Here is a 142,506-nt window from a genome sequence, read left to right as displayed (position 1 = left end):
CTAGAACTGACTGTATTGTGAGGGACCTCAAGAGCCAGAACACCGTGGAACTAAGGAGAGAAAGGTGAGCCAGGATGGGCAAGCGTTAAGCAGAGAGCATCACTTTGAACTTTGCCCACTTCCCCACATTTCAGCAGCATCCCATAATCTTGCTAAATGCTCAGGCTCCACCCCTCTTCCCCCCATCATAACCTACAATTACAAAAGAACAGCTATCAGGTTCTGAATTGAACGGGAGGAGAGACACTAAAATGGAGGCCAGATCCAGACCCGAGTCCAGAAACGCATTATGCGCCACTGATATGCGCCGCTCAGCACTTCTCCGCACGACCACACGGATCCAGATGTTGTTCAAAGTGCAGGGCGCCTGGCACGCTCCCCAGCCAGCGTTCAGTCACTGCGTCCAGAGAGCGAGGCCGTTTTAGGATGGCCGGGTTTGTTTTGTTTTTGTTTTTTCTTCACTTGTGGGAAGCCGAGGGAAGTCTCCCATTTGCTCACTGGACAAATATGAGCTATTAAATTGAGATGACCGAGGGCAAGGCACTACACACCCTGCCAGCAGCCTTGGGGAGGGGCAAGAGCAGGAGGGGATTGAATGACCCCCGGCAGATGAAGGGGGAGACACACCCCAAGGGGTGGGATTAACCCTTGCCATGCCTCCCAGTTCCACAAAATCCAAACGTGCTTCCAGCAAGGACTCTGAACTAGTTTGCTTTCTCCGCTGTCTTGCCTTTAGAGATGGCAGCTGTCGCTCTAGGAATCCCATACTGGCACACATTGTGCCCCTGACTACACACACACACACACACACGGAATGGAACTTCTTAAAGGAAAGGGAAGGAAATTATGTTTATTCCGTTTCTGGGCGGTGTCTGCCAAACTGTGCCGGCAGACACAAACCAACACACAAAACTGCCTTGGATTTTATAAATCATCTTAATTTCAGCTTTGGAAAGGCAAAAGGCACAGAGAGAAGAGAAAGGAACCAGCCAAGGGCCTGATACGAGCCTGACCAGGGCACGGCTTAGCCGTGATGTAATAAATGCTTCAGAGAAAAAGAAATAAATGAGAGACACAGAGAAGAAATCAGCCGGGCAAAAAGGAGGGAGAATGCCACAAAGTGGCTACCGTGTCAGACAAAGATCGGGAAAACCTTGATGGGTCACCCCCCTAGGGTTGTTGTGAGAATAAAATGGAAGGGACTTCAGGTCCCCACTGGGGAGAAAGGGAGGGTATAAATGAAGTGAACAAATAAATACGGCACTAGAAGTCCAAAAACCCTCTGGTCATTTTAGCAGTGGTAGAAGATGGGAGCTATGGATGAGGGAGAAAGGCAAAACCAGCTCTCTGAACCCAAGCCAGAATTTGGCTCTTCTCCCAAGGGGACATTTTAGCCGCTCTTTTAGGTTAAACAATGGAGGAAATGGGGTGCTGTGTGGTTTCCGGGCTGTCTGGCCGTGTTCTAGCAGCATTATCTCTTGACGTTTCGGCTGCATCTGTGGCTGGCATCTTCAGAGGATCTGATAGTAGGAAAGGAAAGCAAGTGGAGTATATATACATGTGAGTAAAGGTCAATAGGTGAGGGAATCTAAATAGGAGTGGCCTGGCAAGTGAGTAACAATGAAGTGTGAGTAACAATGTTTCACCTGCATCTGTGGCTGGCATCTTCAGAGGATCTGATAGTAGGAAAGGAAAGCAAGTGGAGTATATATACATGTGAGTAAAGGTCAATAGGTGAGGGCATCTGAATAGGAGTGGCCTGGCAAGTGAGTAACAATGAAGTGTGAGTAACAATGTTTTGCCTGCATCTGTGGCTGGCATCTTCAGAGGATCTGATAGTAGGAAAGGAAAGCAAGTGGAGTATATATACCTGTGAGTAAAGGTCAATAGGTGAGGGCATCTGAATAGGAGTGGCCTGGCAAGTGAGTAACAATGAAGTGTAGCATGTGAGCAACAATGGAGATAGCAAGGTCAGATGCCCTCACCTATTGACCTTTACTCACATGTATATATAATCCACTTGCTTTCCTTTCCTACTATCAAGAGGATCTTCAGATGCCAGCCACAGATGCAGGCGAAACGTCAGGAGAGAATGCTGCTAGAACACGGCTATACAGCCCGGAAACCACACAGCACCCCAGTGATTCCGGCCGTGAAAGCCTTCGACAATGCAATGGAGGAAATGATCACAGCTCTTTAAAGGGAATCAGCCCCACGTCTACCCTCTCTGGTGTCTGGGTGGCTGCCAGCTGAGGAAGAAGGCAGGATAGAAACCCCAGGAGCAAAGCCCGTCTCTGAGGAGAGGAAAGTTGGTCTTCTCAAGAGAAACAATTCTGTTTCTCTGTCACACACACAGCAGAAACCAGGTTCCCATCTCTTATGGTGCATGCACACCTAGCCATTCTAAAATTATTGGTGGGGGAGGGGGGGGGACAGAATAGCTATTGTTTAACAGCCAATCATTTAATCTATTGTTAACAGAACAATCCTTAAAAGAGTTACTCCAGTCTAAGCCTATTCATTTCAGTGGGCTGAGACTGGAGTAACTTTGGAGTAACTTTGCAAGGGATTGCACTGCAAACTGCTAGACTTTTTCTTCCGGAGAAAGCTTCTTCACCACCATCCCACCCCAGGCAGCTTTTGCTACGAAAAACAGATCTTCCCTGTTCAACTGACCATTACACGTGAGTTTCACAGTAGCTCAGGTTTAGAAAAAAGGCATTCCATTCTAATCAGGTTCCTTTGCCAAAAAGCTCAAACCCCTCCTCCTCCAGATGTGGACAGGATTCAAATTCAGCAAGCCTGGGAAGAATTGTGCCCTGCAGTTTCCACCTCGTACTGCCTTGGCAGAGTGGCTGAATGGGGGATGGGAGGCAATACTGGAACAGAGAGGAGGAGGAGGAGGAGGAGGAGGAGGAGGAGGAGGAGGAGGAGGAGGAGGATTTATATCTCCCCTTTCTGTCCTGTAAAGAGACTGAAAGGGACTGACAAACTCCTTTCCCTTCCCCCCGCACAACAAACACCCTGTGAGGTAGGTAAGGCTGAGAGGGCTCAGAAGAACTGTGACTAGCCCAAGGTCACCCAGCTGGTGTGTGCTGGAGTGCCCAGGCTAATCTGAATTCCCCAGATAAGCCTCCACAGCTCAGGCGGCAGAGCAGGGAATCAAACCCAGTTCCTCCAGATTAGAGTACATCTGCTCTTAACCACTGCACCACTGCTGCGTAGAAAGGGAAACGTGAAGCAGGGCCGGGTCCTGGAATCTGTACAAGGAAAAAGATTGAGATGCCTTGCTCTGCTCTGCACAAATGCCAGAAGTGAGACAATAGAGGCCACTTTCCTTAGCATCTATCTGTGCGCCAAGATCACTTTTCAAATGATTAGATAAACGAAAAGTCCAGCGGCTCCTAAACAGGCCAACAACATTTATTTCCTCATGAACTTCTGAAAGTTCACGTTGACATAAATGTTATTAGTCTTTCAAACAATGACAACTTTTGTTTGTTTTTTTGTTGTTGTTTTGGCTATGACAGACTGACAGCCTGTCAATTAAAATGGTTATCACAGCAAACTTCATGAAATATCACAGTGGCAATTGTGCATCACGCAGGAGGCAGCAAAAGAAGAGGTGCCAAGAGGAATATACAATCAAAGCACTCCTGATAGACGGCCATCCAGCCTTTGTCTAAAAACCTCCAAAGAAGGAGACTCCACCACACTCCAAGGAAGGGCATTCCACTGTTGAACAGCCCTTACTGACAGGAAGTTCCTCCTAATGTTTAGGTGGAATCTCTTTTCCTGCACCTTGAATCCATTGCTCCTTGTCCTAGACTCTGAAACAGAAGAAAACAAGCTTGCTCCCTCTTCGATATGACATCCCTTCAAATATTTAAACATGGCTATCATGTCACCCCTTGACCTTCTCTTCTCTAGACTAAACATACCCAGTTTCCTAAGTCTCTCCTCATAGCACATGGATTCCACACCCTTTACCACTTTGGTCGCCCTTTGAACGCATTCCAGTTTGTCAATATCCTTCCTGAATTGTGGTGCCCAGAACTGGACACAGTATTCCAGATGAGGTCTGACCAATGCAGAACAGAGAGGTACTATTACATCCCTCAATCCAGACACTACACTCCTATTGATGCAGGTCAAAATTGAATTGGCTTTCTTGGCTGCTGCATCACACTGCTGACTCACGTTCAGTTTGTGGCCCACTAAGACTCTCATGTGCTGTTGCCAAGTCAGGGGTCACCCACCTATATCTGTGCATTTAGTTTCTTTCTGCCTAAGGGTAGTGTCTTACGTTTATCTCTGTTGAAATCCATGTTGTTAGTTTTGGCCCAGCTCTCCAATCTAATTGTTGAGGAACTCCTTTACTCAAATAATTGAGAAACAACCTTACTCAAATATAATTCCAGTGCTGGCTCTATCAGAAAGCCTCCGCTAGCACAGTAAAAAATTTACGACGGCTCCTATTAAATGTTAAGATAGCTCCTATTGACTGAAGACTTTGTGGTAGTTAAATGTTGCTTCCAGTTCAGCCTTTCATTGCAGGTTATTCCTAAGTATCGAAAGTTGACAATGGAGCACCCATGTATGCTCCAACAATGCTTCCAGGAAAGAGAGGAATGTTGTCTGGTGGCCAGAACAGCCATATTGAGCCAGGCAGAGCTGGAAGGAAGCCTTGCTTTGCAGCTGCATTACGCTGCTTCTCCAACAATAACACTGGGTTTAATATAACCCCGAAGCTCTTAACTTGAGTAAGCAAAGGTCAGTTGGACCCCATTCAAAGTGGGGAGCATAACAACCTTCCAAACCTCGGCCTTCCCAACCCACATTACTTTGTTCCCAGGGTTCAGTTCAATCTGTTCACTCTTTGCCGTTTACGCACGGCAGCTAGGCAGCAGTTTCGGACCTCTCCATGTTGCCAGTAGATTTGGGGGTGGATATCTATGGCTGAGTTTCATCTGCACGTTGACGACAGCCAATCCCAAACATGCAAATGATTTGCCCTAAGGCAGTGGTGGCGAACCTATGGCACGGGTGCCAGAGGTGGCACTCAGAGTCCTCTCTGTGGGCACGCACACACAGAGTTCATCATGTGGGGGGGGGGGAGAATCCCCCCCCACACACACACACACATCTAGGCTGGCCTGGGCCGCTGGGCTTGATTATTAGCATTAAACCTAAGACCTACTTTTGGGGATGCAGTGTAGGTAACCCTGTTAAGCACTGTTAAACCCCACTGATTTTCATGCAAAGAACTAAAGCACGATCCTTTACCTGAGAGTAAGCTCGGTTGCTGGCAATGGGGCTTGCTTCTAAGTAAACTCTCCTAGGGTTGTGATTCACCTGTTCGAAGAGTTGCACGGTTGCTTCAAAGCAAAGCCACCGACTACCATAAAGCTTACTCCCGAGTAATGCATGCCTCGGAGCCAACTAAACTAAAACCTCAGTATTCAGGTTAAATTGCCATGTTGGCACTTTGTGATAAATAAGTGGGTTTGGGGTTGCAATTTGGGCACTCGGTCTCGAAAAGGTTCGCCATCACTGCCCTAAGGGATTTACATAAAGATAGTAGTGTATGGGGGGACTGGACTGCACCTTGTGAGACCTCCAGAGGACAGGTCCTACACTGATGAGAACTGGTTTCCAATGGCAATTCTTTGGGTCCAGTTTGTGAGGAATGATTTTAACCAGTCCAGCCCGCAACCCTGTTGTCTACTCCTGCCTCTAGATGCCTCAACAAGATGGCCTTGTCCACTTTATCAAAAGCAGCAGATACATCCAGTAGGAGAAACAGGCCTGATCTCTGTCTACATTGAGAGGGAGGTCATCAATTAAAGCCAACAGAGCTACGTCCTTCCCATAGCTCAGTCTGAAACCAGAATGAAAAGGATCCACAGCAGATGAGACCAGGAGTTGCTCTATCCAAGAAGACCAGGAGTCACAGCTCTATCAACCCAAAGGGCAGAAGGCCAAAGAAAACCACAAAGAGGAGGCACAGAGCTCAATAGGGTAGGCTAAAACTTATATACAAGCCAAGATCCAATCATCAAGTGAGTAGAAATTAAGGGACTGGTTACAACTCTGAAGGCAACTAAGGACACAGAAGGGGGGATCCAGGCAAGCATTCCATTGGTCGGAGGTGTGGTGATGGTGTCTTTGAATGTAGAACTTCCATATAAGGAGAGGAAGAGGGGGATAATTGGATGGAGGTCTTGAACCCAAAGGACCTCTCCACATGATGAAAGAGGGGAAGTCTTGGGGTGGGAAGCTGAGCCCTACGGGGATAGAGTGGTGTAACGGATGTGCCCACACTGAAGGGCTGGTGTGTGTGTGAAAGGCCTAATGAAAAGGCCTTAGTGATAGCCAGAGTTACACAGAAGGCTCCACTATACAAGAGAACCCACTTGATTGGTCGAGCAGAGGCACAGTTGCCTATGGCCAGGGATAGGGGGAGACAAAGTGCTGGCAGTATATATAGACCAGTGGTGGCGAACCTTTGGCACTCCAGATGTTATGGACTACAATCCCCCCCCACCCCCCCCCCCCCCCACCCCCCCCCCCCCCCACCCCCCCCCCCCCCCACCCCCCCCCCCCCCCACCCCCCCCCCCCCCCACCCCCCCCCCCCCCCACCCCCCCCCCCCCCCACCCCCCCCCCCCCCCACCCCCCCCCCCCCCCACCCCCCCCCCCCCCCACCCCCCCCCCCCCCCACCCCCCCCCCCCCCCACCCCCCCCCCCCCCCACCCCCCCCCCCCCCCACCCCCCCCCCCCCCCACCCCCCCCCCCCCCCACCCCCCCCCCCCCCCACCCCCCCCCCCCCCCACCCCCCCCCCCCCCCACCCCCCCCCCCCCCCACCCCCCCCCCCCCCCACCCCCCCCCCCCCCCACCCCCCCCCCCCCCCACCCCCCCCCCCCCCCACCCCCCCCCCCCCCCACCCCCCCCCCCCCCCACCCCCCCCCCCCCCCACCCCCCCCCCCCCCCACCCCCCCCCCCCCCCACCCCCCCCCCCCCCCACCCCCCCCCCCCCCCACCCCCCCCCCCCCCCACCCCCCCCCCCCCCCACCCCCCCCCCCCCCCACCCCCCCCCCCCCCCACCCCCCCCCCCCCCCACCCCCCCCCCCCCCCACCCCCCCCCCCCCCCACCCCCCCCCCCCCCCACCCCCCCCCCCCCCCACCCCCCCCCCCCCCCACCCCCCCCCCCCCCCACCCCCCCCCCCCCCCACCCCCCCCCCCCCCCACCCCCCCCCCCCCCCACCCCCCCCCCCCCCCACCCCCCCCCCCCCCCACCCCCCCCCCCCCCCACCCCCCCCCCCCCCCACCCCCCCCCCCCCCCACCCCCCCCCCCCCCCACCCCCCCCCCCCCCCACCCCCCCCCCCCCCCACCCCCCCCCCCCCCCACCCCCCCCCCCCCCCACCCCCCCCCCCCCCCACCCCCCCCCCCCCCCACCCCCCCCCCCCCCCACCCCCCCCCCCCCCCACCCCCCCCCCCCCCCACCCCCCCCCCCCCCCACCCCCCCCCCCCCCCACCCCCCCCCCCCCCCACCCCCCCCCCCCCCCACCCCCCCCCCCCCCCACCCCCCCCCCCCCCCACCCCCCCCCCCCCCCACCCCCCCCCCCCCCCACCCCCCCCCCCCCCCACCCCCCCCCCCCCCCACCCCCCCCCCCCCCCACCCCCCCCCCCCCCCACCCCCCCCCCCCCCCACCCCCCCCCCCCCCCACCCCCCCCCCCCCCCACCCCCCCCCCCCCCCACCCCCCCCCCCCCCCACCCCCCCCCCCCCCCACCCCCCCCCCCCCCCACCCCCCCCCCCCCCCACCCCCCCCCCCCCCCACCCCCCCCCCCCCCCACCCCCCCCCCCCCCCACCCCCCCCCCCCCCCACCCCCCCCCCCCCCCACCCCCCCCCCCCCCCACCCCCCCCCCCCCCCACCCCCCCCCCCCCCCACCCCCCCCCCCCCCCACCCCCCCCCCCCCCCACCCCCCCCCCCCCCCACCCCCCCCCCCCCCCACCCCCCCCCCCCCCCACCCCCCCCCCCCCCCACCCCCCCCCCCCCCCACCCCCCCCCCCCCCCACCCCCCCCCCCCCCCACCCCCCCCCCCCCCCACCCCCCCCCCCCCCCACCCCCCCCCCCCCCCACCCCCCCCCCCCCCCACCCCCCCCCCCCCCCACCCCCCCCCCCCCCCACCCCCCCCCCCCCCCACCCCCCCCCCCCCCCACCCCCCCCCCCCCCCACCCCCCCCCCCCCCCACCCCCCCCCCCCCCCACCCCCCCCCCCCCCCACCCCCCCCCCCCCCCACCCCCCCCCCCCCCCACCCCCCCCCCCCCCCACCCCCCCCCCCCCCCACCCCCCCCCCCCCCCACCCCCCCCCCCCCCCACCCCCCCCCCCCCCCACCCCCCCCCCCCCCCACCCCCCCCCCCCCCCACCCCCCCCCCCCCCCACCCCCCCCCCCCCCCACCCCCCCCCCCCCCCACCCCCCCCCCCCCCCACCCCCCCCCCCCCCCACCCCCCCCCCCCCCCACCCCCCCCCCCCCCCACCCCCCCCCCCCCCCACCCCCCCCCCCCCCCACCCCCCCCCCCCCCCACCCCCCCCCCCCCCCACCCCCCCCCCCCCCCACCCCCCCCCCCCCCCACCCCCCCCCCCCCCCACCCCCCCCCCCCCCCACCCCCCCCCCCCCCCACCCCCCCCCCCCCCCACCCCCCCCCCCCCCCACCCCCCCCCCCCCCCACCCCCCCCCCCCCCCACCCCCCCCCCCCCCCACCCCCCCCCCCCCCCACCCCCCCCCCCCCCCACCCCCCCCCCCCCCCACCCCCCCCCCCCCCCACCCCCCCCCCCCCCCACCCCCCCCCCCCCCCACCCCCCCCCCCCCCCACCCCCCCCCCCCCCCACCCCCCCCCCCCCCCACCCCCCCCCCCCCCCACCCCCCCCCCCCCCCACCCCCCCCCCCCCCCACCCCCCCCCCCCCCCACCCCCCCCCCCCCCCACCCCCCCCCCCCCCCACCCCCCCCCCCCCCCACCCCCCCCCCCCCCCACCCCCCCCCCCCCCCACCCCCCCCCCCCCCCACCCCCCCCCCCCCCCACCCCCCCCCCCCCCCACCCCCCCCCCCCCCCACCCCCCCCCCCCCCCACCCCCCCCCCCCCCCACCCCCCCCCCCCCCCACCCCCCCCCCCCCCCACCCCCCCCCCCCCCCACCCCCCCCCCCCCCCACCCCCCCCCCCCCCCACCCCCCCCCCCCCCCACCCCCCCCCCCCCCCACCCCCCCCCCCCCCCACCCCCCCCCCCCCCCACCCCCCCCCCCCCCCACCCCCCCCCCCCCCCACCCCCCCCCCCCCCCACCCCCCCCCCCCCCCACCCCCCCCCCCCCCCACCCCCCCCCCCCCCCACCCCCCCCCCCCCCCACCCCCCCCCCCCCCCACCCCCCCCCCCCCCCACCCCCCCCCCCCCCCACCCCCCCCCCCCCCCACCCCCCCCCCCCCCCACCCCCCCCCCCCCCCACCCCCCCCCCCCCCCACCCCCCCCCCCCCCCACCCCCCCCCCCCCCCACCCCCCCCCCCCCCCACCCCCCCCCCCCCCCACCCCCCCCCCCCCCCACCCCCCCCCCCCCCCACCCCCCCCCCCCCCCACCCCCCCCCCCCCCCACCCCCCCCCCCCCCCACCCCCCCCCCCCCCCACCCCCCCCCCCCCCCACCCCCCCCCCCCCCCACCCCCCCCCCCCCCCACCCCCCCCCCCCCCCACCCCCCCCCCCCCCCACCCCCCCCCCCCCCCACCCCCCCCCCCCCCCACCCCCCCCCCCCCCCACCCCCCCCCCCCCCCACCCCCCCCCCCCCCCACCCCCCCCCCCCCCCACCCCCCCCCCCCCCCACCCCCCCCCCCCCCCACCCCCCCCCCCCCCCACCCCCCCCCCCCCCCACCCCCCCCCCCCCCCACCCCCCCCCCCCCCCACCCCCCCCCCCCCCCACCCCCCCCCCCCCCCACCCCCCCCCCCCCCCACCCCCCCCCCCCCCCACCCCCCCCCCCCCCCACCCCCCCCCCCCCCCACCCCCCCCCCCCCCCACCCCCCCCCCCCCCCACCCCCCCCCCCCCCCACCCCCCCCCCCCCCCACCCCCCCCCCCCCCCACCCCCCCCCCCCCCCACCCCCCCCCCCCCCCACCCCCCCCCCCCCCCACCCCCCCCCCCCCCCACCCCCCCCCCCCCCCACCCCCCCCCCCCCCCACCCCCCCCCCCCCCCACCCCCCCCCCCCCCCACCCCCCCCCCCCCCCACCCCCCCCCCCCCCCACCCCCCCCCCCCCCCACCCCCCCCCCCCCCCACCCCCCCCCCCCCCCACCCCCCCCCCCCCCCACCCCCCCCCCCCCCCACCCCCCCCCCCCCCCACCCCCCCCCCCCCCCACCCCCCCCCCCCCCCACCCCCCCCCCCCCCCACCCCCCCCCCCCCCCACCCCCCCCCCCCCCCACCCCCCCCCCCCCCCACCCCCCCCCCCCCCCACCCCCCCCCCCCCCCACCCCCCCCCCCCCCCACCCCCCCCCCCCCCCACCCCCCCCCCCCCCCACCCCCCCCCCCCCCCACCCCCCCCCCCCCCCACCCCCCCCCCCCCCCACCCCCCCCCCCCCCCACCCCCCCCCCCCCCCACCCCCCCCCCCCCCCACCCCCCCCCCCCCCCACCCCCCCCCCCCCCCACCCCCCCCCCCCCCCACCCCCCCCCCCCCCCACCCCCCCCCCCCCCCACCCCCCCCCCCCCCCACCCCCCCCCCCCCCCACCCCCCCCCCCCCCCACCCCCCCCCCCCCCCACCCCCCCCCCCCCCCACCCCCCCCCCCCCCCACCCCCCCCCCCCCCCACCCCCCCCCCCCCCCACCCCCCCCCCCCCCCACCCCCCCCCCCCCCCACCCCCCCCCCCCCCCACCCCCCCCCCCCCCCACCCCCCCCCCCCCCCACCCCCCCCCCCCCCCACCCCCCCCCCCCCCCACCCCCCCCCCCCCCCACCCCCCCCCCCCCCCACCCCCCCCCCCCCCCACCCCCCCCCCCCCCCACCCCCCCCCCCCCCCACCCCCCCCCCCCCCCACCCCCCCCCCCCCCCACCCCCCCCCCCCCCCACCCCCCCCCCCCCCCACCCCCCCCCCCCCCCACCCCCCCCCCCCCCCACCCCCCCCCCCCCCCACCCCCCCCCCCCCCCACCCCCCCCCCCCCCCACCCCCCCCCCCCCCCACCCCCCCCCCCCCCCACCCCCCCCCCCCCCCACCCCCCCCCCCCCCCACCCCCCCCCCCCCCCACCCCCCCCCCCCCCCACCCCCCCCCCCCCCCACCCCCCCCCCCCCCCACCCCCCCCCCCCCCCACCCCCCCCCCCCCCCACCCCCCCCCCCCCCCACCCCCCCCCCCCCCCACCCCCCCCCCCCCCCACCCCCCCCCCCCCCCACCCCCCCCCCCCCCCACCCCCCCCCCCCCCCACCCCCCCCCCCCCCCACCCCCCCCCCCCCCCACCCCCCCCCCCCCCCACCCCCCCCCCCCCCCACCCCCCCCCCCCCCCACCCCCCCCCCCCCCCACCCCCCCCCCCCCCCACCCCCCCCCCCCCCCACCCCCCCCCCCCCCCACCCCCCCCCCCCCCCACCCCCCCCCCCCCCCACCCCCCCCCCCCCCCACCCCCCCCCCCCCCCACCCCCCCCCCCCCCCACCCCCCCCCCCCCCCACCCCCCCCCCCCCCCACCCCCCCCCCCCCCCACCCCCCCCCCCCCCCACCCCCCCCCCCCCCCACCCCCCCCCCCCCCCACCCCCCCCCCCCCCCACCCCCCCCCCCCCCCACCCCCCCCCCCCCCCACCCCCCCCCCCCCCCACCCCCCCCCCCCCCCACCCCCCCCCCCCCCCACCCCCCCCCCCCCCCACCCCCCCCCCCCCCCACCCCCCCCCCCCCCCACCCCCCCCCCCCCCCACCCCCCCCCCCCCCCACCCCCCCCCCCCCCCACCCCCCCCCCCCCCCACCCCCCCCCCCCCCCACCCCCCCCCCCCCCCACCCCCCCCCCCCCCCACCCCCCCCCCCCCCCACCCCCCCCCCCCCCCACCCCCCCCCCCCCCCACCCCCCCCCCCCCCCACCCCCCCCCCCCCCCACCCCCCCCCCCCCCCACCCCCCCCCCCCCCCACCCCCCCCCCCCCCCACCCCCCCCCCCCCCCACCCCCCCCCCCCCCCACCCCCCCCCCCCCCCACCCCCCCCCCCCCCCACCCCCCCCCCCCCCCACCCCCCCCCCCCCCCACCCCCCCCCCCCCCCACCCCCCCCCCCCCCCACCCCCCCCCCCCCCCACCCCCCCCCCCCCCCACCCCCCCCCCCCCCCACCCCCCCCCCCCCCCACCCCCCCCCCCCCCCACCCCCCCCCCCCCCCACCCCCCCCCCCCCCCACCCCCCCCCCCCCCCACCCCCCCCCCCCCCCACCCCCCCCCCCCCCCACCCCCCCCCCCCCCCACCCCCCCCCCCCCCCACCCCCCCCCCCCCCCACCCCCCCCCCCCCCCACCCCCCCCCCCCCCCACCCCCCCCCCCCCCCACCCCCCCCCCCCCCCACCCCCCCCCCCCCCCACCCCCCCCCCCCCCCACCCCCCCCCCCCCCCACCCCCCCCCCCCCCCACCCCCCCCCCCCCCCACCCCCCCCCCCCCCCACCCCCCCCCCCCCCCACCCCCCCCCCCCCCCACCCCCCCCCCCCCCCACCCCCCCCCCCCCCCACCCCCCCCCCCCCCCACCCCCCCCCCCCCCCACCCCCCCCCCCCCCCACCCCCCCCCCCCCCCACCCCCCCCCCCCCCCACCCCCCCCCCCCCCCACCCCCCCCCCCCCCCACCCCCCCCCCCCCCCACCCCCCCCCCCCCCCACCCCCCCCCCCCCCCACCCCCCCCCCCCCCCACCCCCCCCCCCCCCCACCCCCCCCCCCCCCCACCCCCCCCCCCCCCCACCCCCCCCCCCCCCCACCCCCCCCCCCCCCCACCCCCCCCCCCCCCCACCCCCCCCCCCCCCCACCCCCCCCCCCCCCCACCCCCCCCCCCCCCCACCCCCCCCCCCCCCCACCCCCCCCCCCCCCCACCCCCCCCCCCCCCCACCCCCCCCCCCCCCCACCCCCCCCCCCCCCCACCCCCCCCCCCCCCCACCCCCCCCCCCCCCCACCCCCCCCCCCCCCCACCCCCCCCCCCCCCCACCCCCCCCCCCCCCCACCCCCCCCCCCCCCCACCCCCCCCCCCCCCCACCCCCCCCCCCCCCCACCCCCCCCCCCCCCCACCCCCCCCCCCCCCCACCCCCCCCCCCCCCCACCCCCCCCCCCCCCCACCCCCCCCCCCCCCCACCCCCCCCCCCCCCCACCCCCCCCCCCCCCCACCCCCCCCCCCCCCCACCCCCCCCCCCCCCCACCCCCCCCCCCCCCCACCCCCCCCCCCCCCCACCCCCCCCCCCCCCCACCCCCCCCCCCCCCCACCCCCCCCCCCCCCCACCCCCCCCCCCCCCCACCCCCCCCCCCCCCCACCCCCCCCCCCCCCCACCCCCCCCCCCCCCCACCCCCCCCCCCCCCCACCCCCCCCCCCCCCCACCCCCCCCCCCCCCCACCCCCCCCCCCCCCCACCCCCCCCCCCCCCCACCCCCCCCCCCCCCCACCCCCCCCCCCCCCCACCCCCCCCCCCCCCCACCCCCCCCCCCCCCCACCCCCCCCCCCCCCCACCCCCCCCCCCCCCCACCCCCCCCCCCCCCCACCCCCCCCCCCCCCCACCCCCCCCCCCCCCCACCCCCCCCCCCCCCCACCCCCCCCCCCCCCCACCCCCCCCCCCCCCCACCCCCCCCCCCCCCCACCCCCCCCCCCCCCCACCCCCCCCCCCCCCCACCCCCCCCCCCCCCCACCCCCCCCCCCCCCCACCCCCCCCCCCCCCCACCCCCCCCCCCCCCCACCCCCCCCCCCCCCCACCCCCCCCCCCCCCCACCCCCCCCCCCCCCCACCCCCCCCCCCCCCCACCCCCCCCCCCCCCCACCCCCCCCCCCCCCCACCCCCCCCCCCCCCCACCCCCCCCCCCCCCCACCCCCCCCCCCCCCCACCCCCCCCCCCCCCCACCCCCCCCCCCCCCCACCCCCCCCCCCCCCCACCCCCCCCCCCCCCCACCCCCCCCCCCCCCCACCCCCCCCCCCCCCCACCCCCCCCCCCCCCCACCCCCCCCCCCCCCCACCCCCCCCCCCCCCCACCCCCCCCCCCCCCCACCCCCCCCCCCCCCCACCCCCCCCCCCCCCCACCCCCCCCCCCCCCCACCCCCCCCCCCCCCCACCCCCCCCCCCCCCCACCCCCCCCCCCCCCCACCCCCCCCCCCCCCCACCCCCCCCCCCCCCCACCCCCCCCCCCCCCCACCCCCCCCCCCCCCCACCCCCCCCCCCCCCCACCCCCCCCCCCCCCCACCCCCCCCCCCCCCCACCCCCCCCCCCCCCCACCCCCCCCCCCCCCCACCCCCCCCCCCCCCCACCCCCCCCCCCCCCCACCCCCCCCCCCCCCCACCCCCCCCCCCCCCCACCCCCCCCCCCCCCCACCCCCCCCCCCCCCCACCCCCCCCCCCCCCCACCCCCCCCCCCCCCCACCCCCCCCCCCCCCCACCCCCCCCCCCCCCCACCCCCCCCCCCCCCCACCCCCCCCCCCCCCCACCCCCCCCCCCCCCCACCCCCCCCCCCCCCCACCCCCCCCCCCCCCCACCCCCCCCCCCCCCCACCCCCCCCCCCCCCCACCCCCCCCCCCCCCCACCCCCCCCCCCCCCCACCCCCCCCCCCCCCCACCCCCCCCCCCCCCCACCCCCCCCCCCCCCCACCCCCCCCCCCCCCCACCCCCCCCCCCCCCCACCCCCCCCCCCCCCCACCCCCCCCCCCCCCCACCCCCCCCCCCCCCCACCCCCCCCCCCCCCCACCCCCCCCCCCCCCCACCCCCCCCCCCCCCCACCCCCCCCCCCCCCCACCCCCCCCCCCCCCCACCCCCCCCCCCCCCCACCCCCCCCCCCCCCCACCCCCCCCCCCCCCCACCCCCCCCCCCCCCCACCCCCCCCCCCCCCCACCCCCCCCCCCCCCCACCCCCCCCCCCCCCCACCCCCCCCCCCCCCCACCCCCCCCCCCCCCCACCCCCCCCCCCCCCCACCCCCCCCCCCCCCCACCCCCCCCCCCCCCCACCCCCCCCCCCCCCCACCCCCCCCCCCCCCCACCCCCCCCCCCCCCCACCCCCCCCCCCCCCCACCCCCCCCCCCCCCCACCCCCCCCCCCCCCCACCCCCCCCCCCCCCCACCCCCCCCCCCCCCCACCCCCCCCCCCCCCCACCCCCCCCCCCCCCCACCCCCCCCCCCCCCCACCCCCCCCCCCCCCCACCCCCCCCCCCCCCCACCCCCCCCCCCCCCCACCCCCCCCCCCCCCCACCCCCCCCCCCCCCCACCCCCCCCCCCCCCCACCCCCCCCCCCCCCCACCCCCCCCCCCCCCCACCCCCCCCCCCCCCCACCCCCCCCCCCCCCCACCCCCCCCCCCCCCCACCCCCCCCCCCCCCCACCCCCCCCCCCCCCCACCCCCCCCCCCCCCCACCCCCCCCCCCCCCCACCCCCCCCCCCCCCCACCCCCCCCCCCCCCCACCCCCCCCCCCCCCCACCCCCCCCCCCCCCCACCCCCCCCCCCCCCCACCCCCCCCCCCCCCCACCCCCCCCCCCCCCCACCCCCCCCCCCCCCCACCCCCCCCCCCCCCCACCCCCCCCCCCCCCCACCCCCCCCCCCCCCCACCCCCCCCCCCCCCCACCCCCCCCCCCCCCCACCCCCCCCCCCCCCCACCCCCCCCCCCCCCCACCCCCCCCCCCCCCCACCCCCCCCCCCCCCCACCCCCCCCCCCCCCCACCCCCCCCCCCCCCCACCCCCCCCCCCCCCCACCCCCCCCCCCCCCCACCCCCCCCCCCCCCCACCCCCCCCCCCCCCCACCCCCCCCCCCCCCCACCCCCCCCCCCCCCCACCCCCCCCCCCCCCCACCCCCCCCCCCCCCCACCCCCCCCCCCCCCCACCCCCCCCCCCCCCCACCCCCCCCCCCCCCCACCCCCCCCCCCCCCCACCCCCCCCCCCCCCCACCCCCCCCCCCCCCCACCCCCCCCCCCCCCCACCCCCCCCCCCCCCCACCCCCCCCCCCCCCCACCCCCCCCCCCCCCCACCCCCCCCCCCCCCCACCCCCCCCCCCCCCCACCCCCCCCCCCCCCCACCCCCCCCCCCCCCCACCCCCCCCCCCCCCCACCCCCCCCCCCCCCCACCCCCCCCCCCCCCCACCCCCCCCCCCCCCCACCCCCCCCCCCCCCCACCCCCCCCCCCCCCCACCCCCCCCCCCCCCCACCCCCCCCCCCCCCCACCCCCCCCCCCCCCCACCCCCCCCCCCCCCCACCCCCCCCCCCCCCCACCCCCCCCCCCCCCCACCCCCCCCCCCCCCCACCCCCCCCCCCCCCCACCCCCCCCCCCCCCCACCCCCCCCCCCCCCCACCCCCCCCCCCCCCCACCCCCCCCCCCCCCCACCCCCCCCCCCCCCCACCCCCCCCCCCCCCCACCCCCCCCCCCCCCCACCCCCCCCCCCCCCCACCCCCCCCCCCCCCCACCCCCCCCCCCCCCCACCCCCCCCCCCCCCCACCCCCCCCCCCCCCCACCCCCCCCCCCCCCCACCCCCCCCCCCCCCCACCCCCCCCCCCCCCCACCCCCCCCCCCCCCCACCCCCCCCCCCCCCCACCCCCCCCCCCCCCCACCCCCCCCCCCCCCCACCCCCCCCCCCCCCCACCCCCCCCCCCCCCCACCCCCCCCCCCCCCCACCCCCCCCCCCCCCCACCCCCCCCCCCCCCCACCCCCCCCCCCCCCCACCCCCCCCCCCCCCCACCCCCCCCCCCCCCCACCCCCCCCCCCCCCCACCCCCCCCCCCCCCCACCCCCCCCCCCCCCCACCCCCCCCCCCCCCCACCCCCCCCCCCCCCCACCCCCCCCCCCCCCCACCCCCCCCCCCCCCCACCCCCCCCCCCCCCCACCCCCCCCCCCCCCCACCCCCCCCCCCCCCCACCCCCCCCCCCCCCCACCCCCCCCCCCCCCCACCCCCCCCCCCCCCCACCCCCCCCCCCCCCCACCCCCCCCCCCCCCCACCCCCCCCCCCCCCCACCCCCCCCCCCCCCCACCCCCCCCCCCCCCCACCCCCCCCCCCCCCCACCCCCCCCCCCCCCCACCCCCCCCCCCCCCCACCCCCCCCCCCCCCCACCCCCCCCCCCCCCCACCCCCCCCCCCCCCCACCCCCCCCCCCCCCCACCCCCCCCCCCCCCCACCCCCCCCCCCCCCCACCCCCCCCCCCCCCCACCCCCCCCCCCCCCCACCCCCCCCCCCCCCCACCCCCCCCCCCCCCCACCCCCCCCCCCCCCCACCCCCCCCCCCCCCCACCCCCCCCCCCCCCCACCCCCCCCCCCCCCCACCCCCCCCCCCCCCCACCCCCCCCCCCCCCCACCCCCCCCCCCCCCCACCCCCCCCCCCCCCCACCCCCCCCCCCCCCCACCCCCCCCCCCCCCCACCCCCCCCCCCCCCCACCCCCCCCCCCCCCCACCCCCCCCCCCCCCCACCCCCCCCCCCCCCCACCCCCCCCCCCCCCCACCCCCCCCCCCCCCCACCCCCCCCCCCCCCCACCCCCCCCCCCCCCCACCCCCCCCCCCCCCCACCCCCCCCCCCCCCCACCCCCCCCCCCCCCCACCCCCCCCCCCCCCCACCCCCCCCCCCCCCCACCCCCCCCCCCCCCCACCCCCCCCCCCCCCCACCCCCCCCCCCCCCCACCCCCCCCCCCCCCCACCCCCCCCCCCCCCCACCCCCCCCCCCCCCCACCCCCCCCCCCCCCCACCCCCCCCCCCCCCCACCCCCCCCCCCCCCCACCCCCCCCCCCCCCCACCCCCCCCCCCCCCCACCCCCCCCCCCCCCCACCCCCCCCCCCCCCCACCCCCCCCCCCCCCCACCCCCCCCCCCCCCCACCCCCCCCCCCCCCCACCCCCCCCCCCCCCCACCCCCCCCCCCCCCCACCCCCCCCCCCCCCCACCCCCCCCCCCCCCCACCCCCCCCCCCCCCCACCCCCCCCCCCCCCCACCCCCCCCCCCCCCCACCCCCCCCCCCCCCCACCCCCCCCCCCCCCCACCCCCCCCCCCCCCCACCCCCCCCCCCCCCCACCCCCCCCCCCCCCCACCCCCCCCCCCCCCCACCCCCCCCCCCCCCCACCCCCCCCCCCCCCCACCCCCCCCCCCCCCCACCCCCCCCCCCCCCCACCCCCCCCCCCCCCCACCCCCCCCCCCCCCCACCCCCCCCCCCCCCCACCCCCCCCCCCCCCCACCCCCCCCCCCCCCCACCCCCCCCCCCCCCCACCCCCCCCCCCCCCCACCCCCCCCCCCCCCCACCCCCCCCCCCCCCCACCCCCCCCCCCCCCCACCCCCCCCCCCCCCCACCCCCCCCCCCCCCCACCCCCCCCCCCCCCCACCCCCCCCCCCCCCCACCCCCCCCCCCCCCCACCCCCCCCCCCCCCCACCCCCCCCCCCCCCCACCCCCCCCCCCCCCCACCCCCCCCCCCCCCCACCCCCCCCCCCCCCCACCCCCCCCCCCCCCCACCCCCCCCCCCCCCCACCCCCCCCCCCCCCCACCCCCCCCCCCCCCCACCCCCCCCCCCCCCCACCCCCCCCCCCCCCCACCCCCCCCCCCCCCCACCCCCCCCCCCCCCCACCCCCCCCCCCCCCCACCCCCCCCCCCCCCCACCCCCCCCCCCCCCCACCCCCCCCCCCCCCCACCCCCCCCCCCCCCCACCCCCCCCCCCCCCCACCCCCCCCCCCCCCCACCCCCCCCCCCCCCCACCCCCCCCCCCCCCCACCCCCCCCCCCCCCCACCCCCCCCCCCCCCCACCCCCCCCCCCCCCCACCCCCCCCCCCCCCCACCCCCCCCCCCCCCCACCCCCCCCCCCCCCCACCCCCCCCCCCCCCCACCCCCCCCCCCCCCCACCCCCCCCCCCCCCCACCCCCCCCCCCCCCCACCCCCCCCCCCCCCCACCCCCCCCCCCCCCCACCCCCCCCCCCCCCCACCCCCCCCCCCCCCCACCCCCCCCCCCCCCCACCCCCCCCCCCCCCCACCCCCCCCCCCCCCCACCCCCCCCCCCCCCCACCCCCCCCCCCCCCCACCCCCCCCCCCCCCCACCCCCCCCCCCCCCCACCCCCCCCCCCCCCCACCCCCCCCCCCCCCCACCCCCCCCCCCCCCCACCCCCCCCCCCCCCCACCCCCCCCCCCCCCCACCCCCCCCCCCCCCCACCCCCCCCCCCCCCCACCCCCCCCCCCCCCCACCCCCCCCCCCCCCCACCCCCCCCCCCCCCCACCCCCCCCCCCCCCCACCCCCCCCCCCCCCCACCCCCCCCCCCCCCCACCCCCCCCCCCCCCCACCCCCCCCCCCCCCCACCCCCCCCCCCCCCCACCCCCCCCCCCCCCCACCCCCCCCCCCCCCCACCCCCCCCCCCCCCCACCCCCCCCCCCCCCCACCCCCCCCCCCCCCCACCCCCCCCCCCCCCCACCCCCCCCCCCCCCCACCCCCCCCCCCCCCCACCCCCCCCCCCCCCCACCCCCCCCCCCCCCCACCCCCCCCCCCCCCCACCCCCCCCCCCCCCCACCCCCCCCCCCCCCCACCCCCCCCCCCCCCCACCCCCCCCCCCCCCCACCCCCCCCCCCCCCCACCCCCCCCCCCCCCCACCCCCCCCCCCCCCCACCCCCCCCCCCCCCCACCCCCCCCCCCCCCCACCCCCCCCCCCCCCCACCCCCCCCCCCCCCCACCCCCCCCCCCCCCCACCCCCCCCCCCCCCCACCCCCCCCCCCCCCCACCCCCCCCCCCCCCCACCCCCCCCCCCCCCCACCCCCCCCCCCCCCCACCCCCCCCCCCCCCCACCCCCCCCCCCCCCCACCCCCCCCCCCCCCCACCCCCCCCCCCCCCCACCCCCCCCCCCCCCCACCCCCCCCCCCCCCCACCCCCCCCCCCCCCCACCCCCCCCCCCCCCCACCCCCCCCCCCCCCCACCCCCCCCCCCCCCCACCCCCCCCCCCCCCCACCCCCCCCCCCCCCCACCCCCCCCCCCCCCCACCCCCCCCCCCCCCCACCCCCCCCCCCCCCCACCCCCCCCCCCCCCCACCCCCCCCCCCCCCCACCCCCCCCCCCCCCCACCCCCCCCCCCCCCCACCCCCCCCCCCCCCCACCCCCCCCCCCCCCCACCCCCCCCCCCCCCCACCCCCCCCCCCCCCCACCCCCCCCCCCCCCCACCCCCCCCCCCCCCCACCCCCCCCCCCCCCCACCCCCCCCCCCCCCCACCCCCCCCCCCCCCCACCCCCCCCCCCCCCCACCCCCCCCCCCCCCCACCCCCCCCCCCCCCCACCCCCCCCCCCCCCCACCCCCCCCCCCCCCCACCCCCCCCCCCCCCCACCCCCCCCCCCCCCCACCCCCCCCCCCCCCCACCCCCCCCCCCCCCCACCCCCCCCCCCCCCCACCCCCCCCCCCCCCCACCCCCCCCCCCCCCCACCCCCCCCCCCCCCCACCCCCCCCCCCCCCCACCCCCCCCCCCCCCCACCCCCCCCCCCCCCCACCCCCCCCCCCCCCCACCCCCCCCCCCCCCCACCCCCCCCCCCCCCCACCCCCCCCCCCCCCCACCCCCCCCCCCCCCCACCCCCCCCCCCCCCCACCCCCCCCCCCCCCCACCCCCCCCCCCCCCCACCCCCCCCCCCCCCCACCCCCCCCCCCCCCCACCCCCCCCCCCCCCCACCCCCCCCCCCCCCCACCCCCCCCCCCCCCCACCCCCCCCCCCCCCCACCCCCCCCCCCCCCCACCCCCCCCCCCCCCCACCCCCCCCCCCCCCCACCCCCCCCCCCCCCCACCCCCCCCCCCCCCCACCCCCCCCCCCCCCCACCCCCCCCCCCCCCCACCCCCCCCCCCCCCCACCCCCCCCCCCCCCCACCCCCCCCCCCCCCCACCCCCCCCCCCCCCCACCCCCCCCCCCCCCCACCCCCCCCCCCCCCCACCCCCCCCCCCCCCCACCCCCCCCCCCCCCCACCCCCCCCCCCCCCCACCCCCCCCCCCCCCCACCCCCCCCCCCCCCCACCCCCCCCCCCCCCCACCCCCCCCCCCCCCCACCCCCCCCCCCCCCCACCCCCCCCCCCCCCCACCCCCCCCCCCCCCCACCCCCCCCCCCCCCCACCCCCCCCCCCCCCCACCCCCCCCCCCCCCCACCCCCCCCCCCCCCCACCCCCCCCCCCCCCCACCCCCCCCCCCCCCCACCCCCCCCCCCCCCCACCCCCCCCCCCCCCCACCCCCCCCCCCCCCCACCCCCCCCCCCCCCCACCCCCCCCCCCCCCCACCCCCCCCCCCCCCCACCCCCCCCCCCCCCCACCCCCCCCCCCCCCCACCCCCCCCCCCCCCCACCCCCCCCCCCCCCCACCCCCCCCCCCCCCCACCCCCCCCCCCCCCCACCCCCCCCCCCCCCCACCCCCCCCCCCCCCCACCCCCCCCCCCCCCCACCCCCCCCCCCCCCCACCCCCCCCCCCCCCCACCCCCCCCCCCCCCCACCCCCCCCCCCCCCCACCCCCCCCCCCCCCCACCCCCCCCCCCCCCCACCCCCCCCCCCCCCCACCCCCCCCCCCCCCCACCCCCCCCCCCCCCCACCCCCCCCCCCCCCCACCCCCCCCCCCCCCCACCCCCCCCCCCCCCCACCCCCCCCCCCCCCCACCCCCCCCCCCCCCCACCCCCCCCCCCCCCCACCCCCCCCCCCCCCCACCCCCCCCCCCCCCCACCCCCCCCCCCCCCCACCCCCCCCCCCCCCCACCCCCCCCCCCCCCCACCCCCCCCCCCCCCCACCCCCCCCCCCCCCCACCCCCCCCCCCCCCCACCCCCCCCCCCCCCCACCCCCCCCCCCCCCCACCCCCCCCCCCCCCCACCCCCCCCCCCCCCCACCCCCCCCCCCCCCCACCCCCCCCCCCCCCCACCCCCCCCCCCCCCCACCCCCCCCCCCCCCCACCCCCCCCCCCCCCCACCCCCCCCCCCCCCCACCCCCCCCCCCCCCCACCCCCCCCCCCCCCCACCCCCCCCCCCCCCCACCCCCCCCCCCCCCCACCCCCCCCCCCCCCCACCCCCCCCCCCCCCCACCCCCCCCCCCCCCCACCCCCCCCCCCCCCCACCCCCCCCCCCCCCCACCCCCCCCCCCCCCCACCCCCCCCCCCCCCCACCCCCCCCCCCCCCCACCCCCCCCCCCCCCCACCCCCCCCCCCCCCCACCCCCCCCCCCCCCCACCCCCCCCCCCCCCCACCCCCCCCCCCCCCCACCCCCCCCCCCCCCCACCCCCCCCCCCCCCCACCCCCCCCCCCCCCCACCCCCCCCCCCCCCCACCCCCCCCCCCCCCCACCCCCCCCCCCCCCCACCCCCCCCCCCCCCCACCCCCCCCCCCCCCCACCCCCCCCCCCCCCCACCCCCCCCCCCCCCCACCCCCCCCCCCCCCCACCCCCCCCCCCCCCCACCCCCCCCCCCCCCCACCCCCCCCCCCCCCCACCCCCCCCCCCCCCCACCCCCCCCCCCCCCCACCCCCCCCCCCCCCCACCCCCCCCCCCCCCCACCCCCCCCCCCCCCCACCCCCCCCCCCCCCCACCCCCCCCCCCCCCCACCCCCCCCCCCCCCCACCCCCCCCCCCCCCCACCCCCCCCCCCCCCCACCCCCCCCCCCCCCCACCCCCCCCCCCCCCCACCCCCCCCCCCCCCCACCCCCCCCCCCCCCCACCCCCCCCCCCCCCCACCCCCCCCCCCCCCCACCCCCCCCCCCCCCCACCCCCCCCCCCCCCCACCCCCCCCCCCCCCCACCCCCCCCCCCCCCCACCCCCCCCCCCCCCCACCCCCCCCCCCCCCCACCCCCCCCCCCCCCCACCCCCCCCCCCCCCCACCCCCCCCCCCCCCCACCCCCCCCCCCCCCCACCCCCCCCCCCCCCCACCCCCCCCCCCCCCCACCCCCCCCCCCCCCCACCCCCCCCCCCCCCCACCCCCCCCCCCCCCCACCCCCCCCCCCCCCCACCCCCCCCCCCCCCCACCCCCCCCCCCCCCCACCCCCCCCCCCCCCCACCCCCCCCCCCCCCCACCCCCCCCCCCCCCCACCCCCCCCCCCCCCCACCCCCCCCCCCCCCCACCCCCCCCCCCCCCCACCCCCCCCCCCCCCCACCCCCCCCCCCCCCCACCCCCCCCCCCCCCCACCCCCCCCCCCCCCCACCCCCCCCCCCCCCCACCCCCCCCCCCCCCCACCCCCCCCCCCCCCCACCCCCCCCCCCCCCCACCCCCCCCCCCCCCCACCCCCCCCCCCCCCCACCCCCCCCCCCCCCCACCCCCCCCCCCCCCCACCCCCCCCCCCCCCCACCCCCCCCCCCCCCCACCCCCCCCCCCCCCCACCCCCCCCCCCCCCCACCCCCCCCCCCCCCCACCCCCCCCCCCCCCCACCCCCCCCCCCCCCCACCCCCCCCCCCCCCCACCCCCCCCCCCCCCCACCCCCCCCCCCCCCCACCCCCCCCCCCCCCCACCCCCCCCCCCCCCCACCCCCCCCCCCCCCCACCCCCCCCCCCCCCCACCCCCCCCCCCCCCCACCCCCCCCCCCCCCCACCCCCCCCCCCCCCCACCCCCCCCCCCCCCCACCCCCCCCCCCCCCCACCCCCCCCCCCCCCCACCCCCCCCCCCCCCCACCCCCCCCCCCCCCCACCCCCCCCCCCCCCCACCCCCCCCCCCCCCCACCCCCCCCCCCCCCCACCCCCCCCCCCCCCCACCCCCCCCCCCCCCCACCCCCCCCCCCCCCCACCCCCCCCCCCCCCCACCCCCCCCCCCCCCCACCCCCCCCCCCCCCCACCCCCCCCCCCCCCCACCCCCCCCCCCCCCCACCCCCCCCCCCCCCCACCCCCCCCCCCCCCCACCCCCCCCCCCCCCCACCCCCCCCCCCCCCCACCCCCCCCCCCCCCCACCCCCCCCCCCCCCCACCCCCCCCCCCCCCCACCCCCCCCCCCCCCCACCCCCCCCCCCCCCCACCCCCCCCCCCCCCCACCCCCCCCCCCCCCCACCCCCCCCCCCCCCCACCCCCCCCCCCCCCCACCCCCCCCCCCCCCCACCCCCCCCCCCCCCCACCCCCCCCCCCCCCCACCCCCCCCCCCCCCCACCCCCCCCCCCCCCCACCCCCCCCCCCCCCCACCCCCCCCCCCCCCCACCCCCCCCCCCCCCCACCCCCCCCCCCCCCCACCCCCCCCCCCCCCCACCCCCCCCCCCCCCCACCCCCCCCCCCCCCCACCCCCCCCCCCCCCCACCCCCCCCCCCCCCCACCCCCCCCCCCCCCCACCCCCCCCCCCCCCCACCCCCCCCCCCCCCCACCCCCCCCCCCCCCCACCCCCCCCCCCCCCCACCCCCCCCCCCCCCCACCCCCCCCCCCCCCCACCCCCCCCCCCCCCCACCCCCCCCCCCCCCCACCCCCCCCCCCCCCCACCCCCCCCCCCCCCCACCCCCCCCCCCCCCCACCCCCCCCCCCCCCCACCCCCCCCCCCCCCCACCCCCCCCCCCCCCCACCCCCCCCCCCCCCCACCCCCCCCCCCCCCCACCCCCCCCCCCCCCCACCCCCCCCCCCCCCCACCCCCCCCCCCCCCCACCCCCCCCCCCCCCCACCCCCCCCCCCCCCCACCCCCCCCCCCCCCCACCCCCCCCCCCCCCCACCCCCCCCCCCCCCCACCCCCCCCCCCCCCCACCCCCCCCCCCCCCCACCCCCCCCCCCCCCCACCCCCCCCCCCCCCCACCCCCCCCCCCCCCCACCCCCCCCCCCCCCCACCCCCCCCCCCCCCCACCCCCCCCCCCCCCCACCCCCCCCCCCCCCCACCCCCCCCCCCCCCCACCCCCCCCCCCCCCCACCCCCCCCCCCCCCCACCCCCCCCCCCCCCCACCCCCCCCCCCCCCCACCCCCCCCCCCCCCCACCCCCCCCCCCCCCCACCCCCCCCCCCCCCCACCCCCCCCCCCCCCCACCCCCCCCCCCCCCCACCCCCCCCCCCCCCCACCCCCCCCCCCCCCCACCCCCCCCCCCCCCCACCCCCCCCCCCCCCCACCCCCCCCCCCCCCCACCCCCCCCCCCCCCCACCCCCCCCCCCCCCCACCCCCCCCCCCCCCCACCCCCCCCCCCCCCCACCCCCCCCCCCCCCCACCCCCCCCCCCCCCCACCCCCCCCCCCCCCCACCCCCCCCCCCCCCCACCCCCCCCCCCCCCCACCCCCCCCCCCCCCCACCCCCCCCCCCCCCCACCCCCCCCCCCCCCCACCCCCCCCCCCCCCCACCCCCCCCCCCCCCCACCCCCCCCCCCCCCCACCCCCCCCCCCCCCCACCCCCCCCCCCCCCCACCCCCCCCCCCCCCCACCCCCCCCCCCCCCCACCCCCCCCCCCCCCCACCCCCCCCCCCCCCCACCCCCCCCCCCCCCCACCCCCCCCCCCCCCCACCCCCCCCCCCCCCCACCCCCCCCCCCCCCCACCCCCCCCCCCCCCCACCCCCCCCCCCCCCCACCCCCCCCCCCCCCCACCCCCCCCCCCCCCCACCCCCCCCCCCCCCCACCCCCCCCCCCCCCCACCCCCCCCCCCCCCCACCCCCCCCCCCCCCCACCCCCCCCCCCCCCCACCCCCCCCCCCCCCCACCCCCCCCCCCCCCCACCCCCCCCCCCCCCCACCCCCCCCCCCCCCCACCCCCCCCCCCCCCCACCCCCCCCCCCCCCCACCCCCCCCCCCCCCCACCCCCCCCCCCCCCCACCCCCCCCCCCCCCCACCCCCCCCCCCCCCCACCCCCCCCCCCCCCCACCCCCCCCCCCCCCCACCCCCCCCCCCCCCCACCCCCCCCCCCCCCCACCCCCCCCCCCCCCCACCCCCCCCCCCCCCCACCCCCCCCCCCCCCCACCCCCCCCCCCCCCCACCCCCCCCCCCCCCCACCCCCCCCCCCCCCCACCCCCCCCCCCCCCCACCCCCCCCCCCCCCCACCCCCCCCCCCCCCCACCCCCCCCCCCCCCCACCCCCCCCCCCCCCCACCCCCCCCCCCCCCCACCCCCCCCCCCCCCCACCCCCCCCCCCCCCCACCCCCCCCCCCCCCCACCCCCCCCCCCCCCCACCCCCCCCCCCCCCCACCCCCCCCCCCCCCCACCCCCCCCCCCCCCCACCCCCCCCCCCCCCCACCCCCCCCCCCCCCCACCCCCCCCCCCCCCCACCCCCCCCCCCCCCCACCCCCCCCCCCCCCCACCCCCCCCCCCCCCCACCCCCCCCCCCCCCCACCCCCCCCCCCCCCCACCCCCCCCCCCCCCCACCCCCCCCCCCCCCCACCCCCCCCCCCCCCCACCCCCCCCCCCCCCCACCCCCCCCCCCCCCCACCCCCCCCCCCCCCCACCCCCCCCCCCCCCCACCCCCCCCCCCCCCCACCCCCCCCCCCCCCCACCCCCCCCCCCCCCCACCCCCCCCCCCCCCCACCCCCCCCCCCCCCCACCCCCCCCCCCCCCCACCCCCCCCCCCCCCCACCCCCCCCCCCCCCCACCCCCCCCCCCCCCCACCCCCCCCCCCCCCCACCCCCCCCCCCCCCCACCCCCCCCCCCCCCCACCCCCCCCCCCCCCCACCCCCCCCCCCCCCCACCCCCCCCCCCCCCCACCCCCCCCCCCCCCCACCCCCCCCCCCCCCCACCCCCCCCCCCCCCCACCCCCCCCCCCCCCCACCCCCCCCCCCCCCCACCCCCCCCCCCCCCCACCCCCCCCCCCCCCCACCCCCCCCCCCCCCCACCCCCCCCCCCCCCCACCCCCCCCCCCCCCCACCCCCCCCCCCCCCCACCCCCCCCCCCCCCCACCCCCCCCCCCCCCCACCCCCCCCCCCCCCCACCCCCCCCCCCCCCCACCCCCCCCCCCCCCCACCCCCCCCCCCCCCCACCCCCCCCCCCCCCCACCCCCCCCCCCCCCCACCCCCCCCCCCCCCCACCCCCCCCCCCCCCCACCCCCCCCCCCCCCCACCCCCCCCCCCCCCCACCCCCCCCCCCCCCCACCCCCCCCCCCCCCCACCCCCCCCCCCCCCCACCCCCCCCCCCCCCCACCCCCCCCCCCCCCCACCCCCCCCCCCCCCCACCCCCCCCCCCCCCCACCCCCCCCCCCCCCCACCCCCCCCCCCCCCCACCCCCCCCCCCCCCCACCCCCCCCCCCCCCCACCCCCCCCCCCCCCCACCCCCCCCCCCCCCCACCCCCCCCCCCCCCCACCCCCCCCCCCCCCCACCCCCCCCCCCCCCCACCCCCCCCCCCCCCCACCCCCCCCCCCCCCCACCCCCCCCCCCCCCCACCCCCCCCCCCCCCCACCCCCCCCCCCCCCCACCCCCCCCCCCCCCCACCCCCCCCCCCCCCCACCCCCCCCCCCCCCCACCCCCCCCCCCCCCCACCCCCCCCCCCCCCCACCCCCCCCCCCCCCCACCCCCCCCCCCCCCCACCCCCCCCCCCCCCCACCCCCCCCCCCCCCCACCCCCCCCCCCCCCCACCCCCCCCCCCCCCCACCCCCCCCCCCCCCCACCCCCCCCCCCCCCCACCCCCCCCCCCCCCCACCCCCCCCCCCCCCCACCCCCCCCCCCCCCCACCCCCCCCCCCCCCCACCCCCCCCCCCCCCCACCCCCCCCCCCCCCCACCCCCCCCCCCCCCCACCCCCCCCCCCCCCCACCCCCCCCCCCCCCCACCCCCCCCCCCCCCCACCCCCCCCCCCCCCCACCCCCCCCCCCCCCCACCCCCCCCCCCCCCCACCCCCCCCCCCCCCCACCCCCCCCCCCCCCCACCCCCCCCCCCCCCCACCCCCCCCCCCCCCCACCCCCCCCCCCCCCCACCCCCCCCCCCCCCCACCCCCCCCCCCCCCCACCCCCCCCCCCCCCCACCCCCCCCCCCCCCCACCCCCCCCCCCCCCCACCCCCCCCCCCCCCCACCCCCCCCCCCCCCCACCCCCCCCCCCCCCCACCCCCCCCCCCCCCCACCCCCCCCCCCCCCCACCCCCCCCCCCCCCCACCCCCCCCCCCCCCCACCCCCCCCCCCCCCCACCCCCCCCCCCCCCCACCCCCCCCCCCCCCCACCCCCCCCCCCCCCCACCCCCCCCCCCCCCCACCCCCCCCCCCCCCCACCCCCCCCCCCCCCCACCCCCCCCCCCCCCCACCCCCCCCCCCCCCCACCCCCCCCCCCCCCCACCCCCCCCCCCCCCCACCCCCCCCCCCCCCCACCCCCCCCCCCCCCCACCCCCCCCCCCCCCCACCCCCCCCCCCCCCCACCCCCCCCCCCCCCCACCCCCCCCCCCCCCCACCCCCCCCCCCCCCCACCCCCCCCCCCCCCCACCCCCCCCCCCCCCCACCCCCCCCCCCCCCCACCCCCCCCCCCCCCCACCCCCCCCCCCCCCCACCCCCCCCCCCCCCCACCCCCCCCCCCCCCCACCCCCCCCCCCCCCCACCCCCCCCCCCCCCCACCCCCCCCCCCCCCCACCCCCCCCCCCCCCCACCCCCCCCCCCCCCCACCCCCCCCCCCCCCCACCCCCCCCCCCCCCCACCCCCCCCCCCCCCCACCCCCCCCCCCCCCCACCCCCCCCCCCCCCCACCCCCCCCCCCCCCCACCCCCCCCCCCCCCCACCCCCCCCCCCCCCCACCCCCCCCCCCCCCCACCCCCCCCCCCCCCCACCCCCCCCCCCCCCCACCCCCCCCCCCCCCCACCCCCCCCCCCCCCCACCCCCCCCCCCCCCCACCCCCCCCCCCCCCCACCCCCCCCCCCCCCCACCCCCCCCCCCCCCCACCCCCCCCCCCCCCCACCCCCCCCCCCCCCCACCCCCCCCCCCCCCCACCCCCCCCCCCCCCCACCCCCCCCCCCCCCCACCCCCCCCCCCCCCCACCCCCCCCCCCCCCCACCCCCCCCCCCCCCCACCCCCCCCCCCCCCCACCCCCCCCCCCCCCCACCCCCCCCCCCCCCCACCCCCCCCCCCCCCCACCCCCCCCCCCCCCCACCCCCCCCCCCCCCCACCCCCCCCCCCCCCCACCCCCCCCCCCCCCCACCCCCCCCCCCCCCCACCCCCCCCCCCCCCCACCCCCCCCCCCCCCCACCCCCCCCCCCCCCCACCCCCCCCCCCCCCCACCCCCCCCCCCCCCCACCCCCCCCCCCCCCCACCCCCCCCCCCCCCCACCCCCCCCCCCCCCCACCCCCCCCCCCCCCCACCCCCCCCCCCCCCCACCCCCCCCCCCCCCCACCCCCCCCCCCCCCCACCCCCCCCCCCCCCCACCCCCCCCCCCCCCCACCCCCCCCCCCCCCCACCCCCCCCCCCCCCCACCCCCCCCCCCCCCCACCCCCCCCCCCCCCCACCCCCCCCCCCCCCCACCCCCCCCCCCCCCCACCCCCCCCCCCCCCCACCCCCCCCCCCCCCCACCCCCCCCCCCCCCCACCCCCCCCCCCCCCCACCCCCCCCCCCCCCCACCCCCCCCCCCCCCCACCCCCCCCCCCCCCCACCCCCCCCCCCCCCCACCCCCCCCCCCCCCCACCCCCCCCCCCCCCCACCCCCCCCCCCCCCCACCCCCCCCCCCCCCCACCCCCCCCCCCCCCCACCCCCCCCCCCCCCCACCCCCCCCCCCCCCCACCCCCCCCCCCCCCCACCCCCCCCCCCCCCCACCCCCCCCCCCCCCCACCCCCCCCCCCCCCCACCCCCCCCCCCCCCCACCCCCCCCCCCCCCCACCCCCCCCCCCCCCCACCCCCCCCCCCCCCCACCCCCCCCCCCCCCCACCCCCCCCCCCCCCCACCCCCCCCCCCCCCCACCCCCCCCCCCCCCCACCCCCCCCCCCCCCCACCCCCCCCCCCCCCCACCCCCCCCCCCCCCCACCCCCCCCCCCCCCCACCCCCCCCCCCCCCCACCCCCCCCCCCCCCCACCCCCCCCCCCCCCCACCCCCCCCCCCCCCCACCCCCCCCCCCCCCCACCCCCCCCCCCCCCCACCCCCCCCCCCCCCCACCCCCCCCCCCCCCCACCCCCCCCCCCCCCCACCCCCCCCCCCCCCCACCCCCCCCCCCCCCCACCCCCCCCCCCCCCCACCCCCCCCCCCCCCCACCCCCCCCCCCCCCCACCCCCCCCCCCCCCCACCCCCCCCCCCCCCCACCCCCCCCCCCCCCCACCCCCCCCCCCCCCCACCCCCCCCCCCCCCCACCCCCCCCCCCCCCCACCCCCCCCCCCCCCCACCCCCCCCCCCCCCCACCCCCCCCCCCCCCCACCCCCCCCCCCCCCCACCCCCCCCCCCCCCCACCCCCCCCCCCCCCCACCCCCCCCCCCCCCCACCCCCCCCCCCCCCCACCCCCCCCCCCCCCCACCCCCCCCCCCCCCCACCCCCCCCCCCCCCCACCCCCCCCCCCCCCCACCCCCCCCCCCCCCCACCCCCCCCCCCCCCCACCCCCCCCCCCCCCCACCCCCCCCCCCCCCCACCCCCCCCCCCCCCCACCCCCCCCCCCCCCCACCCCCCCCCCCCCCCACCCCCCCCCCCCCCCACCCCCCCCCCCCCCCACCCCCCCCCCCCCCCACCCCCCCCCCCCCCCACCCCCCCCCCCCCCCACCCCCCCCCCCCCCCACCCCCCCCCCCCCCCACCCCCCCCCCCCCCCACCCCCCCCCCCCCCCACCCCCCCCCCCCCCCACCCCCCCCCCCCCCCACCCCCCCCCCCCCCCACCCCCCCCCCCCCCCACCCCCCCCCCCCCCCACCCCCCCCCCCCCCCACCCCCCCCCCCCCCCACCCCCCCCCCCCCCCACCCCCCCCCCCCCCCACCCCCCCCCCCCCCCACCCCCCCCCCCCCCCACCCCCCCCCCCCCCCACCCCCCCCCCCCCCCACCCCCCCCCCCCCCCACCCCCCCCCCCCCCCACCCCCCCCCCCCCCCACCCCCCCCCCCCCCCACCCCCCCCCCCCCCCACCCCCCCCCCCCCCCACCCCCCCCCCCCCCCACCCCCCCCCCCCCCCACCCCCCCCCCCCCCCACCCCCCCCCCCCCCCACCCCCCCCCCCCCCCACCCCCCCCCCCCCCCACCCCCCCCCCCCCCCACCCCCCCCCCCCCCCACCCCCCCCCCCCCCCACCCCCCCCCCCCCCCACCCCCCCCCCCCCCCACCCCCCCCCCCCCCCACCCCCCCCCCCCCCCACCCCCCCCCCCCCCCACCCCCCCCCCCCCCCACCCCCCCCCCCCCCCACCCCCCCCCCCCCCCACCCCCCCCCCCCCCCACCCCCCCCCCCCCCCACCCCCCCCCCCCCCCACCCCCCCCCCCCCCCACCCCCCCCCCCCCCCACCCCCCCCCCCCCCCACCCCCCCCCCCCCCCACCCCCCCCCCCCCCCACCCCCCCCCCCCCCCACCCCCCCCCCCCCCCACCCCCCCCCCCCCCCACCCCCCCCCCCCCCCACCCCCCCCCCCCCCCACCCCCCCCCCCCCCCACCCCCCCCCCCCCCCACCCCCCCCCCCCCCATTGGCCCTCCAGATGTTATGGACTACAATTCCCATCAGCCCCTGCCCGCATGGCCAATTGGCAGGGCCTGATGGGAATTGTAGTCCATAACATCTGGAGGGCCAAAGGTTCGCCACCACTGACCTAAAGAGTGCGTTTGAGAAGCGTTTCCCTTCCTCTGGCACAAGAAGGGCAGGACTGTGCTTAGGACGGCATCCGAGAGGCGAAACTTGCAAACACTTCTCTCTGCGATGGGGGGGGGGGGAAATGGCAGCGCTGCCCAGCAGCCGGGAGAGGACTTTGGTCTCGGTGCCCAAAGCAAACTCAGCCGATCAGCCCCGCATATCCCCCACACACACACCCCGGTCCCGCCTGGCTGCAGCAGGGAGACCCCCGAGCAGAAGCGGACACTCGTGCGGCGCTCCCACGATACGCACGACTTTAGCGGGGCAAGGAAGAGCCTCTCGCGCGGCCAGGGCACAGAGCGGGCACTTCTTCTAGGGCAGTGATGGTGAACCTTTTCAAGACCGAGTGCCCAAACTGCAACCCAAAACCCACTTATTTATCGCAAAGCGCCAACACGGCCATTTAATCTGAATACTGAGGTTTTAGTTTAGAAGAAACGGTTGGCTCCAAGGCGTGCGTTACTCGGGAGTAAGCTTGGTGGTAGTCGGTGGCTTTGCTTTGAAGCAACCGTGCAACTCTTCCAACGGGTGAATCACGACCTAGGAGGGTTTACTCAGAAGCAAGCCCCGTTGCCAGCAACCAAGCTTACTCCCAGGTAAAGGATCGCGCTTCAGTTCTTCGCATGAAAATCAGTGGGGTTTAACAGCGTTTAACAGGGTTACCTACACTGCATCCCCAAAACTAGGTCTTAGGTTTAATGCTAATAACCGAGCCCAGCGGCCCAGGCCAGCCTAGATGTGTGTGTGGGGGGGGGGGGCACTCTGTTTGTGCGTGCCCACCGAGAGGGCTCTGAGTGCCACCTCTGGCACCCGTGCCATAGGTTCGCCATCACTGTTCTAGGGCGCCGTCCCGGGCAGAGGCCGGTCCTCCTACCTGCGACATCTGGGGCCTGAAGTTGATGTCCTTGAGGTCGACGGAGCCGGGCGCCAGGTGGTGCAGCAGCTGGCAGAGGAGCACCCCGTCGCGCAGCGCCTGCGCCAGCTCGAAGACCACGGCCGACGGCCACGCCACGCGGTGGTGGGCCGGCAGCACCTTGCAGTCCATCAGCCAGCGGCCGCACTGCCGCCACTCCTCCATCGCCCCGCCGACGACGCCGCCGCCGCCGCCGCGCCTAGTCCCGCCGCCACGCCGAGCCCCGAGCCCCGCGCAGGGCGCGCCGCGGCTCCCCCATTGCCGCGCGGGACGGAGGGCAGCAGGCGGCGCCCCGCAGCAGCCACGGTCCGGCGCTCCTGCCGCGCGCGCCGCCTCCCAGGAAAGGCTGCCTGGCTGGCTGGCTGGAGGAGGAGGAGGAGGAGGAGGCGCGGCAGAAAGAGCCGCCCGCCCTCTCCCCCCTCCCCGGGAACAAAGGGCGGCCCCCCCCGCCCGCCGGGCTGCTGGGCGGGCTGGCTGCTCTCTTGCGCGCAACTGGCCGGCTGCAAGAACTGGCCCGGCGGGGGGGCGGGCGAGTGGGCGAGTGGGTGGGTGGGTGGGTTTGTGGGAGGGGGCCGGCGCAAGGCCGAGGGGCGGCCCGGAAAAAGGGAACGCCCAGCCCGCTGGCCCGCCCGGCCGGCCCACTTCGGGACCTGGCGCTGGCCCAGCGCAGGGGCGGGCCGGGTTGGGCTGCGTCCCGAGGAAGCGCGCCGCGCGCTCCCTGCCAAGCAGGCCCCCGCAGAGCAGGCGAAGCCCCGGCCAGGTCCCGGCGTGCAGGGTTTGCGGGGGGGGGGGAGGAGGAGGAGGGAGGAGGAGGAAGAGTTGGCCTTTCCTCCTCCCCCCTGTCTCTCCTGTGAGGAGTCTCCAAAGCGGCTGGCCAACTCCTTTTCCCTTCCCCGCCGCCCCAGACTCCTCGGGAGGCAGGTGGGGCTGAGAACTCTCCCAGAGAACTAGCTATGACTGGCCTGAGGTCGCCCAGCAGGCTTCACGTGCAGGAGCAGGAAGCAAATCCGATTCTCCAGGCTACAGTCTGCCATTCATGTGGAGGAGTGGGGAATCGAACCTGGAGGTCCACATTATGGAGTTCACCACTCTTCGCCATTTTTGTCGTTCCTGCTTTACTTTCCTCTCCCCACAACAGACCCCTAGTGAGGTCAGTAGGGCTGAGGGAGTTCTGAGAGAACGGTGGCTGGCCCAAGGTCGCCCAGCAGGCTTCAAGTGGAGGAGCAGGGAAACCAGTTGACCAGACGAGTCCAGTTGACCAGACAAGAGTCCACCACTCCTGCAGAGGAGTGGAGAATCAAACCCAGTTCTTCAGATTAGCGTTTACTTGCTCTTAACCACTCACCCAGGCAAGCATGCATTGAAATCATGGGGGCTTACTCTGGAGTAAGCAAATAGTGCTCCAGCTGCACATCTGCAGTCTTCTACACACCTACCTGGGAGTAACACTGACCAAGTTTCCTGGGATTGGCCTCTTAAGCAAGGACCTCTGAATGCTTACATGGGAGTGAGCAGGTACCTTTGAACAGGGGGGGGGTGTGTGTGTGTGTCTTATTTTCCAAGAAAAGTTGCACGGGATGGCTTGCCCATTCATCCAAGTGCCTGTTGGCTCAGAAATCAGCCCCATTGAGTTGAGTGGGCTCCACCGCCAAAGCATGTGCTTACTCATGAGTAATAATCTTTGATCTTGGTGACCTTTTCCCTTTCATGTAAACATTAAACCCACCTGCATTGTGTGCATTTACTCGACAGCCTGTCCTGACACTTTACTCCCAAATACACACATTTGAGGTCAGCCTTGCTGGATCGCCAAAAGTTCAGCCAAAGGATTAACGTTAAGTTTGGAACATGGATCTGAAGCAGACGTGCAGAAAGCAGAGCCAGGATCTCGACCAATGCAGGAAAAGTGGGAAGGGTTTTTTTCTTCTCAAGGGTGGGGGGCAGGCGCTCTGCGCATGCTTAGGGAAGCACTTTTACCAAATACAGTAGTTAAGCGTTGCTGAGTTTGCTGTTGACTACAACAGGTTTGCCTGAAAGCGCATTTGGTGAGGGGGGAATGGGGGCAATCCACAGACTAAAATCGCCACTGGCTTCAACTTTCTGCAAGGGGGGAGGGTTGGTTCCTTTCCAGAGGTGGGATCCAGTAGGTTCTCACAGGTTCCCGAGAGTAGGTTACTAATTATTTGCGTGTGCCGAGAGGGGGTTACTAATTGGGGATTTTGCCACGTGATTTTTGCCTTCGTTACGCCCCTCCTCTCAGCAGTAGCGCGCAGAACTGGAAGAAGTCTAGCAGGAGGTGCACCGGCGTGCGTGGCAGCCTGTGCCTGCGTGCATTCGTTTCCCGGCCCGAGGACCGGCACAACGGCTGCGTCCTTGCCACAGCCCCGCCCAGGAATGCCCCGCCCCGGAATGTCCGGCCACACCCCCGTCATGCCCCGCCCAGCCCCATTGGCGCTACGCCACAGTTTGAATCCCACCACCATGGGAACCTGTTAGTAAAATTTTTGGATCCCACCACTGCTCCTTTCCAAATCTATTTCTTTTCCAAATGTGTGCAATACCCACGCTCTAGGAAGTTTTTGGGGGAGAAGTCCATGGCCCCTTCTCCCATTTTTTTTCACAACCATTTTTTTTAAAGCACCCAGCGAACTTCTCAGGCGAGTGGGGATTTGAATCCAAATGACGTTTGGCCTGCGTCTGTGGCTGGCATCTTCTCAGATGCAGGCCAAACGTCAGGAGAAAATGCTACTGGAACCCGGCCATACAGTTCGGAAAACCCACAGCACCCCAGCGATTCCGGCCGTGAAAGCCTTCGACAAGACACTGATGTGAAAGACGCTGAGCAGCAGCTGCCTGTCAGAGCAGACGGTGCCAGCCTGGGAAGCCCAGAGGTCTGACTCCGGGCAAGGCAGCTTCTCGGGTTCCACATAAAGGCAGAGGGGCGCTGGCTTTTTAGCAGGCCTCAAGCACCACTCCTGCTCAATTCCCGCCAGCGGAGCAGGAGTTAGAAGGAGCTGAGCCAGCAACGGACGAGGTGGGTTGGGGAGGCGGTCTGCAGGAATAGAACTGCTGCCCCCTGCTGTTGAGAACGGAGGAGGATGCTTTTGACTGTCCTGCTCGGTTCGGCTGGAGTGGCAGGAATGCTTGACCTCAAGGTGGAGCTACTAAAAAAAGAATGGCACTTTGCTGCGGGAACTTTGCTACAACTCATTTGCAGCTACCTTTAAAAGAAGGGGGGGGAAACAGAAGCCAAATAGGAGGAATTAATTTTTCCCCTGAAGAAATGTCCTCCTGTGACAGTGGCGTGGCGGTTAAGAGCCGGTGCACTCTAATCTGGAGAACCGGGTTTGATTCCCCGCTCTGCCACTTGAGCTGTGGAGGCTTATCTGGGGAACTAGATTAGCCGGTGCGTTCCAACACACGCCAGCTGGGTGACTTTGGGCTAGTCACAGTTCTTCAGAGCTCGCTCAGCCCCACCCACCTCACAGGGTGTTGGTTGTGGGGCAGGGGGGAAGGGAAAGGAGATTGTCAGCCCCTTTGAGTCTCCTGTAGGAGAGAAAGGGGGATATAACTCCAAATTCTTCTTCTTTTTCTTCGAATGACTTTGACCTTCTTCCCTAGTCACAGCTTGCAAAGGTGCATCTTTGACCCCTGTAGTGTGTATGTGAAGTTTAGATTTTTTGCCCCTATGTGCATCACTTTACATTTTGTTACACAATTTGTTCCATTTTTTAGAAGATGGACTGGGATGCCTTGTTCCCCAGGAACGGGAAGCCCCCGTTTGTACCCACTTTGAAAGACGCTGCTGACATCAGCAACTTCGACCAGGAGTTCACCTCTCTCCTGACTCCACCCGATGGCCTCCCGGCTCTCACACCGGAGCAGCAGGCCGTCTTCAAGGACTTTGACTTTGTCTCCCGACACCTCCTGGAGATCTGATTGGACAGGGCTGAAGCCCCAGCTTTGTTACCACTGGAGGAAAGACTCAGGCTCATTCTGCACATGCAGAATAATGCACTTTCAAACCGCTTTCAGTGCTCTTTGAAGCTGTGCAGAATAGCAAAATCCACTTGCAAACAGTTGTGATAGTGGTTTGAAAACGCATTATTTTGCGTGTGCGGAAGGGGCCTCAGTCACTGGTTGGGTATAATGAAGTTTGTAAAATGCACACAAAGGCTAGTTGGGAATGGGATGAAGCGTTCCAGGGGTGATGGGGACGAAGTATTTTCATCGGGAGAACATCACCTTCCGCATGGTTGATGCCAGTTTGCTGAGCTTGACAGATTTTCCTGGAAAAATCTGGGCAATTGAAACCAGAATCCAGTGGGAACCAAGATTGCTGATGTCGTGACAGTCTTGTGGAAGAGGCAGGAGTCCTACAGCCAGTTCCTTCTCCCTCTGGATCTGTTTAGTCCAAAGCAGAACATCTGAAACTAGGAAAGGACTTCTTAGCTAAGGAAGACTCCTCTTCACATGATCTGATAAGCTCCTTGGATGTTTGATTTTTTTAATAGTCACATTTGTTTATTTCGGGCCCCTTCCGCACACGCAAAATAATGCGTTTTCAAACCACTTACGTTAATACAGCAAAGTGAACTTTAACATTTAACAAACTTCAACTTTAACAAACTTCAACTTTAACAAACTTCAACTTTAATAAACTTCAACTTTAACAAACTTCAACTTTAACAAACAACTTTAACAAACTTCAACTTTAACAAACTTCAACTTTAACAAACTTCAACTTTAACAATGAACTTCATGAAGACCCGTCAGAGGCTGTCTTTGCTACATAACTGCAAAAGTTTTAAGATAGAAATGGGTTAGTTCATCTAGTCCAGGGGTAGGGAACCTTTAACACTCAAAGAGCCATTTGGACCCATTTTCCACGGGAAAAGAAAACACTTGGAGCCGCAAATAATTTCTGACATTTAAAATAAAGATAACACTATATATATATAGGGGTTTTTTTACCTCTTACTCCGCTCATTCTGAGAAGCGCATGGATGCACTCGCGCAGGCAAGGATGAAGCCGGCGGCTCGGCCTCGCCGGCTGCCAGGAAAGCGCCCGCCCCGCTCCAACGGGGTGGGCGAGAGGGGAAGCCCGCGGCGTGGCCCAGCCAACCGTGGGCAGTTGGTGCGCCCGCCCTACTGCCTGCAGGGCGGGCAAGGATGCGGCCGGAGGCTTGGCTCGTGGAGCCATAGTGCAAGGGCAGAAGAGCCGCATGCGGCTCTCGAGCCGCAGGTTCCCTACCCCTGATCTAGTCAGTCTTTACTCTATTTTTTAAAGTGCCCTTCTCCCAAAGAGCTCTGAGTGGCATACCTTCCCCCTCACATTTAAGTTTCACAACAACCCTGTGCTGATAGGGAGGGATGAGAGTGAAGTTACCCAGTGAAGTTCCCAGAAGAATGGGATTTTGAACCCAGGACTCTTCATCGTCGTTTGTGCACACAACGCGTTTACTGCACAGTAGGGAACTCGTACCATGAGAGGATCAAAGATGGCAGAAAAGCATTTGAATTCATGGTATGTAATAGGCGGGTCGTGGCGGTACGGCATGAATGCGCGGGAGGCGGCGTTGCTGGCGGAGAATATGCCAGCGCGTATCGCGTATGCCGAAGGAATGTTACCTCTGAAGTGAACAGCTGTGGATTTTTAAAATATATGCCTGCACTCAAAATCATGAAGAATTTTTAAAAATCTGCCACCTGGTTTTTTTTCATCATTCAACAGATCGAACATTAAGTAACCATCACAATTAGCTCATAAGGTAGGTTACTGTTTCTCCATATCACTAGCACAGGAAAGCTGGACAAATCAGACTACCGCCGAAGTGTAATTTGAACTTTTGTCCAGGGTTCCAGAATCACTAAAGCTGCCACTGAATACAATGTCAGTGTTGGGGCATATCTTGACCCGGGTTGAAGATGTATGGAGGAGAAGTCAATTTATGGCTACCAATCTTGATCCTCTTTGATCGGAGATTGCAAATGCCTTAACAGTCCAGGTGCTCGGGAGCAACAGCCACAGAAGGCCCTTGCTTTCACATCCTGCAGGTGAGCTCCCAAAGGCACCTGGTGGGCCACTGCGAGTAGCAGAGAGCTGGACTAGATGGACTCTGGTCTGATCCAGCAGGCTAGTTCTTATGTTCTTATGTTTAGTCATCAGTTTTGCCTGGGGAACCCTGGAAACTTTAACAATCTGGACAGAGCCACGCTTACAAAGATCACCCTCGTTTTCCATCATTGCACAGAAGTCTTTTCTGCCTGAATTTTAGCCACAGCCAAAGAAAAATCAGCAAACATATCAGAGACCATGGACTTAGAATCAAAGGGAACCCTTGGAATTTATTAACCGTTCTCTGAAAGGGCCAGCGGACACACAATTGAAAAAACCACAGGATAAAGTTTCCGTTGCCCCAGACCTGCAGTCATTTGATTTATCTGAGTAGGATACTCCTCGGAATCTACCCACATAAACTACAACCCTCCAGATTCTCTGGGAAAAGTCATGACTTGTACAAAACCATCGTATGTGTGCAATATAAATAGAGTGCATATTCTGTGCTTGGTTCTTCTCCAAGGGGTCAGATGATTCAGATGCATCAGTGAGGGGGGATTCATAGGGGGGGGGGGGGCTTCCAAGAAACAAATGTAAAATCCGTAATGTCATCACAACCGAAAGAAATGCAACTCCCCTGCCAAGCCCTTGATCTTCCACCATATTTGCAGCCAAGGTAAGTGTATATAAAAATACTGTTATGGAAACTACACCTTCGCATACAGTACCTTTTACGGTTCTTTTGGAAGTTCTCTTCCTTACCAGCAACTGCACGTTCTTCGGGATTTCCCCCTTCTTCCGCAGTGGTCTGTTAGGAGAACAAATGGTGAGTATTTCTGCAAAAATATCAGCATGTCCATTATACCAATTCCCTATGAAGAGTGAACTCAAGGCCTTCTCAAGATATCCCCATAAACAAACAGCTTCATCTAACACAACGATGCCCATCATGCCAATATCCTGAAAGTTATCTGAACTTGCTTTAGAAATCTCCTGTGAAAGAGTGATAGTGCAAGGTGGGCACAGAACAGGAGACTATTAGCAGCGTATCCCAAACACGCCCGTTAAGTCACACAATCCGTACCATCCATGCCTGCACATATGTTGGGTTCTCCTCTGCTTTGTTATCTTCACCATCTTCCTCATCTTCCTCTTCATCCTTTGCAGAGGATGAAAGACATATAAGAGTGTGCTATGATGCCTACCTTCAAGATATCCCCATAAACAAAACGAAGCTTCATCTAACTTGCAACTTGATGCCCATCATTGCCAATATCCTGCACCAGAAGTTATCTGAACTTGCTTCAGAAATCTCTCCTGTGAAGAAGGTAAAAGGTGGAGCACAGAACGGGAAGACTATTAATGGCCCGTATCCCAAACAGCCCGTTAAGTCCACACAATCCGTATTTTCATCCATGCCTGCACATATGTTTACAGGTTCTCCTCATGCTTTGTTATCTTCACCATCTTCATATCATCTTCCTCTTTATCCTTTGCAGAAGGATGAAGACGCAGACATATAAGAGTGTGCTATGATGCCTACCTTCAAGATATCCCCATAAACAAACAGCTTCATCTAACACAACGATGCCCATCATGCCAATATCCTGAAAGTTATCTGAACTTGCTTCAGAAATCTCCTGTGGAAGGTAAAAGGGAATTGGAGCGCAGAGACAGGGGAGACTATTAGCAGCGTATCCCAAACACGCCCGTTAAGTCACACAATCCGTACCATCATGCCTGCCACATATGTTGGGTTCTCCTCTGCTGTTGTTATCTTCACACCATTACTTCCTCATCTTCCTCTTCATCCTTTTGCAGGATGAAAGGAACATATAAGAAGTGTGCTATGATGCCTACCTTCAAGATATCCCCATAAACAAACAGCTTCATCTAACACAACGATGCCCATCATGCCAATATCCTGGAAGTTATCTGAACTTGCTTCAGAAATCTCCTGTGAAGGTAAAAGGTGGGCACAAGAACGGGAGACGCTTCAATGTGCAGCGTATCCCAGAAAACACGCCTGTTAAGTCCACACAATCCGTACGTCATCCATGCCTGCACATATGTTGGGTTCTCCTCTGCTTTTGTTATCTTACCATCTTCCTCATCTTCCTCTTTATCCTTTGCAGAGGGATGAAAGACATATAAGAGTGTGCTATGATGCCTACCTTCAAGATATCCCCATAAACAAACAGCTTCATCTAACACAACGATGCCCATCATGCCAATATCCTGGAAGTTATCTGAACTTGCTTCAGAAATCTCCTGTGAAGGTAAAAGGTGGGCACAGAACAGGGGAAGACTATTAGCTTGGCGTATCCTCAAACAAGCGCCGTTGGCAGTCCACACAATCCGTTGCACCATCCATGCCTGCACATATGTTGGGGTTCTCCTCTGCTTTTTTGTTATCTTCTTCACCATCTTCCTCATCTTCCTCTTCATCCTTTGCGGAAGGATGAAAAGACATATGCTGGTGTGCTATGATGCCTACCTTCAAGATATCCCCATAAACAAACAGCTTCATCTAACACAACGATGCCCATCATGCCAATATCCTGGAAGTTATCTGAACTTGCTTCAGAAATCTCCTGTGAAGGTAAAAGGTGGGCACAGAACAGGAGACTATTAGCAGCGTATCCCAAACACGCCCGTTAAGTCACACAATCCGTACCATCCATGCCTGCACATATGTTGGGTTCTCCTCTGCTTTGTTATCTTCGCCATCTTCCTCATCTTCCTCTTCATCCTTTGCAGAGGATGAAAGACATATAAGAGTGTGCTATGATGCCTACCTTCAAGATATCCCCATAAACAAACAGCTTCATCTAACACAACGATGCCCATCATGCCAATATCCTGAAAGTTATCTGAACTTGCTTCAGAAATCTCCTGTGAAGGTAAAAGGTGGGCACAGAACAGGAGACTATTAGCAGCGTATCCCAAACACGCCCGTTAAGTCACACAATCCGTGCATTACCATGCCTGCACATATGTTTGGGTTCTCCTCTGCTTTGTTATCTTCCTTCAGCATCTTCCTCATCTTCCTCTTCATCTTTTGCAGAGGGATGAAAAGACATATAAAAGTGTTAACTATGATGCCTACGCTTCAAGATATCCCCCCATAAACAAACGAAGCTTCATCTAACACACAGCGATGCCCCACGTCATGCTTTAATATCCTGAGAAGTTATCTGGAACTTGCTTCAGAAATCTCCTGTGAGAGGAAAAAAGGTGGAGCACAGAACAGGAGACTATTAGCGAAGCGATTAATCCCAAACACGCCGTTAAGTCACACACAATCAAAAGTACCATCCATGCCTGCACATATGTTGGGTTCTCCTCTGCTTTGTTATCTTCACCATCTTCCTCATCTTCCTCTTCATCCTTTGCAGAGGATGAAAAGACATATAAAATTAACTATGATGCCTATACAGCTTCAAGATATCCCCATAAACAAACAGCTTCATCTAACACAACGATGCCCATCATGCCAATATCCTGGAAGTTATCTGAACTTGCTTCAGAAATCTCCTGTGAAGGTAAAAGGTGGGCACAGAACAGGAGACTATTAGCAGCGTATCCCAAACACGCCCGTTAAGTCACACAATCCGTACCATCCATGCCTGCACATATGTTGCAGGTTCTCCTCTTAACTTTGTTGTTATCTTCGCCATCTTCCTCATCTTCCTCTTCATCCTTTGCAGAGGATGAAAGACATATACGAGTGTGCTATGATGCCTACCTTCAAGATATCCCCATAAACAAACAGCTTCATCTAACACAACGATGCCCATCATGCCAATATCCTGAAAGTTATCTGAACTTGCTTCAGAAATCTCCTGTGAAGGTAAAAGGTGGGCACAGAACAGGAGACTATTAGCAGCGTATCCCAAACACGCCCGTTAAGTCACACAATCCGTACCATCCATGCCTGCACATATGTTGGGTTCTCCTCTGCTTTGTTATCTTCACCATCTTCCTCATCTTCCTCTTCATCCTTTGCAGAGGATGAAAGACATATAAGAGTGTGCTATGATGCCTACCTTCAAGATATCCCCATAAACAAACAGCTTCATCTAACACAACGATGCCCATCATGCCAATATCCTGAAAGTTATCTGAACTTGCTTCAGAAATCTCCTGTGAAGGAAAAAGGTGGGCACAGAACAGGAGACTATTAGCAGCGTATCCCAAACACGCCCGTTAAGTCACACAATCCGTACCATCCATGCCTGCACATATGTTGGGTTCTCCTCTGCTTTGTTATCTTCAGCATCTTCCTCATCTTCCTCTTCATCCTTTGCAGAGGATGAAAGACATATAAGAGTGTGCTATGATGCCTACCTTCAAGATATCCCCATAAACAAACAGCTTCATCTAACACAACGATGCCCATCATGCCAATATCCTGAAGAAGTTCTATCTGTGAACTTGGCTTCAGAAATCTCCTGTCGAGAAGGAAAAAAGGTGGAAGGCACAGAGACAGGAGACTATTGTGGCGTATCCCAAACCGCCCGATTAAGTCACCACAATCCATTACCTGCATCCGTAATGCCTGCACATATGTTGGGTTCTCCTCTGCTTTGTTATCTTCACCATCTTCCTCATCTTCCTCTTCATCCTTTGCAGAGGATGAAAGACATATACGAGTGTGCTATGATGCCTACCTTCAAGATATCCCCATAAACAAATATCTCAAAGGGAAAAGCAGCTGAACTAAAGCCAAGGCAAAAATCCCAACCCTCTCCTAACAGGATCTGCAGTTGCTGTCTTGGGAGATTCATGCCGAGGAACTTTAAGGAGTATAGCTTTAAGGTTATGAAATGTCAAGGAAAACTGGTTGCAACTCTTTAAAGCTAGTTATGGGTTATTTGGCTTTGCCCATAAACATTTTAAGACTGTATCACAGTCAGTCACACGATTGCTCTATTCAGCCCAGTGCTGGGCGTGACCACCAGTTGCTCTCAAGGATAGACAACAAGGCCTTCCCGGGCTTTGCTATCAGACCTTCAACCAGCTAAGAGAATATGCCATGACCCAGAGTGATACCTGTTCAACTCTCACCTCAGCTATGAATTACTGCGTAGCCTTACATATGCCTCTAACTGAACCCCACAACTGCTCAGGCAATACAAGATATTCCCAGCTGCCTTAGAAATTTACTGTCAGAATAACTGAGATAATATCCAAACCCTGCTTTACACAATATATTTAATATATATAATAGCCATGGGTAGCCCCAATGTGCAAACCTAAAAATGATTTCTGAAAACCTAGATTTGCAGGAAAATGTGGGGGGGGGGGGGATTAAAAAGGAGAAGGCAATTAAAAATCAAGTGAAAAGTGATGTCCATACATGTGCAGACGCGGCAGGAACAAAATAACATTTTTGCGGCACTGGGGATCACTGTAGCAACCTACAATGATACAACATGTTGCACAGCCTCCATCATGACTTGGCTAGCAAAGTTATGGACCCTCAAAGGAGTAGCCCCGATCTCCTATTAGCTCCCATTGGAAACAATGGGGGATGGGGGCACCCCCTTTGGGAGTCCATCACTTTGCCCCCCCCCCCCCGAACCAAACTTCACCAAACTTAGGGGTATCATCATATCCTGAAATTTTGGTGCCGGAATCTCCAAAAATGCGCCCTCTGGAGGCCAAAACGCGAAAAAACACCAAAAAAATAAAATTGCATCCGAGAATCTCGGATGTTACCGCAAGTTCGGATGGCACAGAGTTCAGAGTGAGTGGGCTCGGGCCCTCGGCCCTCCGAGCGCCTCCAAACCAGCTCAGCTCGACTCGATCCATGGACTGGGACGAGCCAAAGCTGCCTGTGCTCTGCCTCTTGCCAGCCCTGCTGTGTCCTCGGATGGATCTCTGTGGGTTGGCAGAACTAGCAGTCAGGGGGGCATGCGCACATGGCCGACCCACTGACCTCACCACTCTTTCCTGGATGCTGCCGCCTCCCACCCGCCCCCCGCATCTCGCGCCCTTTCACTGGTAAGGGGGTCGCCGAAGTTCAGCCGGCAGGGAAGGGGGAAGCCACAAGCCAACAGGGGAGGAGGATGGGGGAGCTCAGCCTCCTTCCACTGCCCATGGGGGGGGTATCAAACTCAGGTTTTGCCCAGGGCTCCAGTTTGCCTCGTTACGCCCCTCCCCCTCTCAAGTAAACTTTAGCAAAGTTGGTTGGTTCCTTTCAGGAGACTGCTGAGATTCCAGGCGGTGGTCTTTCCTAGTCTTGATGTCACTGGAGATAGCAGGAATCGAACTTGGGGCCTTCTGGATGCAAAACTCAGTGATCCAGTTCTGAGCTCCGATGCTTCCCCAGTGAGAGGTGGATTATTGTGTTATGGAGGCCTACAGAGGCAGGTAGGTACTCTCTGAGCAATCGGAGTCATCTCACCCCCACTCTCTGTACGGCCGCCTCAGACTTTGACTGCAGAGCTGATCTCACAGATTGGGAGGCCTGGGAGGTCCTCAGACTCTCCTTCCCATTACAGAGATGAGTTTAAAGTGGGCGAGGGTCAGTGGTGGGATCCAAAAATTTTAGTAACAGGTTCCCCTGGTGGTGGGATTCAAACTGTGGCGTAGCGCCAACGGGGCTGGGCTGGGCACGACGAGGGCGTGGCCGGGCATTCTGGGGGCATTCCTGGGCAGGGCTGTGGCCGGGCATTCTGGGGGCGGGGCATTCCTGGGCAGGGCTGTGTGCAGCGGTCATGCAGCCGCCGCGCCGGTCGCTTAGTGAGAATGCACTTGAGCGCGCAGGCTGCCGCCTGCATTTGGTGCACCTCCTGCTAGACTGCTTCAAGTTCTGCGCGCTACTGCTGAGGAGGAGGAGGGGCGTAACTAAGGCAAAAATCACGTGGCAAAATCACCAATTAGTAACCCCCTCTCGGCACACACAGATAATTAGTAACAGAAGTGTAACTGGGGTCTAAAACAAACGGTCCCTTTGTGTATGGTCCACCGCTGACCAACGGTAACCCTCGAATAAAATTGGGCGGGACCTCTGAGTGACTGGCACTCCTGCAGGTGGCATCCGAGGGGGGCACTCCAGCAGGTGGCATCCGAGGGGGGCACTTAAGAACGTGGTTCTTTGGCAGTGGTTCAAACGATAGCCCCTAGTCCAGTGGTGGCGAACCTTTGGCACTCCAGATGTTATGGACTACAATCCCCATCACCCCCAATTGGCCATGCTGGCAGGGGCTAATGGGAATTGTAGTCTATAACATCTGGAGTGCCAAAGGTTCGCCACCACGGCCCTAGTCACTTGGGCTGGCCACATTAGCCAACAGTATTCCAGAAACTGGGAGGCGGGGGGAGGGGTTTCTCCCTCTGCAGTCTGAAGTCAAAGGTAAAGAGTAGCACAGGCCACAAGGATGGGTGTGGGGCGGGCAGGGGTGCTACAAATAGGTGAGCCCCCAAAGCGTCCCAGCTGCAGAGTACGTCACAAACATCCCAGTTTACAAGCAACTAATCCCGTTCTGTTCTGAGGGGAAACACGAAGGCGGCGAGTGCAAATCTTCTGGTCGTTCCTGGCCTGAGGAAAGTCTGGCTGGCTTCGACCAAGGGCAGGGGTTTTCCCATGTGCAAACCACAGGAAGTTCTGCCCAACCGAGAGCCCTCTCCCATCACTTTACCTCTTCCAAACGATGGTCGATGCCTACCTTCTTACGATGCAAGGCATAAATGCGATCACGGTCTAATCTCTTTCTCATGGCATAGACACCTTCATTCCGCTCTCTCACTAAAAAAGATAACTTGGAAGCTGACATGGGCGGCTTTGAACTTTGCAGGATTTATACCCCCCTTTCTCTCCTGCAAGGAGACTCCAAGGGGCTGTCAATCTCCTTTCCCTTCCCGCCCCCACAACAAACACCCTGTGAGGTGGGTGGGGCTGAGAGAGCTCCAAAGAACTGTGACTAGCCCAAGGTCACCCAGCTGGCATGTGTTGGAGTGCACAATCTAATCTAGTTCACCAGATAAGCCTCTACAGCTCAGGTGGCAGAGCAGGGAATCAAACCCAGTTCCTCCAGATTAGAGTGCACCTGCTCTTAACCATGACGCCACGCTGGCTCCACATAGGTCTCCTCTCCTATGACCTGAGCTTTGGGCAAGTTGCATTGGACGTGAAATCCTGACCCTGACCTGGGAGGTAGGTGGGGCTGAGAGAGTTGGAAGAGAACTGTGACTGGCCCAAGGTCACCCAGCAGGAATGGAGGAGTGTGGAAACACATCTGGTTCACCAGATAGGCCTCCTGACATTTTAAAAATCTCTTTCGGGGATTGGACAGGATTAGAGCCTCCAGTCGCCCAGCTGGGCTTGACTATCTCATGGAATTAGCTTAGCGGGGCGAAGGGACCACCTGGACATCATTTGACAACAGTTTTCTTTTAAACTAGAACAAGTACATTTCAGATCCCATCCAAGCTCTTTCCCAGCAGTTGAACAGTATTGTGATTAAGTGCCCAGCTAATCATGCAGATCTGAAAATGTTCCTTTGACAGAATGTTTCTACATATTTCAGTTATGGTACCTTTCTGTAGTTTATCCAGCATCTCCTGGTACTCAACGACTTCCTTCCTTAACTGACTTCTGTCAACTGAATTACAGATAGTCATTGTTAACAGATTTTCTTCTTCTCCTGGGTGTCCAAATAGTATTTCTATGTGACCATCTTCGCTGGGGCGCTCCAACTCCATTTCAATCTGCTTTTGCCCCACAACAGAAAAATCCTTCATATGGACAAGCAGTATTTGGGGAAGAGGACTAGACTAGACCCCTTCCTCATAATACTGATATGGACACCGTGGATACAATACAGCATATACTCCTAGAATGTCAGCTACACTCTGCATTACGTAGTCACTATACAATCCCGATTATTAAAGCTAAAACAAATTTGCCTTCAGCTGATGTAGTGAAGTATTTACTGAGTGATGCATCTTCTGAGATAACCTTTAGGGTCGCTACATATCTAGCAGAAGTAATATCCCAAAGACGGGACTACAATGTGTCCCTCGATGTCTCAAACCATCTAAATTACATTGATTTAATGTCTGAGGCTCAAGTCATTGTAATAAACACGAGAAGTCGTTCAAATCGGTTTTAATTAACATATGGATATTGCAATGGGTCTCCAGAAAGTTTGTGTATAGTTTATCCTAACATAGTGTACTGGATTCCTCGTTGTATTGTTGTTTATCATACAGACATACTGTATGCAGAATTATTTATGCCTAATAAAGGTTTACTGTACTGTACTGATATGGACAAAGCCCATCCTAAGAGTTTCCTTAAGCTGCCAAGTGTGCTTGTGACAAGTTGAGGTCTGAACACAGGACTTCCTGGTACACAGTCCACTCTCTTGGCTGCTATACCAGCCAAGCTGCAACTAAAACAGAGAATCGCACATAACGTGATACTGGAGAACCCGTTCCCTGGCTCCCATCTGTGGAGCCACAAAGGGGAAACGGGCCATAGCATGGTCTGGGGGGTTGGTCCTGCCTGCCGGCGAGGGGAAAAAAGGCAGGCAGGGGAGAGGAGGGGAAAGCGCCTTCCTGCGAAGGCGCGCCCCTCGGTCGACGCGCCCCGGTCTATGCGGCAGCCAGCTATGAGGAAAAGCCCAGGCGAGTTCATATGACCTGCCTTTTCCCTGCCTTTGTGGGCCCCTGCGGCAAGGACCCAAGAGAGGCAAATCCCATGAGAAGCAGAATCCAGTCTTTGACCAGAGAGATGTCCCCCTTTTTCCAATTTCTTGCAACCTGTAATTTGGCCGCCGTTATCATCTACAAAAGCAAAAGCAGGTTTCCGGGCTGTCTGGCCGTGTTCTAGCAGCATTGTGATGTTTCACCTGCATCTGTGGCTGGCATCTTCAGAGGAGGCCAGCCACAGATGCAGCCAGCAATCAGGAAGATTCTGCTGCTAGAGGTGACTGCGTGGTAACTAGCCCTAACCAGTGATTCCGGCCGTGAAAGCCTTCGAGAAAAGCAAGTCATTGGGACCATTGTCGTAATTAATTCATGGGCTGTAGTCTTTCGTTATTTTTTATGCATTGTTTATGATTATGAAGCGAAGCTTATAGTTTTTGGACTGTTTGGCCAGGGTGCAGTTTGGACATTTTTTCATTGACACGGAACAAAAGCACCAGATTTTGAGAAGCCACCGAGAGGGAGGAGAAGAGAAAGGTACTTACCCTTCCTTTTTTGCCGGACGCCATTCTGAAGCTGAAAGAAAAAGACCAGGTGAATTTCTGCCTCCAATTAGAGATTATTTATTCAAATATGTGTCTGTTCCCTTTCTGTTTTATTTCAGTCTGATTCAGGGATCTACTAGGATCTACTTGAAGCATTTTCCAACTCAGGCCCGCGCATGCAGAAAAATGCACTTTCAATCCAATAGCGGAATAGCAAAATCCACTTGCAAACATTTGTGAAAGCGTGTTGAAAGTGCATTATTCTGCTTGTGCGGAAGGTGCGTTTGTCTACCCTGGTTGTATTTCCATTCACATCCAACAAACTTGTGGAAAGTTTTCTGGCTCTTTGACTCTCAAAACGTCATGTCCCGCAAATCTCTTGTCTCTGAGGTGCTAGAGGACACAAATTTAGTTGTGCGACCGTACACCAACATGGCTGGTCTACAACTCTCCCAGATTAGAGCGGCTGTCTGCATGCGTGGCTTCCAGCTCATCTCTGAAACCGCGAGAGGCAGAAAGTTTTAAAACCAACCTACCAAAGAACCAGGGATTTGCAGAGACTGAGAAAGCCATCCCATCTTAAAAAATACATTCATATTACTTGGGTGATTAACATTCTGTAGTTTCTGGGTGCCGTACACTCATATATAAAAGAGAAGAAGAAGAATTTGGATTTATACCCCACTTTCTCTCCTGCAAGGAGACTCAAAGGGGCTGACACTCTCCTTTCCCTTCCCCAGCCACCCCCCACAACATATTCCACATTCACACATTCTTTTTCCAGGGTGATCGGCCCAGAAGGGAAGAACATCAGCTTTTTTTTAAAAAAAAACCCATAATCAAATGCAGGACAATAACGAAATAAACAAATATAAAGAATGTATTGTCGAAGGGTGTTGTGGGTTTTCCGGGTTGTATGGCCGTGTGCCAGTAGCATTTTCTCCTGACGTTTTGCCTGCATCTGTGGCTGGCCTCTTCAGAGGTTCTTTCTCCCACCCTAACCATTCCACAGGTATATATGGTCCACTTGCTTTACTACCATCAGATCCTCTGAAGATGCCTCTGCGTCCACTCAGTGCCGCCAAAGCTGAAATCACTCTGAAATCACTATTGCTCATTGCTGCCAAAGCTGAAATCACTCTGAAATCACTTTCTAGTTACCCCTGGCAGTGGGTAACAGAAGGACCAACTCAAGGAAATTTGCCTACAGTCTTAAGTCAGAGCCAATAAACCTCTGCTGAAATGAAAAAACAGCGTCAGCAAATGGCTTTCAATACATGCTGCGTTCTTCGCTGAAACCACCGATGCTGAGTTCCTGTCAATGATGGAAATCATTCAGCCAACGTGGCAAGCAGAAACGCTAAATTCATCTGCTGCCACCCCCCCCCCAACTGTGGATTTTTCTCTTTCTTCCTTCCTTTTTGTTCAAATATTTGGTCTCTCTGCAATCACGAGAATCAAGAAACCTACTATTTCCCCCCCCCCCCCAAAAGCACAATATGAGCGTGCGTAACATATCCAAGGGACTTCCAGTGGACGACTCATTTGGACTACCTGTGGTTAGTCTGGTGACTGAGCGAGACAGGGAGACGTTTGCCCTGTTTCAAACAAGCCCTCAAAGGCTGCAGTTTATCTGCACACAGTAACCTGCCTCTTCCACAAGTTGTTCCCCACAGAGGCAAAACTCCCACGCCTAACTGAGAACCCCCGAGTTCACCCCCAGAACCGGTCCCTTTGGCTTGCTGGAGCATGCCCCAAGTAAGAAACAAGAAACAAGTCCACTCACTTCATTTCGGGCATTGCAGGCCTCCTCAGAACTGCTGGAAGCCAAGAGAAACACATTTCAAAGCATGACCAGGAAAGGGATTTGGGCGTCTTAGTTGTTAGTTCCATGGGAATGTCAACTCAATGCATGGCGGCTGTGAAAAAGGCAAACTCTATGCTGGGGATCATTAGGAAAGGAATGGATAATAAAACTGCAAAGATTGTCATGCCCTTATATAAAGCTGTGGTGTGACCGCACTTGGAGTCCTGTGTTCAGTTCTGGTCGCCACATCTCAAAAAGGATACTGAAGAGATAGAAAAAGTGCAGAGAAGGGCAACAAGGATGATTGAGGGACTGGAGCACCTTCCTTATGAGGAGAGGCTGCAGCGTTTGGGACTCTTTAGTTTGGAGAGGAGACGTCTGAGGGGATAGGATTTGAAGTCCTATAAAATTATGCATGGGGTAGAAAATGTTGACAAGAGAGACATTTTCTCTCTCTTCTCTGCTAATGTCAATACTAGAACCAAGGGGGCATTCATTGAAAATGCTGGGGGGAAGAATTGCAGGACTAATAAAGCAAAAACTTCTTCAGCATAGCGTGGCATTATTGAGTTGGTGTTTGGAATATGCTGCCACAGGAGGTGGTGATGGCGCTAACCTGGATAAAAGGCTTTTACAAGGGAGCTTGGACAGATTTATGGAGGGAGAAAGTCGATCTATGGCTGCCAATCTTCATCCTCCTTGACCTGAGATTGCAAATGCCTTAGCAGACCAGGTGCTCAGAGAGCAGCAGCAGCAGCAATGAAGAGCCCTTGCTTTCACCTTGCCTCCCACCTGCATGTGTGGGCTCCCAAGGAGGCACCTGATGGAGCCACTGTGAGTAGCAGAGTGCTGGACTAGATGGACTCTCGCGGATCTTATGTTCTTAAAGAGGTCGAGGGGCAAAGCCGTGCCCCCTAGCAAGCAACTCTGTCCAGCTCTGGCAGCAAAAGCAAAATTAATAGGAGTGGATTTTTCCTGCGCCCGCCAGGCAGGAGAGAAGCGAGCCTAGCCTGAGTCTCATCCAGATCGCAGGAGCCCAGCAGGTTGGCCCAGAGCTGAAGTATTTGGACAGGACCCTCCGAGGGATACTAGGATTGTGATGGCCGAAACCAGCTTCACTGAAGGTCCCCTTTCACCGTAGAGCACCCTCTGCAGGAGTCCCCACAAGCCAGCTCGCGACTAGAGCGGCTCTGTAGCGAGGGTTTTAAGCTTTGAACATTCGAGGAACAGAAAGAACTTCTACCTTCTCCTCGTCCAGAAGCTTGTGGCAGAAGCTTGGCAGAAACAGCCCTTTCAATGCTTTGTAAAAGAATCGTCTTGGCCACACCTGGAGCCACAGCAACCGCGACCCATAGTTGTGGAGTGGACAGTTTTAATATCCCACGCCCGGCCACGGGAGAGAGTGAAGGTTCTACCACGAGTCAATTGCTGACTGTATGACGCTCTGATAAGTTCTGCATCACTTGCTGGAGTTCTCAATCATTTGCATACCAGTAGTGCATGGGTGGAAAAACACCAGACTGGAAAGAGAGGGGCACCAAGGCAGGATAAATGTCATGGGATGCTCTCTTTGCATTTGGGACCCTATTTAGGTCAGTCATGCTCTCTAATTTTACAACTTCTCCGAGCTCTCAGCCCCTACCTACCTCACAGGGTGTTTTGTTGTGAGGGGAAGGGCAAAGGAAGATTGCGCAAAGCCTTTGGAGTCTCCTGCAGGAGAGAAAGGGATATAAATCAAACTCCTCCTCCTCTCTCCTCCTCTTCATTTCTTCTTCTTCTTCTTCTTCTTCTTCTTCTCTCTCTCTCTCTCTCTCTTGCTCTGCCTCTCTCAGCCTGGTCTACCTCCACCAAAGATTGTTGTGAGGCTAGAAAAAAGGACGAGGAGGAACCATATATGCCACTTTCACTGAGCTGTTTTGAAGAAGTTGCTTATAGTGCAGCATGTACCATGGAAGCCATGGAAAATCTGAACGCAGCAACTCTGCAAATCAGCCCCAGAAGTGTAAACTCCAGCTGCATTAAATCTGGGATCCCCTGGAACATACAGGGCTCCCACTGGTTGTAAATACTGCTTATGCAGGATGGGATGGGTCTGGTTTAATGGAAGCGAAAAAAGGCAAGAATGCAAGAACAGGAATAAACCAAGAACCGGGTTAGCCAACCCACCCACCCCCCACCCCCCAAAAAATTCTTGCCGCAACACAAGGAAGCGTAAAAAATAAATGTACTGTATTAACTATTATTCATATACTAGTCAGCAATCAATGAACAGGAATCAATGAACAGATATCATATCAAATGTCCAAGAAATCATATCAAATGTCCAAGAGGTTGGACTACTACGAATTCAAGAGGTAACATCAAGTGACGGGTTCGTAGCACAGATTGGTGAGATGATTCATTATACATGAACTGTTGTAAAAATTCTGGTGCTTTTCTTAAGCTCTTTTAAGCTTTTAATAATTAACATTATCACGTAATTTATTATCATTATTTATTCTATGAACATTTGTATTAAAGCATATTTATGGCACTGATGTAAAATATGAAAACTGTGATAATTTATTTTGAAGAATGTCTATTTATTTATTAATATATGTGGTCACAATTGTAATAATATGTATTTATTATTACAGCAGCAGTGGCGTAGGAGGTTAATAGCTCATGTATCTAATCTGGAGGAACCAGGTTTGATTCCCAGCTCTGCCACCTGAGCTGTGGAGGCTTCTCTGGGGAACTCAGATTAGCCTGTGCGCTCCCACACACGCCAGCTGGGTGACCTTGGGCTAGTCACAGCTTCTCGGAGCTCTCTCAGCCCCACCCACCTCACAGGGTGTTTGTTGTGAGGGGGGAAGGGCAAGGAGATTGTCAGCCCCTTTGAGTCTCCTGCAGGAGAGAAAGGGGGGATATAAATCCAAACTCTTCTTCTTCTTCTTCTTCTATATTGTAGGAAACTAGTAGCAATTATGTATGACTGGTTGGGAAATAATGTTATTGCAACAGTTTTGCACTGAAGAGGATTTGAAAAATAGCTTTATTGCAACAGTTTTGCACTGAAGATGACCTGCGAAAACGCACTTTAGCGCATGGTGTTTTGCTGCTTGCTGTTTTGCACGTCGTGTTTGGAGAGCATCCTTGCCGCTCCGCGTCTTCAACCGGCCCAGCTGATCTTTTCCGGCTCTTCACACACTTTGGCAGCGCGGTGAGTGGACTGAGGTCCCATCGCGCTTTGACTTATTCTCTCAATGGACTACTCAATGAATGAGTAGAGACGGACTGTGTGCTAGAAATATTTTTTGGACATTTGATATGATTTCTGTTCATTGATTGCTGACTAGTATATGAATAATAGTTAATACAGTACATTTATTTGTTACTCTTCCTTGTGTTGTGGCAAGAATTTTTTTTTGGGGGGGGGGGGGGTTGGCTAACCCGGTTCTTGGTTTATTCATGGGTCTGGTCTAATCTCCAGGCTACCTATTTCCCTACTGGCCTCCTATCTACATGTACACCAGTCTTCCTCCCAAGCACAGGGGGGTGTATGTGTCTTTTCTCCCTTCCCTATTACATTTTGACCAACCCTGTGAGGTAGGCTGGACAGAGTGAAAGTGAATAGGCCAGGTCCACCTATCACCAGGTTGTGTGACTAAATGGAGAACTCAGACTCAGGTCTCCCTGTTTCTAGAAGAAGGAGAGTTTGTATTTATACCCCACCTTTCTCTCCTGTAAGGAGACTCAAGGGGGCTTACAAGCTCCTTTCCCCTCCTCTCCCCACAACAGACACCTTGGGAGGTAGGTGGGGCTGAGAGAGTTGTGAGAGAACTGTAACTAGCCCTAGGTCACCCAGCAGAAATGTAGGAGTGGGGAAACACATCTGGTTCACCAGATAAGCCTTCGCCACTCAGGTGGAGGAGTGGGGGATCAAACCCGGTTCTCCAGATTAGAATCCACCTGCTCTTAACCGCGACACCACGGGTGTACCTTGCCTCACCTCTTTCCTGCTCTTTGTATCCTGATTCTCTTCCCTTGCAACGGAAGCCAATTCACTCACTTTCGCAGGGTACACTGTTCTCCCTCCGTTCCCCACTCCTCCGCCTACTCTGCTCTGCGGAGCAACCCAGTTTGGACGCTAGGACTCACGCCCAGGAGGTGTGGATCCAGCAGGTTCTCACAGGTTCCCGAGAGTAGGTTACTAATTATTTGTGTGTGCCGAGAGGGGGTCACTAATTGGTGATTTTGCCACGTGATTTTTGCCTTAGTTACGCCCCTCCTCTCAGCAGTGTGATGATCCTTTTGGCCACATCCACCACTAGATTTCAGCACTTTGGACAGGGCATTCTGCTAACTGCGTCAGTTTGGGATACGATATTGATTCCATCACTAATCACATCCCTTCCCCCATAAAGCGGGCAAGCTTTCCAGCCCAGCCTAAAGACCAAGAGGGACACCCTAAACCAAACCTTGCTGGGGAGGTCACCCCACATGGAGAAATCGCAGCGCTGGGCTGGACCGGGGATGCAAACAGTGAGCGAAGGCAGGCTGGCCTCTTCTCCGCCCCAACGCTACAGGTGGCTGAGGGTAGCCCTGCAAAGACCAAACAGGGTCTCCCAACTCTGTACTGGAAAACTCCTGGAGAGTTGGGGGTGAACTAAGGAACTCAAAGGTCAAGACATTGTTTAAGGGACCTCTAAATATAAAACTGCTAAATATCAAAACACAGACATATGTATGAAAAATTGAAATCATGTATACTTGTAAAAAAACCCCATAATAGCCTGTAAGGTAGGCTATTATGGGCATGGGGCTTTCACAAGTGCTGATTATCTTAAATTTATAATAAATGTGTATGTGTTTTTGATCTCTTAACAGTTTTAGACTTATAGACCCCTTATTATAGGCCCCTTATTGATCAGTAGCATTTATTGAATAAGCATCAAAGCACCACACTGGTAAAGCTAGTTCTGACGAAGCTGGCATTCACAGTCCCCTTTATTCCCCATAAAGAAACCCCCCCCCCCCCCCGCCGCCCATTTCCCCAAGAGTTTGTGAAAAGCAGTCTTTGGAGCTGGGGTGCCCCAATATCAGCAGCAGATAGCAAGAGAGAGACCCGCCTGGCTTCCTGCCCTATGAGATAACAGATGTACCACAGTTCCCATGGGACAGAAGTGTCAGGGGAAGCCTAGATGTCTACAAGTGTGTGAAGCCATAACGTAAAGATCAAGGAAAGAATGCACAGATGGCAGTGGATACATATAGCAGGCTGGTTTCATACGTCTTTATAGCAGCAGCAGCAGCTTGTTACTTTAAGCAGTTGCCCGATTCCGGGAATCCATCACAATCACCTAGATAGCATTCCCCTAAACACAAACCAGAGCAGGTAGGGTCATGCAGCTCTAGGTCCGGAGCCTTACAGGGTCAGAAAGAAGCCCGAGAGACCACGGAGACGTTGCACCTCTCTGCAGAAGGGCCCCGGCAGAGAAAGGACCGCTCAGGGTTTTAACAGTGGAGTGTGGAGTGTGAGACCCCCTCTGCTGGGTCGCATGCTCCCTGTGCTGGATCAAGGGGTGGGGGACTCTGCTACAGTCAGTGCTGGATTAGGGAGAACTGCTTGGGAGGCCTGCCTTGGTGTTTGTGCCCCACACCTTCTCCCTGCCCCACCCCAGCCTTCCCCCCACGCTGTTCCAGAGGGTTTGCCAGGAGGGAGCCGTCACCTGCACAGATCTGGACAGGAGCATTGATGGGTCTGACTCGCTGCCAAGTCACAAGTCTGGGAACATCAGGCAACTTAAAACCTGTCGTTCTCTGCAGGGATTGTGGCTCTGCTATCAAGGGAGATGGCACCGCGTGGGCACCGTGCCCTGGAAGGGAGATGGGTCACAGCGGCAGGAAGGGAATGGAGCCAGGCTGAGCTCCAGCAGCCGACTCTGCCCAGATGCCTGGATGGCCACCTGTCAGGAGTGCTTTGATTGTGTATTCCTGCCTGGCGGGGTTGAACTCAAGGGCCCTGGTAGTCTCTTCCAACTCTGTGATTCTATGAGATTAGAGGGATGGGCCCTACCTGGCTGGCAACACAGCTTCATGCAGAAGAGTCAACCACGAGCACTCACACTTAAAGGCTTTTGTGCAGCTGAGCTGAAAAGGAGTTTCTTCTTGCTATTTCAGAGAGCTGTTGCGTTAAAGAAAACAGCTCTGTGCCTTAAGGCCACCTGTGTGCAGCTCAGTGGGAGGGGTTGTGCTTTGAAGGAGGGAGCTGGACAGACCACTGAACTTCCTCCACTCCAGACAGCTCCAAGTGCCCACCTGGTCTGAATTGTGCTGGCCTGTCTTCTAGTACTAAACAAGAGAAGCCTTTTTCTCCTGTTCAATGCAACTTTGTACTGATCATTGTGGGTTAAGAACATAAGAAAGAGCCTGCTAGAACAGACCAGAGTCCATCTAGTCCAGCACTCTGCTACTCGCAGTGGTCCACCAGGTGCCTTTGGGAGCTCACCTGCAGGAGGTGAAAGCAAGGGCCTTCGGCGGCGGCGGCGGCTGCTGCTGCTGTTCCCGAGCACCTGGTCTACTAAGGCATTTGCAATCTCAGATCAAGGAGGATCAAGATTGGTAGCCAGAGATTGACTTCTCCTCCATAAATCTGTCCCTCTTAAAGCTATCTAGGTTAGTGGCCATCACTACCTCCTGTGGCAGCATATTCCAAACACCAATCACCTGTTGCATGAAGAAGTGTTTCCTTTTATTAGGAAATCCCTGTATGCCCCCAGGTTCTAGTATCTCAGGTTCTAGTGTTGTGAGAGAGAATAATGTATCTCTGTCGACATTTTCTACCCCATGCATAATTTTATAGACTTCAGTAATATCCCCCCTCAGGCGTCTCCTCTCCAAACTAAAGAGCCCCAAACACTTCAGCCTCTCCTCACAGGGAAGGTGTTCCAATCCCTCAATCATCCTCGTTGCCCTTCTCTGCACTTTTTGTCTCTTCGATATCCAGTTCCTTTCCGAATTATCCCCAGCATAGAGTTTGCCTTTTTCACAGCTGCCATGCATTGAGTTGACATTCCCATGGAACTATCAACTAAGATGCCCAAATCCCTTTCCTGGTGTAAGGAATTCCATAGAAGCAGAAATAAAAGGCTTTTGGGGTGTAAAAGACCGTTTATTCAGACATCTTAGAAAGCTCATGTACACGCAGTGGCAGGAATAAGATCTCCCGCCAGAAACACAGGTTATAACTCTGTCCATCCCATCCCCCCTCCCGGATTCCCATGGGAACGGAGGTCTCATCTCCCTCATGAGATAAGGTCTCCGCCCGGACTGGCCCATCGCCCGGGCTGTGGAATGTAGTCAAGGAGCCAGGCGGCTGCCCTCATCAACACCATTGGATCCTTTACACTCTGCCTCTGTAAAAGACCCCTCCCTCAGGTTTGTGCGGAAGAAATTTGCTTGAGGTGATTGGGAAAGCAGAAATAAGAAATGAGGGGTGTCAATATTTTGAATAAACCCATTGATTATACCCAGAGATACCCCACCCAGAGACTAAATATTGTAAGCGTTCGCGATTAAGCGAGAGTCCAGGATGAAGCGTCAATTCGTAATGCTTGTGGCCATCAATAATAGTGGTGGGGGTCTCTCGGTAGTGGAATTATGAGCATCGGGAAAGCAGAGGAGCCTCATAGGTAAACTGGAGATGGAAGACAGGATGAATGTTACTAAAGAGAGTTAAGAGCAAAATCCAATCGAGGGCAGTGACATCATTAATCGCCCCAGTAATCTGAAAAGGTCCCACGAATCTTTTTGCCTGGTTAGAAAATTTATGCGTCTCTGAGATTTTGGTAGACAAATACGCGAAGCCCTGCGCAGAGGGAAATCGGCGGTGCTTATCCGTACAGCTTTTGGGAGTCTTTAGCCTGTTGTAAGGCAGTCTGGACCGTTCCACCTCGGCCAGAGATGAAATCCCATTGTTGAAACTCTGGAGGATCGAAGTATACTTCATAGTTTGCTTGTTGAGGAAAAGGCGACGGACACAATTTGAAGGGGTCTTTTGTACTGCTATGAACGCATTGTTATAGGCGTGCCTCTACCATGAATTAGCGCACCAATTGTCTTGGTGGTAGTTGGTGTAACTTTCGCGTAAATACTGCTCCTAGGGTTCTGTTAGTTCTCTCCGACTCACCGTCACTTTGAGCGTGGTAGGGGCGGCAACCGCCCGGAGGCCTAACAACCTAAGCTTTCAGAACTTTAGGGGAAATGAATTCAGGGGCGGCGGTCGGAGACCCACTATGCCAGTAGTGCAGGCAGTAAACATACTGAATGAACAGGCAGCTAACTTAGGAAGCGGAGGGATGGAAGCACATGGAATAAAATGGGCTTGTTTAGAAAATAAGTCACCACCACCCACAAGACGATGTTGCCATGACTTTCTGGCAAATCGTAATAAAATCCATGGAGATGACTTCCCAGGAAGTGGAGGCCACGGGAGAAGGTTTCAATAGCCCATGGGGCTTTCGAATAGTTTTGGCTTCTGCACAAACAGAGAGCAACCTTTACAATATACCGTCTCAATGTCCTTAGCATCGCCGCGCCACAGAAATTGACTGGCCCGGGCCAAATGCAGAGTTTTAGAAAGCCAAAATGTCAGCCCGGCGGGCATCATAGCCTCGAGAACCTGCTTGGGAGGGAAGCCGCGTACCAGCAATCCCCGCCCGTAGCCTTCGTCTCCAAGCACTTGGTGGGGAATTCGCCTTCCTCCGGAGGCTACAGTAGCCCAGCCTCCTCAAGTTCCCGTAGGAAAGGAGAGACCAGGCTGGGGATAGGCGGGAGAGGAGGAGTGGATGTTTGAGATCGGTGACAGCCAGCCCTAGTGGGAGGAAGAGACAGTGTGAATGTCCGTAAGCATCCACCTCGAATTGGCTTGTGAGGCGCATCAACCAGTTATTGGTTTTTTCGGAAAAAAATGGACGTGAAAGCGAGAAAAGAAATGCGGCCCAACGAAGTTGCCGGACATCTTGAGGGGTGGAGAGGCCAGTTAGCATGATCCGACCAAACTTGAAAGGGTGTTTAGCCCCCTCAGCCAGTAAGCCAGAATTGGGAAGTGCTACTTTAATGGCGCAGTCTCTTTATCCCCTACAGTCCAGTTAAGGAGTTCAGCACCGGAGAATTTCTTTGATAAATAAGCACCGCGGAACCAGCCTATCATCTTTATTTCCCTGCAACAGGGCTGCCCCAAAAGCGCTTTGTCCGAGGGCATCCGCGTGAACCACAAGCGGGGAATCTGGGTCAGGGTGCTTAGGATAGGTTCGGTGGTAAAGCAGACTTTAAAAGCTGAAAGGCTGTCTGACATTCTTGGACCAGGAAAGGGGCCGGGCTTGGCGGACAGTGGATCTTACCCCTTAGTGCGTAGAGGTCTGTGAGAAAGTCAGTTCAGCGGGTGGGGTATAAAGTCCACGATAGAAGTGAAAACCTAGAAAAGATTGGAGTTCTTTTTTGGTTGGTAGGGAGCAGGCCATTGGAGGACCGCATCAATCTTAGCAGGATCCATTTTGAGCCCTCGGGCCGAGATCAAAGGCTAACCAAATAGTCAATAGAGGTTTGGTGGAAACAGCACTTGGAAGTTTGGCAAGGGAGTTGTTGGTGGCGTTTGCTTCCCGGAACCCATGCTTCATGCTCCTCCATGGTTTGTGCCTAAATCACAACGTCATCTAAGTACACCACTCCTCCCTTGTACAATAAATCCTTGGAGAACTTCGTTGATAAAAGGGCCATAAAAATCGGGGCCCCACTTAGCCGAATGGCATTATTAAGTATTCAAACTGTCCAAACTTTGTGTTAAAATGCAGTCAGGTGTTCATAGCCTTCAGCAATTCTGACCTGTAGTAGCTTCTCTCAGGTCAACAGTAAGATCGTCCTTTGCTTGTCGTCTAAAGGTCGTAGTCAAAGGCAAAGAATTATTTATTGGACAGGAGACTGCATTGAGTCCTCGGTAATCTGTGCAGAGCCGTAAAGACCCATCTTTCTTTTACAAACAATACAGGGCAGCATGTGGTGTGTGTTTGGTGGCCGCCCGTATGAACCAGCGGCGAGGTTCTTGTCTAGAAGGCACGAAGTTCCTTCTCCTCATTGGGACTCATCGCATTGGAATTCTACCTTTGGGCAGTTCGCCCTGGCTGTGTGCGATTTTGCAGTCAGTGTCTCTATGGGAGTGGCAACTGATCAGCATTCTTATCCTGAAATACTCTGGCTAGATCTTGATGCGCCCGGTGGGATGCGGTAGAATGGAGCAATGGCTGATGAAACCAGGGGTGTGTGTCAGGAGAAGTCGAGTTTCCCCCAATTCATGTGTTCCCGCAGGGAAGGGTCAGTGAATTCAAGATCCTTTCTTTCCAAAAGGAATTTTGGTTCATGCAACAACAACCATGGCATGCCCAGAACTATGGAGTGTTTGGCCACGGTAGAGATAAACTAATTTTCTCCCAATGAGCCGGTACCGGTTGCGTTGTTTTTGAATGGGCGGTCCTTCCGGCTCGAGAGGACTACCGTCATTTGGGTAGATAGTATAGGCAACAGAGGACAGTCTGAACCTAGCTCCTCTACCACCTGGGGCGCGGTAAGCAATGGGAGCAGCCAGAGATCCCACAAGGGCTGAGCTATATCTGAGCTATGCTTAAGCGGGGTTGGCCAGCGGCTTGGATTGTAATGGGGCGCTACCTTCCTCACCCGGCGTCTGGAGTGAACCCATGTCCATGGGGCTGAAAAGGCAAGTAGCTGCTTCCCCCTCCTCCGGTGCTTCGATGACTGCCTTAGAGCCGAGCCCGTTGAGGCGGCCCTGATTCTTGTGATGTGGCAGATGGGAATGCTGGCGGCTGGAGGCGGTTAGCTTCTGTTTGGGCAGTTGGCGGCTAGATGACCTGGACCTCCCGCAGTAAAGACACAATCCCAGTCGGCGGCAGCTCGGAGAGTGGTCTCGGTAGGCTGACTGGAGAAGCGGCGAGGTGGGCCGCAGTGGTAGGCTTGGCGTGGGGCGGCCTCCCGGCACAAAGGCGTGCCTCTAAGCGAGAGCGCCACCTGGGATCCCAATTCAATCCAATCAGCAATAGTGCGGGGGGACCGAATTAAAACACCGTTTCCATGGCTTGCCGTCGACAGCATCCAGAAGTATTAGCATTTCATGCGTAAGGCCACTCAGGAGGAGTCGAGCAGCGCCGCCTGAAATTCGCGGGCAAATTCTTAAAGCTTGGCGGTTGCCTTGCTGGAATAGTTTGATGGATGCCCGGATAGCTTCATTTCGCACCGGATCTTGGAAGCGAGCCCTTAAGGCTTGGAGAAATCACGAGGTACCGTCAGTATCTTCATCTTGCAGGTTCAAAGAGTCACAAACCAGTCGGCTGCTACCCCATCAGGACTTCGAGCCCCGATGTCCGTATTTTTTTAATCCGAACCCGGTGCTCATCGTCACTTAGTCCTCCATGTAGAATTATCGAGTTGCAAAGATGAAGTAAAGGGAAGTTTGGAAGCGGTCCCATCCCGAAGCGGGCAGGTATTGGAGGTCTGTAGTAACCCCTCTCCCGCGGCCCTTGGCCATGGCGCAGCGGATTCGCGCCGTTGGCGGGTTGAGGCAGCGGTTGCGCGGGGCGAGTCGGTGGAGGTATCAGCGCCCGGTGCCACTGGTGTTCGGTGGGGCGGTCCTTGGAAGGTGGCGCTGGACCCAGCAGCGTAAGCCCCTCTGGCGGCTGTACCGTGACGGCGTAGACTCCAGCAGGTTGTCTGGTCTGCTGCTTCTTCAGTTCCCCTCTCCAAGGCGTAGCTCTCTCTCCTTGCGAGTCAATACATCCTGGTGCTTGTACAAAAGCTGCTTTCTCTCGTTCCAATTTAGCCAGTTAGATCGTTGAACAGCTGCAGTAGGATTCCTCTGTATGCTAGGAAGGCCTGAACGCTTCGTTGGCTGGCAAGTTCAGTTTGGAGTGTTCAGGACTTTATCATGGACTGATAGATTCTCGCATATTGCCGTTGGGTAGCATCTTTGTACGGTCAATTGAGTTGGACTATGCTGCTGCTCGGTCTCACCAGGTTTTCCGCGCTCTTGCTGCAGCTGTTCGTTCCTCTTCCCATAGCTGGCGTTCACGGGCCCATGCTTCTTAAGGCATCTCGCAGTCGGCCACTTCACTCATCCCAGCTCTTCGATGGGAGAGGAACAGATCGGCACAAGTGCGGAAACTCTCGGACTCCTCGTCGTCTGGGCCAGCGAACATCGATGCCAGTGTAGCTCCGGGGCATCTCAGGTGCAGCAGCTGGTCGAGGATCAGGGGTCCCGATCCGGGCTGATACGGATACCTCAATCCTGGTATAGTCCAGTGTCACGGTGGTGTTGGATGGGCCCCAGTGCTATGCCACGGTGGGTCTTTAGAGCATCACCAAAATCACGAGTCAGGAATGCGTTCAATGGACTCCTGGTTGCCATGAGAAAGGTGGTCAGGCCCGTCTCCTCCGTGACAGGTTGCATCTGGGTTTGTAATCCATGTCACAGCGGGTAGATATCCGATCACAGGCTCGATCCATAGACAGCGCTAAGCGACTCATGTAAGTCCCCATGAGTAGATCTTCCGTCCCTCGTTCCAGCGGGTAAAGGAAGACTCGTGTGCTGATCACCGAGGGGGGGGCGGAAAGAATCCTGGCAGACGTTCTCCGCGCCGGTTCCTCCAGATCCAGAAGGAAGGTGAACCCTCTTTGGGGGGCCGCACCTTCCACAGAAACATCCAACCTCTCCATGCCGAGACACCAGAGGTCCACTGCACTAGGAATATAGATGAATTAAGATTCCTGCCACAAGGTAAGGAATTCCATAGAAGCAGAAATAAAAGGCTTTTGGGGTGTAAAAGACCGTTTATTCAGACATCTTAGAAAGCTCATGTACACGCAGTGGCAGGAATAAGATCTCCCGCCAGAAACACAGGTTATAACTCTGTCCATCCCATCCCCCCTCCCGGTTCCCGCTTAGGAGCGGAGTCTCATCTCCCTACCGCGAGATAAGGTCTCAGCGGACTGGCCCGGGCTGTGGAATGGTGAGCCAGGCTGCCCCTCTCATCAACACCATTGAATCCTTTACACCTGGTCTGTGACTGATAGCACTGACCCCTGTAGCGTGTATGTGAAGTTTGGATTTTTTGGCCCTATGTGCATCACTTTACATTTTGCTACACAATTTGTTCCATTTTCTAGAAGATCGACTGGGATGCCTTGTTTGCCAGGAACGTGAAGCCCCCGTTTGTACCCACTTTGAAAGGTGCTGGTGACATCAGCAACTTCGACCAGGAGTTCACCTCTCTCCTGACTCCACCTGATGGCCTCCCGGCTCTCACACCGGAGCAGCAGGCCGTCTTCAAGGACTTTGACTTTGTCTCCCGACACCTCCTTGAGATCTGACTGGACAGGGCTGAAGCCCCAGCTTTGTTACCACTGGAGGAAAGACTCAGTCACTGGTTGGGTATAATTAAGTTTGCAAAATGCACACAAAGGCTTGTTGGGGATGGGATGAAGCGTTCCCATGGTGATGGGGAAGAAGTATTTCCACCGGAAGAACATCACCTTCCGCATGGTTGATGCCAGTTTGCTGAGCTTGACAGATTTTCCTGGAAAAATCTGGGCAATTGAAACCAGAATCTAGTGGGAACCAAGATTGCTGATGTCGTGACAGTCTTGTGGAAGAGACAGGAGTCCTACAGCCAGTTCCTTCTCCCTCTGGATCTATTTAGTCCAGAGCAGAACATCTGAAACCAGGAAAGGACTTCTTAGCTCAGGAAGACTCCTCTTCACATGATCTTATAAGCTCCTTGGAAGTTTGTTTCTTTTAATAGCCACATTTGTTTATTTCGGGCCCCTTCCGCACACGCAAAATAATGCGTTTTCAAACCACCTTCACAACTGTTTGCAAGTGGATTTTGCCATTCCGCACAGCTTCAAAGAGCACTGAAAGCAGTTTGAAAGTGCATTATTCTGCATGTGCGGAAGGAGCCTAAGCTTCTTTAGGACATGGGCATCCTTGGCATTTTTTTAATAGTATTTATTGGTTTTATACATTACATAACAATAAGTGCTTAAAGAAAGTTTATTAGAAATGCATTAACATAGTCAAATTTTTCTATCCATACTGTACATATTTTAACTTGTTTTACTCCGTTACGTTAATACAGCAAAGTGAAGATGCTTCAACTTTAACATTTACAAAGTTTAAACGACTAGAACTATAAGTGAAGCATAGTAGAACAAGAAGAAAGGAAAAAAATATGTAGAGAGAATTACAAGTACAATACCTTTCATTACCTATACACTAAAAATTGAAATAGTATGAGAAGGTGACTTCCCTCCATTCTTCCCAAAATCTGATTTATATTGTATCCATGTCTTGGCAAGCTATTCCAAGTTTACTCACATCGTTTGCTCTGTTATCACAGTGATTCATATATCTTTTACCTCTTCAGAGAAATCAACTTTACTATTTCTTTTTTATTAAGTATAATTGATTATTAAAGCTTCTATAAATTACCTAATTGCCATTGTCTAAATTCTACAAAATGAACACAAACAGGTGTGCGGCGTGAAAATAATTAACCCAGGAAATAGCGCAGCACACCGGCTGGCTGGTAGTGAAAACGTCAACAATAATAATCAATTGAATAGTCTACTATTGTTTCAAAAACTCAAATGTATCTTATTGACATAAGTTCTTAAACTTTTTGTATAATTTTACATAGTAATGTACAATGCATCACAAATCCTAAATGTAAAGAGGTATAGTTCATAAGAAGTTAAATTCCTTATTCAGTGCTATGTATCAAAAACAAAAGCAAAAGAAAGCAAACCGCAAAAGTCCATAACAAAATGCGGTGCCAGCAAAATCTTGCCAAAGAGTTCGAGTGCTGCTCAGCTGCTGCGAGATTCAAGCGTCACTGTTTAGAAGCTGCTCCGCTGTGGCAATGCAAGCCTCGATTAATGATGATATGAATGGTTCAATAGTTCAAGTCAAACGCAATCGCGTATTTGCGTTTTCAATCATCCATCTTCTTCAGGAACATGCTAGTTTATTATAAATTAATTGAGCCAACCATCTGTAATCTAAAAATAATAACATATCATATAACATTATTCTTAATATCATAATGACACTTTTCATAATTACATATTACATGGCATCAACAATATATATACATATGCTTTGCTCTATGAACTTACATTAGACAAGATGTCTTAGACCTCAGCCTTTAGCTATCCATGTGTTGTCTGTGTGCAACTGCCTAGTGACAGTAATTATATGTTCTTTCTAATCAATCACAGGTGTGAAGTGCTCTGCTTACATTCAGTTAAGGTGACAGGAAAAATCAAGATCTTTATTTAAGCCAAATATGTTGCTTTGGAATTTGAAAATGAATTTATTCTCTTCCTGTAAAATAAATTTGTTTAAATCAACAAATGGGATTTGTTTGTATTTTTTAAGAACCAGAAATCTCATATCATTTTCTGAGTGTCCATGTTCCCTGAAATGTGTTACCAAGGGGGCTTCTTCTCTGTTGTGTTTGATATTTGATTTATGCTCAGAGATCCTCAATTTGATAGCACGTGTTGTTTTACCAATGTACACCATATTACATGGGCATCTAATAAGGTAGACACAGTTAGTAGTGTTACAATTAGTGAATTCTTTTAATGTCCACTTAAAACCTGAATAGGAGTCTATTATCAAGTTGGTATTCAGGGAAAGAGGACAGAGCATCTGCCACAATTGAAGTGACCAGACACTATTGGTGGTGTGCTGCGCTATTTCCTGGGTTAATTATTGTCTAAATTCTATCACAATTTATGTTTAGTCAATATATATTTATCCCATATGTCCCAGTTAATTAATTGATTCTTAGTTGGAAGTTGAAGTTGGTTTGTCGTCTTTATGTGGTGTGATATAATATCAGCCGTTCTAATTTCCTGGACTTTGTGGACTCATTCATCTATGGTGGGAAGAGAAGCTGTTTTCCATTTTGATGCCACTAGGATTCTCGCTGCTGTTGCTAAATAAAGAAATAATCTTTGTACATTAGTTGGGAATATTGTATCTCCAATCACAGGACTCAACAGGTAAGTTTCCATCTTAAATTCAAAATTTATTTTTATAACCTTCTGTATTTGTTTGTGGATTTTGTGCCAGTATTTCTTAATCTTTTTGCAGGACCACCATGTGTGCATATAAGAACCTACTCCTTCTCCACATTTCCAGAAGCAAAGATCTCCAAACCTGGATGCTATTACCAGGAGGCCCTCTTGGAGCCACCCTGAAAGTCTGGTGTCTCTGTCTTCAAAAATGTGCAGCCTGCCTACACACTCAGAAATTCCCCATTGGCTACAATGGAGCAAAGTCACTGCAAAACAAAGAATCTTGGGCAAATTTCTTGGGGTGCCTGGAAGGGATGTATTTTTAAAGCTAGTGACACCAAAATTTCAGGGTATCATCTGGTAACTATTCTTATGATGCCACCCAAGTTTGGTGAAGTTAGGTTCAGGGGGACCAAAGTTATGGTCCCTCAAATGGGTAGCCCCCATCTCCTGTTAGCTCCCAATGAAAACAATGGGGATGGGGGCAACCCATTTGGAAGTCCCATAGCTGCTGCTGAACCAAACATCCTGAAACCAGGTGAAAATTATCATCAGAGAGCAGTCTCTGGATGATGCCCTGAAATCATGGTGCTGCTAGCTTTAAAAATGCGCTCCCTGCAGGCCGAAAAAACACCAAAAATACCCCCCCAAAGCCCAAATACCTTGCATTCACATTTGTTCATTTTTGGGCAAGACATAATCGGACAATTTTTTGTCGAATGTGCCCAAATTTGCCCAGATTCCAGCCGAATATGGTATTTGTTTCATCTGAATCTCCAACCCTCAAAAGTGATGCTGTTTCAGGGTGGGGGAGCGTGGTAGGAGTGATTCTTGTTTTCAGGCACGCGTCAAAGGGCTTGTTCTGTGATGTGGTTGTGGTTTTGGGATGACCAAGTGAAAACGCCAGTCAGGCCCATCAGGATCCATGTATTTCAAACAGGTTTTTGTGCCACTGTGTTGCCACGGAATGTGGGATGCGTGATTGTTTTGGTGGTGCCTGTAGACTAAGACATGCTCTACACAGTGTTATGGTGGTTTCATTGCATTCCAATGGAAAAACCATATGAATTCATGAGGATCCGTGGAGATCCGACCAGTTTTTGTGCCACTGTGTTGCCACGGAATGTGGGGTGCGTGATTGTTTTGGTGCTGCCCTGCAGACTAAGACATGCTCTACACAGTGTTATGGTGGTTTCATTGCACTCCAATGGAAAAATCGTGTGAATACACCTGGATCAGAGGTGGGATCCAGCAGGTTCTCACAAGTTCCCAAGAGTAGGTTACTAATTATTTGTGTGCGCCGAGAGGGGGTGACTAATGGGTGATTTTGCCACATGATTTTTGCCTTCGTTACGCCCCTCCTCTCAGCAGTAGCGCGCAGAACTTGACGCAGTCTAGCAGGAGGTGCACCAGCGTGCGTGGCAGCCTGCGCCTGCGTGCATTCGTTTCCCGCCCAAAGACCGGCGCAGCGGCTGCGTCCTTGCCACAGCCCCGCCCAGGAATGCCCAGCCACGCCCCTGTCGTGCCCGGCCCAGCCCCATTGGCGCTACGCCACAGTTTGAATCCCACCACCATGGGAACCTGTGACTAAAATTTTTGGATCCCACCACTGACCTGGATCCGTTTGAAATCATCTGGATCCGGCTTTTACCCAGGCCCAAATTCGGAGAAAGGGAGCCCCTCGCAATCTTGTCTTAACGGCCCAACCTGGCTGCAAACACCAGGCCTGACTTTCCTGTTATTTATTCACTTGTAAAATCGTGAATTCGGTCCCCCTCCGCCCCCGCCCCGGTCAATAGCCCCCGTCCTGGTCCCTCCCACCAGGTGGCTGGACGCTTCTGGCCCCGCTGCAGAAGCCCGCTGGAGGCAAAACGGCCCTGGTCGGCTGCGGAGCCGCCGTTCCTCGCAACCTCCCGGCGGCAAGTCCCGCCGCGGGCTGCTGCTGCTGCTAAAGCCCTTCCCGGGCCCCCGCGCGCAAAGAGCGGGGCGCCGCAGCAGCCGCAGCCCGGGATCCCCAAAGGCGCAGCCAGCCGCGGTTGCCCGGGGGCTGCAGCTGGGTGCGGTGGGTGGGAGGCGAACCGGGAGGCCGGCCAGCCAGGCCGGGGAGGGAGGCGGGCGGGCGGCGGTCCAAGGGGCGCGGCGGAGCAGCCAAGCCCGGCCAGCTCCGCCTCCTCTGCTGCTGCTGCGCGCGGGGCGCCTCCGTGGAGACGCGGCGGAGCAACGGCGAGGGAGGCCGGGCCAGGGTGAGTGGGGCGGGTGGGGGGTCGCTGGCCCCCTCCTCCTGCTCCGCCGGGGCGCTCTGCACGTGCTCAGGGGCGGTCCTTGGGGGCCGCTCGCCCAGGGGAGGGCCCGGGCTCTGCGGCCTGCCCTCCCGCAAGCCAGCCAGCAGCGCGGGGCTCCAGGCGGCTCCTGCCGGCCGCGGCCCCAGCAGAGGCTGGACGTGCCGAGCGTCACGTGTGAAGGGGCGGCGCGTGTGTGCCCCTTTGGGGAAGGGGCTGGAGGCGCGGGAGGGGGGAGGAGGACCCGTTTCTTTGGAGCCGCAGCCGGACTAGGCGAGCGGACAGTCCAGGGCAGAGTCAGCCAAAGGCCCGGCTGAAGTAGGCGCGCGGATCAGGCCCCTCCCTGCCTGCTGCCATCAGCCGTAGCCCCCCCCCCCCTTTTTTTCCAGAGCCCCTTCCAGGCCTTCGCGGCGGCGCTTCTGCCAGGCTGATCATGAGACCAACAGCCCCGCAAGGTTGCAGCGTCGGAACCTCTAGAGCTGCCAGGTTATCATCGCGGCTGATGTCTGCACCTTTTTATCTTGGGCGGAGAGAATGCGATCCAGGACCTTTCTGCCTGACTTCTCTCCCTCCAGCACCTCTGGAGAGCAAGAGACCGATGCTGGCAGGGGCTGATGGGAGTTGTAGTCCATGAACATCTGGAGAAGGCTTTCACGGCCAGAATCACTGGGGTGCTGTGTGGTTTCCGGGCTGTATGGCCGTGTTCTAGCAGCATTCTCTCCTGACGTTTCGCCTGCATCTGTGGCTGGCATCTTCAGAGAATCTGATAGTAGGAAAGGAAAGCAAGTGTATATATACCGCCTATGAGTAAAGGTCAATAAGTGAGGGCATCTGAATAGGAGTGGCCTGGCAAGTGAGTAACAATGAAGTGTAGCATATGAGTAACAATGGAGATAGCAAGGTCAGATGCCCTCCCCTATTGACCTTTACTCACAGGTATATATACTCCACTTGCTTTCCTTTCCTACTATCAGAGGATCCTCTGAAGATGCCAGCCACAGATGCAGGCGAAACGTCAGGAGAGAATGCTGCTAGAACACGGCCATACAGCTAGCACCCCAACATCTGGAGAGCTGCAGGTTGCAGACCCCTGGACCAGAGGAACCACCCGCTGCATTACTGCTCAGACAAGAAAGGGCCACTCACACCGCGGCATCTTTTTAGTGTGCAGATAGTCAAAGGAAAACATCCATAGGATGGATGGAGGCCCTGTAAGGAGTGGGCAAAGTGCCAAATGGAGGGGGGGGGACCCAGTTTCTCTTTAGTTCAGCTGTACCACAAAGGGCCACTACATCAATTAATAAAATGTAACCCTGGTTTATAGCCCACACTGCCAGGTTGCTGCTACACTGCAGTTGCTGTTTTTTAAAAAGTCAAATTTCTGGATGTTTCAAAGGAAACACACACACACACTCACACACACGTTGGGGGGAAATATTTGCAGCCCTTCCTGTCCTCCTTTCACTGTGTATTGGTATAAAATGCATGATGTATAACTGAGCACATCAAATTGGCCTATTTGGCGTATTTGTGAACCTAGAAATGCCTTTTAATGTAATCCTAAGAAGAGTTACTAATTTCTGTGGCCACTGAGCTATGTGGCTTTATTTGGATAGGATGACACCACCGTTTTGTATAAGCAAAAAGGGGAAACGTAGCCGATGTCACCAAGAGAGAGAACAGCGGAGACTTATCCCGTCTCCCAGACCCTGCAAGAAACACGTGCTGTCTCTAATAAGGTTGCCACTTTGGCAGGTGTGAGAGAAGGTCGACTGGCCCCCCTGAGGAGAAAGCGGCAGCCCCTGTTGCCTTTCAGCTACCCACCCAGGAACCTAGCCTCGTTAACCCAATTGCAGAGCGTTGTCCTCCCTGATTGTAACCGTTATTGTATTTTGGTTTGTTCTTATTCCTCTCGAAATGGGAATTGTAGTCCATAACATCTGGAGTGCCAAAGGGGTCATGCTGGCAGGGGCTGATGGGAATTGCAGTTCATGAACATCTGGAGAGCCACAGGTTGCAGACCCCTGCCCTACAGTAACAAATGGGGATGGCCTAGAATTTTCTCAGTATAAAGAACAAACTAATTGCAGAGCATTGTCCTCCCTGATTATACGTTGTAGATTGGACATTGAAAAACCCTGACCTGCCTTTAACGGCTGTGAAGTTTAACGAGGCCAGTTGGTTAATTATCTAGAATCTGGCTATATATTTAGATTACATTGCCGTGCCGTTCTAACATGTTTACATATATTACTCCAATGGGAGAATGTAAACAATTTTTCCAAAACATTTGGTTACTGTTTGTAAAATTATAAAATTATTTGGGTTACTTAAAAGTAAATTGCTACTCCAGTGGGAGGACTAATTTTTGGAAGTCATCATTGTAGCCTGTTGGTACAAGTTTTCTTCATTTTCACTGGGGGAAGGAGCAAGCACAGAACAGCCGCTGCAGCCTGGGAAATCCTCCAGGGGCAGGCAGGTACAGCGGGAGAAAGACCGGCACCCTCTCCCATGTCCCAGTTCGTCCCCAGACTGCCTTCCTGATGTTGCGCTTCAGCACGTGGCCAGGAAACAGTAATAAAGATTGTTCTGAGCATGTGGGGAGCGTATTGTGCTCACCACTAGAGAACTTCTGCACACGTCCCGAGTTCAGGGGCTGTTTGAACCTGCAGACTTCGCACCACTGCAGACTGCTGGCATGAGAATTTCATCCTTGAAAGCTCAGCCACACACAAGAATGCCCTAAAGAGGTCTCACCTCCTCCCGGGCATGCTAGTTTTGCATGTGGAGAAAACATTCCCCCCCCCCCCGACACACACACATGCACGTTTGCTGTACAACATCTCTCCTTGCATGCTTGACCTGTTCTGTGCAACATCTCTGTCCTGTGCAACCAGTCTGATCCTTGCCAGTAAAAGAACCCTGATCTGTCTCTTTGTCCCGATTCTTGCCAGGGAAATCATGAGGACCAGCATCACCGTGAAGGAAAGATGCACGGCTGGTTAGAGGAGTCCTGGCGTTGGCAGTCACCTGTTGCGCTCCGTGGCTGGAAACATTGCATACAGCTCCAGGTAGCTCCTGCCGGCTGAGTCAGCCGCTGAGCCAGGCTTGGCAGCCAGAGATGGTGGTCTTCCAATTCATCTTCCTTTGACATACCCAAGCAGGCAGCAAGAATGGGAAAGGTCTGATTTTCCACTAGCAGAGAAGTTTCCATGTCATGTTCTGCAGCATCAGGCGCTTCTGTGGGAAAGGAGCATCGGCCGGGAAGAAGGAAGGCAACATTTGGAGAGTGGCGGGGGAGGGGGGGAGCTGAAGGAAAGGAGAGTCCAAGAAGCTTGAGAGAAAGGAGTGGGTGCAGGTACTCATCACAGTCCGCTCTTCAGACACGAGGCCTCTTTCTGGGGACCCATGGGATTCTCAGATTGTAAGACAGAGGAACTAGCAGAATGAAACAGGACTGTAAAAGCTTTGGAGCCAGCGGGCTTTGCTGTGGTCCTTCACCTGAGTGCTCAGGAAAAGCGACCCAACTGCTTGGGAGCTCCACGTCACAAACACCACCTCCGGCACACCAGCCGAAATTTGCTGAGGGTGTTCCACGCCACTCCTGCTGGATCCCAAAGGGTTGCTCTTCCGGCTCAGAACCGGAACATGCCGTTTTTTGCTCCTGACATGCTGCTAGAAACAACAGAGGCCCGGCTTCAGAGCAAGCCACAGTTGTAGGTGATGAGTGGCCGGCCGCCACTTGCCGAAAAAGCTTTCTCGGAGGGCTACGCCCGCCTCCGTTACAGAGATACGTCTTTACTGATCTGGCAGCAGCAGCAGCAGCAATTGGAGAGTCTTCCACCGGGCACCTACTTAAGCCAGAGTCGCAGCACGTGGTACTCGCAGTACGGCAACCAGGCTATTCTGGTGCGAGATAAAAACAAAGTGGACCTCACCAGGGACACGGGACAGTCCAAGTTTTGCACCGTCATGTGACTTCAGTCCTAAAGCTAAGAAAGCCAAACCAGTTGTTGGCATCCTGGCTGCTCAAATCAGACAGAGGTTCTGTTACCTGCTTGGTACTTTCAAGTGACACGTCTCCCGTTGCTCAGGAAGGGATAATTTCCTCAGAACAGCCTCATGGACTTCAACCTTCCCTTTTCATCCCACCGTTGACAGAGAATGTACCAAGGAAATTCCCATTATGGAGCAAGAAAAGCTTGGGGTGCGGATGCCACAGAATCATCTTGCTAAGTGTTCCCCCTGGACTGTGCTGCTACAGACTGGAGGTACAGGGGTTGCATGTGTGAATGCTTCCCCCCACCCATACAAAAGTGAGGGGTCCAGCAGAAAGCTAGGCCAAACTTCTCATGCATGGCAGTTTTTGCATGCAGGGTGCTGCCTTTATGGGACGGGGTGGCATGCGGACTGGGACTTGTGCAAACCACTCGTTGCATTTCTTTGAGAGGGACAAAGCAGAACAGCAGGAGCCGAAGCCGGACGGGCAGCTTAACAACTCGCTGGCAGAGGCCTTTCTGGCCCGCGGCTTTTCCTTTGCTGTGGCAGCCACAGGGCTTGGGACGTTGAGTTCTAACAGTCCCTAAGTGGGAAATGATGAGCGCAGCAGACCGCAGGTGTGAGCTGCGCTGGGTGAGATTGTTTTTGAAGATTTAAATGTGTCTGTTATTTATTCATTAGTCGCTTAAAGTTAAATTAGCTTGGCTCTGGAAGTTATCGACTCCTGTTTCAGTTGATGATTTGGAAGCGGGTGCCAGGCGTTCCCTTTCATGCCTGCCGCTCTGACCTTTTTTCCTTTGAAAAAATTGTGCTCATTGCTTTAGGGCAGGGATGTCCAACTCTGGCGCTTCAGATGTTCATGGCCAACAGGGGCTGATGGGAATTGTAGTCCATGAACATCTGAAGTGCCAGAGTCAGACACCTCTGCCGTAGGGAGTTCTCTGAACCAACTTGCCGTTCTGCGCACCTAAAGGGTGTTCTCGGAATTCCAGCCGGAGCCCCCACCCTGCTCATTTGCAGGTGCAGTTATCAGTAGGGCTGGTCACCAGCTCAAACCTACGAAGCCAGAGATATCGTCTCCACTCCTGGCTCTGCAGCTGGGGATCCCGTGGAGGTCTGACAGTGGGCAACCGCATATCTGGAAAAGCTGTTCCAGCTGGGCATTGGGCAGGGAAGAGGGCCCGGTCAGCAAGCATTTCTTGGCTAAGAAAGGCAGACTTGTCCCCATCTTTGGCGTGAATGGGCCAGTCATCCTGCGCAGGGGCATTCCGGGGTCTCGGCTGCACGAGGATTTTTGTTCTCAGGGAGCGTAGGGACCCCCGTGGGCATGTCTTGCACGAGACACATACAAAAGAAACAGTGTAATGTCGAAGGCTTTCACGGCTGGAATCACTTGGGTGCTGTATGGCCGTGTTCTAGCAGCATTCTCTCCTGACGTTTCGCCTGCATCTGCTGCTGGCATCTTCAGAGGATCTGATGTTGGGAAAGCAAGTGGAGTATATATATCTGTAGGAGTGTCCAGGGTGGGTGAAGAAACATTGTCTGTGAGTAACAAAGAAGGCAACCAGGTCAATAGTTGAGGGCATCTGAATAGAAGTATGAGTAACAATGAAGTCTATAGCATGGGAGTAACAATGGAGATAGCAAGGTGGGAGCATCTGAATAGAAGTATCCTGGCCTTTGTTTCCTTTGTCTATGGTCATCCTGTGTTTGTGTGGAGCTGGTTAGACACTGTCTTGACTCTAGTATTTTTCAACACTGGCAGCCAAGTTCTGTTCATTTTCATAGTTTCTCCTTTCCTGTTAAAATTGTCCATGTGCTTATGGATTTCAATGGCTTCTCTGTGTAGTCTGACGTAGTGGCTTTCAGAGTGGTCCAGAATTTCTGTTTTTTCAAATAATATTCTATGTCCAGGTTGGTTTATCATGTGTTCTGCTATCAGATCCTCTGAAGATGCCAACCACAGATGCAGGCGAAACGTCAGGAGAGAATGCTGCTAGAACACGGCCATACAGCCCGGAAACCACACAGCACCCAAAAGAAACAGCGACTGGGCTGGTGAGAGAAGGGAGAGCAGTCTTGCTTTCATCTGAGGAGTTGGTGTGCCCATTTTTAAGTCTGTGCCAGCCACTGTGGCTGTCTGTGTCGCGATGTTACCACACTTCTGTGACGTGAATAAAATGTCAGCGTGAGCGTTGCGTTCAAAAGACTTGTCCTTACCCATCGTCTGCAGCCACAGGGCCAGTTTCTTGAGGTCTTTTCAACGGAGCTGCTGTTGCCTGCTTCTGACACCATTTCTGGCTGTGGGTGGGGAAGAGAGAGAGAGGGGGGGAGCACACGCAGCTTCCAAGATAAAACGAACAAGTTACACGAAGCCCAGATCCAGACTTCTGGAGGTCCACAGCTGAATTTTGATGTTCAAGAGATTGGCTCTCAGCACCTTCTTTGAGCGGCCAACCTCAACCCAGCACTCAAGGAGAAAGGCGTTGATTGGTTTGCCGAGGGGTTTGCCAATTAGTTTGCCGAGGGGTGGGGAAAGGGTTTTTTCCTGCTAATAATCGACTGAGAATTCCTATGATGCTACTGGGCATTGAAAGTACGTCACGGGCATGGTCTTGAGGGATTCCTGCCAGACAACGTAGACCAAGGTTCTTTTTCTATTGCATGTTTCAGGGGAAGGGAAGCAAAGGAAACGGTGGCTTGCCACAGAGGCAGGTGGGCTGTTCTGAACCAGGAGTTCCCTGGTTGCTCTCCAGTCTTGGGCTGCTGCGCTCAGTCTCTGAAAGGGGCCCGAGCCAGTAGACAACACAGGCTGTAGCTGAAGCCACAAGTGACTGACCTACCCAGGCGGTGGAAAAAGTGGAAATTCGGTTTATTCTACAAGCCAGCGCTCCAAGGTTTACTGCACGTATATTACAGAACTAGCATTTGCTCTAAAAATTGGGTCTTTGTTCCTTTATTTTTTTTTCCAAACTGTTCTACTTTAAAACAATTAAGATACAGAGAAAGAGAAAAAGACTGACCTGGGAGGGGACTAGGAATATACAAATAAAACATGCTTTATCTGGAAGTTATCGATACCTGTAAGTCTCCAAAGTCTGTACAAAAAGAAATCAAACAAAACCCAAAAATAACCCCCTCCCCGCAAAACTGGATCCACATACAAGGAATAAGCACCGGCACGGGAAACAAAGATCCGTAGCACCTGGAGGTTGAAAAGTCAAATCCATTCAAATAAAACGGGCTCCCAATTCTTTAGAGCAGGGGTGTTCAACTCTGGTGCCCCAGATGTTCACGGACTACGATTCCATGGGAATAGTCCGTGAACATCTGGGCACGCCAGAGTTGGACACCCCTGCTTTAGAGCTTGTTTTTTTTAAAAGAACTAATATTTTTTTCTTCTGCTCTTCCAAATGCAGGATACATTTTTTTTAAGTGACCGTTGGTGTTAATAAATAAAATATTTCTATATACACAAGGTGAAGAGACAGTCAACTCTGGAGCCTGCCATTTGCAGAAGTGCAGGCCTCCAAGATAAGGTGGGGGGGGGGATGTTTAGAAAACCGATGTGCCTTACAAAATATGCTGTTTTTCTCACCCACGACTCCCCCTCCCGTACTGTGTCCCCTCCCGACGACCACCTTGAGGTAAAAGATTTGTTTGGAGACCTGCACTTAACAAGACACAGGTAGCCTTTCCTCTGAAGAGCTTCCTTGTGACCCAATGGGTAAAAGGACAGAGATTCGGTCGGTCGCTGGCTCTTCTTTGGCCCCCGGAGCCTTGCCAGGCACAACCACAGTGCCCTACTGCTGCCTTGTCTCACCAAGGACCAGGCTGTGCCACACACTGGAATCCCTGCCACGGGAACCACTAATCTCGTCAACATTATGATTCTGTTTTAGTCTGGAGGAAACTGCCATGTGATGACAGGGTGGGGCCAGGGAGACTTACCTGGCTTTAAGGAACTTCCTGGTGTGCCCCCAATAAGCTTTGAAGGACCACAGTGTTCCTGGGAACACGATCCCGGCTCGCACAGGACACCAGGCGCCCCACCTCCCCTTGCCATGCATTAAGGAAATGCTTCACAGTGATAGCAGATCTCATTATTTCTCCAAAAAGGGAAGTGAGATGTCAGCGACCAGGCACAGACCACCGGGAGGTCTGGATAACCGGACACAGAATCCTGTCCAGAGTACGCAGATTTCTGCAATACTTGGCCACTGGCGGGCACGCTGAGAGGACTCCTGGGTTGATATTTTTTCCACCTCCCAAATGCAGATTACACGAAGGGCTGGAGGGGTTACCCAGGGGCTGTGTGAGAGGCAGAAATTTGGCCTGCTCTTATTTCTGAGATTCAAGACTGCTCATCCCATGGAGTTCTCCAGGATCGCTCCCTGGTACCAGGCGTGGAGCATCATCTACGCCCCCCCCCCCCCCCGCTCCTGTCTTCTCCCGTCCCTGGGGCACACAAAGGGATGAGGCCCCAGCCACCCTGCTTTTGAGTTTCCAAGGTCCCACTTTTAATCTGCTAGGCCACCTCCTCTGGAGACCCTTCTGAACAGAAGCCTGAACCCCTGTATCGTTTTGTTTTTGTTTTTTTTAAAAAAGGATAAAAGAAATATCTAAAAAGATACATTTTTAACAATCCACAGTACATAAGCTTTCTTTTTTCTTCCCTCTTATATATAAAAAAAAGGATCTTTCATCACAATGTAGCCTTGGGGCCCAGTCCACCAAACAGTCCTCTTGCATGATCCACGCATGAGCACCGGAATAGCGAACCAGGCCCCTGGAGGTTAGGAATACTAGTGCTAGGAACAAATACATCGACTACTTCAAAAGCTAACATTTTTTTTCTGGATACAGTACCATTTTACAGAGCGTTCTCCCCGCCCACATTTAAAAGCCCCGCCCCCTTCTACCTTGTGTCATTGTCATAGAGATGAACCAATCTTGGGCTGTATTCAGAAGGAATTTGCAGGGCAGAAAGACCTTACCAAAACATTCTCCCCTCCCCCATATATTACACCTGTCTTTCATGTTCTCTCATTGGGAGTTTTTCTGAGCACATTCACCCTCCATTAAAAAATATTTAGAGACTTTAAGCAAAGCAAATTACTCGTTGTAAAGTCTAATCACACGCACACAAAAGATCTTTGACCTAAGAAAAGTGGGGAAAAATTAATTTTGGAAAGTATCTTTTTTTTTATAACACTGAATCTTAAAAAAGGCTTAAAAAGAGTGAAGTGACGGGATGAAGCAGACCATTTAAAAAAAACAAGGACAGGAGGGAACGCCGCAGCGTGACGGGCCGTGTGTGAGCGAGATGTCCATTTGCTGTCCGGGCATATTAAAAGTGTCCGAAGCTCACTCCGAGTCGCTACTGTCTGAACTGGATCCACTGGAGCTGCTGCTGCCCGATTCGGAGGAGCTGCTGCTGCTGAGGCGGGAGGGGCCTCCGGAGGGGGCGGAGCCAGATTTTTCTGAACGAGAAACAAGAAAACAAGCACCGCTTATTGGACAGCTCTTGACACCCGAGTCTTGTTGCATATATTGCAGAGGGTGTGTTTGGGGTGTGTGTGTGGGAATCCTTCTCCTTGAACCCTGAGCTCCAGAGAAGTGCCCAAACCCCAGCCTCACCTGTGACAAACGCGCCAGTCTTCATTCATACAGTCAGGAAGAAGCAATTGCATCACCTCTCCCCCCATCACCACCGCACAGGAAGTGGGGCCTCCTCAGATTCGTGAAAGTCTTTTGCCACTCCAGAGGTGTAAGAAAACCTTTGCTGTGCCTCAGAACAAGAGTTCAGTTGCGCGCAAAGTGCCCGGCTCACTTCAGAGGCCACCTATGTGGTCTGGGGTGGTGGCGGTGTTGTCTGGCAGAGCCAGCCCCTTGAATGTCTGAATCATGACTTTGGATCTCTGGCTTTCTTGCCATATGCTGGCAGCGTAAGGTGTGGCAGGGGTGCTCCCCGAGGAGGCCTGCCGGTGCACTTACATGATCTTATCCAGCTTTTGTACTGTCGAAGGTTTTCACGGCCAGACTCAACTGGTTCTGGTGGGTTTTCCGGGCTGCGTGGCCGTGGTCTGGTAGATCTTGTTCCTAACATTTCGCCCGCATCTGTGGTTGGTGTGTCACAGAGAACAAGATCTACTGGACCACGGTCACACAGCCCGGAAAGCCGACAACAACCAGTTCTCTAGCTTTTCTCGATCACCTGGTTTCCCAGGTAGGCAGTTTCCACTCCTCCTCCCTTGGCAAAAAGGACCGGAAGAGAACAAAACGGGCCAGTCACTTTGGGGAAAAGAAGCTGGACCGACTGGCAGGGCAGGAAAACGAGGGTGCCAGCGCAAAGAGCTTGGAAGACCCCAGTTCAAACACTGCTGAGTCGCCTTGGCCCAGTTACATATTCTCAGCTAACCTACCTCATAGGGTTAGGTTAGGATAAAATTGAGAGGAAAACAATGGTGCAATCCAAAAGCTGTGGCAGCCAGGGGCAGGGTCGCTGCCACACTGCCTCCAGAGGGCTTCCAGATGGCACGGACAGGCAGTGAGGATCTGGGAAGCCCCGGCCATCTGAAAGCCCTCCACAGCCCAAAGCAGAACGGAGCTTGGCTAGGGATGTCCCTGGGCTGAACACCCACTGGAAACCAACCAAAGTCAGGAACGCCCCCAGCCCGCTCCCAGCTGCGCTGGCACCCAATTTCAGGCCAGGCGTTTGTGGGTCAGGCCCCACCAGGCCCCACAGCACCCACCCGCCTGCCTCCCACTTTGTCCAACCTGCCGGCGTAAATGCCACTTACCCTGGCAGGGTGGGAAAACACACTGGCATGGCCCCACGCTGGCTTCACATGCCAACCCCACCCCCTTGATTAGTATCTTTTGTAAGTACCTTCTAAGTAAGCATCTTTTGGTTCGCACTGGGACCAATGAAGTACAATAAATGTTCAAGCAAGGATAATCAAAACATCTGTACTGTCTGGGGCTGTGTCAAATGCCCGCCTGTTCCGTTTTTTTTTTCCTCACACTGACTGATTTTTATTTCTTCCCACCTTCAGGTAAGCCCTAGTTAAATTACAAAGGCCATTTAAAAGTCTCCTTCTGCATTCCACCTTTTTGTCACATTCCAGAATGCCTTTCAGGGGAGGGCGGTATATAAATTGAATATACCATACCAAGCGTACCCCCTATGCAGTAGGGCAGTGGGGCAACCTGGCATTAGGGTTTCATAGCCATCACAGGGACCATGCGGGTTCCTGGAGAATATTTAGTCAGCAGGAGGAGGAGGAGGAGGAGGAGGAGGAGGCGGAGAGGAGTTTGGATTTATATCCCCCCTTTCTCTCCTGCAGGGGACTCAAAGGGGCTGACAATCTCCTTGCCCTTCCTCCCCTGTGAGGTAGGTGGGGCTGAGAGAGCTCCGAGAAGCTGTGACTCGCCCAAGGTCACCCAGCTGGCGTGTGTGGGAGTGCACAGGCTAATCTGAATTCCCCAGAGAAGCCCCACAGCTCAGGCAGCAGAGCTGGGAATCAAACCCGGTTCCTCCAGATTAGATACACGAGCTCTTAACTCCTACGCCACTGCTGCTCCTAGAAGAGGAGCGGGGGGGATTGCTCTTTGTAAGTATTTGAAGGGCTATCACTTAGACAAGGGCAGGGAGCTGTGGGCAGCAAACCCACAATAATGGACATACATTTCAGGCAGAAAGGTTCCAATTGGATGTTAGGAAAAGAACATGACAGCCAGAGTTGTGCAACAGTGGAATGGGGCTGCCTAGAGAGGTGGTGAGCTCCCCCTCGCTGGTGGTCTAAGAAACGGTTGGAACACTTGTCTGGGATTCCCTCAGCTGATCCAGCATTGAGCCGGGGGTTGGACTAGATGGCCTGTATGGCCCCTTCCAACTCCATGATTCTGTCGCACAGGGAGGTCACGGCTGCTCCTTTCCCCCAGGCCCTCCTGCCGCACCTCTTTGCTCATTCTCTCCCACCCTCAGAATGGCAATGGGTGAGGAGCAGCCGCTGCCCCTGGCTGGGAAGGGGAGAGGAAAAGAACCCCAATGCCAGCTCAGGTGAATGTGTACATGGGAAGGGTCCACCCCAGATTGTTTAGCAGGGCCACAAAAAATACTGCAGCCTTCCTGGGATTCAGCCGGGCAGGTGAGCGAGGGGTCAGGCGCCAGTTCCACAGTTCCGTCTGCAAAGGCTATGCAGAAGGGACAAAGCTGGATGCCAGATTCTTTGGCAACTGAACACAGTTCTGCAGAGCCTGCAAGACAGAGGTGTTCTGCCAGGCGTATGGTTGAGGACAGCGATGGGGAAAAAACTACAACCTGGCCTCCCTTTTCTCCTCTTCCCTCCCGAGCATCCCTTTGGGTCCCTCTACTCCAGTGATGGCGAACCTTTTCGAGACCGAGTGCCCAAATTGCAACCCAAAACCCACTTATTTATCACAAAGTGCCGATGCGGCAATTTAACCTGAATAACCCCCTCAAGCAGGGGCCAGCCTGCTGTAGCCTCCAGCAAGTCCCACATGTGCTGTTCTGCGCCTCTCTAGCATCTCTGCCACCTCTCCCACCCCCACTTCCACCTCGGGCAGCAGCCACCTGGAGCATAGGCACCAGGCCCGCCAGCCTCCCTGCTCACTGAGGTGCACGCACATCAAGTCCAGAGGCCCAGGCCAGCCTAGGGGTGTGTGTGTGTGTGTGGGGGGGGATTCCCCCCTTCACACATGACAAACTGTGTGTGCACGTGTCCACAGAGAGGGCTCTGAGTGCCACCTCTGGCACCCGTGCCATAGGTTTGCCACCACTGCTCTACTCACTGCAGGGCTGCCAGGCCAGGCCAGCCTTCCTAGAGGATTCTGAAATTCAGTGCCAAATTGTAGGCCTTCGTATTATGTACTAGGGGTGTTTTAACGTGAATGGTGGTTTAGAATTTTAAATTTTATATTTATATGAACTGCAGTATTGTTGTCAGGTGCCAGGAGCCCGGTTTGTCAAGGGAGGGCAAATGCATTTTTCATTCATTGTCCCTCACTGATCATTTCGGGGCGGGGGGGAGGGGGGGTCGATGAGGACGGGCACCTTTCTTGGCCGGCTTCTTGTTGTTGTTCAGCTGCCCGCTCACGTCCTGCAGCCGCTTCTCCAGCTCCTTCTTCTTCTCCTGAGCCAGCTCTTCCTTGGACTTTGCTGCTTGCTTCTTCCCACTTGCAGCTGTGGAGGAGGAACGCACAATTGCTGAGACTGGTGGAAAGGGGGAAAGAAGAGGCCAAGTCACCATTGTTCGGGGCACAAAACCAGCCATGGGGAAGGGAGAGCTAATGTGGAGCAGAACTGCCCGTCCACACAGGTGGCAGCACTAAATCGTGGAGAACATCAGGCGGCAGGCTCCCGTAAGCTTCTTTGCTTTTACAAAAGGGACCTGCAAGTAGACAACTAGCACAGATACCTTAATTAGAAAATGGAGAGAGGGCTGAACTAATCCCATTCTCCCTGACAAGCTAGTTTTCTATCTACATTAACACTTTAAAAAAGGCTACCCCCAGATCCAGTGTGTAGCGATGCTTTGTTACCGCGTTAAATAGAACCTCTCCAACAAAGTGTGTTCAATGCCAATTGTCGCTGGCTGGGGGAAAAGCAAAACAATGCACTCCCTTACAAATGCCAGGAATAAAGGGTGGTCCCGGGTCACAATGCTGATTGGGACTGGCAGCAGCTGTCTGTCAACTATCATTCCAAGTGGTATTTAAAAAGGCAACTGAAACTCACCCCAAACCAGGGAAATTTTAGAAGGTTGAACTATACAATTATCCAATACAGAAGACCTGAAAGGGCCAACTGGTCTGAAGCAAATGCACAAAACAATCTAAACGAAATGCATATATGTTCAACATAACACACAAAAGGAAAACTAAAACTGATCTGAAATACTATGAACACACTTCAAACCAGCTGGTCCTGTCTATACCTTGTGTACTGGGTAATTTTATGATTTTTCCCCCCTCAACGCCGCTATAAAAAATGAGTGATTTATCACTCAGGTAAAGCCTGTTAATAATTTAAAAATAATTATTTTAAATACAAGAACTTTTAAAAATGCAGGTGGCACATGCTTCTGATATGACAGCTACCTTGTGTGTTTGTTCTAAAAAATCAAAGTCCCCCAGAACACGATTTTATTCACATGCAAGTATAAGACAATTTAACCAACTTATATGATTATCCAAGATCAAGTCACAGAACTGCTTAAAAACCGTTTTTTAAAAACCAGCCTGTGGTGTTTCTGCTATGTAAATAACTTGTGTGTGTTTTAGATCTATATTTTAAAGTGGGGTTTTATATGTGTGTTGCTGTGGGTTAAAATGGAGTCCTCTGGAGTAAGAGAAAATTGGCTGAAGTGACTTCAGGCGTGTGGTAGTCTGGAGTGGCGGTGGCTTATTTCTTATGGCAGTGGTGGCGGTGCTTTGGCACTCCCAGATGTTATGGACTTCACAATTCCCATGCAACCCCTACCAGCATGGCCAAATGGCCATACTGGCATCCACCCCCCCCCCCCCCCACCCCCCCCCCCCCCCACCCCCCCCCCCCCCCACCCCCCCCCCCCCCCACCCCCCCCCCCCCCCACCCCCCCCCCCCCCCACCCCCCCCCCCCCCCACCCCCCCCCCCCCCCACCCCCCCCCCCCCCCACCCCCCCCCCCCCCCACCCCCCCCCCCCCCCACCCCCCCCCCCCCCCACCCCCCCCCCCCCCCACCCCCCCCCCCCCCCACCCCCCCCCCCCCCCACCCCCCCCCCCCCCCACCCCCCCCCCCCCCCACCCCCCCCCCCCCCCACCCCCCCCCCCCCCCACCCCCCCCCCCCCCCACCCCCCCCCCCCCCCACCCCCCCCCCCCCCCACCCCCCCCCCCCCCCACCCCCCCCCCCCCCCACCCCCCCCCCCCCCCACCCCCCCCCCCCCCCACCCCCCCCCCCCCCCACCCCCCCCCCCCCCCACCCCCCCCCCCCCCCACCCCCCCCCCCCCCCACCCCCCCCCCCCCCCACCCCCCCCCCCCCCCACCCCCCCCCCCCCCCACCCCCCCCCCCCCCCACCCCCCCCCCCCCCCACCCCCCCCCCCCCCCACCCCCCCCCCCCCCCACCCCCCCCCCCCCCCACCCCCCCCCCCCCCCACCCCCCCCCCCCCCCACCCCCCCCCCCCCCCACCCCCCCCCCCCCCCACCCCCCCCCCCCCCCACCCCCCCCCCCCCCCACCCCCCCCCCCCCCCACCCCCCCCCCCCCCCACCCCCCCCCCCCCCCACCCCCCCCCCCCCCCACCCCCCCCCCCCCCCACCCCCCCCCCCCCCCACCCCCCCCCCCCCCCACCCCCCCCCCCCCCCACCCCCCCCCCCCCCCACCCCCCCCCCCCCCCACCCCCCCCCCCCCCCACCCCCCCCCCCCCCCACCCCCCCCCCCCCCCACCCCCCCCCCCCCCCACCCCCCCCCCCCCCCACCCCCCCCCCCCCCCACCCCCCCCCCCCCCCACCCCCCCCCCCCCCCACCCCCCCCCCCCCCCACCCCCCCCCCCCCCCACCCCCCCCCCCCCCCACCCCCCCCCCCCCCCACCCCCCCCCCCCCCCACCCCCCCCCCCCCCCACCCCCCCCCCCCCCCACCCCCCCCCCCCCCCACCCCCCCCCCCCCCCACCCCCCCCCCCCCCCACCCCCCCCCCCCCCCACCCCCCCCCCCCCCCACCCCCCCCCCCCCCCACCCCCCCCCCCCCCCACCCCCCCCCCCCCCCACCCCCCCCCCCCCCCACCCCCCCCCCCCCCCACCCCCCCCCCCCCCCACCCCCCCCCCCCCCCACCCCCCCCCCCCCCCACCCCCCCCCCCCCCCACCCCCCCCCCCCCCCACCCCCCCCCCCCCCCACCCCCCCCCCCCCCCACCCCCCCCCCCCCCCACCCCCCCCCCCCCCCACCCCCCCCCCCCCCCACCCCCCCCCCCCCCCACCCCCCCCCCCCCCCACCCCCCCCCCCCCCCACCCCCCCCCCCCCCCACCCCCCCCCCCCCCCACCCCCCCCCCCCCCCACCCCCCCCCCCCCCCACCCCCCCCCCCCCCCACCCCCCCCCCCCCCCACCCCCCCCCCCCCCCACCCCCCCCCCCCCCCACCCCCCCCCCCCCCCACCCCCCCCCCCCCCCACCCCCCCCCCCCCCCACCCCCCCCCCCCCCCACCCCCCCCCCCCCCCACCCCCCCCCCCCCCCACCCCCCCCCCCCCCCACCCCCCCCCCCCCCCACCCCCCCCCCCCCCCACCCCCCCCCCCCCCCACCCCCCCCCCCCCCCACCCCCCCCCCCCCCCACCCCCCCCCCCCCCCACCCCCCCCCCCCCCCACCCCCCCCCCCCCCCACCCCCCCCCCCCCCCACCCCCCCCCCCCCCCACCCCCCCCCCCCCCCACCCCCCCCCCCCCCCACCCCCCCCCCCCCCCACCCCCCCCCCCCCCCACCCCCCCCCCCCCCCACCCCCCCCCCCCCCCACCCCCCCCCCCCCCCACCCCCCCCCCCCCCCACCCCCCCCCCCCCCCACCCCCCCCCCCCCCCACCCCCCCCCCCCCCCACCCCCCCCCCCCCCCACCCCCCCCCCCCCCCACCCCCCCCCCCCCCCACCCCCCCCCCCCCCCACCCCCCCCCCCCCCCACCCCCCCCCCCCCCCACCCCCCCCCCCCCCCACCCCCCCCCCCCCCCACCCCCCCCCCCCCCCACCCCCCCCCCCCCCCACCCCCCCCCCCCCCCACCCCCCCCCCCCCCCACCCCCCCCCCCCCCCACCCCCCCCCCCCCCCACCCCCCCCCCCCCCCACCCCCCCCCCCCCCCACCCCCCCCCCCCCCCACCCCCCCCCCCCCCCACCCCCCCCCCCCCCCACCCCCCCCCCCCCCCACCCCCCCCCCCCCCCACCCCCCCCCCCCCCCACCCCCCCCCCCCCCCACCCCCCCCCCCCCCCACCCCCCCCCCCCCCCACCCCCCCCCCCCCCCACCCCCCCCCCCCCCCACCCCCCCCCCCCCCCACCCCCCCCCCCCCCCACCCCCCCCCCCCCCCACCCCCCCCCCCCCCCACCCCCCCCCCCCCCCACCCCCCCCCCCCCCCACCCCCCCCCCCCCCCACCCCCCCCCCCCCCCACCCCCCCCCCCCCCCACCCCCCCCCCCCCCCACCCCCCCCCCCCCCCACCCCCCCCCCCCCCCACCCCCCCCCCCCCCCACCCCCCCCCCCCCCCACCCCCCCCCCCCCCCACCCCCCCCCCCCCCCACCCCCCCCCCCCCCCACCCCCCCCCCCCCCCACCCCCCCCCCCCCCCACCCCCCCCCCCCCCCACCCCCCCCCCCCCCCACCCCCCCCCCCCCCCACCCCCCCCCCCCCCCACCCCCCCCCCCCCCCACCCCCCCCCCCCCCCACCCCCCCCCCCCCCCACCCCCCCCCCCCCCCACCCCCCCCCCCCCCCACCCCCCCCCCCCCCCACCCCCCCCCCCCCCCACCCCCCCCCCCCCCCACCCCCCCCCCCCCCCACCCAATAAATAAATAAATAAATAAATAAATAAATAAATAAATAAATAAATAAGAATGCCAGACTCCACACAGAGGTGATTTTCGCACAGCAGAAATGAAGCTTCTTTAGAAGGTTTTTTAAAAGCATTTCGGGGAAGAAGTTCACACAGTTCTGTTTCCCAAAAAGTCTTCCAAATGTTTTATTTCGCTCAACCCAGGTTTTTAAAAAATCATTAAACTAGCAGATTTGTGCTGGAAGTGACGTTGTAACAAACAAACAAAAAATGAAAAGACTACCCACAAGAAGAACATTAGTAAATATTTATGTTGTGTGTTAGAGGGAGGTTGGGTGGGGAGATGGGGAAGGGTTGGGGGGGCTTTCTGAATTTCTTTGTAATGTTTTAATGGAAAATTAATAAATCTCTATTTTTTAAAAAAGAAAAGAAGAACGTTAGTAAATATTAACCATCCAGAATAAGCGGTCGACACCAGACCAAATGGCAGACCACCATGCATAGAAAGTGTCCAGCTGCGCCATTCTCGGCCTGGCATCTCACATGTCCACATCAAAGCCACAGCTGACCAGGCCATTATCATCGCTCAAGGCTAAGGAGGCCTCCCTCGCTTGCCATGTGACTAGCCAATAGAGCTTAACCGTTCTCTCTTATCTGCCTTCCTCTGAAGGAGGGAACTGCCTGTCCCAAAACAATGCTCTGTTCAACACTCTAGAATTCACTCAAAACTTTTACCAGCAATCACACCTGCCCCCCCATCTATTCCCCCCCCCCCAACGCTGCTCCTGCTGTTCTTCTATCAAGCACCAGTAGCAGCAGCATGGTTGGGGAGGGAAAAATCTCCCACCACAGAGCCATTCTGGTCCTGAAACAGCCTCAGCACGAGGATTCCTGCGTGGCAATACTGTGTGGGCATTCTCAGTGGCCGACAGTTCCTTGGAGCCTGCACGGGATTCAAAACAGGTCGGTCCTGCTCCCATCCAGTTCTATTTCTAAACCCAGAACAAAGTTGCTCACCGGAGCATGCCAATCATTTTTTTACAACGATCAGATCCCCCATTTCTACGAAAAAAAAGATGACTGGGTCTATGACTGGAGGATTGTGCATCATATTTATGACCAGAAATGGACCTCTTCCTTGGTGCGCCTACGTCTGAGTTAAGACCATAAGAATCAGACCTGTGGTCAGTCTAGTCCAGCATCCTGTCTCGGACAGTGGCCAGACAGTTCAACTGGGCACAGACTCCGTCCCCTGCCCTTGCCTCTTCTGCCTGATTCCCCTTCCTTGAAAACTAATTTTGCCATCGTGACCCACGCAGCATCACCAGCCTTCTGACTTGATCTGCATTTCCTATTTCGTGGTGGCGAACCTTTGGCACTCCAGATGTTATGGACTACAATTCCCATCAGCCCCTTCCAGCATGGCCAATTGGCCATGCTGGCAGGGGCTGATGGGAATTGTAGTCCATCACATCTGGAGTGCATGGCCAATTGGCCATGCTGGAAGGGGCTGATGGGAATTGTAATCCATAACATCTGGAGTGCCAAAGGTTCGCCACCACGGCAATAGAGGGAGGGTCACTGATGAAACGCCACCCCAAGTCAAGGGATCCTCCTTCAGTGTTCCAAACCCACAGGTGACATTTCACTGTACTAACAGAAAAGCACAATACGTCTTATTACGACACCCAAAGAGGCATCGAGAGCTAAACACTAATTATGACAGAGCACTTATCTGTACAAGAATAAAGAAATCAATAAAAAAATAAAAATAAACAAATACATTCCATCCATTCCAGTCTCGGGAGTCATTGACCTTGTAGCACTGCCTCAAAGATCGGGAACAATCCTGTGTGAACAAGAAGAGAGGCAAGGGAAGCAAATATTGTGTCCACACTGCGATTCCAGATGCCGGGGGAGGGGGAGGGGCAGGGGGGGCCAGGGAGCTGCATTGCCACAAAATCACACTCCCATTCTGGTCTCCTACTGAATTCTGAGAACTGTTTTTAATAGGTGTCAAGTTTCTGGCCCTCAGGGCTGTTAAATATCCCTGAGCACATGACCAGCATGGTGAACCAGTGCCATTACTCAAATATCAACACCTTTTGCAACTGCATTTCTCCTCATAACAACCCTCTGTGGCAACTCTCGCTCCTGTTCTAGAGATGGGAAACTCTGCCAAGGGATGTGCAGAAGGGTCTGTCTGCATCACGCCTCTGGCAGAGGTGGGAACTGAACCAACATCTCCTGGATCCAACCACCCGGCCAGATGCCTGGGGGGGGCTACGAAGCAAAGGCTGATTCCGCATGGGCCAAAAACAGCAGTGTGAAAACGGTGTGAAAATGGTGTAAATGGGTTTAAAATGGTGTAAAAGGGTTTATACTGTTTTCACACCGTTTTCACACCACTGTTTTTGGCCTGTGCGGAATCAGCCAAAGAGAAGAGAAATCCTCCACACTGGTTTTGCAATCCCACCTCCACCCACACTGCATTGCCAGTGATCTCAAGGGGTTATCACAAAATTCTCAAACCATTCTAAAAACAAAGTTTTTTTTAACAAAGTTAATGCACAGATGCTGTACGGCACATTTTTCTGGACCGCTGTCAAAGTGCAAATGCACCACCTTCAATCCTAAGGGCTTTGTCCACCAATTCCCAGGGGAGGAATTTCGGGAGCAGCACAGGTGGCAGCGGGAAGGTGGCGGCTGGAAAAGTCCATTCAGCAAATGGACGTTTTTAAACCAGCCTTCGTGATTTCAAAGGCCGTTCTGCACGACAGCGGTTGCTCTGAAGTACATGTGACTGTTACTTAAAATGATTTATTCTGTTTTAAACTACTTCTATTTATTAGATTTAAAAAGGAGAACATCAGCCAACAACGACAGGACGAGGCACCTTTGAAAGATGACTGATGCAGAGCTTTGGTTGGGGGTGGGGGGGCAAATTCAAATCTTTGCTCAGCCACGACACCCCCCTAGCGGCTGTGGCTGGACCTCTCTGAAGCCAAGGCTGAGGACAAAAAGACACACGGCACGCTCACCTGGTTCACGGAGATAAGCGTTGCCTTCATATAAGCAGACAGGGAAACTTTTCGGGTTTTTTTCCCCCTTTAAAGGTGCCACAAACAACTAGCCACAATATGGGCAGGGAAAACCTTTCAGAGGGCCCGTAACTTTTGTGGCCACGCGAGTCAAGGCTGCTCTCTTAGAACCAGCCTGGAATGAGGTGGGAATGGACCTCAGCCAGTCAACCTGACCATGGAGGGAGCCGCTCACCTGCTCCTGGAGCTCCGCCAGGCGTGTGGCTCTTTCCTCTTCAGAGTCGGAGCTGTCAGAATCTGAGGAACTCTCCTCGCTGCTGTGGCTGCTCTCGGTGCTTTTGCTCACCACTGGCGCCGTTGGAGGAGGAGGAGGGGGAGGTTCTGCCGGCTCATCTGGCATCTTGGCAAACCTCATCTCGAAGACGTCCTGTGGGGACAAGTGAGTTTCAGGAAGGGAGGAATGAAATACCTGTGAGAGCAGACTCCCATAAGCCCCCAGCGTGGTGTAGCATTAAGAGCAGGTGCACTCTAATCTGGAGAACCGGGTTTGATTCCCCGCTCTGCCACTTGAGCTGCGGAGGCTTATCTGGTGAACTAGATTAGCCTGTGCACTCCCACACATGCCAGCTGGGTAACCTTGGGCTAGTTACAGTTCTTCAGAGCTCCCTCCGCTCCCTCATAGGGTGTTTGTTGTGAGGGGAGAAGGGAAAGGAGTTTGTAAGCCCCTTTGAGTCTCCTTACAGGAGAGAAAAGGGGGACATAAATCCAACTCTTCTTCATTCTCTAGGGCAGAGGTCTGCAACCTGCGGCTCTCCAGATGTTCACGGACTACAATCCCCATCAGCCCCTGCCACCATGGCCAATTGGCAGGGCTGATGGGAATTGTAGTCCGTGAACATCTGGAGAGCCGCAGGTTGCAGACCCCTGCTCTAGGAGATGCTCCCAAACCTCGGATCAGACGAAGGTACCTTTCACTTCAACACTTGGAAGAACACAGACATATTTTCTTCATCTGCTCCCATCAAACAAAGGAAATGCATTCATGCGGACACACCCAACTTGAACAATGAATTCAAGTCAGGGAGGTGGGGAAGGACGCTTTTCTTACCACAGAATGTCAGACACAAACTGGACAGCTCCATTTAAAACAAAAAGTGGGAGGGTCTGAAGATCTTCATGCAACAAGGCAGGTCAGAGAAAATCGTCTGAAGGCACCGGCCTGTTAAAAGCCATGCTAGTCTCAACCTGGGTGGCACCTGGGGTGGGAACCAAGGAGGAGACCCTTCCAAGTCGCTGCAGCCTTCTTAAACAGATAGACAGTGTGGCGAAATGGGATTGCTTTGCTTGGAAGGCCCTATTCCGGTCTCTGCACACCCCCAGGAGTTGCCAACTTTTCCTGGGGAAGGCTAGCTTTCTCTCTGGGTAATCCGTTGCCACCACCCGATCATTTGAGGACTTCCCGCTGGGGAAGATCAGGATTTCCCAGCTTCCTTTCCAACTGCGAGGCCTCTGCCTCAGTTTCCCCTTGGTTCCCCTCTCCTGGGTTCTACAGGGTAGATTGGAGGCCCTGCTTAGCCTTCCTCTATCTCCTATTTCAGTGCTGGAGAACCTTTGGCACTCCAGATGTGATGGACTACAATTCCCATCAGCCCCTGCCAGCATGGCCAATTGACCATGCTGGAAGGGGCTGATGGGAATTGTAGTCCATCACATCTGGAGTGCCAAAGGTTCGCCACCACGGTCCTATTTAGATAGTGCACCCAAGACAGTGGGGCATACGTGGCACAGAGAACTGTCCTCCACATCTAAGGTTTAAAAAGTAGTTATTAAAAAAGAAAACAATTACCAGCATGCTTTAGCACAGCACCAGATGGAGCAAGTTTTTCCAAAGCAAAGGAGATAAAACGCAAATCTCCTGCCCTATCTCTTATACATACCCTAGCTAGCAGTTGTTGAACATAGGGTAGGCATCTAAAACTTAGAAGGTTGCAATTCTCAAAGAGGCCGCATTACCTGGCTGAGTACATGGTCCAAAAATGGCTGCGCCCTCCCCAGCTCAGGCAAGAGCTCTGCTCTCCTGCAGAAAGACCTGAGAGAAGAGACCTCCCCCTCTCTTCCCAGCAATTTATCAGATCCCAGACCGCACCCTCCTTTGACCTAGTCAGGCTGGGTCAAGATATCTTTCTCCCCTAGGTCAGGCAGTATTTCCTGATGTTGATCTGGGATTTCTAAGTCCTCCAATTCTATGGTACCTGGGTGGAGAAGGGGAGGAGGCGAAAGGAAAGGGGGGCGGGAAGGCATTTCTCCACAGACAGATTCAGAGCAGAAAGTCTTCTGCAATTCCCCAGGAAGGCAGGAAAAGGGCAGTCCGTGACTTCAGCTTCTTGGGGACATCAGCTTTAACTTTGTTTAAAAAAACCCAAGCAAGCATCTAGCCTTCACGGTATGTAAAAACACGCTTGACGTTTGTGAGCTGAAATCACAGAAGCCCTGGGAGGAGGTGCTGGACAGAATTTTGGTGATGGGGAGATTCGCAGCGTGGAATGGCCATATGGCAATCTAAACTAGAACAAGTAATGCAAATACAGCAGGATAAGTTATGCATAACTAATACTAGTGACTCAGGTCCAAGCTACACATTATGGCATCCATGGATCCAACCCGTGGCTGCTGATGCCATTTTGGAGGAAAATTTAGCCATTTAAAAATCGCCCCGTGGGCCCACTTCTGATCAGCCTGGGTGTGGGGATGGCAAGCGACCCCCTCGCTCGCCCTTCAAAGTGCTGAAACAGCGTTCGACAGGTGTTTTGGCATTTAAAAAGATTTGGGGGGGGGGCGATGACAAGATCATCTGGTGCAGCAGAGGCCCAATCCTGAATGGGCCCTCGTGACAATTTTTAAATGGCTAAATTTCCCTCTAAAATGGTGCCAGCAGCTGCGTGCCAGAACTGTGCTGGCCAGGATGTGTAATTTGGCTCTCAGCCCAGTTGTTCTTGGTGCAGAATCTGGATGTTACAGGTGACTACTTTTTTCGGTTGGTGGGGAGAGTCTCAAGAGCGCGCAAAGCCCTGAAATGGAGCCCTGGGAAAAGAGAAAGGAAGACCTGCTCCGTGTGCCAAAACATCAAACATTGAAAGCACCAGCCAGGGCCAAAATATGCTCAGTAGCACACTTATGTGACTGCCTAGAATAGTGATGGCGAACCTATGGCACGGGTGCCATAGGTGGCACTCAGAGCCCATTCTCTGGGCACACATGCACAGAGTTCATCGTGGGTGGGGTGGGGGGCAGAAAATCACCCCCCCACACACACACACATACACACATCTAGGCTAGCCTGGGCATGATCCTTTACCTGGGAGTAAGCTCGGTTGCTGTCAATGGGGCTTGCTTCTGAGTAAACCCTCCTAGGGTTGTGATTCACCCGTTCGAAGCATTGCATGGTTGCTTCACTAAGCTTAATCCCGAGTAATGTGCACCTCAGAGCCAACCATTTTTTCTAAACTAAAACCTCCGTATTCAGGTTAAATTGCCGTGTTGGCACTTTGCGATAAATAAGTGGGTTTTGGGTTGCAATTTGGGCACTCGGTCTCGAAAAGGTTCGCCATCACTGGCCTAGAACCAAAATCTCCTGGAGCCAACAGCACAGATTAATTGCATCAATAAAGGCCCCCGTGGGGACTCCAAGGGCACTTCCTTCCACAGCCAGCAGTTCTGCGGCATCTTTGAACTGGGAGATCCTCAGAACAGCTTTCCTGCTACCTCCTTTAGCAGCAGTGGTGTAGTGGCTAAGAGCAGGTGCACTCTGATCTGGAGGAACCGGGTTTGATTCCCAGCTCTGCCGCCTGAGCTGTGGAGGCTTCTCTGGGGAATTCAGGTTAGCCCGGGCACTCCCAAACACGCCAGCTGGGTGACCTGGGGCTAGTCACAGCTTCTCGGAGCTCTCTCAGCCCCACCCACCTCACAGGGTGTTTGTTGTGAGGGGGGAAGGGCAAGGAGATTGTCAGCCCCTTTGAGTTTCCTGCAGGAGAGAAAGGGGGGATATAAATCCAAACTCTTCTTCTTCTTCTTCTACCTCACAGGCTGTTTGTTGTGGGGGGGAAGGGCAAGGAGATTGTAAACCCCTTTGAGTCTCCTACAGGAGAGAAAGGGGGGATATAAATCCAAACTCTTCTTATTCATCTCATGAGGTGTGCTCTGGGCACACCTCCTTTCCAAGCAGAAAATCGCATAACAAATGTTAAAAACTGAAGCTGGCCTTGATGTAAATCTTTTCAAAACAAGAAACTGATATAGGATTCCAATGTTATTTTGAATATATTTAAATGCTATGCCCCGTCATCAGAAGTTTGGAGGACACTATACTGTCGAAGGCTTTCACAGCCGGACTCAACTAGCTGTTGTGGGCTTTCCGGGCTGTGTGGCCGGGGTCTGGTAGATCTTGTTCCTAACATTTTGCCTGCATCTGTGGCTGGCATCTAACATGCCACGAACAGAAGCAGGTGAAACATTAGGAACAAGATCTGCCAGACCACAGCCACACAGCCTGGAAAACCCACAACTCTGGAGGACACGTTTATTATGCCAGTTCTTACTTTAGATTTATTACAATTACAGGTGGCTTGCCCAAAGAAGATTCACACAAAGCTCAGTGGGTAACTGCCAGGAAAGGTTGCAACATCTAGTGCATTGGGGCTGACTGAGTTTGGAGTTATCCAATCAGTTCTCATGAAGAAAGTGTGCTGACTTACCCTCCCACAGGGGAGGCTGCCAGTTGCATCTCTGAATGAGTCACTGTTCTGAGCTTGGCTCCTTCCAAAAAGGCGCGAAAAAACTCAACAAAGGCACACAACCTGGCAAAGGGCTGATCCAAAAAAAGACATACTTTAAGCCACAGGTGTCAAACTCAAAGCCCTCCAGATGTTATGGACTACAGTTCCCATGATGCTGGCACAGGATGATGGGAACTGTAGTCCATAACATCTGGAGGGCCGCGAGTTTGACACCTATGCTTTAAGCTGTACAGCAGGGGTCTCCAACAGAGTGCCTCTGGGCGCCATTATGCCCACCAACCCCTTTCCTGGCCCTCACCAAGTGTTTTTAGGAAACGGGTGGGGCTTTGGCCCACAAGGTGTCTAACTGGCGATGGAAAATCCACACATTAGATACCCAGAATCAAAAGCACATTATCTGGGCTGCAGCTGCCCTGGTAGCACAAGGATTTTCACTACGTGACATGAGATAAGCTGCACTCATAAGAGGATATGTTTTTGTTCAGGGTGCCATTTTGCTCCTGCTGCTGCTCATGTTCCTGCTCCAGCCCTAACCCGTGAGAGTTCTGTGTATAGGTCACATTTTCTTGCGTTTCCTTCCTTACCCTGGTGCTGGGGGGCTTCATTGGGATCTAATAGGTGTCTGAGACCTTAACAAAATCCAAGGTGGTTTCGTTCTCGGGTCTTAATTGGGTGTCTGAGCTCTTGTGGATTAAGTGCGGGCGAGGTGCGCTTATTTTAAAAAAACCCCAGATAAAATCAAGCTTTTTATTGCCAGCCGAAATTCTTACTGGGCGGAGTAGCTCTGCAGGAATTCTAGATGAGTTGAAGGTTAGCAGGGCTCTTAGTTGATGGTTTTCATAGTCCATCATTTCTACTGAACAGTGGGTTGACACGGTATAAACTTTCTTTTAATAGTATACTGAGGTGGTGCTTGGCCAGAGAGGGTACGCTCCAGTCAGGGACTACGCCTCTGCGTTTACCAACGGTTAAACAGATTTTGTTGGGTGAGAGTGTTAGGTTGCAAGTGTTCCTAATTTCTCTATTTTTGCTGAAAATTGGAGCTTGTGCCTTTAACAGGAGTGGTCTTTGAGACACTGAGCTGTAGCTCTCTTTGTGCTGTTGATTGAGCCTCAGTGCGTTCCTGCTTTTTGGAGTCCATTACTGCATTCATTCTGCCATTTAGCAGCTTAAGCTCATTGTATATATATGTTTTTAAACCACGTGTGAATTCAGGTGTCATTTCTGCCAGATTACCCTTTATGCCAGACCTCTACCTCTGATGTTCTGTTGTTGGCTCTGGCCCCCGTGACAGCCTCCTGCAGGGCATAACTGTGGTGGACCCCTGATGAACAGGAACGGTTCATTCTGCAACCTCATGTATTTCCCACGGGGGCAGGTTCGAAGCATTTGACTGAACCCCATTTTACCTGAAGCTTCCTGGCCATGGCCACAACTTCGTGGTCGGGAGGATTGTACTTGTAACAATTAGAGAACATTAACCGAATATCCGCCGCAAACCCCTGGGCATCTTGATATTCCCGGCTGTCCATTTTTTTCTGCAAACACAGGAAGCCAAAAAGGGGTGGGAGGAGAGGAGAAAATTAAGGGGGCGGGGTTGGATGGAAAGTGGGTGAGGGAAGAAGAGCCATAAGCAACATGCATTCACAGATGAAATGGACAATGCAGGAAAGTCCCACACACTTTAAAAATGATAAAAGGTCAGGAAAACCATTCCATCCGTCTTCTGACCTTCCTGCAACCACTAAGAAGAAATACTACAGGCATTTCTCACATTTAAAAGTGCTCAAGAAACAAATAAGAACAGCCAGAGGGATTTGGGGAAAGGGTTACGGCCATGCAGCTAGGAAAGCTTCCAGCTGACCTCAGGCAAGTCTGTGCTGGAAAAATGTGGGCCCAGACCAAAACCAGATGCCCTCTGGCAACTCACAAGCAGCCCTCTTCTCCTTGCCTTCAGTATCCCGTCATCAGGGGTAGACTGCCTCAGTGAATGGAGATTCCAGTCAGTGTTAATGGCTAATACCAGTTGCAAGCCCACATTAAGTGGCCAGGCAGGGAACAAACATTCGGAAAAACAACAAAGCTCTCTGCATCTATAATTCGTTTTATCTTTTCTGTAAAAAGAGTGGCTAACCACACAATCACCATGAGGATTAGAAATGTACTTTATTTTTAAAAACTTATACTAGCTTGGATTCTTGGTGGAAGGATTTAGATGTTTTTTCTGCATCTGAGTAACAAGCAGATAGTTTTGGCAGTGGGCATTGGGGGGAGATCGGCCCGGAATTATTGGATCCTTCTCAAATGATGGCACAGATAATTTTTTCTCTCTCTTTCTCACAATACTAGAGAGCCAGGGGCATTCATTGAAAATGCTGGGGAAGAATTAGGACTAATAAAAGGAAACACTTCTCGCCGCGAATGTGTGATTGGTGTTTGAATATGCTACTACCCGAGGTGGTGGATGGCCACCACCCTGATATTAGCTTTAAAAAAAGGGCATGGACAGATTTATGGAGGAGAAGTTCTATCTATGGTAGTGGCGGTTTTACATTCCAGATGTTATGGACTGCATTCATATCAGTTTCAAGCCAGCATGGCCAATTGGCCATGCTGGAAGGGGCTGATGGGAATTGTAGTCCATAACATCTGGAGTGCCAAAGGTTCACCACCATGGATCTATGGCTACCAATCTTGATCCACCTTGATCTGAGATTGCAAATGTCTTAGCAGACCAGGTGCTCGGGGGGAGCAGCAGCAGCAGAAGGCCATTGCTTTCACCTGCTGCACGTGAGCTCCCAAAGGCACCTGGTGGGCCACTGCGAGTAGCAGAGTGCTGGACTAGATGGACTCTGGTCTGATCCAGCAGGCTCTTCCTTATGTTCTTATGATGGGACTCAGCTCTGGTGTTCATGTGTCTTTTATGAAAATAGGGATCAGACTGTGAAGTTACACACTGTTCCCAGAGAGAAAAGAGATTTTATTTTCCATGCAAGACATAACTGACATAGTTTAATTTTTCTGATGAAAAGATGTGTTGTCTAAGTTCCTGCAGTTACGGCAGTCGGAAGGATCACTGAACAAGATCTCCATGGTGGGTGGGCGGGGAGAGGGGGGCATTCAGCGCTCACTGCCTCCCCCCCTGACTGGCACAGCAGGAATAAATTAAGCAACAATCACTGAATAAATGAAAATATGTCAAATGGCTCATTGGGCACGGTTTACAACCATTTCCTAACCTTTGGATGGAATTTGATGCAGAATTTGAATTTCTTTATACACATAAGAACGTAAGAAGGAGCCTGCTGGATCAGACCAGAGTCCATCTAGGCTGCTACTCACAGTGACCCACCAGATGCAGTGGTGGGATTCAGGAGGTTCGAATCGCACCACTTTGGCAGAACCGATTGTTAAAATGGTGCTTGTAAACAACCAGTTGTCAAATTATTTGAATCCCACCACCAGAACCGGTTGTTAAATTATTTGAATCCCAACACTGACCAGGTGCCTTTGGGATCTCACGTGCAGGAGGTGAAAGCAATGGCCTTCTGCAGCTGTTGCTCCTGAGCACCTGGTCTGCTAAGGCCTTTGCAATCTCAGATCAGGGAGGATCAAGATTGGTAGCCATAGACCGACTTCTCCTCCATAAATCTGTCCAAGCCCTTTTTAAAGCTATCCAGGTTAATGGCCATCACCACCTCCTGCGGCAGCATATTCCAAACACCAATCACACATTGCGTGAAGAAATGTTTCCTTTTATTAGTCCTAATTCTTCCCCCTAGCACAGTGATGGCGAACCTATGGCACGGGTGCCAGAGGTGGCACTCAGAGCCCTCTCTGTGGGCACGCACAAACAGGGGGAAATCGCCCCCCACCCCTCACAAGACACACACACACAGGTTGGCCTAAATACTGGGCTCGATGATAGTGACAGTCCTGTAAGAACTAGTTTTGGGGAAGTGTGTAGGTAACCCTGTTAAGCTGTTAAACCCCACTGATTTCACTAAAACTAAAGCACCATCCTTACTCTGGGAGTAAGCCTAGCTGCTGGCAATGTGGTTGTCAGAATAAACCTCCTCCTAGGGCTAGTATTCCTACCCTGTCTAAAGAGTTGCATGGTTGCTTCAAAACAAAGCCACCTCCTACCACTAAGCTTACTCTCGAGTAATGCATGCCTCAGAGCCAACCATTTTTTCTAAACTAAAACCTCAGTATTCAGGTTAAATTGTCGGGTTGGCACTTTGCGATAAAGAAGTGGGTTTGGGGTTGCAATTTGGGCACTCGGTCTCAAAAAGGTTCGTCATCACTGCCCTAGCATTTTCAATGTATGCCCCCTTCTGCTGTATGCCTTCTGCTGCTGCTCCTGAGCACCTGGTCTGCTAAGGCCTTTGCAATCTCAGATCAAGGAGGATCAAGATTGGTAGCCAGAGATCGACTTCTCCTCCATAAATCTGTCCAAGCCACTTTTAAAGCTATCCAGGTAAGTGGCCATCACCACCTCCTGTGGCAGCATATTCCAAACACCAATCACATATTGCGTGAAGAAATTTTTCCTTTTACTAATCCTAATTCTTTCCCCTGGTTCTACACACCACTCTCATCCAGTGACCAGACCCCCTCTTTGCGGCAGCTGTGGGGGAGATGCCCAAACAGCACCGAAGAATGGGGGTTGGGGATAGCTGTCTGGGAAACAAGTAAGAGAGGCTGTTCTCACTCCAAGTGGCTCTGGGTCAGCACCAATGACCAGCAGGCAACGCCCATCACGGTCCCCAGCCCGACTCACAGTCTGGATCCACAGCACAAAGTTAAGCAGGGTGGGAAGGGGTGGAGTTCTAGGACAGTGGTGGCGAACCTTTGGCACTCCAGATGTTATGGACTACAATTCCCATCAGCCCCTGCCAGCATGGCAAATTGGCTATGTTGGCAGGGGCTGATGGGAATTGTAGTCCCTAACATCTGGAGTGCCAAAGGTTCGCCACCACGGTTCTAGGACATTATGCCTCATAGTGAGAGCTCCATGAAGGGGTGAGGGGCTGCCCGTCACGGAGATTCAGAGAGCAGCTCCAAATGCAGCAAGGCACTTGTGCTGCAGACATGAAAACTCGGGGTCTGCTCGTAAGTCAGAGACCACGTGTGCCACGCAGTCAAACCCATTCCAAGAACACTGACAGGAACTGCTGTCTCTGCCAGGACCCAGATCAGTTCCGGGACATTTCCGCACATCGCTGTGACTACTGCTGAGTGCCTTGATTGAAATGAAAGCTCCCTTCTGGGCGAGCTTGAAAATATGGCCTCAGCATCGCCCACAGGAGACAACGTCTTAGTCCACTGCAGAGCGCCTCTTCAGACCCAGGGGGAAAAACTGAACCATGAATAAAGTGAGTGCGCCTCCAACAGCATTCACCAAATACGGACCAAAAAAATCACGTGACGCACGTGTGCTGCACAGTGGCTTGTGTATATTACAAATATTTTTACAGTGTATAAACATACATAAAATGCAATTGCTGTTAACAAATCTTTACTCTCATTACAGATATCTCCGATGGGAGGACTTCAGTAACACCTTTATTGAGGTGAACTGTGTTGCTAACATTGAAGAAGGTTGTTTGACTGCATCGGTGTTACTGAAGTTCTCCCATCGGAGATATCTGTAATGAGAGTAAAGATTTGTTAATAGCAATTGCATTTGATGTATGTTTATACACTGTAAAAATATTTGTAATATATACAAGCCACTGTGCAGCACACGTGTGTCACGTGATTTTTTTGGTCCGTATGTGAAAAAACTGAACCACCCAGTGCAGACACAAGAAAAGGTTTCTTTACTCGACTGTCAAATTCACAGCCCATGGAAGTGGTGATAGCCACAAGGATGGGTGGCTTTGAAAGGGTCTGCAACCTGCAGCTCTCCAGATGTCCATGGACGACAATTCCCATCAGCCCCTGCCACCATGGCCAAATGGGATTTGTAGTCCATGAACATCTGGAGAGCCGCAGGTTGCAGACCCCTGGTTTAGACAGTTGAATTGAGAAGAGGTCCACTCAGTGGCGACCCAACACGGTGAGTAAAAGGAAGCTCCATCAACAGAGCACCAAACTTCTGAATCCTAATGCCGGGAGGCAACGAAGGCATATTGACCAGGGCAAGTCTTTGGACACTGCGTAGGATAGGATGCTGGACCAGAAGGATACTCACTAACTAACCCTGTTCACCCCACAATGGAAGGGGCAAGCCCAGCCATTAAGGAAACAAGGTCAGGCACCACATGAGGCTGTGGAATTCAAAATCCAAATGGATGTATGAGGGGAGTCTGAAGACAAACTGAGGATCATCCTAACCCTGAAATCTTCCACAACTCTCAAGGAACCTTCACACTTAGAGGATGGCTGTTACAGGTCAATATAGCCCATGAGTTCACTGGTAATCTACCCCTGATAACAGATGCTGACAAACAGTAGGGCTGGGTGCTTGTGAGATTTCCAGAGCTACCTGGCTGGCCACTGTCGGAGACCAAACACGGGCATTTGCAATATGCGGTTGACATTTGCATATATATTTGACATCATTCTTTTTTGAGAGCTGCTTATTTTCCATCCATCCATCCATCCATCCATCCATCCATCCATCCATCCATCCATCCATCCATCCATCCATCCATCCATCCATCCATCCATCCATCCATCCATCCATCCATCCATCCATCCATCCATCCATCCATCCATCCATATCCATCCATCCATCCATCCATATCCATCCATCCATCCATCCATCCATCCATCCATCCATCCATCCATCCATCCATCCATCCATCCATCCATCCATCCATCCATCCATCCATCCATCCATCCATCCATCCATCCATCCATCCATCCATCCATCCATCCATCCGCTGTTGGATCAATATCTCACACAGAGGACCTTGACAGACACTGCCCTGGATTTGCAAGGATGAAGTTCAGACATATAACGGTGATACTTCCCCCAAACAAAGCTGAGATTCCCAGGATCCTGAGTGCCAAGTTCTACAAGTGTCAGGAGTCCAATTCTGCCCAAATCCTCCCAAGACAGGTGATCTGGACCGCCAGTCTTACCATCAGCCTGTTTTGAAGCCCTGAGCTCTCCTCCCTGGCACAGCGGTGAGAGAAGAATACTTCTCAGACTCATGCGGAGAGAGCTACTGCAGCCCGACTCTCTGTTGCACACCGAGCCCCAAATGCAGGTATTTCAGTGGCCCACTCACCAGTCCCAGGGGACGCAAGAAGCCCCCAGAGTTCCACCCGGTCCTAGCAGGCAGCTGTCTCTAAGGTGGCTCACAGACTGAGCTAGGTGGTCCTCCAGTGCAGACCACGCTGGGCTCAGGACCCCCACCTCTGCTTTACAGCCACCCCGAGCCCTCTCATGTGAGAAACCAAGCGCCACAGATGAGTGCGCTTTCTGATGGGGGGAGGGGGGGAAACCTGGACGTACTTTCACAGTACTGAGATCCATCGGGTGCTTGATAATGTCATGGTAGTCATGCAGTTCCAGGGCCTCGGCGTCCACGGGCTTGTAGAAGGGCCAAGCGTAAGCAGCATGCTTCTTGGACAGCATCTCCTTAAGGATGCTGTCACAGTACTTCAGGTGTTCCGAGAGCTTGCCTTTCTTGCCCGCATGCTGGGGCACCTCCCCGTCTTCCAGGTCTTTCTTTGGTGGTTTGATGGGCCGGCCCCCACTTTCCCGCCGAGCCACGACTTTCGCCTGCTTGGGGTCTGACAGCGGGGTGGGCGACTCACTCCGACTGGCAGTGATGGCCGACGTTGTGGGCGTGGTCGTGTCTGCTTTCCGCTTCACTCCCTTCTTCTGAAATTCAGAAGCGATAAATACAAATGAAAGGAATCTGGTGGCTTTGCCATTGACATGCTACTAGGGGCTGTTCTTAGGGGATTGCAAAGACAGAAAAATAGCAGGAAGGGCAGAATCCTGCTTCCCAAGAATCTCACCTGTCAGCTTTGTTTCCCAGACAAAACTTCCTGGCCTACAGGACAGCCCTGTAGGGGGGATATAAATCCAACTCTTCTTCTTCAGCAGTGGCGTAGGAGGTTAAGAGCTTGTGTATCTAATCTGGAGGAACTGGGTTTGATTCCCAGCTCTGCCGCCTGAGCTGTGGAGGCTTCTCTGGGGAATTCAGATTAGCCTGTGCACTCCCACACATGCCAGCTGGGTGACCTTGGGCTAGTCACAGCTTCTCGGAGCTCTCTCAGCCCCACCCACCTCACAGGGTGTTTGTTGTGAGGGGGGAAGGGCAAGGAGATTGTAAGCCCCTTTGAGTCTCCTTACAGGAGAGAAAGGGGGGATATAAATCCAATTCTTCTTCTTCTTCAAATGGGCCAAGCGATTTCCAATGCTGAATAAGATTTCTAAAAATCAGGAGGTGGCCCGCCGTGGGGCTACCAGAAGCGGATAAAAGCACACAAAATGAGCTTTATACATAAGTAAACAGGCTTAGTTTATAGGTCACAGAATTCTGGATATTCTAGCACAAAATGCTCATTCTATTTGCCTGTTTTAGGGCACACATCCCAACCCGGCCTATATTTCAAAATCTACCACACATGGTTGCTGTGGCTGCATGAGGGAGAAACAAGTGAGCCACAAAACCCTCAAAAAGTGGGGAGGGGAGGAAGGATGATGATGCTCGGCATGGGGAATTCTTAAAGCACAAGTGGAGAGATATTGGGGGAGGGGGCCTCTTCATGTCAGGCAACGGGGGGGGGGGGGGGCTTCAACTCAAACCATGACATGCCAGGCCTTAGTCCCAGAATGTGTACCTTATGCTAGAACCCAGCAGCTAAGCACCTGAAGAAGAGAGTGCCTTCAAGCATATACAGAGGACCCTTCAGGGGACTCCAGACTCAGGCTACTTACCATCTTGTGATGGAACTCAGAGACCATTAAGCTACATAGCAGGCAGAAATCAACTGAGGAAAAACTGACATTAAAATCTGTGGCTCAGCCAAATCACAGACCTTCACAACTTTAGACAACAGAGATGACAGAGGTTACACCAGAGGCGTACGGAGGGAAAATGGCGGCCGGAGACAACTTGGTCTCTGGGTGCCCCCTCCTCCACGCACTCAGGGGGCTCAGTGTGTGACTCCACCCCAAAGCCATGCCACCCACGGGCTCCAAGAAGAAGAAGAAGAAGAAGAAGAAGGAGGAGGAGGAGGAGGAGGAGGAGGAGGAGGAGGAGGAAGAGGAGGAAGAGAAGGAGGAGGAGGAAGAGGAGGAAGAGGAGGAAGAGGAGGAGGAGGAAGGAGGAGGAGGAAGAAGAGGAAGAGGAAGAAGAGGAGGAAGAGGAAGAAGAAGGAGGAGGAGGAGGAGGAGGAGGAAGAGGAAGAAGAAGAAGGAGGAGGAGGAGGAGGAGGAGGAAGAGGAGGAGGAGGAAGAAGAGGAAGAGGAAGAAGAGGAGTTTGGATTTATATCCCCCCTTTCTCTCCTGTAGGAGACTCAAAGGGGGGAGGGGGAGGAGTTTGGATTTATATCCCCCCTTTCTCTCCTGCAGGGGCTTACAATCTCCTTGCCCTTCCCCCTCACAACAAACACCCTGTGGGGTAGGTGGGGCTGAGAGAGATCCGAGAAGCTGTGACTAGCCCAAGGTCACCCAGCTGGCGTGTGTGGGAGTGTACAGGCTAATCTGAATTCCCCAGATAAGCCTCCACAGCTCAGGCGGCAGAGCGGGGAATCAAACCCGGGGAATCAAACACAAGCTCTGAACCTCCTACGCCACTGCTGCTCACCTGAAGCCTAGCTGCTGCTCTCCTGAGCCTGGGGAGAGCAGTTGCCAGCCTCCTGCTATGTGCTTTTGAAAGCACAGAGGCTGGGGGCAGAGCTCAGGGACAGGGACCTGCCCCAAGCCCCTCTTCCACTGGACTCCCTGCAGCCCAGTTGCTGCCCTCCCCCGCCCCCTGCCCTCAGTGCTTTTAAAAGCACATCCGGGAACTGCTTTCCCAAGGCTCTGGGGAGAGCAGCAGCTGGGCTACAGCGAGCCTGGGGGTGGGGGCGTGGTTGAAGGAGGGAGGGGGGCATGGGAGGCGGGGGAAGGAAGGAGTAGAGGAGAGCTCTCCAACACATCCCTGGAGGCTGGCGCCTGCAGAAGCCAGCCTGCAAGGAGGCCAGGAGGGGGGTTGGGCGCTGGCTGCAGGAACGCATCTTCCAGCGCCCCCACGTGACTGAAAGGCATCCATCCAGGGAATGGGTATCCCCCTGTCCCTAGATTGGTAGGCCTCTGGGTTACACTCCTGCTCAAGATGCAAAGAGGAGGAGTGTTAACGACCACACTGACCCCCTCCTCATATGGAATGTGAGTGCCCATGTTGTGGTACCCATGCATAGGTGGGGCCCACAGGTCACTTCTACATCTCTGCTTAAGAGGGCTACTGTGTTATACAAAGTCTCAGAAATGAATGGAGGAAGGAGCTGGATCACACTATTTTGCCAGAGTGGTGGGTTGACTGTCCTACATTTTATACCTGGTATTTCTGTGACTCTAAAGCTGCAACTCATTCAGCAAAAAAGTACATTTAGGACATATTGGACATCACAGCACCTTTTTAGTAAAGAAATAAGCAGAGTGCCCCGCTGCTGACTCTGCAATTTGCAGGATAGATCTCTTCATATGCTTTGGGCCCATCCAGTTATTTGGGTTTTTTGGGAGGAAGGGAAAACTCAAATCAATTTTGTTTTAAAATATTTACAGATCTTTGAGGATAACTATGTACTTTTAAACTCTTTCCCTGCACCCTGGAAACCTACTGAGGGTCAACGCAAATGGACCCTCCATGCTCTTACTGTTGCTAAAAGTCTTCAATTACAACACTGGAGAGATAAATGCCCACATCTAGTAATCCGATCGATTGCAGACCTTACAATCTTATCAGCTTTCAGATGCGTAGCACATTGATGACAGCTGTCCGTGGACATATTTGTAGATATCTGGAAACCTTTGACAGATGCTTAGACTTGCTGTCAGTGCTGTTATGCTTTATCTTTAATCCTTTTTGGTTGGGGGTTACAATTTAAAAAAATTAGAAAGACTACTAAGAAACCAAAACCATGCCAAATCTTCTGATCATGGCCAACTCTTCTCCAACCTGAGAGGGGTTTTCAGGGGCACTAGGGGAGAGAAAAGTGCTTCACATCCAAAGGGCGCATGCGCGTGTAACCCCCATGCTCAGAATGGGTTGACCCAGAAAGGGGTGGAGACTCAAAGCAGCAAGAGAAGGCTGCAGAGCTCATTTAGTTTGGAGGAGACAAGGCTACCAGACTCGGACCTTGATTTCTATAAGCCCTTCACACCTTGTTAAGGTAACTGCAATGTTGTTGGGATCTACAGGGAAGGTAGTTGTTTATTTTTGCTATGTTGTAAATGTTGGAGTTTATTGTTTCAGGGTTTCTTTTTGTGGTTGTAATGGGTGAGAGTTCTCCTGGAAACCTTCATCATGTTGAATCCTGTTCATCAAGCCCTTGGAGTTTCAGGAGCCAACCCACTTGCAAAGAAGAATTGGACTTGGCAGTATCAGTAGACTGTAAATATAAGGACTTGAAAATGCAACCTGAACAGGACCTTGAAGTGTGATGTTAAATGTTGATGTTTGATGTTATATGTTAAGAAAATAAACCATTTTGTTTTTAAAAATTATTGTTGCAAACTCATTCCATGCCCCACAGAACCCACAAGCTGAGGTTACACACGCACGCCCCCTAAAAGCTTTGCCACTGCCCCCCACACTAAGCCTCACTGACTGCTCCACTCTCTTGGAAGAGGGAGCCCCAAAACTCCAGAGGCGCAACTCAGCTTCTCTGGCTGCTTCTTGATTACCTTGACAATAGGTGGCGTTGGAGGAACGACTGGCATGACGGGAGCGGGAGGTGGAGGCGGAGGGGGTGCGGCAGCAGGGGGAGCTGCGATGGGGGCGACGTTAGCAGTGATGGTTGGCACAGGCGTGGCGGCAATGACGGGCGTCTGCGAGACCGAGGGGGGGACGTTCTGGAAGGGGGCCGACGGGGACACAGAGGACACAGCTGCTGTGTGCTGCGCTCCTGTTGGAAGAGACAGACAGGTTAAACCCAGCGGGTGGCAAACCCAGGCGCTTGTGTGGGACATGCCAAGATGACCCTTGCCCCTTTCCCCTTCATTTTCCCGCAAAAGGTCTTTTGCCAATTTCTTGGGTGGCTGCTATGCACGCTATTCATTATACCATCAATTCAAAAATAAGATTACAAATTGGTATCAGCCTGACAGGAATTCCAGGGAGGGGAACAGGAGCACCAAATGGGGTGGAAATACAGGCCTGTGGATTCACTCGAGAGTGAAACAAAAATGAAACAGGGGCTTTCGACTGGAAAAAAGTGAGGCTGAGAAGCCTGGCAGCATTCCCGGGTCTGGCTTCCCCCCTAAGAAAATGAAAACCGGCTCCAGCCCAGGCCTTGCTTCCCCACCCCCACCCCTGGAGGAGGGGAGATGTCCTGAACTCCCTGCAAATCTCTCCCCAGAAGTCATCAGCCCACATCTCCCCCACACCTAGAATGGCCATCTCTGACCTAACCTTTTTTTAAAAAGAACTACTCTATAAAGTGGTTGTTGTGGGTTTTCCGGGCCGCGTGGCCGTGGTCTGGTGGATCTTGTTCCTAACGTTTCGCCTGCATCTGCGGCTGGCACCTTCAGAGGTGTATCGCAGAGGGAAGTCTGTTACACACTGTGTCCAGTGGAAGTCTGTTACACATTGTGTCACAGTGTGTAACAGACTTCCCTCTGCGATACACCTCTGAAGGTGCCAGCCGCAGATGCAGGCGAAATGTTAGGAACAAGATCCACCAGACCACGGCCACACAGCCCGGAAAACCCATAACATACATACACACACATATATGTATACATGTATAAAAATCACATTTAAAAATGAACGCCTATGCAGCAGTATAACCAGCTATTCTGTGAGCCGCCTCGAGCCCTTCGGGGGTGAGGCGGCTTATAAATCACATAATAAATAAATAAATAAATAAACAAATCAAAGTCAGCAGCAAACTAAAGTCAGCTCTCACGAGGTATTAAAAGCCTCCGTCAATTTTTGTCTTCCAAACTTCAATCAAGTCTCCGTTTCTGGGCAGCCCTGCAGGTCACTGGCTCTGTGGTCTATAAGTTTCAATGAAAAGTGGCCACTGGCCAGATGGTCTGTAGGACTGCTAAGAAACTTACTTTTGGGAATCTTCATAAGCCAGAGAGAACATGGCGAAGAAGAATTTCCTTCTTCACACATCTCTGGACGATGCCATTAAGGGCCTCAAAGGTGACCAACTCGAACTTCAATATAGCCCACAAGCAGACTGGCAGCCAGTGCAATTTATAGGGCATGGATACAATCATCTTTCCCTATCCAGGCTTCCTATGAACATTTTGGAAAGACTGCAGTCTTCATCAGTCTGCACGGCAGGTGAAGGCATGGCTTTCTCAAGGTCCCACCTGTTTCAAAGCCTAATTGGCAATGTCCTTCCTGTAAACAAGGCAGGTGCCGAACTGTCGAACAGTGCTAAGAAGAGCCATGGGTGGCGGGCCAAACATCAACACACGGTTCCCAAGCCACTGTGTGAGTTATCAATGCTCTAGCCTTTTTCAGTGCAGAAACAGGACTCTCCTCTTATACCTCCACAATAAAAGGGACTAGAAGGGTTTTTTAAATGAATTCAAGGGACCTGGCTAATAGACCATTACAATGCTATTGTGATATGCCAATTGCAGATTTTTTTAAAAGCCTGGAAAAGCCCCTGGTGACGTTGGGAGGGGGAGGTGGATTGGCAGTGGTGTGGGGCTGAGGCAATTGCTGTGGGGATGTTCTCTGACTCTACACTTGCAGTAGCAATGAAAGCTCCAGGGAGAATCATCGCCATGTGGAGACAGCCCAGCTATAGCTTCTGAACAGCCCTCAAGGGTAGTCCTTTGTAGAGTGCATTACAGTAATCCAATCAGAAGGTTACCTCAGCAAGCACCACAGAGGCAAAGTCCTTTTGGCCTAGGAAGCGAAGCAGCTGAGGAATCAGAGGGAACTTATCAGTAATGATAACTGTGTCTGAGAAAGGTGTCGTATGCGTGTCTGAGCGCACACTTTGTGCCCACCCTACAATAAGCAGAGCTGAATGAATGACGTAAATAAGCTGCGACAGGCGTGTTTTGTTCAATGCGTATAACGGACAGACTGCCCACTTGGCCTTTCTTGCTCTCCAATTTTGGTTTAGAAGCTGAGGCGGAAGGGAGCCCTGGTTTCGGAGACTGCCCTCTGACCTGCATTGTGTGCGCTGGCAGCGGACTTCCGGGCTTTGCCTTTTGGAACGGGAGGTAACAATTCGACTTCTTCTTGAGGCATCTGGGCCACTTTCTGCAGGAAGATCTTCTCCAGGGCTTGGGCCATGAGGACGATGTCGTCGGTGGGCTGGACGGAGGAAGTGGAAGCAAGCGCTGGTCATCCAAGGGGGTCCGGAAATCCCCTCCCCCCCACATCTTCACACTGCTCTCCAGCATTGAGGGAGCTGCACTGCCCACAGCAGGCAGACCACTCAAAAGGCATCCCCCACCCCCGGCTTATTAACATGGGGATAATCTCAAAGGGGACAGAGGACCTGGCAAGGCGGGTGGCTGCTGATCCACTTCTCTCTTAGTAGCACCCCAAATTCTGTGCTGGAGCAGCCCTCATCCTGGTGGATTTAGCTCTGGCATCAAGTGGGAAAAATTCATCCTGGCTCCAGAGCAGTGGCATACCAGACCTAAATGGCACTCGGGGGCATGACCGCCTCCCTGCACACACACACACACATGCCACCTGGCTCCCTGCACCCCACTTACGGGAGCCAGTAGGGAGGCCGAAGGAGGGTGGCACTCAGGGGGCGGCTTGGATGGATGCTGCAATGGCAGGCTGGCTCCTGGGCAGGCTGGCTCCTGGGTCAGTTTGCACCACGGCGCCCCACCCTCCTGCCCTCCCTGGCGGCCAGCTTCTGCCGGGCAGGAGCTGGCCTGCAGGGAGGGTGGGAGGGGGTGGGGCTCAGCGGCAAGGGCGCACATTGCTTCGTTGTGGGGGGGTGCCCAGTTCCCCCCCCCCACGTGACAAAATGGCATGTGCCCAGGGACATGGGATATTCCATGTCCCCATTAGCGGTACGCCACTGCTCCAGTGATAAGCTTGCATGCAGATCAGAGTGACTGCAGCCAAGCAATCAAGGAAGCATGTGTGAAATGGGGTCTTTTCCCTGCATAAGTGTCTATCCGGAATGAAAGAACCTGAATTCTAAATTGTACTTTACAGATACTTTTATCTTTACATTCAAAATGTGAATGACAGTTTCACTCCTCAGTAGCAAAGTGGGAGGATCCCAGACAGAGACAGCACCCTGAGTGGCATCTGCAGTCTGAACACAAAAGTTCCAGTCTTTGGTAAAGAGGAGACAAACTAAAAGCCCAGGGAAACATGTTTTCGGAATTCTGCATTCTGCCTTTTTTAACCTTAACTCAAAAGTCTGCTACTGTTAGCTGTTTCAGAAGCCAAACTTTGGCTTTGCAAAGGGGTGAAAGTAAGATTAAAAAAAAAACCATATCAGTTTAAATGTAAGGAAAATATTATGCTAATGCAATTTCACCATTTTTGCTGGCCATGCTAGTATCTCCAACAACATCATCAGTCCAAGGGCAAGCAAGAGGTAGTAGAGTACAATGGTTAAGAGGCAGAGTCCTTAGGAAGTCACCTGTTCTAACTCTACCTCAGTCATAAACTCACTAAGTGCCCAGAATCAAACCATTCTCTCTCAATCTCTAACCTGCATCATTTATGTATATATGTCAGATACTTTTATCTCGCTTTCTCAGGAAATGTTCACTCTCAAAATTGCTACTACAAGTGGAAACTAAAACAAAGGCCAAAAATCAGCAAAATCAACTAGTGTAGGGGGGAATTTTGTTTAGGAAAAAATACTGGTCTACTTCACTGGGCATTCCCAAGGTTGATTGTGACGATATAAGCGACGCACACTGAACACTTGACAATACTGCACACAAGCAGTAGTGCTGATGCTATTATTAATGATAACTTAAAGCCTGGCCAGAGGGGCAAGCCGAAGAGCCCGGGCCAAACAGCTGGGTCCAAGCTTCGGGTTGGCAGAGCAAAGTCTGTGGGAGTGGCCTCCACAGAACCAGACTCACAACCCGATTTTGACTGGGGACTTGTTGTGTTGCGTATTGTGTTGGGCAGGTCTATTTGGCTATGAATCCCCAGTTGTCAGGCCAAAGTAGGAAAAAAATATTCAAATAAACAATGTCGGTGCCATCTTCACAATTGTGGAGGAGAACATACTTCTCTCTCCCACTCTCACTGACCCTTTAACATTAAATTAAGAGTTAACTTGATTTTATACAGCTTTAAAATATTTCCCCCACTCCTTATGAGTGGAACTGTGGTCAAACTTGTTTTAGCCAAATGCTTGATTCAAATTGGTGGGCCCTCTGGGGCTAAGAGAGAAATGGCTCTGGAGGCAAGATCCATCCCGCAAAGGCGTGCAAGGACACAGATCAGGACACGTGTGAGACTTTTGCATAAATAAGCCCCCACCCCCATCCCGGGACCCTTTACCTTGTTGTAAATGTAACAATTTGTAAACATGGTGTTGAAATCTTGCATACATTCACTGGCACTCCAGTAGTAATTGTGTTCCAGTCGTTTCTTGATCGTCCCCATATCCATTGGGTTTTTGATTATTTTGTGATAATCCTGTCAAAAGGGAAGAAGCCATTTTTACTAGAATCTAAACATGTGGTGACATTCTGTGGACTGACACAAGTGCAAAAGAAAAGTGTCTGCATCAAGGAGCTTAGAACCCAAATTTGACACACAGGAGAAAGAAAACGCAACTAAAGGTTCTGCACAAGGTACAGAAAAAGGTACCACTTTTTATGCCTTTTTCTGTACCTTGTGCAGAACAAGGCATCAAAAGTGGTCAAGGGACTGATGAGCAACTGGTTAAGAGGTTGAAGGAGAAATGCCTTAAGACAGTGGTGGCGAACCTTTGGCACTCCAGATGTTATGAACCATAATTCCCATCAGCCCCTGCCAGATTGGCCGATTGGCCATGCTGGCAGGGGCTGTTGGGAATTGTAGTCCATAACATCTGGAGTGCCAAAGGTTCGCCATCATGGCCTTAAGGGTTTGGGACCTCTTAGTTTAGGGGGGGAATTAATAAGGAAACGAATGTAATCAAAGTGCATAAAATTCTGGGTAGATGACCCCACTTCCCTTTGTCTCCCATAATAGCATTTATTTTACATTTTTATATTTTGTACTCACAGGACTAAATACTGCGGGTTCCAAATCAGTACACTATTCAAACAAATAAATCAACAGTTTAAAAAAACCCTGCAAAACCCTGTGAAACTTAATGCCAGCTGAGTCCCAAAACTAAATAAGTAAAATCTTAAAATTAAGACAAAAATACTGGAACTATCTAAAAACAGCACCGAATGCAATAAAAGCAGGGAGCAGCAGTTGTACACCAATTTTTCAAACTAGCTGCTGAAGTAGGATTAAAACACCTGGTGTAAGGAAAAGACGACTATCAACTAAACCAACAAAACCACCTGGGAAAACAGATACATTTTAGCCCAATCTGAAAATAAAAAGAAAAGATCCAGTGCCAAGTGGACAGATATGGAGGAGGCGGCACAACGGAGAAAGCCCCATCTCTGACACTCCCTTCAAGGTGGCTGGCATGACCCTTTAATAAAGCACTCAGAGCCTCCAGGGCCATTCACAAGATGCTCTCTGGCTTCGGTAGATAAGCCATGATGGGCAAATGCTGATCGCCAAGGAAACACACCTGTCTGGACTTTTCCAAGAGACCTGACCTCATCATTAGGCACCACAATCAGAGCTTGCCCAAGCAGTTGCGATTAGGCAGAGCTCTGATAAGATTCTTGGACTGTGCTGTGAAACTAATGAAGCCTAGATCTTGGGAGATGGAACGTGGTCTGCAAAATGTCTCACAAGTTTCCCAGTGAGCTTGGTCTGCACCACCTTCACATACCGTGTTTCCTCGAAAATAAGACAGTGTCTTATATTAATTTTTGCTCCCAAAGATGCGCTGTCTTATTTTCAGGGGATGTCTTATTTTTCTGTGTTCTGTTCGTCGGGCATGCTTCCAAACAAAAACTTTGCTACGTCTTACTTTCGGGGGATGCCTTATATTTCGCACTACAGCAAAACCTCTACTACGTCTTATTTTCAGGGAAACAGGGTAGCAGGCCCCAGGAGGTCAGCTGCGTTTCAATCATTTTAAGTTTTCTTCATTGCAAAAAGAAGAGTTAGTTATTATACCCCGCTTTTCTCTACCATAAGGAATCTGAAAGCAGCTGACAATTGCCATCCCTTCCCCGCAAAGGGCGAGGGGAGGGGGATCTACGCCCGAGGATGGGGCGCAAGCCCTACGCCCCTGCCGCAGCGCTGCCTGCCCCAGAACACCCCCCACGCCCCCTGGGCACTACACCACTGCTTCCCCACCCACTACCAAAGCAAGTACTTTGTGAGGTAAGTGTGGGATAGTGCGTATGTCTTATTGCTAAGACATAACATCAGTGAGGCTGAGAGAATTCTGAGAGAACTGTCACTGGCCCAGGAACACCCAGCAGGCTTCATGTGGATCAGCCGGGAATTGAACCTGGTTCTCCGAATTAGAGTCCACAGCTGTTACCACTGTTCCACGTCTACCAGAAGATTTCATTGCCTCCAACTCCTCGGTGTACCCGGGAGCTCCACATAACAAAAGAGATGCACGGAGGGTTTTGACTGGTCAGCAGAAACTTTCCAAGGTTCATCAAGAACTCTCTTAGCTAATGCAGGGGACGACTTTAGGAAGGCCTTTACCACTGAAGAGGTTATGAGAGTCAGCCTAAGAGCAGCAGTGGCGTAGTGGTTAAGAGCAGGTGCACTCTAATCTGGAGGAACCGGGTTTGATTCTCAGCTCTGCCACTTGAGCTGTGGAGGCTTATCTGGTGAATCAGATTAGCTTGTGCACTCCAACACACGCCAGCTAGGTGACAGTTCTACGGAGCTCCCTCAGCCCCACCTACCTCACAGGGTGTTTGTTGTGTGTTGGGGCGGAGGGGAAGGAAAAGGAGTTTGTCAGCTCCTTTGAGTCTCCTACAAGAAGAGAAGGGGGGAGGTATAAATCCAAACTCTTCTTCTTCTTTTAAATGTCACCAGGTAATGGTATGACCCTGAATGTTGTGGTCTGTGCCTCACCGAGGTTGACAGCAGTGACAAGGAGCCGGCAGGAAAGAGCGATGAGGAGGAGCCAGCTGACAATGAAGATGAGGCAGGCCCCACGGCTGCACCAATAGCAGATGGCATTCCGGGCCTGCGCCATCTATGAACCCGGAGGTGTCAAACAACATGGATGACCATGTCCTGGGACCATTTCCCGTCACCAGGAGGGATCCTGTACCAGTTCAGAGGGTTCCATCGGCACCAGGGGCCTGCAGCCCTCCAACCTCCCACCCTCCACCGGAGTAGCGGCACCAGCAACAGCACGTGGAGCTCACTGAACACAGAAGATCTGTTGGATTGGCTGCTCAGTGGCTGCAAGTCAGCCTCAGGATCTCTGCCAGCTACTCAGCTGAGTAGAGCCACCTGCCCTAGCCGAGTATAAAGCAGTGATGGCAAACCTTTTCGAGACTGAGTGCCCAAACTGCAACCCAAAACCCACTAATTTATCACAAAGTGCCTACATGGCAATTTAACTTGAATACTGAGGTTTTAGTTTATAAAAAACGGTTGGCTCTGAGGCGTGCGTTACTCAGGGGTAAGCTTGGTGTTAGTCGGTGGCTTTGCTTTGAAGCAACTGTGCAACTCTCTGAACAGGTGAATCACGACCCTAGGAGGGTTTATTCAGAAGCAAGCCCCATTGCCAGCAACCGAGCTTACTCCCAGGTAAAGGATCGTGCTTGAGTTCTTTGCATGAAAATCAGTGGCGTTTAACAGCGCTTAACAGGGTTACCTACACTGCTTCCCCAAAACTAGGTCTTAGGTTTAATGCTAATAATTGAGCCCAGAAGCCCAAGCCAGCCTTGATGTGGGAGGGGGACGACTCTGTTTGTGCGTGCCCACAGAGAGGGCTCTGAGTGCCACCTCTGGCACCCGTGCCTTAGGTTCGCCACCACTGGTATAAAGCAACAAGGGCTAGCAGCTACCTCTCTGCAGAAGCAAGGCGTGTTGCTGCTGTTTCTCTGCTCTGGACCTGTTCCTGTACCTGCAACCCTGCTCTTGTTACCTTGCCTCAGACTCTGACTCTTGGTCTGCCTTTTAGACTACTGTTTGGACTCTGATTCTTCGTGCTTGACCTCGCTCGGATCAGTTGACCTGCATTTGTGGTTCCTAGCTCAGAACTGGCCAATCGTCAGCCGGTCTGCTCTGGTCAGTCGCCAGCCAGACCACAACAATGAAAAAGGGGTGGCAGAAACTTTTCTCAGCAAACCCTTTTGACTACCAGCACAGAGAACAGCGCATGCATGGAGCTACTGAAGAAGCAAGTCAGCCCCATGGCTATGGAAGTCCTGGAGAAATAAAAAGGCAGTACTGTCACGTGATACCATTACAGGAGAGATAAAATAAGGCTAATGCTGACAGTGCAAAATAAAGTAGAAATGTATTTTATTAGAAGAAGAAGAAGAAGAAGAAGAAGAAGAAGAAGAAGAAGAAGAAGAAGAAGAAGAAGAAGAAGAAGAAGAAGAAGAAGAAGAAGAAGAAGAAGAAGAAGAAGAAGAAGAAGAAGAAGAAGAAGAAGAAGAAGAAGAAGAAGAGGAGGAGGAGTTTGGATTTATATCCCCCCTTTCTCTCCTGCAGGAGACTCAAAGGGGCTTACAATCTCCTTGCCCTTCCCCCCTGTGAGGTGGGTGGGGCTGAGAGAGCTCCGAGAAGCTGTGACTAGCCCAAGGTCACCCAGCTGGTGTGTGTGGGAGTGCACAGGCTAATCTGAATTCCCCAGATAAGCCTCCACAGCTCAGGCGGCAGAGCTGGGAATCAAACCCGGTTCCTCCAGATTAGATACACGAGCTCTTAACCTCCTATGCCACTGCTATTACTCAGTTATAGTTTCCAAAATTTGCTGTGTGTTTTGCCAAGAGGATTCTTCAGGGAGATTTGTTAGTCTGCTGAATCACAGCATAGATCATGAAACCCCCCCTCCCCCAAGACCAACAGCCTTGAGGGTTCAAAACTAGCCAAGGCCATCTCCAGATGCCCAGCGAAGGAGACTGCTGGACAGCAAGATGAGCAAGACATCCACAACATTCCCAGCCTGTCTCACCTCTCCCAACGTTAGGAACATACATCCAGAGCCACAACTCTGACCAACCACCCACTGAAGGAGAATGAAAGAACCCCCTTCCCCCAGAGACCACAGTCAGTCCCCTTTCCCAACTGCAGAGCCTCGGAGAAACCTCGCGGACACCACGGGGACAGATTAGCGCCCATTTCGTCCCGCTAGGTCTTGGCAATGAATGTCAGGTCAGCTTCCTCCTCCGATGACAACTGTCTTCTCCTCTGCTCTGAGCTGGCGTTTAGCAAGAGAACTCCTAGGCCCAACGGCACTTCAGTGTGGGTAAGCAGGGCCTGAAGGCTGGCAAAGATGGAAATGGGAGGCAGACATGAGCTGTCCCCCTCCACCCTTCCCTTCACCCAGCTCCTCCTCCTGACACTGCTGTGTCTCCCTGTTAAAAAACAAGGTCTCCGCCTCCTGGGAGATCCCAGAATGTCACCTGCTCCCTCTGGTAGTCCAGCTCTGTCCCATGCTCACCACCCTGTGCCCGGGAAGCCCAGGCATGGCCCCATTAAGAACACAAGAACAAGCCATCTGCCTGGATCAGACCAGAGTCCATCTAGTCCAGCATCTCTGCTACTCGGGAGTGGCCCACCAGGTGCCTTTTGGGAGCTCACTTGCAAGATGTGAAAGTAAGGGCCTTTAAGAACATAAGAACGAAGCCTAGCCTGGATCAGACCAGAGTCCATCTTAGCTCAGCATCCCTTGCTACCTCGCAGTAGGGCTCCACCACCAGGTGCCTTTGGGAGCTCACCTGCAGGATGTGAAAGCAAGGGCCTTAAGAACATAAGAACGAGCCTGCTGGATCAGACCAGAGTCCATCTAGTCCAGCACTCTGCCAGCCTCGCGAGAGTGGCCCACCAGGTGCCTTTGGGAGCTCTCACCTGCAAGATGTGAAAGCAAGGGCATTAAGAACATGCTAGAACGCAGCCTGCTGGATCAGACTCAGAGTCCATCTAGTCCAGCACTTCTGCCACTCCTCGCGAGTGGCCCACCAGGTGCCTCTTGGAGCCTCAACTTGCAAGATGTGAAAAAAGCAATGGTCCTTAAGAACATAAGAACTCCAGCCTGCTGGATCAGACCAGGAGTCCATCTAGTCCAGCACTTCTGCTTCCCAGTGGCCCACCAGGTGCCTTTGGGAGCTCACTCTTGCAAGATGGTGAAAGCAAGGGTCTTAAGAACATAAGAACGCAGCCTGCTGGATCAGACCAGAGTCCATCTAGTCCAGCACTCTGCTCCTGCGCAGTGGCCTCACTCCCAGGGTGGCTTTTTCTTTGGGCTCACTCTGCAAGATGTGAAAGCAAAGGGCCTTAAGAACATAAGAACGAAGCCTTGCTGGATCAGACCAGAGTCCATCTAGGTTCAGCATCTCTGCTCCTGCGCAGTGGCTACCTACCAGGTGGCCTTTTGGGAGCCTTTCACTTGCAGGATGTAGAAAGCAAGGGCCTTTAAGAACATAAGAACGAAGCCTGTTGGATCAAGACCAGAGTCCATCTTAGCCCAGCACTACTGCTCCATGAGTGGCCTACCTCAGGTGCCTTTGGGAGCCTCCACGGTAAGATGTGAGAAGCAATGGCCTTTAAGAACATAAGAACTAGCCTTGCTGAGATCCAGACCAGAGTCCATCTAGTCCAGCACTCTGCTACTGCATGAAAATGGCCTACCAGGTGCCTTTTTTTGGGAGCTCACTTGCAAGATGTGAAAGCAAGGGCCTTAAGAACATAAGAACGAGCCTGCTGGATCAGACCAGAGTCCATCTAGTCCAGCACTCTGCTACTGCCAAGCAGTGGCCCATCAGGTGCCTTTGGGAGCTCACATGCAGGATGTGAAAGCAATGGCCTTACGAACATAAGAACGAGCCTGCTGGATCAGGCCAGAGGCCACATCTAGTCCAGCTCTACTCTGCCTTTCGCCAGTGGCTCCACCAGGGTGCTCTTTGGGAGCTCACCTGCACAGGAGGCAGGAAAGCAAGGGCCTTAAGAACATAAAGAACGAGCCTGCTGGATCGTGACCAGAGTCCATCTAGTTCAGCACTCTGCTACTGCTTGCAGTGGCCCATCAGGTGCCTTTGGGAGCTCACATGCAGGATGTGAAAGCAATGGCTCAAGAACATAAGCAGCAGCCTGCTGGATCTGCACTGTAGGCCATCTAGTCCAGCTCTCTTGCTACTCCTCGCAGTGGCCCACCAGGTGCCTTTGGGAGCCTCACCTGCAGGAGGTGTGAAAGCAAGGGCCTTAAGAACACATAAGAACGAGCCTGCTAGATCCAGACCAGGAGTCCATCTAGTCTGAAGCTCTTTCTGCTACTTGCTTGGTGGCTCCACCAGGTGCCTTTTGGGAGCTCAAGCATGCAGGAGGTAGAAAAGCAATGGCCTTTAAGAACATGTAAGAAAGTAGCCTTTCAGCTGGATCCAGACCAGAGGCCATCTAGTCCAGCTCTCTGCTACTGCAAGGCAAGCAGTGGCCCACCAGGTGCCTTTTAAGGAGCTCATGTGGTGGATGTGAGAAAGCAATGGCCTTAAGAACATAAGAAAGAGCCTACCTGCTGGATCAGACCAGAGTCCATCTAGTCCAGCTCTCTGCTACTCGCAGTGGCCCCTGCCTCAGGTGCCTTTGGGAGCTCACCTGCAGGAGGTGAAAGCAATGGCCTTAAGAACACATAAGAACTAGCCTGCTGGATTCAGACCAAGAGGCCATCTAGTCCAGCTCTGCTCTACTGCTACTGCAGTGGCCATTCACCAGGTGCCTTTGGGAGCTCTCACCTGCAGGAGGTGAAAGCAATGGCCTTAAGAACAAAAGAACAAGCCAGCTGGATCAGACCAGAGTCCATCTAGTCCAGCTCTCTGCTACTGCCATAGTGGCCCACCACAGGTGCCTTTCTAGGGGGGGAGCTCACACATGCAGGACATGTGTGTAAAGCAATGGCCTTAAGAACAAAAGAACTAGCCTGCTGGATCAGACCAGAGGCCATCTAGTCTCAGCTCTCTCTGCTACTCTGCAGTGGCCCACCAGGTGCCTTTGGGAGCTCACATGCAGGATGTGAAAGCAATGGCCTTAAGAACATAAGAACTAGCCTGCTGGATCCAGACCAGAGTCCATCTAGTCCAGCTCTCTCTGCTACTCGCAGTGGCCCACCCAGGTGCCTTTGGGGAGCTTCCACCCGGGCAGGATGTGAAAGCAATGGCCTTAAGAACAAAAGAACAAGCCCAAGACTGGATCAGACCAGAGGCCATCTAGTCCAGCTCTCTGCTACCATGCAGTGGCCCACCAGGTGCTCTTTTGGGAGCCTCACATGCAGGATGTTGAAAGCAATGGCCTTTAAGAACATAAGAACTAGCCTGCTGGATCAGACCAGAGTCCATCTAGTCTCAGCTCTCTGCTACTGCAGTGGCTCCACCAGGTGTTTTCGGAGCTCACCTGCAGGAGGTGAAAGCAATGGCTCTTAAGAACATAAGAACTAGCCTGCTGGATCAGGACCAGAGGCCATCTAGCTTTCAGCTCTCTGCTACTGCAGTGGCCTCACCAGGCATGCCTTTTGGGAGCTCACATGCAGGAGGCGTGAAAAGCAAAGGCCTTAAGAACAAAAAGAACTAGCCTGCTGATCAGACCAGAGTCCATCTAGTCTCAGCAGCTGTGCTCACTGCAGTGGCCCACCAGGTGCCTTTGGGAGCTCACGTGCAGGACGTGAAAGCAAGGGCCTTAAGAACAAAAGAACTAGCCTGCTGGATCAGACCAGAGGCCATCTAGTCCAGCTCTCTGCTACTCGCAGTGGCCCACCAGGTGCCTTTGGGAGCTCACCTGCAGGATGTGAAAGCAAGGGCCTTAAGAACAAAAGAACTAGCCTGCTGGATCAGACCAGAGGCCATCTAGTCCAGCTCTCTGCTACTCGCAGTGGCCCACCAGGTGCCTTTGGGAGCTCACCTGCAGGATGTGAAAGCAATGGCCTTAAGAACAAAAGAATTAGCCTGCTGGATCAGACCAGAGGCCATCTAGTCCAGCTCTCTGCTACTCGCAGTGGCCCACCAGGTGCCTTTGGGAGCTCACCTGCAGGATGTGAAAGCAATGGCCTTAAGAACAAAAGAACTAGCCTGCTGGATCAGACCAGAGGCCATCTAGTCCAGCTCTCTGCTACTCGCAGTGGCCCACCAGGTGCCTTTGGGAGCTCACTGCAGGATGTAGAAAGCAATGGCCTTAAGAACAGCACCTAGCCTGCTGGATCAGACCAGAGGCCATCTAGTCCAGCTCTCTGCTACTCGCAGTGGCCCACCAGGTGCCTTTGGGAGCTCACCTGCAGGATGTGAAAGCAATGGCCTTCTGCGGCTGTTGCTCCCGAGCACCTGGACTGTGCACCTTCCCACTAACCCTCCTGCTGCTTCTTTCTCTCTGAAATTTCTTGGGGGGGTTTCTGCAAACCGGAGTCTCTCCCATGTTTCTTCTGTTTTTGGACCAAAGACTGGTGGAAATGAACCGTCATGGGAATGCAGGGCTGTCATGGACTGGGTAGGACCCATTAGGGCTGCCACAAACAGGGATCCCTACACAAAGTTGCCCTTCATCCTGCCCCTTTCAAGCCTGGAGCAGCCAAGGGACTTAACTTCCTGCCAACACTCTGGTTCTAGAGGTTCACTAGAGAGGGCTTTATTCTGGCCCCCCTCCATTTCAGTCAGGGCTCCTTACGGTTGAGAAAAGCAGGGTACAAATTCAAAGCCGCCCATCTTTTTCTAAACAAAGATTAGACCGATTGAGCCCAGAAATAGTACATGCAGCGTCCCCTCCCATAAAATGGGAGGGACCGCTGCCACTCAGAATGGACAGTACTGACCTTACATCCTTGCTATCTGATCCATTTTTTAAAAATTGGAGATGCTGAGGACTAAATCGGGGACTTTCTGCCCTCAAATACTGTCCCACAGACCTACGGAGCAATCCCCTAAATGCCTGCAATGAGCCTTAAGCCACAGATTAATGTTCAGACTTAACACTTACCCACAATTAAGGAAAACAATCAGCGATCATGGACAATGTTTCAGAGCGTCTCAAAGGGAAGAGAAACAGACCAAAAGGAAACCACAGGCTGTACTCACTGGCAAATTCAATTTAATTGCTATCCACTGCTGGTGCTGGCCATGCAACTGATAAGCTTCCACAGAGTTTTCACCACAAATATTTTGCATGTATGTGCCAAGCTGGTTTTCCGTCCAGGTTTGTTGCTGGTGACCTCTGGGGAGGAGGGGTTGACGGGCCCTGAGCCTGGATTGGTAGATGCGACGGTGACATCTTCTCCTGGGTTCCTCGCCTCCAGGTCAAGTCGACAACAGCAGCCAGCGGAAGGGAAAGGTCTGGCTGTTTTCAAGATCCCTGAATGGGATTGACATCCCATTTCCAGGGACAGACCATGCAGCCTTGGTGGAAGGAGGAGAGCGGAGCACTGCGACTTCTGAAAGAGGAAGCAACAAAAGGAGAGATAAATGATCGAGGAAAAGATCCTCCACTCCTGTCCCATGCTGCTCCCAATGAAGGCGGAATGGGGCTGCAGAAGGAAAACCTAACAGTCTACTTCACTAGTATGAGCTGCAGGCACAGGTAGAGACCTCCTGGAGATCAAAGGGAGTACAGTGGGGGACATACACCTTGGCACCGCCAGCATCTGAGAGGTCAGAGTCATTTCCTAGTGCCAGTGCACTCCAGATACAGGGTTACATCCTCATCAGCTCTTCGCCAGCATGGCCAATTGGCCATGCTGGTAGGGGCTGATGGGAATTGTAGCCCATAACATCTGGAGTGCCAAAGGTCCGCCACCACTGTAATCTAGGGGATCCCCAAGAGCCAGTCTCACCCCACGACTGTTTTACAGCTCCCAGACCTGCTCCATACCCTAGATCAGGGCACAATGCAGAGAAGCGGTCTGCAACCTGTGGCTCTCCAGATGTTCATGGGCTGCAATTCCCATCAGCCCCTGCCAGTTAGGGTGGCCCTCAGGGCTTCTATACAGCTTGCCTTCTGCCATATAGATTTGCTGGGGCTGGATTTTGTCAGTGCTTAGATCTGGGTGCCCAGCAAGCACCCTACACTAGCGGGCCAGGGCGCATATACACAAGAGATGGACACATGCAGAAATTTTAAAGCCATGGGGGAGGGGAGTTTGGTTTTGGGGGAGTAGTGGAAATGTGGGTGAAATATTAAAGACCTCCTCCCTTGAAACACTTTTATCTTTCCTGCTGCTATTCTCCATGCCTCTGGGCCATCCTTGAATTTCCTCCTTGGCACCATTTTATCATGTCCCTGAGCTTACTCCGTTCCCCCCCCCCTCTTTATTTTTGTCATTTCTTGGAGGGGGGGAGTAAAATCTTCAAACTGTTGAATACATGTAGCTACAGAGAATCGCAGAGAAGCAATGAAGCATCAATTCTACAAATAACCAAAAAAAGGGGGAAAACACCTTAGTGGTCATGAATTGTTTCGAGGGGGTGAGTGTGGACAAACATCGTGATAAAGGGGGGGATCGAAAACATTTTGCTAACATTTTAGAGCCCCTTCCGCACACGCGAAATAATGCGTTTTCAAACCACTTTCACAACTGTTTGCAAGTGGATTTTGCTATTCCGCACAGCTTCAAAGAGCGCTGAAAGCAGTTTGAAAGTGCGTTATTCTGCATGTGCGGAAGGAGCCTAGGTGACTTGTGAAGAAAGAGCCAATCACAAACAGTCATACTAGAACTAACAGTCTAATTCGGTGATTCCCAAAGTGGGCACTACCGCCCCCTGGTGGGTGCTGCAGCGATCCAGGGGGGCGGTGATGGCCACAGGTAGAAACATTAATACATATATCTTTCTGTTTAATTGCTATTAAAAAAATTTAAAAAAAATTAATTTCCAGGGGGCGCTAAGTAATATTTTTTTCTGGAAAGGGGGCGGTAGGCCAAATAAGTTTGGGAACCACTGGTCTAATTGGATATTACTTAAACTTTACAATATTGAAAACTCTGAAGTCTTTAATAATGCATTGCCATCAAACACCACGGAATACTAACTATTGGAAACAATATTCACATATTAACAATAGCTATTTCTCTCTCTCTACATATGTGTGTGTGTGAATGATAATTAATACACAAAACTTTTCAAGCTATATATTCTAAATAATCACAAGCTTTTTTTTCTTCAAGTGATCTCCAAAATGTTGTAATTTTCCCTTTGGAAAAATGGGGGAACTCCCCCCCCCCCCTTCAACCTGACTTTAAATCTCTGCAAAGTACAAGTCTGTGATAAGGAAAATTCAGTATCTGTGGCGGGAATAAGGGCAGTCAAGAGGCCCCGCAGGCTTCTATAAAGTCCTTTGGCAAACTGCACATTTTAAAATGACATGTAGGATGTGAAGGAAGCTTGGCGTTAGCCAGCCTGATCACTCAGAGTTTTAATTCAGATCAAAGAGATCAGATATCGACTTTTCTTCGATTGTTTGTCCGCCTTGAGTTATTCAGTGAGGTTATCACCCCTGTGGCATTTCAAAGACATCATTATCGCTATGCGGAAGAAGTGTTTTATTAGTCCTATTTTCAGCATTTTCATCGACACCTCTCTTGAGCCCGAGAAAGAGAAAATGTCTTTCTGTCAATATTTTTTCTAATCTCCATGCATATTTTAGAGATCTCGAACATATCCTCAGATTCTCCAAACTAAAGAGTCCCAAATGCTGCAGCCTCTCCTCATAGGGAAGGTGCTCCAGTCCCTCAATCATCCTTGTAAATGGATAAAAGCTGGGAAACCCCAGAAGGTGTATGGATGCACCACAATGCAATGGGGAAGCAGGAAATAAACCCACTTCCCAAAAGATCTGAACCCAGGGCAAATAAGCTGTGTGGAAATGGTCTGCAGCACATACTTATTACTTTCTTTTACAGAATTCCTTTAATTAAAAAACTAAAAAAAATTTAAAAATTCAGGGCACTAACGCTTGCAAGGTTCCACAGGTCACCACAGGCATCCGTGAAATTCTTCCTGCAGATACATGCAAGTCCCAACATGAGGAAAGGTACTCCCCCCGCCCCCATCACATCCTCTGAGAACCTCCTCAGCCAGGAGACAGATGTCATTGCTCCTCTGAAATGCACAGATGACTCGGGGAACGTGTGCCAGCTTATAATTTCCATGTCACATAAAGACAACGAGAACAGAGTATACAGAAAAGTGCAGAAGGGCAACAAGGATGATTGAGGGACTGGAGCACCTTCCTTATGAGGAGAGGCTGCAGCTGCTGGGGACCTCTTTAGTTTGGAGAGGAGACGCTTGAGGGGGATAGGATTGAAGTCTATACACTATGCATGGGTAGGGGAAAATGTTGACAGAGAGAAATTTGTCTCTTGTCTCACAATACTAAAACCAGGGGCATCCATTGAAAATGCTGGGGAAGAATTAGGATCAATAAAGGAAACACTCCTTCACACAACGCGTTACCGCGCTTGGAAATCGCTGCCACAGGAGGTGGTGGTGATGGCCACTAACTCCGATAGCTTTAAAAGAGTGGGCTTGGACAGATTGATGGAGGAGAAGTCGCATTTATGGCTTATCAATCTTGATCCTCTTTGATCTGAGATTGCAAATGCCTTTAACAGACCAGGGTAGCGACCGGAGCAACAGCCTATAGAAGGCCATTGCTTTCATATCGTGCATGTGAGCTCCCAAAGGCACCTGGTGGGCCACTGCGAGTCAAAAAGGATATTGAGGAGATAGAATCTCAAAAAGGATATTGAGGAGATAGAAAAAGTGCAAAGAAGGGCAACGGTATTGATTTGAGGGACTGGAGCACCTTCCTATGAGAGTACAGCATTTGAGACTCTTAGTTTGGAGAGGAGACATCTGAGGGGATATGATTGAAGTCTATAAAATTATGCATGGGGTAGAAAATGTTGACAGAGAGACATTTTTCTCTCTTTCTCACAATACTGGAACCAGGGGGCATCCATTGAAAATGCTGGGGGGAAGAATTAGGACTAATAAAGGAACACTCTTTTCACTAAACGGTGATTGGTGTTTGCTGCCATTGGTGAGGTGCGATGGCCACTCACCCGGATAGCTTTTAAAAGGGCTTGGACAGATTGATGGAGGAAGAAGTCGATCTACTGCTACCAATCTTGATCCTCTTTGATCTCAGATTGCAAATGCCTTAGCAGACCAGGTGCTCAGGAGCAACAGCTCTAGTCCACTCCAACGCTCGGACTTCACTTTACAAAACAGGGCTGTATTTTGCTATACAACTGTGGATGATTCAAGTACTTGTTAGCTAGAGCACTACAAACAAACCCAAAGAAAGAAGCACTTCTAAGCAGAATTAATTCCTTCTACATCCACACTGACGCATTAGGCTTAGAACCAGGGGGGTGAACTGACCTGCAGTTTTCCAGATGTTTCTCCGCGGATTATCAGTTCCCATCAGCCTGCCAGCATGGCCACCGGGCTATCGCGCTGGCAGGGGCCGATGGACGGTATGTTCCATGAACATCTGGAGAGCCGTAGGTTGCAGACCCCTGGCTTAGAAGGATGCGACTCTGTTTAAGATGGCCCTGTGAAAAGCAAGTTTCTTAAGAGCATAACCTAATCACATCACAATTACAGCACTTAGTGCACAGATGCACAACTCCAACATCTGGGGAACCAGTGATAACATGCTCTTGCATCCAAATAACAGAACCAGGACCCATTAGTTTATTAGAATTAATCTGGGAAAACATTTGTGCCCAGATATCTCCAGGATCCATTTCATAAAAGTTGTCTTTCACACACGAAGAAAAATCTCCCCTAATCTCTTCTGAGAGTTCCATCCAGAGAATCTTGATTTGCTTCATCAATGTGCTTATACAGAAAAAGCTATCTTAAATTACACTAAATCCTTTAAAATGAAACATGTGCTCATCATCATTTCTAAAGCAGGATCAGAAGGCCAAACTTAACTCTTAATTTCTATTAAAAGGCAATAAACCTATTATTTCCATACGTTAATAAGTTGAGGTTGTTAGATCTCACCGCAATGTTCGACCAAGACTTGGTCCATGGCCTCACCGATGCTGGAGTCCGAAGGACAGCCTTTATCTGGATGACCTCGTACCTTCAGGGCCGTGGACTGCAGGTAGTGTGTGGGGGTGGAAGGTCTCGGGCAATTCCCCATTATATGTGGGGTGCTGCAGGGGGCCATCCTTTCCCCAATGCTGTTTAATATTTACATGCGGCCCTTGGCCTAGCTGGTGCAGAGCTTTGGGCTGGGATGTCATCAATATGCAGATGACACCCAGCTCATTCTTATGATGGAGGGCCGGACGGCCTCTGTCCCTGAAGCTACCCAGCACTGTTTAGAAGCTCTGGCTGGTTGGTGGAGAATGAGCAGACTGAAATTAAATCCATCAAAGACAGAGATTCTGTAGCTTAGCCGGAGGGATTGGCCAGGGAATTTCCAGCTGCCAGTTCTGGACGGTGAGGCTCTTCATCTTGCCTCATCGGTAAGAAGCCTGGGAATGACTCTGGACTCCACTCTTTCATTGGAGGACCAGGTCACAAAGACAGCCCAGGTGGTTTTTCCCATCTGCATCAGGCACGGCAGCTGGCCCCCTACCTCTCCCGGGCAGATCTGGACACAGTAATCCATGCGACCGTCACCTCTAGGCTAGACTACTGCAATTCGCTCTATACTGGCCTGCCTTTGAAGTTGATCCAGAAGTTGAAGCTTGTACAGCATGCAGCTGCCAGGTTCCTAGCTGGATCCAGGACCATAAAACACCTGTCCTGAAAGACCTTCATTGGCTGCCTGTCAAGTACCGGATCGTCTTCAAAGTCTTGGTGTTAACCTTCAAGGCCATTAGGGGTATTGGACCTGCATATCCATGAGACTGCCTCTCCCCTTATTGCTCTCGAAGTCCCCTCCAGTCTGTGGAGGGGAATTTGTTGTGGTCCCGGCGGGCCCCAGGGATGTTCGGCTGGCAACAACATGGGCCAGGGCTTTCACGGCCTAGTGGAATGCTCTTCCTGGTGACATCCAGGCCTTGTGGAGTCTGTCTCAGTTCCGCAGGGCCTGCAAAATGGAGTTGTTCCGCCAGGCCTTTTCTGCCAGGCCAGCCAAGCATCCCTTTTTCTAACATCATTCGTAGTCCTCCTCTGGGTACACAATGAGCATCTGTTTTTAAATGTCCCCATGTTGGTTTTTCTACGCCATCTGTTGTAACTTTGTTTTAATGTTTATAATGTTTATATTTTTATATTATTCTATTGTATTGTTTTTATAGGTTTTTATCTGCAAGCTGCCCTGAGTCCTTCAGGAGATTGGCGGGGTTAATCAATCAATCAATCACTCACTCAATCAATCAATCAATCAGAAAAAATCTTATGGAATCAGCTTAGACCAGTGGTGGCGAACCTTTGGCACTCCATATGTTATGGACTACAAAAGGTTCGCCACCACTGTACTAGCGAGAGTTTCCAACAGAAACTATCTGAACTGCAAACAGATTACCAGGTTTAAGGGGCGGTAAGGAAACATCCTCCAGACCTTGCAGCAGGGCCCCCCAGCTTGGCACCTGATGCCTGACAGGTGTTTCCAGGAAGTGGGTAGGACCAGGTGGGGTTTTTCTCCAGCAAGGCTTCTGACTGGCTGGGCAGACAGTTTAAAATGTTACTCTGGCAGTATCTGACACCACAGCACAAGGCTCTTCACTGGGCAACTGAAAGATCAGTTGCAGCAGCCGCCATCAATGGCAGCCATTTTGTGGCCACACCTACCACACTTCCAAGGTTCCTGCAGGTTCAAAGTGGGTGGGGACAGCTTCCTTACCGGGTCACCAAGAATCACCTTTGGCAATGTGCCGATGATATGTGACCTTTATAAGTAGCCAGAAAATCAGAAAATACTTTGGCTTAATTCTGCAGAGCCTGGTGAGGGTTACTGAACCAACCAAATCCCTATCTGAAAACTCCTTTTTAAAAAAGGGAAACAAAATATTATTTAATATGTTTAGCATTCATATCGTGCTTTCAGTTCAAAGTACTTCACTTCACAAAACTCCCAGACCAATCACAGTGCCCCCACATTTCAAACAGACCAATCACATTATCCCCCCAAACCAGTTTGGACAGACCAATCACATTAGCCGCACATTTCAAGCAGGAAGCAAGCCTAGGGCGAGAGATCACAGCTCACCTTCAGCTCCTTCATAGCTGGAGTGAGACTAAAGTCTGGGATGCTCTGCTTCACTGCCCGGTCACTGCATTTTGCCATCCCTATAAAAAAATCCTTTACAAAATTTATATCCTAGCTTCCAAATACTCATGTATCTGTTAAAGTATTTTTTTACCTGCTGCACCCAACAGGAAAGGAACAAGTGACCGTTTGTGATATGCTGACGATATTGTAATAGCAGCCAGAAAATCAGAACATACTTTGGCTTTATACTGCAGAAGCTGGCGAGAGTTACTGAACCAACCAAACTCAAATTTGTCATTAAAAAGTCATTAAACAACATGCTAACAACATCTGAATTATCAAATCCTAATGCCATAAAGAAGCAACAATAAAATCTCAAGCAAAGTCCACCAGATTTCCTTGAGGTTCTGTTGCACCAGAGAGGTGCCTATTGAGAAGGTTCGGTGCCCAGTGGCACACGCCTGGCACAAGGACTGAAAGGGAAGAACAATCCCCAAACTGAGCCCAAATCAAACAGGCATCCAGTGAAATATCTCAACAACAACAAGAAGAAGAAGAAGAAGAAGAAGAAGAAGAAGAAGAAGAAGAAGAAGAAGAAGAAGAAGAAGAAGAAGAAGAAGAAGAAGAAGAAGAAGAAGAACAACAAGAAGAAGAAGAAGAAGAAGAAGAAGAAGAAGAAGAAGAAGAAGAAGAAGAAGAAGAAGAAGAAGAAGAAGAAGAAGAAGAGGCGGAGGAGGAGTTTGGATTTATATCCCCCTTTCTCTCCTGTAGGAGACTCAAAGGGGTTGACAATCTCCTTGCCCTTCCCCCCTCACAACAAACACCCTGTGAGGTGGGTGGGGCTGAGAAAGCTCCAAAGAGCTGTGACTAGCCCAAGGTCACCCAGCTGGTGTATGTGGGAGTGCACAGGCTAATCTGAATTCCCCAGATAAGCCTCCACAGCTCAGGCGGCAGAGCGGAGAATCAAACCCGGTTCCTCCAGATTAGACACACGAGCTCTTAACCTCCTACCCCACTGTTGCTCTGGCCAGAGGACAGACAGCCAACTGTCCAAGGGCTGTCCCACAAGGACTCCTTCACAATAATTAAGTCAAGCGTTAAAAAAACACTTAAAATAAATCATGTAGTAATAAACCAATAACCAAAAAGTTGCAAAATTAGTCACAAATAATCCCATTGCAGCCCAAATGTACAAGCAGCTTCCTCAGACAAACAACGAAGTTGTGCATACTTCCACAATCTTTTGCAGTGTTGGAGGGGATGCCAGGGCAAAATGAAGAAGAAGAGTTGTATTGTCAAAGGCTTTCAAGGCCGGATTCAACTGGTTGGGGTGGGTTTTCCGGGCTGTGTGGCCGTGGTCTGGTGGATCTTGGGCCTAACGTTTCGCCTGCATCTGTGGCTGGCATCTTCAGAGGTGTATCACAGAGGGAAGTCTGTTACACACATACATATAGAACACTCCATGTGAAAAGGGAAAACCTGATATATGTGCAGCCTGAGCCCATATGGGGAAGGACGTAGCCTGAAAGATCAAATAAACAGCTATACCTTTCATATACTCGTTATTCTAGTATCCCTTCTCTCCTCTGCCAAGGTTTAACCAGATGGCAAGTTTGGGGTTAACACCTACTTATTTCAGAGCAAAGCTTTCCAGCCAAAAGCCAAGACACTTTTATTAAAACTGAAGGCCAGCTTCATTCTATCAGCCAAAAACAGTTCTTTTGAGCAGTGGACAGAGAGAACTACGTACCCCTAGACACGCCGCCCCCTTTTGTGCTTCTATCTGAATCAATGCTGTGGGGCTACCATCTTTAAAAGAGTTGAGTCCAAGTGGACAAACCCAACTAGAGTTCAGAATGGCTCATTAAAAAATTGTAATAAGGCAGGGCCCAAGAGGGCTGAGATAGATGCCACAGGGGAGAGCTCCAGCCTTCCTCCCCCCCCCCTCCCCACCGCCATTTCACATGCCATACAGCACTGAGGCAGGGAGTAATTTCTGTTTTTGGTCCTCCATGTGGGGCAGCAAAAATTGGAAAATAACTCCCCCCCCCTCCCGGCCAGGCATTGTTTCCACATGTGGACTTCTAAGCCCAACAAGAAACCTGGACTCAACTATTTAAAATAAGGAACATCTAATTTGCCGGTGGATGTAGAAACAAGCATGTTTGAGTACTGTACTTTCCTCTGTTCGTTCAATTGTATTTTTCTGTTATTTTGTAAGCTCCCCAGGCAGAGAAATGTGGGGTTAAAGTAAATAAACATTAATGCAACCTAGCCAGGATCAATGGTGTGGATCAATGTTTTGGGTTCATAAAAACCACTGAGTTTTAATGTATTGCTTACAAGCAGAGATGTGAAGGCCTAGCAAAAAAACAGGAGCTTCTTTTCCCCCAATGGGGAAAACAAACAAAAACTCTCATGAAATATCTTCTCTTTTTAAATGAATGAAATACTTTTAAAGACAATGTTTAGATAACTCAACTGTATACATGAACATAAGTCTTACATAATTGTTTGCGCAAGACAGTCTACAGCATTAGCCAACAATGATCCAGAGAGATATACCCTGTTTCCCCAAATATAAGACATCCCCGGAAAATAAGACATAGTAGAGGTTTTGCTGAAGTGCGAAATATAAGGCATCCCCCGAAAGTCAGACGTAGCAAAGTTTTTGTTTGGAAGCATGCCCGACAAACAGAACACAGGAAAAATAAGACATCCCCTGGAAATAAGACATAGCACATATTTGGGAGCAAAAATTAATATAAGACACTGTCTTATATTCGGGGAAACACGGTAGCAGTTAAGAGCAATTCACTCTGATCTGGAGAACCAGGTTTGATTCCCCACTCCTCCACATGAAGCCTGCTGGGTGACTCTGGGCCAGTCACAGTTCTCTAAGAACTCTCTCTGCCCACATGGAGGTAGGCAATGGCGAACCACCTCTGATCGTCCCCTCCCTTGAAAACCCAGGGGTCTGCAACCTGCGGTTCTCCAGATGTTCATGGACTACAATTCCCATGGGATTTGTAGTCCATGAATATCTGGAGAACCACAGGTTGCAGACTCCTGCCCTACTAGGTTGCGGTAAATCAGCTGTGAGTGACACTTTCCACCACCCTATGTACTACAGACATCTACAACATCTTTTAAAGGATGTGTTTATTGTGAAAAATTCTGACAGCAATTCATATGCCATAATGTATTCAACAATGACACATTATTTAAAAATATTGTTATATGCTTTCAAAGTGCCAAATTTTTACTTGAAATCCAAATCTGCTACTGTATCCTGGTGTGATAGTGTCAAATTGTTGTTCTCTGCAAAACACACACTCATTCCTTCACTGCAAAATTTGTTTTCTAACTTCAAAAATTATTTTTTTTCCCTGCCTCTAAGATGACAAAGATAAAAACACATGGACTAAGGGACCATTGGGTGCAGAAGTTTCAAATACATTCTAAAGTTTCAAATGCATTTGCACTTTTAAATTCCACCAATGGGCTCTATATTTAAATGCTTATATCCCACCGTTTGCCCCAAGAGGGTCCAAAACAGTTATATCATCATTCTGCCTTTATTTTATCTTCACAAGAACCGCCACATGATAATAGTTTAAGCTGGCAGAGAATAGGTGTCCCAAGATCACTCAATAAACTTCTATTGCACATGGGGGTATTCAAATTTGGGTCTCCCCAATTTTTGTCTGGCAGTTTTAAGAACTACACTCCCAAAGTTTCCCTAAACAAACAAACAAAACACCAAGAAAACAACTCTCTTCCCCAAAATTTTACAAGAGCACCTCTCTGCTGGTACTTTAGCGTGGCTCAGTTGGCTTTCAGAACTTTGGAAAGAGTCTTGTGGTCAGGATTTACACCTTCCAGGGGGGGCCTGGAGATCTCCCAAAATTACACCTCATCAAGAGCCATTTGCTCACACACACACACACTGTAAGTATCAGTAAAATCAGAAGATCTGCAGAGGTCTGCAACCTGTGGCTCTCCAGATGTTCATGAGCTACAATTCCCATCAGCCCCTGCCAGCATAGCCAACATCTGGAGAGCCGCAGGTTGCAGACCCCTATTCTAGTTCCACACTGACCCCACTGGAATTACACAGTTGGTAGGGAAGCATCACTGTTAGATACAAATTCAACCCAAACCCTCCACCATCGCAGGAAGTTACTGAGATAAAACAGTATGTACACCCCCCCCCCAAATAGGAATGATGATGGCGGGGGGGGGGGGGTTGTCCCCACATCCTCACAGTTCAGCAGACACAGACAGTGTCACCTGAGAGCTTTTGCAGCTACCTTTGTGTGTCCTGCTGCTGTGAAAAGGAACTGAGCCACACACCCATTTAAATTAATAACCTGAAGGTGACCACGGCATAGATGAATGACATCCAGCACTCGGGGTTTTCTAGGAAAGTCAAACTCAGAAAGTTCTTCAGAAAACTTTCAGGAAAATTATCCAGTGCCCTAAAAACACGGCGACCTGATTTATAGCCTGCTAGTTTTTCCCTTTTCCCTTAATTCTACAATATCTCAGGTTATCATTATTTCCCAACAGCAATAACGCTTGAGCTGAAATACCTGATTAGGGAAATAAGAAATACTGCTTCATGTGTAAGTTATTTTTATTGAAAAAAATAATGGCCAAAGGAATATAGTACGTGCATCCACCGCATGGTTTAAATTTGAGGCCGGGGAAACAAAAGGCTTTTCGCTCAAATTTCTCAACATTCACAGAATTGTGCTCTTCCAACATCACCAGAATTGCACTCTTATCCAGAGATCAATGAGCAACTGATCACTGGCGTTACTTGCTCATTCGGCGCCAGTCAAAACAAGACCAAAGCATAAAACTTTATCCCACCCCCACTCCATGTTTCAAATCGGTAAATCATGAATGGAACCTCTCATACAGTTCCTAGGTGACTTATGTTATGGTTCTTTTGTGTGGGAAGGGGGGCGGGGGCAGTCACTGTGTAAGCTGCTTTCAGTCTGAATTAGGTGGAGAGAAGAGTACAGAATACCCCCATAAAAAAGAGAATCACATGAAAAACATTCACTATAACTTTGCTATTGCCAAGTTTCTCCACAACTGTATTGGTAAAAAGATCCAATCCATTATTATTAATTTTATGAATCAACAGATCTGTAGAAATTGGCAGTTTTCTGTGGAAAGATAAAGCACACTCCTACACCTCTGCTCACCTTTCTGACCACATGGTCCCAAGCACATTTCCTCATGAGTCAATCCCATAGAGTTCAGTGGTCTTTCTATTCAGGGGGGTGACAACAATTGCAACCTCCAATTCAGCAGCCACATCACTGCCATGTTGCTAAGGGGTCAGGGCATTTGCACAGGTATAGTTTTATGCGCAGACAACAGGCAACCTTGCTTAGAAGGAAGAACTCCTTGAGCTTCTGAATAAATGCGCCAAGAATTGCACTTTTAAGAGCACTGTTGTCTCTCACACGCATGGCTTAGGCTGTGTCACGGCTCAACTTTTGCCAGTGGTCTGAAATTGAATGCTTGCACATCAATCGATTAAAATGCCCCTGAGCAGGCACGGAGCGCACGTCACTCACCAATGACAACAGAGTAGTAGGAATGATTGGGACCAAGAGACATGTTCCTTCCCAGACAGCTCTGACCTTGCCCCCCCCCCCCAATAAACCCCAGCAGAGAACAGTGTCCAAAATTCTTGCTTGCCGTTCCTTATCAAATCAACATTCATCCATATGCACTTCCTCTCAAGTAGGGGGGCACACCAGTGTGCTGTTACAGCCTTAACCAGATTCTAGTGGACCAACAATTTATAAATGCTGAGGTCGTGCAAAGAATGTGTGTGTGTATGGGAGAGAGAGAGAGAGAGAGAGAGAGTGGCCATTATCTTCTTGTATTGGAACTCTACCTACAAGCAAGTTGTGTCAGAAAACCCTCTTTCCTTGCAGTCCATCTATGTACAATAGAAGGTTTTATTCTGGAACAAAAAAAGCGCCACGCTCTCCCTTAGCTGACGTTTGCAACCCAAGCTGCGCATCTTTAAGCAGCGCATCTTTGCACGTGGGCACCTGAGAACAAAACAAGCCACTATTTGCATAGCTCAAGTTCAGACCAGGAAAGTAAACAACCGGTAGTACTATCCAGGAGGCGCCTTAAGAAGGGTGGGACGTGGACGGGGATCAGCCACAGAGCTGAAAATCAGGCAGGCTTCTTGTCCGACCTGGGCATCTTTACCTGGACATAAGGAGGGGCTCCACCCCCCAGCTCTCCTGGGGAGGAAGGGGGTCTCTGGAAACTCTGAGGCCAAATGATAGTAATAAAGGGAGCCCCAGCAAGGCATGATCTGGTGCAGGTCGGCTTAGGTAAATGACTTGCACGGTTCCTGAACAGCATAGTATTATTACTACCATTAGTACTAACAATAAATAGTATATAACACACATAAGACACAATAAGTAGAATATAAGACACAAGCGTATATAGATATATGTAGTATATAACAACAACTACTAATAACTATCATACAATTAACTATAATAACTGAGCGAGGCATAATCTGGGGGCTTATCGGTGCAGGTCGACTCAGGTAAATGACTTGTACCTGGGCAGAGTAGCGTTATTACTACTACTAGTAATAATAAGTAGTCTATTAGACACATATATAAGATTCAATAAGTAGTACCTAATCCACATATAAGACATATCCAACACATAAGAAGTGGTAATGATTATTAGTAGTATTAGTAGCGTTATAACTGTCATTCTCCCCCCACGACCGGGGGGGGGGGCAAGGAAAGGGGCATTTGAGGACAAAGGTGAGGCCCGCCAGCAGCTCCGCTTCCCGCCCCCCCCCCCCGGCGCAGCCCAGCCTCGACCGCTGCTCCTCGGAAGTGAGGGGGTTGCTCCCCAAAGAGCGTCCCTCGCCAGGCCGCCCTGCTCCCTCCAGGCGCTGCTGCCGCGGCCCCCCTGAGCATGTGCAGAGGGCGCTCCCCGCAGCACCAGGCCCGGGCGGCGCGGCGGCTCCCTTTGTGCGGGGAGGGCGGGAGGGAGGCCCCGCAGGCGGCCGGGAGGGAGCGGCGGCGGCGGCGGCGGCGAGCGCGGAGAGCCCGGCGGGAGCGGCCTTTTGTTTCCGGGCGGCGCTCCGGAGACCCCCCGAGGGCAGCGGGCCGGGGCGGGGGGTCGCGCTCGCCGCCGCCAACAAAGCGTGGCCTTCCCCAGGCTGCCGGGCCCCGCGCCGCCGCCGCCCCCGCCGCCGCCGCGGCTCCCCCGCCGCCGCCCCGCGCAAAGCCATTACTTGAGCCCCGGCGGCCTCCTCCTCCTCCTCCTCCGCCGCCGCGCCGCCGCCGCCGCCGACTCGCCTTCCCGATCCCGGCCGAGGCGAGGGGCACGGAGGCGCTAGCCGGAGCAAGGCGCACCGCGCATGCGCCGACGCGCGTGGGCTGGCGGGAGTCGCAGTCCGCGCGGCCGGCGGGGCAAGGACGCGCCGCCCCTCCGGAGACTACCACTCCCGGCATGCCCCGCGCCCCTCGCGCGCCCGCTCTCGGGGGAGGCAGAGGCGCGACCCGAGGCCTGCGCTGGGGAAGGTGTGGCGCGCGGGGCTGCCTTTTTGTGCCCGGCGGCGGCGGCGACCCCGGAGCCTCCCGCGCCCCCTCGGCCAGCTCGCGTGGGGCCGGGCCGGGACGCGTCCTCCGCCATGCTGGGCACCGCTGCCAGCCAGGCCTCGAGGGCAGAAGCCCCGCCAGGCAGAGAGACGCGCACGTTGCGCTGAGGACGGGGCGGGCTTGCTTTGCCAATAATAAAACAAACTCTTTGCAATAAAGTCGGGGCGACCCCAGTGCAAGATCACTTCCGTGAAAAGCCGCCCTCTGCCCAGGCCGGGTGCATTTGCAACAGAGAACCTGCAAGCCCATGCACAGGAGAAGTCCAGGGGGTGCCCGTCAGCATGCTCAGGATTGCAAAGCTGGCTCCATAATAAATGTGCTGGTCCTTCCAGGAGCCAACATTTATGCAGCATGCTCCCTGCACTGCCAGCCACACCTCGGCAGGTACTCTAGGGCTCATTCCACACGTGCAGAATTATGCACTTTCAAACTGCTTTCAGTGCTCTTTGAAGCTGTGCGGAATAGCAAAATCCACTTGCAAACGGTTCTGAAAGTGGTTTGAAAACGCATTATTTTGCGTGTGCGGAAGGGGCCTAGGTTAGCACTTTGATGGGAGACCTCCGAGGAAGTCCAGGGTTGCGACAGTGGCAGGCTGTGGCAAACCACTTCTGGCCATGAAGCCCCATGCGGGGTCACCATAGGTCACTTGTGACTCGGTGGCATTTTCCTCCATCATAGCCAGGGGAGGTTGTAATGGCCACAAGCATAGATGGCTTTAAAAGGGGGTTAACTAGATCCATGGAGGAGAGAACTCCGTCACTGTCCACTGGCCATGACGAAGAAAAGGAACCACTATAGTTAAAGGCAACAAATTGAGTCCCAGGTTTCAGGGGGGCAGCATGGATGGGGGTCATCATCTTGTGTTACCTACGTGAACCACCAGTCTGATCCACCTGGCTGTTCCCTAAAGAAGACTCAAGATGGATTACACAGTAATCTTGACAGTAGACCTGCAAAGTAGGCCAAGATTATCACCCCATGTTGTAGGTTTGTGGGGAGAGTTTGATAAAGCATAGCTTACCAAAGTTGATGGCTTAGGGACTTGGTAGTCAAAGTTCTTTCTTTACAACTCTTTCATTTCCCAGGTCTAGGATGTTCTAAAGAGGCAGCCTTTATAAGATGAGAAACTGACAGGGCCTTTTGCAATAAGGCTGCAGGTTGAGCAAATGGGATGGAAAGATGCATGCTGAGTTCAAATGCCCCTAGCAACACCAGGCTGCTACCCCAGTAGCTTGCTTTCTTTTTTTCAATAATAAATGTTTATTTTCCCAACATAAAAAAGAGAGAAAGAAACACTATACACTCCCACATCCACCACTACATTAGCACAGAATATAAATTTAAACATACATAAAAGAACACAGGAAAAAACTAAAACACAAATTTTGCAATATCTAAACACAACCTATTATAACTGACTAAACACCATAAAACCATATAAAGACTTCTCTCTATCTCACTGTTGAATTCTAATCCATTCTAGGTTTGTGCATATATTTAAAATGAAACAATTTACATCAAAGGCGCGCTATATCATTAATAATATTGTAATTCGTTCTGCTGTTTTCTTTTAGATCTCAAATCCTGCAATTATTTATCTACTACCATATCTTTTCAGTAGATAGTTTGTAAAAGGTTTCCAGTTTTCTGAAAACTTCTCTATATGAAGTTGTTAATGTTGCTATTTCTGATTATTCTTCTGTGACTTTAAGCTATCCCAGTAGCTTTCAACACCATTTCCCAAGCTGAGGCATCCTTCAGACTTAGACTTCTTCAGTTTTTAATTTAATGTGGAAGGGTAAAAATTGTCTTCCATGTTTCTGTGTGAACCTCTGGCATGTGGCCTGTGGAGGCTGGATGGAATGAGGTGAGGTCAGAACAGCAGATCTTGCAGAGATGCACCTGTCAGCTTCCTCTATAGACAAGTGCCCCCCCCCCCGCCCCCAGCTGCTCTCTGGAGGTGCACTAGCATGCCTCTGTACCGTATTCAGAAATTACTGTCAGATTGGTCAGAAGTAGCAGAACAATTTTTCAGTCCAGTGGCACTTTTAGGACCAGCGAACATTTTGTTCTTGGTATAGCTATCATATGCATACACAAAGAGAGAAAACCTCCATAGCTGGAGGCATCAAACCTGAATCCCAGGGTTGGGAAGTAGCATTGAGGGGCTTCATACTGTGCTCTCACTTGGTTGGCTGCTGTGTGAGACAGGATGTTGGATTAGATCAGGGGTAGGGAACCTTTAACACTCAAAGAGCCATTTGGACACTTGGAGCCTCAAATAACTTTTGACATTTAAAATAAAGATAACACTATATATATAGGGTTTTTTTTAACCTTTTACTCCGCTCATTCTGAGAAGCGCATGGATGCGCCCGCCCTGCTGCCTGCAGGGCGGGCAAGGATGAAGCCAGCGGCTCGGCCTTGCCGGCCGCCAAGAAAGCGCCCGCCCCGCTCCAACGGGGCGGGCGAGAGGGGAGTTTCCACGGTCGCGGTACGGTACCGCACCGTGTAGGCAGTTGGTGCGCCACGCCCTGCTGACCACTCGCAGGGCAGGCAAGGATGGGACCGGCGGCTCGGCTCGTGGAGCCACAGTGCAAGGGCAGAAGAGCCACATGCGGCTCTCGGTGCAGCAGGTTCCCTACCCCTGGATTAGATGGATCACCAGTGCCCTAGTTGTAAATGGGAACATTTGTAGCTGCCTTTCCCAGCACGCTTTTCTCTCTTTGGCCACACTGAAATTGCTTCAGCTGTCTGAATAGTAGAGGCTGCCATTTTCCAAGGCTGCTTTAAATTTTGGGGCTGTCATAAAAAGTTTAAAAAAATCTGAAGAGAGACTTCCTTTCTAACATTCAAGAAGCAACACTCGCATGTTAGACTTTGCTTTGAACCATCTTGTGCTTCCCACAACTCCTGATCATGTTCACATTTATTTAATAAATTAACTGGTTTAACACCAGATACTTAAGCCAGTAAAATCATTTAGTAGCAGCCTAATAACCCAGCTGGATCTCATCAGAGCTTGGGAGCTAAGCATGGCCAGCAATAATTAGTGCTTGGATGGGAGACCCCCCCCCCTCCCCAAGGAAGTCTAGGGTCACTATGCAGAGGGAGGTGATGGCAAACCACCACCTCTGAAGTACCTTGCCTTGAAAGCCCAGTGGCCATGGGGTAGCCATGAGTTGGTTGCAACTTAAACCACCAAGTATTATAATTAAATATTTCATCAGTTAATAGTTCTAGGCTAACCGCTACCACCACGACCCCCAAAAAAGAAAATGAACACACCTTTGAATCTGGAGAAAACAACTGGAAAACAATCAGAAGACTGTAACAAAGTAAAGAGATTTCTGTCTCTACCAGTGAAGTTCCTTCCATAAATAGGAAGGCCAGTGTTAAAATTAGTAGTTTGGTTTATGAAAGCCACAGTTAGAGGCTTAATTTCCATTGTGCTTATCGATCACAAAATAGCATTCATCAAACTTTCTCAGGACCACATGCCAAACCATTTCAGTGGCCAAGAAAAGAACAAGTCAGAGCAGAGCTGGATTAACTACTTTGCTGAGTAAACAAGAGAGCACATCCCCAAGTGGTGACAAACCCCTGTGTTTACACTGAAAAGGGGAAAAAAAGTGTCATTTCAAGGCAGTAGTTTTGAGAGTCATAGATCTTTCTCCACTGATGTTTTAAAATGTGATTGCATTGTGGGTTGCCAACAGGCCTCAAGAAAAATTAATTGTCCTTTTAACAGAGGCTTAGATATTCCTGTGGCGCAGAAAGGTTAGCTGTAGTACTGCAGTAAAAGTTCTGCTCACGACATGAGTTTGATCCCGACAGAGGTCACTTTCAGGTGCGGATCAAGGTAGACTGGGCCTTCCATCCTTCCAAAGTCAGTATAGTAAAGTACAGATGACTGGGGAAGGCGATGGCAAACCACCCTGCAAACATAGCCTGTTCTGCTTGTTCATACACACTAAGCAGCTTAGCATCGTCAGTCTGTTCTGCATGTTCAACTGTTCCATGTAATTTCTTCTGCTTCTTTTAGCCACTAGGAAGGGCAAAGGCAGTGGTGGGATCCAAAAAATTTAGTAACAGGTTCCCATGGTGGTTGGGATTCAAACTGTGGCGTAGCGCTAATGGGGCTGGGTGGGGCATTCCGGGGGCATGGCCGGGCATTCCTGGGTGGGGCTGTGGCAAGGACGCAGCCGCTGCGCCGGTCCTTGGGCGGGAAACGAATGCACGCAGGCGCAGGCTGCCACGCACGCCGGTGCACCTCCTGCTAGACTGCTTCAAGTTCTGCGCACTATTGCTGAGAGGAGGGGCGTAATTAAGGCAAAAATCACTTGGCAAAATCACCAATTAGTAACTCCCCCTCGGCACTCACAAATAATTAGTAACCTACTCTCGGGAACCTGTGAGAACCTGCTGGATCCCACCTCTGGGCAAAGGGCTATCCAGATCATTCAAACCCAGTAAAGCTTGTTCCCCCATCCCATACACTTGGAAGATCTCACCAAACATTGTTCACAGGCTTTCAAGCACATCTTTGCACTCATCAGAACAAGACACTTGAGTTTCTCAGGTTGGCATTTGGGAGGTCTTCTTCTTGTATAAGGAAAATTGGTTGTTATAAATAGCCCTTTTTATAAGTCACTGGATGTCAGGAAAAAAAAACAGAGGCTGGGGATGAGCACATTACAGATCCCTTTAGTTTTCATGTTTTTAGTGGCATCCTCACCAGAGGGAACAAGGCATTCCCCCTGCAGCAAGAGGCATGGATTCTACTCCATCAAAGATCTCTGTGAGCTGGTCTGTAGCCAGACAACAACTGCCCTGCATACATTGTTGTTTGCACTGAAGATAATTTTTACCTTTAGGAACACTCTTCCTCTAACCTGCATGGCTCAGGCTAGCCTGACCTTGTTAAATCTCAGATGCTAAGCAGAGTTGGATGGGAGACCATCCTAGATCACTATGCAAAGGCAGGCTGTGGCAAACCATCTCTTATCACTATGCAAAGGCAAACCACTACTTATCACTATTTGGACAGGAGACCACTGATGACATCCTACATCACTATGCAAAGGCAGGCTGTGCCAAACCATCTCTTATCACTATGCAAAGGCAAACCACTACTTATCACTATTTGGACAGGAGACCACTGATGACATCCTACTATGCAAAGGCAGGCAATGGCAAACCACCTCCTATCACTATTTGGACGGGAGACCACTGATGACACCCTAGATCAGTGGTGGTGAACCTTTGGCACTCCAGATATTATGGACTACAATTCCCATCAGCCCCTTCCCATCAGCCAATTGGCCATGCTGGAAGGGGCCGATGGGAATTGTAGTCCATAACATCTGGAGTGCCAAAGGTTCGCCACCACGGTCCTAGATCCAGGACTGGAGCGAGGGGGAACTGTGCCCGGGGCATGCTTGCGCCCTGCCACATCCCCACCCACTCTGTCCCAGAACGCCCTGCATTGACACGTGCCTGGTGCGTTGCGCACACACACCCCACCGCCGCCCACTTGGTGCTATGCCACTGCCTACATCACTATGCAAAGGCAGGCAATGGCAAACCACCTCTTGTCTTTAAAATCCCATAAGGGGTCCCCACAAATTGGCTGGGGTCCCCACGGCCATCCCTCTGGGTGCTGGAGGCTGGGAGGTGTCCTGGAACTTTGTATCCAGCTTGTGAGCAGCCAGGGTCATTTGCCTGACAACAGAACACGGTGCTAGAAGTTCCATTGTTGTTGTTTTTTATTTTTGATTGTATCATTTGAATTTTACAGTTTATAATAATTCCTTCTTCATACATTTTCAAACAATACATTTCCCCCCTTTTCTCCCTCCCCCGTTTCATCTTCCTCATAGTTTTGTCCCACAAACAGCAGTAAGTTCATTCTCCGTAGCCTCTTCTCCCAGATTTCTTCATCGACTCGAGCTTCTTTCATCCGGTCCACGTATATTATCCATATCTTCAAAATTTCATTCTGTTTATCTTGCCACGTCTTATTTTTGGTTAATATATCAAAAATATCAAGTGTCACTTGTTCCCAGATATATTCTAGCCATTTCTGAAATGTCCATTTTTTCTTTTCTTTCCAGCCCAAGGCTATTGTTGCATGGGCTGCTTTAATCATTATTTTATACATATAACTATATTTTTTTTATCCACCCTTCTGTCTTCCATTACACCCATGAACGTTAAGTCATTATTTAAATCAATATTTATCTTCACCAGTTTCTCAATATATATTAATACAGTTGTCCAAAAATTTTTCACTTCTGCACATTCTATCCACATATGGCTATAATATGCCTCTTGGTCTCCACAGTGCCATCATTTGGAACTAAGTCCTTTTATCATATATGCTAGTTGTTTTGGTGTCCTGTACCATTTTAATATCACTTTTCTTTCTAACTCCATATATTTTAGAGGTTCCATGGTTATGTATCAAGAACATAAGATAGCTGAAGCAGCCAGAATATGCCTGATGCTCACTTGTATTACTATGGTTGGTGTTACCCAGCTTTCACAGGTTGTGAACTTATTTTTAAGGAATCTCCACCAGCTGCTAAGAGTGTAACAGCACACAACTATTTTAAGTAGCAATGGGGAAAATAACTTGGCTTAGCAATGTGAGAGGCAGGCTGGGTAGGAATCTTTTAAAGACTTTGTATACCAGAAATGGCTTGAAACATATCTGCAGAGAATTCACAAAAGACCAAATTGCAGTTTAAATATTTTTATATAAATTTTGTTTGCAAGCAATCATACAGTAAGAAGTCAAGGCACATACAC

At 57.6% G+C, this 142,506-nt stretch overlaps 3 protein-coding genes across 3 annotated transcripts in view; 1 reads left to right on the top strand and 2 right to left on the bottom strand.

The window, feature by feature from the left end:
* VAV2 (vav guanine nucleotide exchange factor 2) overlaps positions 1–33,122 on the bottom strand; it is a 235,683-nt gene extending 202,561 nt beyond the window's left edge. The window contains exon 1 of the mRNA XM_048512184.1: positions 32,576–33,122. Within this exon, the coding sequence (XP_048368141.1) occupies positions 32,576–32,779 (204 nt within the window). The 5' untranslated portion in view covers positions 32,780–33,122. The remainder of the gene's footprint in view (positions 1–32,575) is intronic.
* Positions 33,123–68,976: 35,854 nt separating this feature from the next.
* BRD3OS (BRD3 opposite strand) lies at positions 68,977–73,806 on the top strand. The gene is made up of 2 exons (XM_048512086.1): positions 68,977–69,058; positions 72,049–73,806. Exon 2 carries the CDS (start codon positions 72,818–72,820, stop codon positions 73,070–73,072), a length of 255 nt encoding a protein of 84 aa, XP_048368043.1. The 5' UTR covers positions 68,977–69,058; positions 72,049–72,817; the 3' UTR covers positions 73,073–73,806.
* A 14,310-nt stretch (positions 73,807–88,116) lies between these two features.
* On the bottom strand, positions 88,117–135,466 carry BRD3 (bromodomain containing 3). Its single transcript, XM_048512085.1, is given in 10 exon segments — positions 88,117–88,465; positions 89,893–90,084; positions 95,860–95,988; positions 101,922–102,293; positions 106,312–106,532; positions 108,769–108,916; positions 111,101–111,238; positions 120,919–120,972; positions 120,975–121,271; positions 135,327–135,466. Coding segments are annotated over 9 exon segments (1,626 nt in total). The 5' UTR covers positions 121,215–121,271; positions 135,327–135,466; the 3' UTR covers positions 88,117–88,333.
* Between the last annotated feature and the right edge of the window lie 7,040 nt (positions 135,467–142,506).

The sequence above is a fragment of the Sphaerodactylus townsendi genome, linkage group LG12 (genome assembly GCF_021028975.2).
Source record: "Sphaerodactylus townsendi isolate TG3544 linkage group LG12, MPM_Stown_v2.3, whole genome shotgun sequence".
Classification (NCBI taxonomy): Eukaryota; Metazoa; Chordata; class Lepidosauria; order Squamata; family Sphaerodactylidae; genus Sphaerodactylus; species Sphaerodactylus townsendi.
The sequence above is the reverse complement of the archived record's forward strand: the minus strand, read 5'-3'. Positions and strand labels throughout refer to the sequence as shown.

What these genes read in the sequence shown, in the direction of transcription:
- BRD3OS (XM_048512086.1), top strand. Translation starts at nt 72,818, where the DNA reads ATGAGTGGCCGGCCGCCACTTGCCGAAAAAGCTTTCTCGGAGGGCTAC.